General features: G+C 36.8%; 6 protein-coding genes across 15 annotated transcripts; 2 read left to right on the top strand and 4 right to left on the bottom strand.

Annotated features, from left to right (window-relative positions):
* Positions 1–26,498: 26,498 nt before the first annotated feature.
* Positions 26,499–33,005, bottom strand: Cap-D2 (CAP-D2 condensin subunit). Its single transcript, XM_073989558.1, has 6 exons — positions 32,751–33,005; positions 32,181–32,652; positions 30,811–31,933; positions 30,437–30,732; positions 29,405–30,359; positions 26,499–28,060 (listed from the first exon to the last, which is right to left on the bottom strand). The coding sequence occupies exons 1-6, from the start codon at positions 32,863–32,865 to the stop codon at positions 26,645–26,647; spliced, it is 4,377 nt and encodes a 1,458-aa protein (XP_073845659.1). The 5' UTR covers positions 32,866–33,005; the 3' UTR covers positions 26,499–26,644.
* A 12,354-nt stretch (positions 33,006–45,359) lies between these two features.
* Positions 45,360–46,400, bottom strand: LOC141405338 (condensin complex subunit 1-like). 2 transcript variants are annotated; one of them, XM_073989557.1, is made up of 3 exons: positions 46,241–46,400; positions 45,948–46,144; positions 45,360–45,849 (listed from the first exon to the last, which is right to left on the bottom strand). In XM_073989557.1, exons 2-3 carry the CDS (start codon positions 46,060–46,062, stop codon positions 45,416–45,418), a joined length of 549 nt encoding a protein of 182 aa, XP_073845658.1. In that variant the 5' UTR covers positions 46,063–46,144; positions 46,241–46,400; the 3' UTR covers positions 45,360–45,415. The 2 variants fall into 2 exon arrangements, with proteins under 2 accessions (XP_073845658.1, XP_073845657.1); XM_073989556.1 differs by having other exon boundaries at positions 45,948–46,400.
* Positions 46,401–66,079: 19,679 nt separating this feature from the next.
* On the top strand, positions 66,080–68,875 carry LOC141405917 (nucleolar protein 9). Its single transcript, XM_073990785.1, has 3 exons — positions 66,080–66,279; positions 66,700–67,012; positions 67,074–68,875. Exons 2-3 carry the CDS (start codon positions 66,802–66,804, stop codon positions 68,855–68,857), a joined length of 1,995 nt encoding a protein of 664 aa, XP_073846886.1. The 5' UTR covers positions 66,080–66,279; positions 66,700–66,801; the 3' UTR covers positions 68,858–68,875.
* Positions 68,876–70,974: 2,099 nt separating this feature from the next.
* sPLA2 (secretory Phospholipase A2) lies at positions 70,975–72,033 on the bottom strand. Its single transcript, XM_073957105.1, has 2 exons — positions 71,413–72,033; positions 70,975–71,352 (listed from the first exon to the last, which is right to left on the bottom strand). The coding sequence occupies exons 1-2, from the start codon at positions 71,727–71,729 to the stop codon at positions 71,088–71,090; spliced, it is 582 nt and encodes a 193-aa protein (XP_073813206.1). The 5' UTR covers positions 71,730–72,033; the 3' UTR covers positions 70,975–71,087.
* Positions 72,034–72,374: 341 nt separating this feature from the next.
* Positions 72,375–126,749, bottom strand: Fa2h (Fatty acid 2-hydroxylase). Of its 8 annotated transcripts, none has more exons than XM_073957103.1 (4): positions 126,328–126,749; positions 94,445–94,935; positions 73,151–73,384; positions 72,375–73,079 (listed from the first exon to the last, which is right to left on the bottom strand). In XM_073957103.1, exons 2-4 carry the CDS (start codon positions 94,892–94,894, stop codon positions 72,591–72,593), a joined length of 1,173 nt encoding a protein of 390 aa, XP_073813204.1. In that variant the 5' UTR covers positions 94,895–94,935; positions 126,328–126,749; the 3' UTR covers positions 72,375–72,590. The 8 variants fall into 8 exon arrangements, with proteins under 8 accessions (XP_073813204.1, XP_073813198.1, XP_073813201.1 ...); XM_073957097.1 differs by having other exon boundaries at positions 126,668–126,707; XM_073957100.1 differs by lacking the exon at positions 126,328–126,749 and adding an exon at positions 117,849–118,071.
* Positions 82,147–84,237, top strand: LOC141387434 (uncharacterized). Of its 2 annotated transcripts, none has more exons than XM_073957096.1 (6): positions 82,147–82,164; positions 82,353–82,422; positions 82,505–83,006; positions 83,073–83,479; positions 83,569–83,727; positions 83,795–84,237. In XM_073957096.1, the coding sequence occupies exons 2-6, from the start codon at positions 82,365–82,367 to the stop codon at positions 83,974–83,976; spliced, it is 1,308 nt and encodes a 435-aa protein (XP_073813197.1). In that variant the 5' UTR covers positions 82,147–82,164; positions 82,353–82,364; the 3' UTR covers positions 83,977–84,237. The 2 variants fall into 2 exon arrangements, with proteins under 2 accessions (XP_073813197.1, XP_073813196.1); XM_073957095.1 differs by lacking the exon at positions 82,147–82,164 and adding an exon at positions 82,184–82,217.
* Positions 126,750–128,727: the final 1,978 nt, after the last annotated feature.

The following is a 128,727-nucleotide window of genomic DNA, read 5'->3' as shown; positions in this document are numbered from 1 at the left end:
ATCGTTCAGAAGAGTATGGCTGTCAGAGGTTATGAAGTCGGGTGGACGGTTAACGGAAACGATGATCGAATGATTGTCTGAGCCAATTGAAATGACGTGTCATTTATCAGATCGGTGATGTATGGCGAGCTGTGGCAATCTCTCTAATCCTCGTTGGAGTGTCTTCATTCACCGTTCACCATGTGAAGCTGTCAATTTTGCTCGGCCAGCGCTATGCTCCTCTGGTCATTTTGTAATGAACCTTCGAAAAGGATGGCATAATTACACGGTGAATTATGATTTTAAAATCTTCATGAGATAATACAGTAAATAGAATGGATAAGGACATGGGGAGTTCTTGCATACTAGCAAAACAGTCGGCTGGGGGGTTCGGGTCCTTTCCTTTCTATCCACAGGTTGCCATCACAATAATAAAAAAACTCCCTTTTATTTGCATATGCTACAAAAAGTATAATTTAGTTTTAATGAATAATTCTGAAATTTCTAGCCGTCAACCAAAAAAAAAAAAATTGTCTAAGCTTAAAATCCCCAGATGTTAACGACCTGATGAACTCTAAAAAACATTGTATTGGTTATAAACTGTGTCAAATTATGGCTGTTCCCTGATGTTGTTGGAAGAGCCTCGCCTCATTACCCTACCCTAACCAATGTCCTTTGGCGACTTATTATTTCAGGACCCCATACGGAACTTATATTACCTCCTTATTCCATTTGTGTCGTCCTTATGGAGAACTCTTAATTAATGTTTTTAGCACATCATATTTATTTCATTCATCAATTCAATATAATCCATTTCTTCTTATATATAACATGTATCTTGTGTAAACTGAATCTCATATCAACTGGGAAATAATAATATTCTTAGAATAGGAGACCAATTATATTCTGAACTTAATACTTATTTAACCGCAAGTAGGGTAAGGTTTGTAAAAAAAAAAGGTGAAAACTAAATTTTAATAATCAAAACAAAATTGCAAAAGATGCCATTAGTAGCATAGACATAATATCAGGTTATGAATGGCAAAGTAGAAACAAAGATAAGCAAAATAGAAACATACTGCAAATCAGTGTTTCTATGCCCATTAATTGATCATCATTTGATAATCAAAACAAAGAAACACAAGAGTATTTGCTAATTCGTTTTGGAGTATATTTCTAATTCACTCAAATTTGTTAATGAGAATGTTAACTCTAAAACAGATCAATAGCTCAGACACAGAAACAGATCAAATACGAATTAAGAGTAATTTGATCTCTTTCTTTGCAATATCTATGTAGGTAATTGATATGTATTGTTGTTTGTTTTTTTTTTTTAAAGACTTACCAACACTGAACGTTGATCGTTGAAGAGGCCTTTCCAACATCAGCTCCAGAGGTAAAAATGTAGCTACAACGCTGTAATACGCTGAGCTTATTGAATATGCTACCTTCTTTTAAGCGTGGTCAATTCACAAAAGTTTAGGGCGATTAAAGTAAATCAATATACACTTATAACATTTTTGCCTGTTCAATAAGAAGCAAAGTTCTGAATATGATGGTGATACAAATGTCTATGAGACTTTTGGGAAATATTGAATTCTTTGGATTTTTTTGTAAATGAAAATAATTAATATTGATATTCCTAATTACACTTGTTAACGACTTTTTCTCATGCCTGCATGTCTAATATTATTATTGCCGGTTTTGCATAGACTTTTTAAGACACTGTTTAAATTCGACTCACTGATCTTATTCACAACTTTCTTTCTTAATTGCCACAGAACACTTAGCAGGAATTAATTTTATACTTAGAATTAATTATAAAAATTCGCACTCCACGTGTCTCATTCAAGTGTCGGATTCAACTGATTTCTATTGTAATATGAAGAGTAATGAAGATCAGTTGTTTGATTCTGTCAGGGTTTTTTGATTGCGTTTTGTCTTTGCAAGAGTACAGTAATGCGTGACAAAGAAATTGCAAAAGATGACCTTATGTGTGTGTGCTTGCCCTTAATAATGTTGAGTAGTTTAGGCAAATAGTTTGATTGTTAGTTTGTTAATCAAGCTCTATGGACATCTGTAGAGGGAAGGGACAAGGCAGAAGAGAATAACTTATGTCTTTTATCGGACTGCATTAATATGATGTAATGAATTTTTGATTTGTTGTTTGTAGCTTCACTAGATGATATTTTGGATATTTCTTTTTACGTCTCTCTGTGGGCTCCAGGGAAAGGGGGTAAACCCCTCTGTGTGTTAATTCTCCTTTATCACGAGTCTCGTAACTGTCCAAAATGGGGAGTAGGTGTTCGGTTCGAGTTAGCAATTGTATTTACCCATGTTGGGTATTTGCGACCAAGTGTGACAATTAAAATTTTGGAACTACGAAGATGTTTGCGCCTGGTGGGACAAAAAAATGACTATAATACGAGCTTTCGTCATGTTAGAACAAATTAACTATTACCTTGTAGGATTCTGTATCTTTATGAGGAATTTAATATTATGGCCTCCTTTCAGATGAATTAAGTTGATGGATAATAACTTCAGTTAATTAAAACTTCTTAAAATTTGACTTCCGAATTTAAATATTTATACAGATTACTGAGATTTTTATGATTAACACACTTGCCACTTTTGCGTCTTATCTGTGAGGCTATTAAAAATCAAAGAGGAAGTTGGTCAAGCTTGTCAAAAGTAGAAAGTCTCCAGTTAAACATACTCATCTCTAAAGCGATATCAAAATCACAATCATATGTTTTGTTTTTATCGACTAGCTAGTCTGTCTAAGAGGTTCAATGAAGTGAATCGTTGAACGCTGCTTAACTAAAAGGAAAATGTTGCATGCTATAAAATTCTCGTGAAAAATCACATACCGTTAAATTTTGAATGTAATTTGCAAAGTCCATTACAAAACCAAATAATTCTTGCTCCATGAGCGAAAGAATTAGTTGGAAACAGGACTTATTTCCGTATGTCCTTTGCATGAAAAGTTCCTATTACTTTTCCCTCTTGATCTTCTAGAACATAGTAATGATTTCCGAGTTGTTGTGCAATTTTGGCTTTTAGAAACATAGGAGCCAATTTCGCGTTGAAGTTTTTCTCCATATTGCTTTGCGCAAAATTCCGCCGAAAAACTTCATCACCTATTTGGAAAGTTGGTACTCTGCAGCGTAGATTGTAGGTTTTTTTGTTTTTCTCGTAAGCATCTTTTATTTGTTTCTTTATATCATGACGCAATATTTGAAGATGATCTTCACGAGGAATAGTAGCAATGGGTTCATCGAGCATGTTAAGCTTTCGTAGGAGAGTATATGATGAACCATGGGTTATCATATTGAAACCGAAAACTGCCCGATATGGGGATACATTGAGGGACTGATGGTAGGAATTTCTCAGGGCACAACATATGCTACTGAGATGTTCGTCCCACATTTTGTGATCTTTTTTAAGATAGGCTCGGATGCCTGCAATGAGGGATCTATTCACTCTTTCCGAGGCATTTGATTGTGGTGAGTAAATGGCAGTGTAGGTATGGGTGATCCCATATTTTGTCAAGAAGGCGTTAAATTCATTGGCCCTAAATTGACTGCCATTATCACTCACCACAACCTCAGGCACTCCGTATACATGGAAAATGTGGCTTTCTAAAAACTTTTGGATAGAACTGGCAGTGAACTTTCTTAGGGGACAAACCCAGTGAAATTTTGTAAGGTGGTCGAGAACGATTAATATCCCTGTGTACCCATTCTTACTGCGTGGGTAAGGACCAAGAAGATCTATGTAGAGACGCTGGAATGGACGAATGGAGAAGTTTTGGTTACCCATGGGTGGTTTCATAGTGAAATTTGGTGCCTTCGTCATTTTGCAGACACTACAATTTTGGATATACATTCTCACATCGCGCACCAAACCAGGCCAATAGAAATTCCTCCGTATTAATTCTAGGGTCTTACACATTCCTCCATGTGAGGAAATTGGTGTATCATGCGCACGCGAAATTACTTGTTTTCGGAGGTTATTTGGTATCCAGAGCTTCCAAGCTTGTTGCTCCTGAAGCTCGTCACCGGCGCTATGTTCCGTACGAATATATACGAAGTCATCCACTATTTTTATGTCCGGGTATTTATTCTCATTGCTGGTAATTCTCTCCTTCAATTCCTTGTAATCACTATCCTGGAAATGCGGAGAGTCAAGGTCAATTTCTGGTAAGAGGATTTCGATAGAGGCCAGTTCAGAATCAGGAATTCGGGATAGTGCATCCGGTACCACGTTCTCCCGACCTTTCCGGTGACTCACTGTAAATTTATAACTCTGCAATTGTAATGCCCATCGGGCAAGTCGACCGGTAAGATTGGGTTGGCGCATAAGCCACACCAGACTGCTATGGTCAGTTATGACCTCGAATTCGTGCATCTCTAAATAGCAACGAAATCTTTTTATGGCTTCGAGGGCCGCCAAGCATTCACGCTCCGTAACTGAATAATTCCTTTGAGCGGAATTAAGTTTTCGGCTCATGAAGGCTATAGGTCTTTCTTGGTTCTCCCCATCCAATTGCACCAGGACTGCTCCTATGCCATAGTCACTGGCATCGCAATGGAGGAAGAACTTTTTATTAAAGTCCGGGTTTATGAGGACGGGAGCAGACGTTAGGAGCTGCTTGATTTTATCAAACGCCGCCTGTGCCTCCGCCGTCCACATGAACTTCTTTTTTGTTGAAACTACCTCGGTGATGGGAAAAACCACCGTCGCAAAGTTATCAATAAATCGGCGGTACCATCCCGCTAAACCTAAGAAACCGCGAACCTGTTTTAGGTTTTTGGGTACCGGCCAATTATTGATAGCGCTCACTTTTTCTATGTCTGTTTGGATTCCCCCATCGCCTATTACGTAGCCGAGGTAGTTAACGCGGGTAACACAAAACCTACTCTTATTAATGTTAAGAGTTAAATTTGCTTTACGAAATTGCGAAGCAATTCGAATCAGCACTTCCACATGGGTCTCAAAGTCAGCCGTCACAATTATCAGGTCGTCGAGATACCCAAAGACGCAATGCCGCAGATCTGGAGGTATAAGCTGATCCATTAGCCTACACATCGTCTGCGGCGCGTTGCAAAGGCCGAAGGGCATCACGACGAACTGATAAAGGGGCCTTCCTGGGATCGTAAAGGCCGTTAAGGCTTTGGAGGATTCGTCAAGGCCAATTTGCCAATAGGCGTCCTTGAGATCCAGCTTCGTAATTATGTTGGCCTTAGGCAATCTTGAAAAGATTCCTTCAATTGAGGGGAGAGGGTAGGCGTCCTTTTTCGTCACCCCGTTCACCTTCCGTGCATCGAGGCATAGCCTTATCTTATTGGGCTTCACCACGAGTCTCATTGGAGAACTCCACGGCGAAGCTGATGGCTCGATGACTCCAAGCGAGAGCATTCTATCAACTTCTTTAAACATCAGCTTCTCGATGGCAGGCGATACGGGGTAATGTCGCTGCTTGATGGGGGGAGCTTCTCCCACATCAATATGGTGTGTTATTAGACTAGTACGACCCAAGCCTTGTTTCTCAAAGCTTGGGAAGAGCGAAACTACCGTATCCAACTGAGCTTTTTGATGATCCTCTAATGGATAAAATACTTCGTCAGACTCCATTTTATTTGAAGCATTTTCAATCATTTCGGGTATGTCTACAATATTGGGAGGTGTGGTCGTAGAGTTATTGACGCTTAATACATCTACAGATCCCATGATATTATCGAATAACTTGAACGTTTTACAAAAGTCCACACCTAATATGAGCCTCTGTGCAATAGACGGAATCAGGAAGAACTTAATTTTGTTGGATATATTTTTGAACTTTACTACCACATCAATCCACCCCAATACAGTTTGTTTATTTCCATCTGCAGTCTGTACAAAAGACTTGCATTTGGTAAAGTTAGAGAATTTGGTCAACGCTAGATCGGATCCCAGACAACTGATATTGGCACCAGTGTCTATGAGGCCATATTCAACCATATCTAAAAACGAAATTTTGGCATAATATCGTTTATCGCTAGGATTAGAAATTATGGCTGAGACCAGAAATTTTTTAGATAGTTTTCTTAACTTAAAATATTTGCGAAGACGTAAGGTAGAGCGTTTTGGTTTTATGTAGCTACGATCTTCAATAGCGTCAAGATTAAAAATTTCATCTCGTTTCCGAATATAGTTTTCTAACCTCTTGTGGTAAGGAAATCGAGGAAATATAATAGATGGTATTCGGCCATTGGTTACATTAGTTTTTGTTTCTACAGGTCGTTTTAAAATAGTAAAGCGGATATTCATGTCCGTGGGGTTATGGGCTTCGGAACCAGTATTCCTTTTGCCTTGTGAATGGGTTGGTATTATGGATAATTCTAAACCTGTTCCTTTTTTGGAACAGGGAACTGATAGTTTTTTGCACTGTTTGAGTGATTGTTCTTACATTTTGTACAGTTTGGTTTATATATTTTTTTTGTTCCACAACCGTAACAAAAGATCTGGCGATCCTGTAAACAATCCTGCCAATGGTGTCCCTTTCCATCGCAGTTCCAGCAAATGGGTACGTAATTGGACCCATGCAAAGCATCAATAGAGCTATCAATTTCCAGAGGACGTGCAAAATTGTCAGGGAATTCTTTTTGATCTACTTCAGCGATTTGCCGTCTATTCGGCATGTTAGTGTTTTGACGCAATGACATATTTCGCCGGACATGTTCATCATTGAGAAAGTTTTCTCGCTTATGCACTAACTGCCGTAAATGAGACACAGATTGAATCTGAATATAAAGCAGCTCCTGCCTTATTTCCGGGCGTAAATTCCGAGTCAACGTTTCCACTACCTCGGCTTCAGACATGGGAGTGTCTAATCTATCTATTATACCGGAAATAGAATCAAAGAAGATATCAAAGGTTTCTCCCACTTTTTGTTTTCTGTTTCGGATTTCTTCCCTTAAATCCGAAGAGGTTTTGAAGTCCGCATATTGTGAACGCAGAGCCTGACAGAAATCTTCCCACTGAATAGTCGGTACTTGTTTTCTATACCTCCATAGCCAATCCCGAGCTCGGCCAGAAAGCAAAATTTGTAAATTCTTACAAATTATAGATAAATCGCCCTCAAAATAATCAGTGGTAAGCGATTTCACCCTGTATAAAAATTCTTCAACATTTAACCCATTGTGTGAACCGTCAAAACGAAGATTCCACCCCTGGATTATAGAGGAAATTTTGTCCACAGTATATGGGAGTCGAAATTGTGAGGATATGTGGGAGTTATTATTAGGGTTTGTATCTATAGCACCATGATCGGTTGGTCGCTGAATAGGAGTAGGTATATCGTACGATCTATTGTTGTTAAGGTTATGTTGGTTTATGGGAATGTTTCTGTCCGGATGTCCTGAAGTATGTCCAATATTACTGGTGGGGTTTACCCCTGAAGACGAAGGGATATTGAGCGATCCAAGCAACCGGGTCATGGTATCCTCAATCATGCGATTAATATAATCGTAATCAACTGAAGGTTTGGGATTTTTCTGACTTTGTGGCTTCGTATTGCCAGCGGAATTTTGATCCGAAGATTTTTTTTGCTTAATCTCATGTTCAGTATTAGTTATTTCTTGGGTAAAGTTCAAGGCGGATGAACCATCGTTAAATAAATTTCTAGTAAAACTGCGAGTAATATAAGCCTTAGCTCCTCTAGGTTTACCGCGTCCGCTAGGCTTCGAGGTTTGATGAGTAGCGACAGTAGTTTCGAGACAAGGGGAGTCAAATACTGGTGGAAGATTAGAATTTGGATTGAGTTGGTATCTCTGCACATCCGAAGGTTGAAAAGTTCTTTTACATAAGGGGCACTGTGAACCAAATGCCATAGAAGTTTCCACACAGACTTTATGGAAAATGTGATTACATTCCTGTATAATCAAACACTCTTGATCCTCTAAAAGATCTTCTTTACAAATTGAGCAGATATGAACAGAATCTTGGACCAAGGGAGCGGATGCTTCCTTAGGTGGTGTTCTCTCAAGAGACATTTTAAGAAATATTTATATTTAAAAATTAGGTACAAATATTTTATTAGTGGGAAAATCAACACTATTAATGTTAAATATTATAGTATCTGATCTACGAGTTCTCTTTCAGGAGACAATATATGGAATAAGAATGTATAACTATTACAACCAATACAGAAAAATAACCAGTCTATGGAGCTTTTATCACTCTATAGAACAAATGTCATTGAACAAACCAGCTAAATCTTTAAATCATCTGGAACCTCTACTTAACAATGGACAGAGATTCGCATGCAGCAAATCTATGTGTTTCCAATCATTAAATAGGTGCTGATAACTAAGTTCAATGATATGATATCTAATGAGTACTAAAAGCCATGATATAGTTTAGTTTTCAATAGTTTGGATCCGACTGCTGCAAAATCAAATATCATTATCAAATCGGTTAGCTTATTCGAACCATGAAACCTCAAATTGCTAATTTTCCTAAAATGTAATAATATTCCTCCTACTAGCAACTTTCCCAGACTATGGAATCCCTTCCTATATTCGAGTATATGTATATAAAATGATAAATAAACAAAGTTTGGAGCATGTAAGGATAAAGCTATCCATTCAGGCCCCACGTTGGGCGCCAATTATTGTAATGAACCTTCGAAAAGGATGGCATAATTACACGGTGAATTATGATTTTAAAATCTTCATGAGATAATACAGTAAATAGAATGGATAAGGACATGGGGAGTTCTTGCATACTAGCAAAACAGTCGGCTGGGGGGTTCGGGTCCTTTCCTTTCTATCCACAGGTTGCCATCACAATAATAAAAAAACTCCCTTTTATTTGCATATGCTACAAAAAGTATAATTTAGTTTTAATGAATAATTCTGAAATTTCTAGCCGTCAACCAAAAAAAAAAAATTGTCTAAGCTTAAAATCCCCAGATGTTAACGACCTGATGAACTCTAAAAAACATTGTATTGGTTATAAACTGTGTCAAATTATGGCTGTTCCCTGATGTTGTTGGAAGAGCCTCGCCTCATTACCCTACCCTAACCAATGTCCTTTGGCGACTTATTATTTCAGGACCCCATACGGAACTTATATTACCTCCTTATTCCATTTGTGTCGTCCTTATGGAGAACTCTTAATTAATGTTTTTAGCACATCATATTTATTTCATTCATCAATTCAATATAATCCATTTCTTCTTATATATAACATGTATCTTGTGTAAACTGAATCTCATATCAACTGGGAAATAATAATATTCTTAGAATAGGAGACCAATTATATTCTGAACTTAATACTTATTTAACCGCAAGTAGGGTAAGGTTTGTAAAAAAAAAAGGTGAAAACTAAATTTTAATAATCAAAACAAAATTGCAAAAGATGCCATTAGTAGCATAGACATAATATCAGGTTATGAATGGCAAAGTAGAAACAAAGATAAGCAAAATAGAAACATACTGCAAATCAGTGTTTCTATGCCCATTAATTGATCATCATTTGATAATCAAAACAAAGAAACACAAGAGTATTTGCTAATTCGTTTTGGAGTATATTTCTAATTCACTCAAATTTGTTAATGAGAATGTTAACTCTAAAACAGATCAATAGCTCAGACACAGAAACAGATCAAATACGAATTAAGAGTAATTTGATCTCTTTCTTTGCAATATCTATGTAGGTAATTGATATGTATTGTTGTTTGTTTTTTTTTTTTAAAGACTTACCAACACTGAACGTTGATCGTTGAAGAGGCCTTTCCAACATCAGCTCCAGAGGTAAAAATGTAGCTACAACGCTGTAATACGCTGAGCTTATTGAATATGCTACCTTCTTTTAAGCGTGGTCAATTCACAAAAGTTTAGGGCGATTAAAGTAAATCAATATACACTTATAACATTTTTGCCTGTTCAATAAGAAGCAAAGTTCTGAATATGATGGTGATACAAATGTCTATGAGACTTTTGGGAAATATTGAATTCTTTGGATTTTTTTGTAAATGAAAATAATTAATATTGATATTCCTAATTACACTTGTTAACGACTTTTTCTCATGCCTGCATGTCTAATATTATTATTGCCGGTTTTGCATAGACTTTTTAAGACACTGTTTAAATTCGACTCACTGATCTTATTCACAACTTTCTTTCTTAATTGCCACAGAACACTTAGCAGGAATTAATTTTATACTTAGAATTAATTATAAAAATTCGCACTCCACGTGTCTCATTCAAGTGTCGGATTCAACTGATTTCTATTGTAATATGAAGAGTAATGAAGATCAGTTGTTTGATTCTGTCAGGGTTTTTTGATTGCGTTTTGTCTTTGCAAGAGTACAGTAATGCGTGACAAAGAAATTGCAAAAGATGACCTTATGTGTGTGTGCTTGCCCTTAATAATGTTGAGTAGTTTAGGCAAATAGTTTGATTGTTAGTTTGTTAATCAAGCTCTATGGACATCTGTAGAGGGAAGGGACAAGGCAGAAGAGAATAACTTATGTCTTTTATCGGACTGCATTAATATGATGTAATGAATTTTTGATTTGTTGTTTGTAGCTTCACTAGATGATATTTTGGATATTTCTTTTTACGTCTCTCTGTGGGCTCCAGGGAAAGGGGGTAAACCCCTCTGTGTGTTAATTCTCCTTTATCACGAGTCTCGTAACTGTCCAAAATGGGGAGTAGGTGTTCGGTTCGAGTTAGCAATTGTATTTACCCATGTTGGGTATTTGCGACCAAGTGTGACAATTAAAATTTTGGAACTACGAAGATGTTTGCGCCTGGTGGGACAAAAAAATGACTATAATACGAGCTTTCGTCATGTTAGAACAAATTAACTATTACCTTGTAGGATTCTGTATCTTTATGAGGAATTTAATATTATGGCCTCCTTTCAGATGAATTAAGTTGATGGATAATAACTTCAGTTAATTAAAACTTCTTAAAATTTGACTTCCGAATTTAAATATTTATACAGATTACTGAGATTTTTATGATTAACACACTTGCCACTTTTGCGTCTTATCTGTGAGGCTATTAAAAATCAAAGAGGAAGTTGGTCAAGCTTGTCAAAAGTAGAAAGTCTCCAGTTAAACATACTCATCTCTAAAGCGATATCAAAATCACAATCATATGTTTTGTTTTTATCGACTAGCTAGTCTGTCTAAGAGGTTCAATGAAGTGAATCGTTGAACGCTGCTTAACTAAAAGGAAAATGTTGCATGCTATAAAATTCTCGTGAAAAATCACATACCGTTAAATTTTGAATGTAATTTGCAAAGTCCATTACAATTTCCAAGGACGGAATGCTAAAGCTCATGATGAGCATTAATGTGCTCTGCTTCCAGACGGTTATTGCAATTTGCATAGGCGGTATGTACACATTAAGCAACTCTACCTCGATAGTCCCACACTTTACTGTTACCCGCATACCTTCCATGTATGGTCACTAGAGACAAGCTCAACCGATATAGGTCTATACTGGACAGACTGGTGTACAAGGAAGGCAAGTTCTCCTCCTCTGCTTCTTGTACGATCCTTTAGCTAAACTTTGAAACCATCGCAAAGTTGCAAGCTACAGCTGACGGTGAGCTTTGTTTGCTGGATCGCTTACTTTGTTGCGGAGACCATTGGAATTGAAATGCAGGAATTATGTATTTCAGGGGCGCTGAACAACATCTTGAGCTGTTAGATGCGAAGTTGGAGACACGCTGGGAGATGCTCTGGCGCAGCAATCAGCAACATAACACCTATGCAGTAGTCCTGGAGACGACTAAGACCTGAGAAGCCTCGGAAGTGCATGGCCCGGGGTTCTTCTCTATCCCGGCACGGACCAAAAGAGCTGGGAGCAGGCATTCCGCGATATTTTGCCGCTCCCATGGTAAAAAATATACGAACACAAACACATAATTGTTGAGGAGACAGTCCCTGGTCGAAGATTTCTCCAAGTCAATGCGGCCGGAATTAGCAGTTGAATCAATTTATGAATCTATTAGGTCATCGATGTGCTACTACGGCAAATTTCGTAAGTTCTACCTCGAGGAGAAGAACCGCAAGGCAATCTGGTCTGGGATCTCCCTACGTAGAAGCATTTCCCTTCTCACACTCGCTAAGTTAGAGGTGAAAATCACTGTGGGGGCCTTATTAAGGTAACTGCATGGCGAGGTCTCTAACTTCAAAATGGGATGACAGTGACGTCGATTACTGTAGATTATGTGGACATGCAGAAGAGATAGAGACATTCCGAGCATCTACTTCGCAGGTTTCACTTGCTGCACACAAGAATAAACCGAATACTGGGTAGATAAGATATAGATAATCTCAGCTTTCTATCAGACATGGATCCGACTAACCTGTTTAGGTTTGACAAAAACAATTAATTTTTAAATTTCTATTCCAGTATTAACCATCGAGCAATGATATAGCATTATCCCGGAAATTTCTTCAATTTCAACTATCATCATCTTTATAAATCTATTCAGGATGACCATATAAATAATATGGCATGGCAGAGACTCTAGTGAAGCACATTGCATAACGAGTCATGACGCAAAGTACAGATGTGTCTGGAAAACTTCAGCACCAAAAATCCACTTGATGGATTTTACCAGTGGATTTTAAGCAATTAATTTTAAAGAACTTCTAATTTCTAGTTTACAGGCTATTTTCAGTATTTGTTTAATACATTTTCCTACCTCTACTCAAAATATCCGATTACCACAAGGCGAATGCTGGCTGCATCATTATAGGCATCGGCAGCAATAAAAACAGGATAAAAGTACGCATGGCTGTGATGATGGAAACACGCGGCAATGCATACATACATCCATATGTATACCCTTACAACAATGAGTGAATTAAATCAACCACCACCAAACCAAAGGAACATAACTTTCTTCCCAAAACTTGCAAAAGGGGGAGGTCCTTAGCAACCGACCAATGGTTCATTTTGACGGTGGTGTTGGATGTTAGTGATACTTTTATCCCCAAAACATTATCACAATGCTGGTGCATTGGTGTTGTGATTTTCATTGAAAACGGGTGGATGACTTACTAAATTTGGAATTTAAAGTGTTAATCTCTGCCTACATCCGAGTAGGAATTCTGATCATGGGAAAATTCATATTATTAGGAATGATGTGGGATGTCAATAGTCGCGCTATGGAAATGAGTAGAAGTTAAAATGATTTTTGTAATTTAATGAATGACACGTGACCTTTGTATCAGATTTCAAAATATTTTGATATGTTTGGAGCCGACCGCCACCGCATTCACCACAGGATTTTGTTTTGATTACGTTTTAAATAATTAAAAATCAGTTTTTCTTGAGATAGGGGTTAAGGTTTGAATTTTTATAAGGACTACTTTAAGTTACAAGGACGTGTATGATGGATTTCACCTCGGAAAGGTCCATGCCGTATTTAACAGAAAGTGCGAAAAAACAAGGGTCGAAAATAATCGGATAATTTTGCAAAGGGATGATCCTAATGGGTGACCTGCAATCGGCAAGCCATAAATAATTACAAACTGAAGAGCATCAACAGCTGATAGACTTATTAACTAGCCTCCCAAGACTTGGGAACACCAGCTATGCTATGAAAAGAGACAAAGGTGACCTACAACAACAGGACAGGAATTTTCTCCACCGCCTAGTGGAATGAATTGATGAGATATTTAAAAACAGCATCCTTAATTCACACATAGGGGAGAGTTCCGTGAGGAAATCCGTTAGCATAGGTACACTGCTGAGGGGAGTTCTCTCACATCTACTCTACTCCTCTACTCTGGCTTTTGTTAGTTAATTACATTCTTGTTTTAGAGCTGATAAATAGCAAATTTGTACCATCCTTTTCGGACCCAATGACATGTGCTTTGGTACAATTGGGTGCAATGGATGGTCTGGCAGTGAAGTCTTTCAGCCACAAGTTCTGGTTGCAGTTGCACTAGAGCATGAAGCTAAAAAAGCAACATCGTGAGTCGGTGAAAAATTTCTTTTTACACTCTTTTCCTGCAAGAACTCCATTGGCAAAAGTTGGGAACACAAGTTCTGCCCATCCTAATATATGATGGATTTGTCTGGTGGCAGGTATTTGGAAATAACTAACTGCTGTCCAAAGTATCAGGTGTCAAAAGGGTTGCGTGCGCTTTAATCACCTGATTAATCAAAAGCTTCCCTAATGCTGCTTGGAATGTGATCCTGCATCTCCAATCTTTAGAAACACTGGTTTCGTTTCAAACTGCGAGGGTCAGGAAACTCATAAAAGCTTAACGATAACTGTATCGTCTTTCAAGCAGTAATTTTAGCTATCAGGAAGGCAACATAGTTGGTTAGAGGACTTGGGCCCAGCCTCACTGGATCCGTGACTATATACATATTTTGATAATCAGACTGCCACGAGGCCTCTCAACTCAAGAAGCATTAACTCGCAAGCTATCCTTTAATGCAGAAGAGCGGGAGTTCAGCAGCAGCGCCTTTGATGCTTTATCTGCACAAATGACTTTGGCTACTTCGGACAGGGTGAACTCGCCGATCCCGACTGATTGACAATGTCTTAGATGATGCTGTCTTTGTGATGACCCACGATCATCAACCATTGACTTTCACTGATACACCCAATACACTGATCATTCAGGACCAACCGTCGCACAGCTTTGTCATCATGTTTCGGGTAAGACAAGCAAGGTTTCTTTGCTCAACTTCGCAGGTTGTTGCTAAGACTCATTAGCTGGAGGTTTTTTGACATCTTCAGTGGTGCTATTTTATCCTTCTATCTATATTCTCGACTATCTCTCTTCTATCCTTCTTCCTCACCAAGGCATACAAAACAGACTGATGGACCGGCTATGACAGAGTCGACTTCTTCGCAACAGGCTGCAGGTCGTGGTTTCGGGTTGGTCGACGTCGGACTAGCGACCTTTGAAGTGGTCGACGCTAGAGTTGTGTAGTTCCGAAAAGAACTACTCCATTTTCACATGTAATTCGAAGACTTTCAGTTATAAATCGAAACATTTCACTTGTAATTTGAGAATTCCAATTGAAATTCGAATTGTTTCATTCATAATTTGAATTTTTTCATTTGTAATTTGAACTAGTCCATCTGTAATTCGAATTTTTCCATTTGTTATTCGAATTTTTCCATTTGTAATTCGATTCCCTATATTCATTTGATTTCCTATATTGACAATAATTGCGCCTATGAGGCTAAGCCTTTTCTCATGCGACCTTTCTATCTCTATCCAGTAATCCTTAAGTGGTGTATACACGATCAGTTTTGCTTAAAAAATCGGTTGCTTGCCAGTGTGGCCGTTCATTTTTGTCAGTCATCAGGCAACCTCAAAATATTTTGTGGTTGCTGGGCAGTTTTATATTTATCGATGTTTCCGAAAAAACCACAGTCAAAACTGATCGTGTGTACCCCGCTTTACTAATCCTCCCTTCATGATTAGTCATATCAATGACGTAACATAGGATTGTTTTGGGGCAATCTACAGTACAGGTTTGCTTTTTCGCCATTGAGAGGATTTGGTGCTCCCTTTAGTGGCCTGTCTTAAGCAGCGTACGTAAAAATACTTTAAATAACATTTCCAATCGTTTTGTTTCGTATTTTCCATAGGAACAATACAAAACGAAACATAACCCACGGTGGCCGAGCTCGCTGTTTAGTTTTGTTTTGATTACATTCGTGAGTGCAAACAAAACGAAAAGCGAAAAGTACTCAACTCCACAAGAGCAGATAGAAAACGGAATAGTACTAAACACATGTGAATAAATCAAAAACGTTTGGTGGTTGATAAAACTCACTGTGGTATGCTGATTGGTGGTTGATAAAATTCACTGTGGTATGCTGATGCTAACTTATAGGGTTGTTAAGCAATCACATGTGCGTGTGTCTGAGTGTGTCATTGACAATACGCACGGAAAACGTTTCCCAAAAATACTTTTTGTTTCGGTGGTGAATGAAACAACTCGGCAAAGCATAGCCGAAGTTACAATACAGCAATCGTACGGTTTCTATCTTTTTGCATTGAAAAGTTTGTGTTTTTGTTTTGGTTGTGAGAATGAAACGATTCAGAGAAGCTGAAAAGTTTGTGGCTTTGTGTGATTGGTACGGGAATCGTTTTGTTTGTTTCCGTTCATTGGTCTTAAGAAACAAGTAACTGATCGGTCGACCCGTTGCATGTGGACCCCGTTAGAACACATACTTGTCCCACCTGCCTAGGGACCAAAGCATCTTCCAGCATGTATCCAACTTCATCATCGTAATACGACGAATTGTTGTTCAGATCCCCGGAAATACATCATTACTGCAATTCAATTGCAACGATCTCCGCAACAAAGTCAGCGCAATAGTAGAATTTATGAATCGGAGAAACATCATGGTTGCCACGATCCAGGAAACAAAGCTTACCGTTACCTGTAGCTTGCAACGTTGCGATGGTTACAACGTTTTATGGAACGATCGTACAATAAGCGGAGGAGAAGGACACAACCAGTCTGTTCAGTACAAACATATCTCCCTTAAGCTTAACTCTGGGCAACGACCAGAGCGGTACAGCGCTGGCTGAGCTAATTGATAGCACCACAGTTTGCATGCTCCTACGAGGACAGCAGGCATCCGGACTGATAAATAACATGTCCTGGCTACCCGTCTGCGTGAATACAGTCCCCAGTGAGCCGTCATCGGATTAAGAAACTCCCTCGTCGTCAGATTATGAAACTCCCCCGCAGTTCCTTCGACATCAACCGCACTCGGAGCCTTTAACACCAGCCGTTTTGTCCCAATCCCAGAAAATACACCATTTTTGCAATTTAATTGCAATGGACTCCGAGGTAAGATCGAATAAGAGATTTCACGAGTCGGAAGAATATCAAGGTCTCGGCGGTGCAAGAAACCAAGCTCAAAAACAACTGTAGCTTACAACGTTGTGATGGTTACAACGTGCTAAGGAAGCATCGCACCAGAAGTGGAAATGAGAGATTAGCTTTCCTATTGCACCAGTCTGTCCAATACAGACCTATCTCGCTTGAGTCTGCCTCAAATGGCCCGTACATGGAATGTATTGGGGTAGAAGTCAGGTTAGATTAAAGGGCGCGCAGCTGTCATATAGACAGCCACTCCACTCGGACACCTTGTGGTCCATTGTGCTCATTCTATTAGAGTATTGAAAGATTAAGTTGTAGAAAGGAAAATTGTTATCATAGGTGGAAACGGAAAGGTGTATGAAGCATATATAGAATAGTAGAAATTGAGAGAGGTTTAGAGAAGAGAGTGAGAGAGTTTCCCATGTTATGGTGCAGTAGATCCATCTCGCTGAAGTCATCTCAGACTTTAGGCGAGTAGAAGCAGGTTTGTTTGCTCGGTTTGGCCGAAGATTGTCAGAGATTGGATCGTGTGTTCCCCCATAATTTTCATTCTACTGGTCACGAGCATTGGGCATCGGCATAATAGGTGTTCGATCGTCTCCGTCTCCTCCTCATCCTCGCACAAACTGCAGTAGTCAACATCATCGTCTCCTTCCCATTTGCAAGACATTGCCCTTACCGTGCCCCATGATAACTCCTACAGTTAGTTTCAGGTCGGATTTCCCCATGGAAAGTAGAGACGGGCCAGATTGCCTTGGACACCCTACAGCCGATTGATCCTAGGGCCTCCAAAGCTTTCTTGCAGTGCATGACAGCAGCAAACTTGATTGAGTTGGATCTAAGTGATTAAAGGGCCGCTTGACTATCCACATAGATTGTCACCGGTCCAGATATGTCCCCTTCCATGTTTCTTATCAACTCTGCTACTTTCATGACCGTAAAGATTTCGGTTTGGAAGACAGTACAATTTTCGTTTAGCTTGTACGAGAGCCATAGATTGAGGGTATCGCTGTAGACGCCCGCTCCTGTACCCCTTTACATCTTGCAGCCATCGGTATAAACCTCTCTTTACGGGGCCGAGGTGGGGTGTTGTGGGTCCAGGCCTCTCTGTTGGGTATCCGTACATCAATTTCGTCGAAGTGTAATTGTGGTGATATATAATCACTGAATACATCCGATCCCCCGGCGGGGATAACGATATTGGGGCGATGCGGAGGGTATACGCCACAATCTTCCATTCAACTTCTCAGAGTGTTGAACTGGGTGGTTGTGACCGACCAAAGGTTATCCATTTCTACTGTCACGAACCAAACACCGTGCACAGAAAATCCACAGTATATCTTTGGAATGCGTGATACATATTTGGTAGCGATCTCCTATCAAAATAATTCTGAGATCCCCTAACACCGGGGTGTTAAGCGACCTGATGCCCATCGGTGTTCTCAAGGTTTGATAATTTGACTAGAGCTCCTTGCATGAGTTCCAATAGTGTTTGTGGGAACTTCCCGCTGATCATTATGACCACGTCGTCAGCGTAAGCTATCGTTTTTATACGTATAATACGTGCCCCTGGTGACAGACTTCCGAATGGAGGTCTCTCCGATGTTTGAATTGATTATCCTGCCGCTAAGCATTCCATCGATCCAATTGATCAGTGTAGTGGAAACACCTAAGTTGAGTGAATTGTGGATACATTCAAGCTTAACGTTATTAACGTTAATTCTATGTCAAGAAAGGCTGCTAAGGTATGGTTTGAGCCCATCATATGCCTCTCGATAAAACCAACGACTTCATTTAGTGCAGTCTCCACCGATCTGCATTTGATGTAGGCATGTTGGGCAGGTGTTATAACACTATTTGAAGCATGTGGTATCCATTTCTTTCACATGCTTCTCCACGTCCTTGCCCGGTGGGTCAGGGCTCTCGAATGGCATGTATATGGATGAGAATATGGTGGCTCTCTGGGAGCAACATTCCATCCTTACAGCAGTAATATCACCTCCGCTGAAGTTAGAGAGAAATATTAGTTTTAGACTCTTATTAGCAACTACACAAGTTCTTACCTTGCCCCCGTTGGATGTGGCGAAAGTGGTGTAGTTGCTATCGCTTAATCCAGCAACCCTATTTTTGTATAAATAAGGCTTCTGGATCAAGACGATGTCAACTTCAGACTTCTGAAGGGCTAGAAGAAGTTCAGCAGCAGCCGCTTTGCAGTGATGCAGATTAATGGACCATCTACAGGGTGTGCTTTGGAGGTTCACCTTCGCCTGAGAACACGATGTCACACAGAAGAGTATCGATAAGCAGCCATCGATCCTCTCTGATTATCCAATCAGGGTCAGATTTATCGATGACCGCTGCTCGAAGCTCATCCCGCACCATCGGTCTACTTGTTCTATTTTCCCGTGCTGTTGCCCTTAAGATGAGAACCGGAAGATTCCTTCTGGCTCCAGTTAGCTTGTGAGGCTGAACTGGCTGCGGCATCCTTACTGCTCCCGGTCTTGGAGAAACCGCCTGGGGAGGTAGAGACCTTGGGTTGGGTCTCTAGCACTGGGGTGAGGCGCCTCCATTGACCTATCTCTCTTCACCGCATTTTTTGTTAGAGAAGGATTGGTTTTGGTAGGAGCTCCCCCAGGTGTGGAGGCCGGTGCCTGAGATTTGGGTATTTTATGATTCGTCCCTTTCGACTTGACTGCGTTCTTCTTTGAGGTTTGTCCCGTCTGAGTGGCGGGACATCTTTTTAAACAAGGCGTTGTGGTCGAAAGAGGCGAGTCATTTATTGGCTTTTGGGCCATGCCAACATCTCTCCCGGTTTGGCCTTTGGGGGCTATGGGAGTCGATGTAGGCATTGACCTAACCTCTTCGGGATTTCTCTTGGGAAAGTGAGGGTGAGTTTTTTAGATATTTTTCACTACCTTGAGATTGATCCTAATCAGCTTGCATTCTTTCAGTGTGATAGATGAGGGTTCCCTGCCCATGTACTTCTAAAGGAAGTGCTTAGCTCTGTGGTACACCCTCCTCTTTTTGACCGATCAACTTGTCGAGCTGGGTGAGGTGGTGGTGGAACTTTGTCCGCCAGAATTTTTGGTCGTACTTCCTTCCTGAACAGCTTCCTGTCTTTGTAGGACAGTAACATCGGCTGCGACCGATGGTTGAGTTGCTGGTGCAACAAGAAGTGGAACAAGAAGTCTAAACACCGTAGAGTGAAACAGGGAGTTCCCCAAAGTGGGGTGATATCTCCGGAACTTTTTAACCTCTACCTCTCCTGTATTCCGCCCCCTCCAGACGGCATCGAGATCGTAACGTATGCGGATGATTGCACGATCCTGGCTTCAGGTACCTTCCCTAAGGACATGTGTGAGAGATTGAACTCATATTTAACCGATCTCACCACATTTTTCCACGCGAGGAATATGCAGATTTCCGCCACAAAATCTACAGCCACTCTGCTCACCACATGGACAGCGCAGTTTGGAAGAGAGTTGAATGTCGTGGTCGACGGTAGCAGAATTCGGAGCACAAACTCCCCCAAAAAAATTAGGGATCACATTCGACACTACATTCAAGACTTGCGCGCACGCCACAGCTATCTGCGACAAACTGAAAAGTAGGAACAAGGTTCCTAAGCCGGCAGCACTTGGGGTGCAGATAAAGAAACCTTGTTGACCACATATAACGCGATAGGTCGGTCTGTGGTAAGCTGTGCGGCTCCAGTTTGGTCCCCGAGATTGGAAAAAGATTCAAACCTGTCAGAATGCCGCTATAAGAACTGCAACAGGGTGCCTCCTCAAGTCTTCAGTGGACCATCTACATGAGGAGGCAAAGATTCTTCCAGTAAAGCAACACAATGAAATGCTTTCGTTGCAGTATTTGCTTGGGTGTTGCCGTGAGAACCATCCCAATCACCATCTGGTGGGTAGGCCCCACACATTCAGGCACATCAGGAAGGATATCCACGCTCTAGAGGGAGAGGTCCAACGATACAGGAGAGAACCCCTAGATCAACAAGCATATCAAGCAGGGGCCTAATTACGACATTCGGTATCGAGTTGTTTCGATGCGAGTACTCAAATTTCGTATGATGACATTCGATATCGAGTAAAATCATCGAATAATCGAACAAGTATTTGCGAGACTTTGCTCGCAGGAAATTAGGTATCGTAAACAAATAAAAGGATGTTTGCTGTCGTTTTATATAACAAAATGTTAATTATTATGCGGGGCATACACTATACTGCCAAACTGCACTGCCAAATGAACCCTTGTGTACTTGTGTGATTGGATAGTGTGTGGCATTCCTTCAATCCATATTCCAAAAATGATGAATTTTCCTCCAGAACTCGATTTTGGGTTGAAGTTTTCCAAATGTTTAATTTCCTCACAAATAATATTTGTTGTTTTCAAAAATTATTTGTTGGTTACTTGGAAAATAAACAAAATTCATCGGATTGAAAGGGGTTCATTTACAAAATCAAAACTATTTTGATTTCAATCCTGCCAAAACTACTCCCAAATACATTGACAAAAACTTCAAAATTTACTAATACTATTACAAATGCTGTCGTGCATGCCCATAGTGTATGCCCGGCATTAAACAAAACTGAAACAATTTTTAACATAATAGCAGCAAAAAAATTTATTTGCAGTCGTTTTAATGAATAATAATAAAATTAGACCAATAAGAAATATGGGCATCAATTATCCAAAACTGATGTTTGCGGACGTTTAAAGAACAAATAAGTTGAAAATGTTTACAATTTTGTAAAAACTAAAACATAATTTAAATAGTCTTTATTTTGTAGGGAATTTTTTTTTAAATATATTAATTAAAAAAGCGCAAATGTTGTGTTGGGTAAAATACAATTTTAACAACAAACAATGACTACAATCAACAATAACTAACAAAAATGCGATGCAAATGCCCATCACTTCCACTGGGGCAGCAGTGACACTAATACGAGAGGTGAGTCCATATTCGATTTTATTTTAACTAATAATCTACGAGTGTGTAATAGGGGAAATACGGCCACCTTCCAGAATAGGGTAAGGGAGGAGGTAATAGACCTCACCCTTACAAATATGGAGGATACTTCCATAACGGACTGGAGAGTATCGGAGGAATGTTCCTTTTCGGACCATAGGACGATACACTTTCGAGTCCCGAGTGGAAGTAAACGGCAACAACCTCATAGGAATCCCAGGAGAACTAATTGGGAGAAATTCAACTCCATGGCCTCTTCAAGACTGTGTGAAATATCTGAACCTCACACAGAGAGGGAAGTGGACAGACGGGTTGAGGATCTCACAAATGTCCTCAGGGATTGCTATGAAAAGACATGCCCATTAACTTACCCAGGTAGGAGAACACAGCCCGCTTGGTGGAACAAAGATCTAGCTAACCTCAGGAAGGTTAGCAGGAGAGCATATAACAAAGCGAACAGGACCAAACTTAGTACGGATTGGGATCTGTATAAGAACAGTTTCAATAAGTACAAAAGTGAGGTCAGGAAAGCTAAGAGAAACTCCTGGATTAACTTTAGTGAGTCGATAGAGGGAGTAAACGAGGCGGCAAGATTTCGTAAGGTAATCTCAAAGGACCCCAAACCTATTGGGAGCATCAAACGAAATGATGGCACGTGGACGAACTCTGCTCTAGAGACTCTTGATCTACTGGCAGAGACTCATTTCCCGGGATGCAAGGACGCTGTTTCGTATCCGAGCTCGGAAACGAACAGAACCTATACACCCGATGAGAGGTTCTTCGTCAATAGGTTGATAAGTGAATCAAGGATCTCTTGGGCGATCAGCACTTTTCAACCCTACAAATCTCCTGGCCCAGATGGTGTCATTCCGGCGATGCTTCAGAACGCACCGCCGGTATTGATCACCATACTGAAGGTTATTTTTAGGGCTTGCTTATTGCTGTCGCACGTACCGGCACTGTGGAAAGAGGTAACAGTGACTTATATCCCCAAGGCTGGGAAGCCAAGCCACGCGTTGCCGAAGGACTACAGACCGATAAGTCTTTCCTCCTTTCTATTAAAAACCTTAGAAAGGCTGCTCGACTTGGAGATCAGATCGTACATAAATTGTGACCTTATAAGCAGATCTCAGCATGCTTATATGAAGGGGAAATCGACGGAAACAGCGCTACATGAGGTAGTGAGTTATATAGAGAAGAACATGGATAACTCGGATCACACATTGGCCGCTTTTCTTGACATAGAGGGAGCGTTCAATAATGTGAAGCTTGAATCCATTCATTCTTCTCTAGAGCTTCTGAGTGTCCCCTCTATCTTAATCAACTGGATTGACAGAATGTTGGAAAGCAGACTGATCAACTCCAGTATTGGAGAGAGTTCCGTAAGGAAGTCAGTCACTAGGGGCACCCCACAAGGTGGAGTCTTATCTCCATTGCTGTGGCTCCTAGTGGTGAATGGGATACTCAAGGAGTTTGATAGACTAGGGACTAAAGTTGTAGCATACGCTGACGACGTGGTCCTTCTAATCAGTGGAAAATTCTTGTCGACGCTGTCGGAACTGATGCAGGGTGCGCTGGTTAAGCTCTCTCGCTGGGCTCACCACAATGGTCTTGGGGTGAATCCTGCGAAGACTGAGCTGGTACTATTCACCAGAAAAAGAAATATTGCCGAATTTGTGCCGCCAACGCTGGATGGAGTGCGATTGGATCTCTCAACGGAGGCGAAATACCTGGGAGTGATCCTGGACCATCGGCTAAGATGGAATAGGAACACGGAGGAGCGCACCAAGAGGGGTTTAATCGCGCTTTATTCCTGCAAGAACTCCATAGGAAAGAGCTGGGGCCTCAGACCACATGTAATGCATTGGCTGTATAGGACAGTGGTCAGTCCCATTCTGACCTACGGTTGTCTCGTTTGGTGGCATGCCCTAGGCAATAATTCCAATCTGTCCAAATTAGCTACTGTGCAAAGAGCTGCGTCAGTACTCGTTACTGGAGCAGCAAGAAGCACCCCTCAGGCTGCATTGAATGCCATACTGAACGTCCAACCTTTGGACATACTTGTACAGTATCGAGCTTCACGATCTGCCTTGAGGCTTAAAGAGCTAAATCTGTGGCGTGGTTCACATCTTGGACATGCTAGTGTTCTACAGCGGATTTGTAGCCAGATTGGACTAAGAGCCAGGGGAGATGAGACTGACTACATCTCATCAAGCCTGGACTTTGACACAGCTGACGTACTAATCCCCGACAGGAGTGAGTGGACACGAGGCAGACCACTTCCCGACAGCCTGTCGATCTTCACCGATGGGTCGAAGATGGAGGAAGGCACGGGATCTGGCGTGTTCTGTGAAGAATTAGACATCAGGAACTCATATAAGCTTAATGACAACTGTAGTGTTTTTCAGGCAGAAGTTTTTGCGGTTTTGAAGGCCTTGGAGTTAATAGTGGGAATGACGGACCTTATAGATAAGGCAGTCACTGTTTACGTGGACAGTCAGGCTGCCCTAAAAGCGTTAGGGTCATACAGTATTAAATCCAGGATTGTTCAAAGATGCAGGTCTCTCTTAAAAACATGTAACATAGTTGTTAGGTTTTGCTGGGTTCCAGGGCATTGCAATGTTGAGGGAAACGAGATAGTTGATGAACTGGCTAGAAGAGGATCCCAATCCTCGGACCTCACGGTAGAGGATAGTGTCAAGCCGCCTCTCTGCTTCTTCCTCGACAAACTCAGTAAGCTCTACGCAGAGGAAACCGTTAAAGTTTGGCAGGATGTGCCTGGTTGTAAGGTATCTAAGTCAATCTGGCCGGTTATCTCACGGCGTAGAACTTCGTCCCTCCTCTCGCTATGCAAATCAGAAATCAGAACCGCTGTGGGGGTAATAACCGGTCACTGCGGAATAAGATCCATGACTTGCAAGTGGGATGGCAATAACATTGAGTACTGTAGGTTATGTGAGGATGAGGAGGAAACGGAGACAATCGAGCACCTTCTATGCAGATGTCCTAGACTGATGGTCAAAAGACATAGACTATTTGGTGAACATGTGATTGAATCTCTTTCCTACTTCGCCTCTATTGACCCCACAGTGTTGGTGGTCTACTGCAAGAGCCTTAGGATGCTCTGGGGCAGGCCAACACAGACCTAAAACCATTAGTAACTAAATCGTAGTTAGCTACTAAACCATCTTCTCTCTTTAAATAACCTGACTTCTCCAATATAGTCACTAATCACTCTAATTATTCTTACTCTTCTCTCTTGTCATACCAACTTCCGCTTCCCTTCCTGTCCAACCTTTCCAACCTTTCCAACCTAATCACTTTCCTCCCACACAGCACATCACATCAACAGACATATATCATCATCCACAGGCATACAGCACCACACAACTCTATCCACAACAGGCACCTCATCACTTGTCCTCCACATCACAAATTCATTCACATACACTATCATCATCTAAATAGCCACGTATCATCATCTACAGATATATAACATATCTCCTTGTCATCACCTGAATGCACAAATCACCATATAGCCACCAGTTACACATCACCACCATCTAGAAGCACAGCACATCAACAGACTTATATCATCACCCACAGTCACACAGCACTACATAGCTCTATCCACAACAGGCACCACATCACTTGTCCTCCACACCACCATTATCTTCACATCAGTTACATATCATCACCATCTACAATTCAACCAACATCAACACACATAGCCATATCCAGCATCTATAATCAAATAGCCCAAACCACACATCAATACATCATCTTTCACCTCTACAACACGAAAAAAATTTAATAGTTTGGATGATCACAATGGACCTCAAGGTCTCCGAGTGGAGTAGCTGTCAACATGGCAGCTGCGCATCCTGAACCTAACCTAACCTAACAAAAATCAAAAATATGTTATTATTTAAAAAAAGTCCTGAGACAGATTGGTGGATTCTCTGTTTCTCTGTTTTTTATGTTTTGCTCATTCCTTACACAATTGCGCCACCTACATACAATTGCGTTTTAAGTGCGCCACCAACAATAGCGAGGCAAACTAACACGCATTTATTAAGGTAGATGCATCAGCAATCATTTATAACAATGTCAAAAAAATTTACAAAAATAAGTAATTTCGTACATTTTCGTAGCACGACCTCATTCCGAAATTATTGTTCATTCAATTCAACAGATATTCAATACTTTTCATTTTTTTTTTTAATTTTCGTTTTAAGATAAATATTTTTGGTGTCTACCTTTATGAGTGCTATTGATAATATGGTAGATTACCGGTTATTTCTCGAAATTATCGATAACAACGATTTTTCCTTCTCGATCGAGTTTCATCATACCAATATTTTTCCGTGTCGACATTTTATTCACGAGTAAATTCTCGATCGAATCGAATCTCATAATTAGGCCCCAGGGCAGGCGTCTGATTTCAGCAGTCGTTCCCTTGATTTTTCAGACAATTTTCAACTTGATAGACGTTGCGTCTAGTTTTGAGAATGGAGGATGCTACAGCTAAAAACGTGATTGATACGACCCTCTGATCCTCTGACGATTTCCGAAAAAACTGATATTCAAAACTTTAAAGAACGCGCGCAAGATCGCGGAGCTTAAAATATATTGCACAATAAAATATCAATAATTACTTTATTCCCAAATGGTGGGTAAATAATTTATTTAAATATAAAATATGTATGTATTTCTGTATAAAAGTGTTTGTAAAATGCGATCAAATGTTCAAACAAAAAATACAACATTAAAAATAAAACAATTTTGCGGCAGAGCAAATTATCTATTTTTACGTCCACGCTTACGTTGTGGTACATCTTCATCCGAACTGCCAGTTTCTTGAATAACTTTGCTGCGTGAAGAGGATGTGGTGGCGGTGGTATTGCGTCCCGTGCGCCTTGATGTTGAAAGTGAAGCATTACCTTTTTTGGACGTACTGGCCGCTTTGCGGGCATCTTCTGAATCGCTGGATTCACTTTCTGATGATGACTGCTGTTTACGGCCACGACCACCTGCAGCTTTTTTACCTTTTGCTGCTCCACGTTTGGGTGCTTCATCTTCGGACGAAGATTCTTCAGATGTGGAGGATTTCCTTTGCCGGTTGCGACGAGCTTTTTGAGCTGCCGCCGCCTTTGATTTGCTTTTAGTGGTGCTTTTAGATTTGTTTTGATTATTCTGTGCTGTTGTAGCATCGGGAGCGTTTTCTTTGTCATTTTCTTCTCCCTCCTCACCAGGTTCTTTAACTTTTAGGCATTCATTAATACGTGTCTCTAGCTCCGTTACCAGGGTTTTCAATTCAGGCTTTGCCAATTTGGAGGTATTCGTTATGATCAACTTAAATGATTGATACACCTCATCGATTTGTACCTTATCCTTGTAATGTTGTATGTTATCTATGAGTTTTTTAATTGTCTTCTCATTGTAGGACAACAAACTCAGGCAATAGGCAATATCACGCCACTGCCGCTCTTCACGGGTAACTGGAAAACGTAAACAGAGTTTTTCAACCAACGTCTCGACTTGACGATCCTTTTGTATTAGACCCAGAATATAGCGCATAATAATGCGATATTTCTCCTCTTCCAGATTCTGTGAGGTATCACCCAGTTTAGAAATGATATCGGGTAAAACATTATAGAGAATATTCGATTTATTGGCAATTTCTTTGAAGAATTGTTGGGTGATGTTCTTGATCTCATCATTCGGATCAACTATGCACATGGCTAAGTCGGCAATTTGCCCCTTGACACGTATCATTTCATGCAGAATCAAATGTGATAACATTTTCACTGCTGTCAAGCGTAACTCGGTGTTATCTTCATGTAGTGTAGAATAGAAATGACCCGTCCACGGTTCAATAATGTTGGGAAAACGAAATGTCAAATCCGAAAGACCGATGACAATGTTACATTTGATTTTGATATTCTTCGAATGACTCAAAATGTTCATTAGGAATGGCATGTTGGCCTCACAGAAACGCGATGAAACACTCATGAAACGTATTAGGGCCAAGGTGGCCGCCTGCTGCAAAGAGGCATCACGATATTTTACGGGATATTTACAAATCTCCATAACATATGGGAAAATTTTGACCAGCAATGCATTTTGCCCATAGAGTAAAACCTCCTCACAAATATGATTGATCAATTCAGCAATGTTATCCTCGGCAGTGGCTCCAACCAAATCTTCATCGGGCTGCAAGAAAGGAGGAAAACGGAATTAAGAAAAAGAATTTAATGAAATTGAGTTTTTTTTTCTTCCTCCAAAAGACCTACTGACCTCTATGAGGCCTCCTACAGGAAGAGGAAAACCTCTTCGGGACTTTCAGGAAGAGACCCTCTTGTCTGTAATTCAAATATTTATCGGTTTTCTATTAGAAGTCCTATCAGATAAGGTGTAGAAGATCATGAGAAGAAAAACAGGTATACTCTTCGGGTCTACCAGGGGAAGACTTATCGATATTCTGGGAGAAGATCTATTGGTCTTCCTTAAGAGGAGCAACTGGACTTCTTCAGGTGAGATCAACTGTTCTTTATTAGGAAGACCTACTGGTCTTCTGTGAGAGGACCAATTGGTCTTCCATGACAAGCAATTGGACTTCGGGAAAAACTACTTGTCTTATACAAGAAGACCAACTGCTGGGATGACTTGCTGGTCTTCTGTGAGAAGACCAACTCGTTCTCTGTGAAAGACCAACCGGTCTTCCGGAGAAGACCTACTGGTCTTCCGGAGAAGACCTACTGGTCTTCTGTGAGAAGACCTACTGGTCTTCTGTGAGAAAACCAACTAATCTTCTGTGAGAAGACCAAATGGCCTTCTGTGAGTGGACCAACTGGTCTGTGAGAGGACCAACTGGTCTTCTGTGAGGGAACGACGGCGATAATCCCAACTAATCTAATGTTAGATGACCAAAAGGGCTTCTGTGAGAAGAGCAACTAATTGGTATTCTGTGGGAGGACCAACTTGTCTTCCGAAAGAAGACCAAGAGATTGGTAATCTGTCAGTATACGAACTGATCTCCTGTAGGAAGACAAACTAATTTCCGGAAGAGGACGTACTTGTCTTTAGAGAGAAGACCAACAAGTCTCCGTTGAGAAGACCAACTGGACTCCAGGGAGAAGAGCAAATGAATGGTCTTCTGTGAGAAGTCCAAATGGTCTTCTGTGGGAAGTCCGAATGGTCTCTGTGAGAAGACGAACTAAGAGGAGCCCCCAGAACATCTAAAAGAATATCCCCAGGACTTATGAACGAGGAAGATCAGCAGGTCTGGTATATATCTTTATGAGAAGACCTGCTGCTTTTTTAGAGGACTTCTTTAAGAAGACCCTCTGATCTTCTGTAAGGAATCCTACCGGTCTACTTATTAATTCTAGACATCGTAGTTGCTTTGTACACAAAATCTTCCTCCCCTCTCTTCAAATGTCCTTTTTTGTTTTTTCTGTCATGCAATTCCTTTTAGGTTGTAGGTCTCCTCAATGCTGTGCCTACCTGCTCTTTTACTATTACTTTACTATATTTATATTTAAACGTCGTATTTACCTCTTGTTGTGGTTCCGCTGCGGCAACGGACAAACGTTTCAGCGACTCTGTGGCAGACATATTCAAGTTGGCGGTCATACGACGATTTGTATTGAATGCCGTCTTCTTTTTCTTCTCTTCGCATTCCTTGAGTTCTTGACGGAATTTCATGTTATTATAGACATCGATGTCCAAAAAGATCATTTCCTTGAGAGTCATATAACCAATCATAAAAATGAAGCGGGTTAAAAGAAATACTGGCATTTTCATTTGCATAAAAGCCCCAGGGCCAATTTGTGTCTGTTGTAGCTGCTGAGTCTGTGTTAACTGCGTACCGGGTATTTGTTGTGAAAATGGTGTCTCATTGGCCTGAGCCTGTTGTGACGCGGTTATTTCACACAGCTTCATGGCAAATGCTTTGAATTTCCTTAGCAAATCTTTAACAATATTCTGGCATATAACATCAGGAGTTTGACACATTTGATAGAAAAATTGTAATGTGTTCATTGTTAGTTTATCAAAGTCTGGAATGCGTGGATGGAAAAAGAATTTCATAAACATGTCGATAATTTTTTGCACCACTGGTGAATCGGGTTCATATCTTTTGTAATATTTTGACGTTAATGATTGATCAATGGAATTTAACCAAAACTCCAGGCAACTGGCATAGATGCGGGGATCCTGTTTGCCTCTTTGACCCAAACCTATGCCCTCAATAATATTAATATTTGCCGATGCAATTGATGATTTAGCATATGAACACATTATTAGCAGCTGTAAGGCCAAACGTGATTCATTTTCCGTAGTTCCTTCCAATTTCAAAGTGAAACGTTCAAACAGAACTTGTATAACTTGGCCATCGATGTCTTCATTGTTAACCCATTCACGAACCAAACATTCCAAGGCAGTATAATGACCATATTCAATGCCCTCAAGGAAGAGAGAAAGATTTTGTACCACGCGTAAGGCATGGGCTCTGGAAGTAAGAAAATAAAGACATTTGTTGTCAATGAAGAAATGAATTGGGAAATGTAATGTGCCCACAACACTGACCTTCCTGTTTGATCGGTTGTAAATAACACCTTCTTATAAGCATCGGAGACAGCATCTCTTTTTTCTTTATCAGATGACCATACCAGATATAACATTTGCCGCATACCCACCTCGGTACCTTTGATGCCAAACATATAGCCCGTAGTAAAGAGATCTACAGCTTCATAGACATCAGTATTGGTTTTGGACAGCAACATTTCCAACAACTTGGGCATTGCTCGTGATACGGCCCTGGAAAACTCAATGGAGTCTTGCAGAAATTGCACGGTTTTTATTTGAGTACCCAATTCTTCATTCTGAAAGGCAAAGAAAAGGAGAAGTTATATAAAAATGATGCCTTTAAATATGTTCGGGACATTAGACCCGTTACTTACACTATCCTTGCATCCGTTGGCCAAAAATATATACGACTTCAGTAGGGCCATATAGTAGGCACACTGTTCCTCATGCCGTAGTGATAGACGTAGCTCTGAATTGCCGGCCACATGATCAGCTTTACGCACCAATACCACAGCCTCCTTGTAATTTTTCTCCAACAACATTGTAGAGATACGTTGCACAAGGTCTTCATAATTCTCCTGTGTCTCTGGCGATTCATTATTTTCCTTTAAACTTTCCTCAACAAATGGTAAAATCTCTGGAATAACTAAAGTCCATTTTTCCTCAATTTCCTCCGCCTTCTTACGTTCTTCAGCTAAGGTTTCGGTAAGCTTTTCCATTTTCTCCACCTCCTCGTCGTGTTTCTTTTGCAACTCTTCCAATGTTAGTTTGGCCGAGAAGGGATTGCGTTCCAAAAAGGCTTTTATCAATTGGACAGCATGCTTGCGCACCGATGATGTACGATCTTCTAATCGTTCCACTGCTTCGGAAAGGACTTTCAATTGAAACGATAAAGGCACAGCCTGTTCTTCTTTCATGTGATGCCATATTTGTAAAACTTTGGAACGAACATGAGCCGATACATCATTAATGTGCATTAGAAGATTTTCCAAAAATTCATTACGGGCTTCTTTCAGTTCATCGGATAACTCTTCGGATGTTAATTCACCCACAATAGCATCACCCATAATTTGTAAAATGCAATTTCTCAACAGATAAGATTCACAATTAAGTAGTTCATCACACAAAGTGGATAAGTGGGGTATCATTAACTTTGGTGCCACCGCGGCTGAGTGCATAAGGAAATTGGAGAAATTCCTTGAGACATTAGAGTCTGCAGAGTCCAGTGTTAAGCACTCTACAATTTCCTTTATCAACACCGAAAAGACACTGCTAATGTTGTATTCCTCATGCAGAATATTGACACCATTTGCAATGGAAATTGCAGCATGTTCAGTTGTCCTGAGAATTTGTAGGATACGCACTGGAAAATTCATAGCATGTTGATAACGTTTAATGGCAGTGCCAAATATTTGAAAGATTGTCTCAACAATGTGACGATTGTCAGGACGAACATGTAACATTTCCAGAGTTCGATAACAAATGTCACATATTAAACTAAGGAGCAAAAAAGAAGAAAACCAAACAAAAATAATATATAGTAAAAATAAAAGAAACAAGGAAGGGGAACAAATACTAAGAACAGTTTTATGAAACTCTTTCGGATGGATATGAAAATATTGATATTACAAAAATAATCTTACCAACGTTGTATGATCATAAAATGCTGGTCACATGAGAGTTTCAACAAAACTGTTCATGTCCCCACAGAAAAAAAAAAACAAATAAAAACTCTTTAACTTACTTGACAAAATTCTCCTCCGCCATGGGTGGACTCCACAGCTTCTCCAAGGGAAATTGCAACACATTATATAACTGTACCAAAAACTTCCCCCTCTTATTTTCCCAATCAGGATATTGGTCAACTGTATCGGCATTTTTGCCCCTTTTCTTTTGTTGATTCTGTTGTTGCTGCTGTTGCAGACGTAAAATATTCGCATCGATTTTCCTCACAACATTAACCAACAAAAACATACACATCTTTGTTAAATTCAAATGCGAATTACGCTCCTGATTTGTTGGAGGTTCACTTAAGGCTAGAAATGGAGCCAAACGATTTCCCAGCTTATCCACAGTCAAATATAACAAATCAAAACTACGCATTAAATTGGTCATTGCAGTGGAATCTGTATTCTTATTTTCAATTACTGCATAATATGTATCAAAATGATCGAATATGTAGAAAGGATCGCCTTGATGTAACATTTGTTTGCAAACTATAAGGGGAAGATGAAAAGGTTGAAAAAGTCACATTTGGCGGGCATTAGCTCAATCTTCAAATACATATTTCAAACCAAAAAAATACAACAATCACCTCTTAATTTATCCGGAATTTCTGTCGGACTATATAATTGTTTCACATAGTAATTATCTCCACTCGAATCCAGTAAATCTCCCGTAGTCAAAGGTAAGTTAAATTGAAAATCCATTTCGATTTTATTTAAATATTAAAAAATAATCTCTTGGAAAATATATTTTACTCCTTTCTGCGGTCTTGTTGTTTATAAAATGCTGTGAATTTTCAGTTGATATATGAATGAACAAATGACAATAAATGACGCTACAGTACAAGGTTGTATTTTGGTTTCAGATGGCTACACAACTCACTGGAATTGATAACAGCAATGCCAATCGTTTTTGATTCCCATTTCTCGCGGCAGAAAACATAAACGTCGTGTTTTGTGGCTGAAATTTATTTCTTTTCTTTTTTTATTGTTCATTCAATGAAAAAATCAAAAGCGAATGCCGTCAAACTTGAGTTTTAATGTTTTTCTTGTCAATATTCCAATGAGTAACAGTTTTCGTTTAACAGAATGTTGCTATGATATCGTAGTCCCAATTTACATTACTAGGCGTTTACACACATACAGTATTGGCAAGACAATAGCAAAGTTACAAACCATTTTCACCAATCCATTCATACTTTTCTCTACACATATTTAAAAATGTATGAATGTATTTGTGAAAAAGGTTTGTATTTTTGCTATTGTCTTGCCAATACTGGCATTTGTAAACGCCGGGTTAGGCGAGTTTACTTGCGGCAATTGTCAGTTTGTTGGTGAGAGAGGGTGCTGAGAGGCAAAGGGTTACCATATGCCTCACTTCTCTCTCCTACAAAATGACAATTGCCGCAAGTAAACTCGCCCAATGTAAATTGGGACTTAGCAACAGAGGTTAACTCCCTCTACAGTTAATTTGTCACAATTGACTTTTCCTATCTTATAATAGCTTTGTTCCCTTACGTGCAAGAATCTTCAAGTTTTACAACTTTTTACTCGAAAAGCGTTCCTTTACTTCAGACACTATACAATTCATATGGAAGTAGATTACAACTTTTGCTACTTTTGCCAGTTTTACCATTTTCAAAAGTAAAGGAAGAGACCAAATATTGACATCTTTGCTTGTATTTTTTTTTTTTTGTTTGCGTGTTCTTGCCAGAGAAAATTGAAGTGTAAACTGGGAAGTTCAAAATATAAAAGAAAGAGGGCGCTATCAGCGATATATATCACAACAACTAGGCGTTTACACAAGAAAATTTGTCTTAAAACTCTGTTGCTCAAAATTAAAGTTAAACGTAATTTAGCTTTAATATGTCAGCCATATTGTTGTTTTTCAAAAAACTTGGCATCACTTACACTTTTTTCATGTGGTTATTGTACCGCGACGCTCAACGCTTCGTATGTGCCGAGCGCTTTAAGTAAAGACCCCGGCACATAGGTCTGTTGAGCGCCGCGTTAAAGCAACCACATGAACAATTCAAGAACAAACTTGGCATCACTTACACATTTTTCATGTGGTTGTTTTTAACGCTTGACCCGACTCACAACTCACCATATGTGCCGTGGCCTTAAGGTAGAAACAAGTACTACCTATTTCAAATGAATTCGATAGCATTTGAATTAGTAATCCTTTACATGAAACCGAGCGTGAATGATGTGCTGCCAAGTTTTTCTTTGTTCTTCTACCAGAAATGACACAAAACTTCACTCAAACGTTGGATGTGTTTTCAGCTTTAGGAAACATTCCCACCCATCAAAAAGTTATGAATTTTACAAGAGAGCGCGCAGCTAGGATGCACTCCATTTTGCTTCCACAGCACACAGCTTGGGTGCAGTCCATTTTTGATCCAAATCACAGCTTTTGATGTAGTGTTTTGGATTGAATTTAAGAGCACTCTTCGGATTGTGTTTTTAATCAATCTAAAAATGCAAGCTATTGCGAAATATCCCAGAACAAATAAAATGCATTTATTATTTGTGTAAATTTTGTATTTGTATAAAACTTTATTATATAAACATAAAATAAAAAAAGTTTTCATTAAATTCAATCACAATTGAGTGTACTTCCTCCGATCTCCATTTAATCCAAGCGCAACTGATTTTGCTTCGTCATCCTAAAGGTTTTTTTATGTTGCCTTCCCATCACTAGTTCAGGTTTCGACTCCAACTCCACTCCATTAAAAATTTCCGTCTCGTGAATTACCGGAAAAATGTTCGCAACATAACTTGTTATTTCTTTATTTTTATTTATTTCTTTAATTTATTACAAATTCTTCGAAATGTACACACTCTCGTTTATCTTTTGAAGAAATGTGTAGGGATCAACCAACTGTTTTTTCTGTAGGGATCTCTACAGCATGCTTATAAAATGTATCGAACAGAGTGCATTTTTCATAACTCTGTTGGTGTACATCGAAAGATGTTGTGAAATCATAGCTCCAATTGCACAACTTCCAAAATTTTTGCTGGGTAAGAATGATAGCGAAAAAATGACTAATGGGTACTTTACAGGATATGTTTTTTACATATGAGTTGTCACTTTGCATATACATTTTGTATGGCAGAAGTGACAACTCATATGCAAAAAACATAACGTGTAAAATACCCATTATCTTGTCGTACTTATGTCTTTGATTTATATCCCGGTTACACTTAGAGTAAGTTTAGACTCATAAATCCACTCGATTTCTAATGTCAATTCCATGGTATATACGTCAAATAAATCGTAGTTCTAAATCCACTGGATTTTATTTGACGTATATTGTATGGGATTGACAGTTTAAATTTTTTGGTTGGTTAAAATCAACTTTGTATATCAAAGCAAATCTAATTTTTTCGCCTACAAATTTTAATATTTTAAAATATTTAACTGTGTTCCAGAACTAAAAAGTTTTTACAATTTTTACGACTTTTACACATTTTACTCGAAAAAGCGTTCCCGTACACATAAAAGTTGTAAAATGTTCACTTCTCTTTAAACAAAAATGGCGCTGAATGACGTTCTTTTTAACTTTTTACACGACAAATTTGGGCGAGTAAAAAAATAGTAACATGTTTGCCGGCGTCTGATTGGCTGATAGGCCGACTTTGACATTTGTTCCAGTTTTTTTGACGTATTTTCCATTTTTCCGTTCCCGAACTATTTCAGAAAACTTGTGTGTAAGAACAAATTTTTTGCAGTTCTCTCTTTTACGAGTTTTACCATTAAAAAGTACGGGAACGAAGCTTTTATGTTGTAAAAATTCGCCGACTCATCTACCCTGTTTCTTGTGCCAGCTTGCAACTCTTTGTATTTCTAGCAACATGTTGCAAAAAACTGAGTTGTGTACGAGGATTTGTGCCGGATTTAAAACAAATCCTCTCAATACGAGGATTTATTTTTGTATGGGAAATCTGGATGATTGTGGCCGGATTTAGCAATTAAAACCAGATAATTCACTAAATGATGTCATATCTAAATGGCCCATAAAACCTGATAATGCGCTATATCCGGCTAATGAAGTCATACCTAACAAATGTCAAAGTCGGCCAATCAGACGCCGCCGTTTAAACCAGGCAGTTTGTCTTCAAATACAACTCTGATTTACTAACACATACATACATTTGTCGTTTGTCTCCCAGCTGTCCATCATTTTTTCACAGATACTAGAGAAGACAAATTTTTGACATTTTTGTAAAAATAAGTGGGATAATAATAGAAATGTGTTGAAAACAAAAGAATATGAACAAAAACAAAATATGTGAACGGAAAACAAAAAGAAATCGACGATTTTCATTCAAAATTTTACGACTGTTTTTGCAGTTGTCGGTACGCCTACGTTACACAGGCAAGTTGTTGGATTTTGAAATCAGTACATGAAGTCAACTGTCCTGTCATTTGTAAACGCAGGGTAAATGACCCATAACCTGAGCTTTGTTCCCGTACTTTTTAATAGTAAATCTCGTAAAGAAGAGAAAGAGAGAAAAATTGTTTTCACACAAAAATTTTTTTCAAAAAGTTCGGGAACGCAAAATTGAAAAAAATTTCAAAAAAGCTGGAACAAATGTCAAAGTCGGCCACTCAGACGCCGGCATCCATGTTACTATTTTTACACGCTCAAATTTGTCGAGTAAAAAGTTTTTAAAGAGACCGTCATTCGGCGCCATTTTTGTTTAAAGAGAAGTGAACATATTACAACTTTTTTGTGTACGGGAACGGGTCTTCGGGTACAATTTGAAAAGTCGTACAAATTGTAAAAACTTTTTAGTTCTGGAACAAAGCTCTAGTAAAAGGTCAATGCAAACACCGTAATGCTTGGTTTACATTTACGAAATCCACTCGATTTCAACTGTCAATTCCACTGCTCAAACGTCAAATGAAATCCAATCGATTTCAGATGAGTTTTCATTTGACGTATACACAAAGGAATTGACAGATGAAATCGAGTGGATTTCGTAAATGTAAGCATAGTCTAATACCCTATACTGACGGCAGCTTTAATTTGCATTAACTGCCTTAATTCAAATTAATTCGTGCATTATCCACATTCTTAATGCACAAAATCAAAGGCAATTTAAACCAGGGCTGAGTAAAATGGAGAGAGGGGGAAATTTAAGAGAGAATTAATATTTAATTTTTCTTGATATTTCATTACTTATTTCACATTTTGTAAACATTAATGCTGTCTAAAATCGTTTACAATGTAAATTATTAAAAAATACAAATAAAAAATTGCATAAATGTTTAATTATTCATGGTTCACAAACATTAAGAGTACGTTTTTAAAATTTGCCTGTGTGCTAGCACACATGCGAGCTCAGCCCCCCTATTCTGTAACTTTTTAACAACTTTACTCATTGTTTATTTTACAACAATTTCATTTGTTTGTTTTGTAGTTGTTACAAAAACAAAAGAAATTTTAACAACTTTTCAATCGATAAAAGTTACAGAATAGGCCTACAGCCCTGATTTAAACTGAATTTAGGTATGTATTTCCATGGCTCAATTATAAAGGTCCACTCTCAAAAACAAATGATATTGATTTGAGCTGTCAAAATTCATAGAGCTCATTTACACGAGGAAACAATGTTCGCTTGTTTCCTCTAAAACGTGTGTTCCGTTTTGATTCTCATTCGCAAAATTGGTCAGTGTTGGGAACAAATGTAGAAATGATTGTACAAAAACGTACAAAAGGCACTTTTGGATGGATATGTGCAAGATTGATTGTTCACGATTTCAGCCGGAAAACTAACTGGGCTGTCGTCAGTCAAATCGGTTGGCGACAGCAGCAATAACAACAACGCTTGTGAAAAACGTCTACATCTTTACGACAAGTCAACAAATTCACGTTATCTCATTGATTCTGGATCAGCGGTATCAGTCGTACCCCCATCTATAATCAAAGAAAAACTCAAGCCGTCCAAACTTACACTTTTGGCTGCAAATCAAAGTGAAATCAAAACATATGGTGATTGTGTATTGAAACTCGACCTTGGACTTCGACGAGAATTCAAGTGGTTATTTGTGATTGATTTTGATTTACTCATTGATCTCAAACAAATACGTCTTATCGACAACAAAACCAAATTATCCAACCGTGGTGTAATTTCGCAAACAAAACAATTTGGAATTTCAACACTGAATTCTGCATCTCCTTTCGCAGATCTACTAAAGGAATTTGAAGACATTACCGAAACATCAACGCTTAGGAAACCAACAGATGAATTAATTGTGGTACATCACATCGAAACAACAGGATCTCCAGTTGCTGATCGTCCACGACGTCTTTCGGGTGATAAATTAAAAGCAGCTAAAGCCGAAATGGATTATCTCATCGAACAAGGTATTTGTCGTCTATCAAAGAGTGCTTGGGCTAGTCCTATTCATATGGTTGCTAAGAAAACAGGTGGCTGGCGCGTCTGCGGTGACTATCGTAAACTCAACTCACAAACAATTCCAGACCGCTACCCTATTGCCCATATACACGACTTTGCAGAAAATCTTCACGGTAAGTCAATATTTACAACTCTTGACCTTACAAGAGCCTATTATCAAATACCCATGGCTGAAGAAGACATCGCAAAAACAGCAGTATGTACTCCGTTCGGATTACTAGAATTTTTGTACATGCCTTTCGGTTTGAGGAACGCAACACAAACATTCCAACGTTTCATGGACAACGTGTTCCGAGGACTTGACTTCGTATTTTGTTACATCGACGACATTATCATTATGTCCGAATCTCCACAACAACATCGAGAACATCTTCGTGTAGTCTTTGAAATTTTACGACGCTTCGGACTCACCATCAACCCCAACAAATGCCATTTTGGTGTACCTGAGGTAAGATTTCTTGGCTACATAATCAACGCAAATGGTTGTTCCCCACCCACAGATCGTATTGATGCCATAAAAAATTACAAGAAGCCAGAAACTATCTGTGAGCTTCGTCGCTTTATTGGTGTCATAAACTACTACAGGCGCTGCATACCACATGCAGCACATCAACAAGCACCCCTTAACGAACTCGTTGGGAATTCAAAGAAAAATGATAAACGCAAAGTTCCATGGACAACTGAATCAGAAAACGCTTTTGAGATTTGCAAACGAAGCCTTGGTGAAGCTACTATGTTAGCACATCCAGCTCCAGACCTAGAACTAGCATTAGTAACGGATGCATCAGACAGTGCCATCGGTGCCGTCTTGGAACAAAACTTCAACGGTACTTGGAGACCTCTAGGATTTTACTCATGTAAGTTATCAAAATCTGAAAAGTCATACAGCACATATGATCGAGAATTGCTCGCTATTTACAAAGCTGTGAAATATTTTCGACACATGCTGGAAGCACGACATTTCGTCATAAAAACCGATCATAAACCGCTCATATACGCATTTTCTCAACGGCCTGAAAAAGCATCTCCCCGACAACTCAGAAATTTAGATTTCATATCACAATTTACAACTGATATAATTTATCTTTCTGGACCCGAAAACACCGTCGCTGATGCATTTTCACGACTCAACGAAATCTCAATGCCGTCAACTGTTTCAACCGAAGACATACAGAAAGCACAACAATCTGACGATGAGTTGAAAACTATCATTAGTGGCAACAATTCTCTGAAACTGCAAATAGTTCATTATGGTAACACATCAATTTATTGCGACATTTCAACGGGATACGTCCGTCCATACATTCCGGACGCACTGCGCAAACAAATTTTCAATACCGTGCACGGACTTTCACACCCCAGCGGTCGCTCAACACTACAGCAAGTACGAACAAAATACATCTGGCCGGAATTAAAAAAGACATCATCAATCTTTGTCGTAATTGTTTACATTGCCAAAATGCAAAGATTACCAGACATAACCGTTTAACTCCGAACAAAATCGACGTTCCAGACAATCGTTTTGATCACGTACACTTAGACATTGTTGTAATGCCACCAGTACAAGAATACAGATACTGTCTAACAATGATAGATCGTTTTTCCAAATGGCCTGAAGCTGTTCCGCTCAAAAACATGTCCGCTCAAACAGTTGCTACTGCATTTTGGTCAACTTGGACTTCAAGATTTGGTTGCCCAAAAACAATTACAACAGATCAAGGCACTCAATTTGAATCAGCGCTTTTCAAATCATTAGCAGCTTTCACAGGAGCTAAACGAGCACGTACAACAGCGTACCACCCTCAATCCAACGGCATGGTTGAGAGGTGGCATCGAACTTTTAAAGCAGCGTTAATGTGTCATCCAACAGTATCCTGGGTTGACATATTACCAACGGTACTACTTGGACTCCGAACTGCATTTAAAGAAGACCTACGAGCTTCACCATCAGATTTTCTCTACGGTGGTCAGTTGAGACTTCCAAACGAATTTTATGAAGACAACAATCAACATGCTGATTCTACAGAATTTCTTCAAAAACTTCGAGAATATTTCCGAATGCTACGTCCAACTCCAACTGCACATCACACGAAGAGTAAAATGTTCAAACTCAAAGACATCGATACCTGTTCACACGTATTTCTACGAACAGACGCTGTACGAGAACCATTACAACCTCCTTACACTGGACCTTATGAAGTTATCAACAGAATAACAGATCGATTATTCACAATTCGAATCAAGGACAAAAATATTAACGTTACAGTCGATCGTCTCAAACCAGTTTTCGACTTCAACGATTCTAATTCCAACATCATTATAAGTCATAAACAGACTGCAACGCCAACTCAACTTGAAAATTTAATTTCCACCAAAACTCAGCATACAACGCAATCTCCTTCTGAAGATTCAACCGCACCTACTCCATCAACGAGGAAGATTTCTTTCCAGAATGATCGTGACTGTGTCACTGGAGGGGGAGTGGTTGTGGCATCTCCGTCCCCGCAGTTAACAAATAAGATGAGTGATGGTAACTCTGACAAGAGGCAGCAAAGAAGAAAACAGAAGTTAGTTGCTCGCGAAATCTTCAACACCACAGTTGTGGCAAATCGACCTAGTTGAAATTGTATTCCTTTTTACTAAATTAAATAATCTTTATATATAAAACTCAATTGTCGTTTGTTGGTAATTGAATCAGTTGAAAACGGCTAGAGCGATTTGGATAATTTTTTGTGAAAATGTTAGTCATAGTCCAGTTTAGGTTTTTATGCAAAGAAAAATTGGCCACGCCCACTTTTCCGCCCACTTTTATAAATATGTTATATCTACGGAACTACTCAATAGATATTCTTGAAATTTGCAGGGAACGTAAAGTGATGGCCACTACAAATTCAGTTGAATTTCGGAAAGGGCGGGGAACTTCCCCTATACCCTACTTTTTTAAAAATGTTATATTTACAATAATTACGAATGTATCTATTTGGAAGTTAATTTGCGAGACAATTGTGGTTGACCATACCCACTTTTTAAAATATGTTACATCTACAAAAATACTGAACCGATATTCGTGAAAATGTCAGTTTACCACGTCCCCGAAAACAGGTTACATATTATATTGAATTCAAGAGGGGGGCGGGGTACCTCCCCTATGCGATATTTAAAAAAAAAAACGTTATATTTGCAAAAGATATGTATGTATCGGAATACAAATTTACGGATTAATCTACAATCTAGGTACTTCTTTGGGGCCTATAGGCCCGACCAAGCCTGTTTTTTTTTTAGTATGTCATAACTCCAATACTACTGAAGGGATTTCCATAAAATTTGCAGCAAAAGCTCAATGTTTGCCGTTGTTATGTGGGGTACCTTCCCCATGCCTTTCTGTTAACACGTTCGCGAACGCAAAAAAAAACTCAGAGGGGTGCAAAAAACGAAATTAATTTTTGTGCATTTAATTATTAATATTATTATAATTGTTTATTTATTATATTTAGGATATATATGAAATGAGTCCTATTATGTACATAAATCACAAAAACATGCGATTGTATTGAAGTAAATGACTAAAGATTGACTTTGCATGTGAATGCTATAGCATTCACGTCCGCGAACGTGTTAAACGCTATATGTATAAGCCTAACTTATGATTATATCGGTTTCAGCATACATTTTGGTAGGCAATGTAGTGGTGTGCATCCTAGGACCGGACCAGGCCCACTTTTTTAATATGTTATATCTTGAAAACTGATGACCACGCCCACTCTTTTCAAAACATTATTTTTCCAAAACTACTGAACCTAATTTTCAGAAAATATTCAGGAATGTCCCGTGGTCCAAAATGCTATATATTTGTAGACGAATTTCGGGGCCTATTATTTTGTAATCGGTGTATTTGTTAAACTTATGAGTGCATCAGGTTGCAAATTAGTTTTCGAGACAACTGTGGTTGTCCCCCGATCAAGAAAAACTATATATTTACAAATATACTTAAATGGAGAGGTTCAACGGTCCATCAGCCATGAAAAGCTAAAACATATAGGTCTAAATAAGCGGGAGAATTCGATTTAATCATTTTTTAAGACAGTGACATGGACTATAATAAATCCTAAAAGGCACAAATTGGCGAAAAATCCGACAAAGTCCGTAAGAGAAAAGAAAGGTTACAGACAAAATCTGTTGATAAATTTAAAATCCTTCTCGGTTTGACAATGGACCGAAGAAGTGAGGTAGAAAATACCTACTTTTGAATTAAAACTCATTACGACGGGCCAGCAACGCGGACCGGGGTCTGCTAGTATCAAATAAATAGTTTAAAATAGTTGTTAAGAGAAGTGACTGTCTTTTATTTCAATAACACTAGATAAACTATAAGCGCAACCCTGAGAATCAAAACGGAACACACGTTTTAAGGCCTCGGCACATACGGCGCGTTGAGCGTTGTGTTACAACAACCACATGAAAACTTCAAGAACAAACTTGGCATCACTTACACATTTCTTACGTGGTTGTTGTTTTCAACGCGCAACGCGTCGCACAACGTACCGTATGTGCCGGGGGCTTTAGAGGAAACATTGTCGGCTTTCTCACATGCTCTGTTCGACTAATGCCAGACTGTGAAACTGGCACTGAAAATTTTCACATTTTACAGGGGTTTTTAGATCGAATTACCCACTACAAGCAATATAAAAAAGTGACTTTAATATGGAACTCGACCTAAAGCGCTCGGCACATACGGTCCGTTTAGTGACACGTTGGGACATGCGTTGTCCCAAAAAAGTTAAATTATGTTTAACTTTAATGCGTCCGACATGTTGTTGTTTTTCAAAAAACTTGGCATCACTTACACATTTTTCATGTGGTTGTTGTAGCGCGACGCTCCACGCACCGTATGTGCCGAGCGCTTAAGAGCGCATAATTTCATGAAATTAATTTCACTGTCTGCAGGGGGTCTTCCTTTACTTGCCTGAGGTTACCATTTCTTACCATTTTTAACCTGGAAAGTGTTCCCTTACTTTAACGCTTCAGTTACACATGCGAGTGAATTGGTGTCAATTGAGTACATGTATTATACTCGAAAATGCCGAAAAAGTGTTCGACTGGCATGCAGTTTTCTTGTGTGTTTACACATGCCAGTGCAAGTTCAATTTCAAAATTATTTTAAGCCGCATTAACACACAAAAGTGCATTATATTTCAGATTTAAAACACAATTCACAACATATTTTATTACTTTTTATTTTATTTCGTTTTAAAAAGATTGTTTTCCATCATAAACATAATGAATCTGGTATTGCCGCCTTTTCAATATTGTATAATCCCAGAGGGGAAATTATTTATCAACCTATATTTGTATGAAAAACATCAAAATTATGTCTTTACTAACCAATAATATATTGCAGCTACCAAAACGTATTATTTGTGTTTCCTAATCTTTTTGAAAATATGCATTAAATCTTTGCAATCTTAAAAGAAACAAAAATGTACATGGATTAAAAAATAGTCTCGGCAACTCTTTTTTCATTTTCGACATATCACTGGCAGCCAGCTCAAAATTTTGCTGGCATGAAAAATCTAGTGCCAGTGGAGTCGACAATTAAAAAAATGTAATTGTGGTAGTAAAAAATTGTGTATGTATTGAATTTTTCGAACTGTCACTGGCATGTGTAAAGGTTGGGTAAAAAGCATACAATTTATACGAGAGCAATTCGCCACTTTTACCATTTTCTGCCACTGTTACCATTTTTAAAAGTAAAGGAACAGACCAACTGTGTCGTTTTGACGACACCATTTCACAGTTTCCGTTTTGATGTTCATTCGTAGACGTTGTCAGGGTGGGAAAATGTTGTGAAAAAACGTACTAAAAAGTACTGTTGATATAAATTCATACACAAAATAATTATTTTATCGCACTAATTTATTATGTTTCTTACCTGCAATGATGTTTTTCATCAGAATCAATATATACACATATTTTGTAATCTCTATTTCAACATATTTCATTAAAACATTTTTGTACATTCGGTACATAAATAGTACGCTTAGGTAATGATGTACGATTGGCACAAAAATCCCGCAAAAATGCAACCCTGCTTACAAAAAAATACGAATGAAACGAAAACGGAGTGCAAGAAATGACGTCGTCTCCGAGACGAAAGTACACTGTGTGAAAGCCGACATTGTTTCCTCGTGTAATGGCCGCGGCACATACGGCGCGGGGAGCGTCGCGTTACAACAACCACATGAAAAATGCATAACCAAACTTGGCATCACTTACACATTTTTCATGTGGTTGTTGTTTTCAACGCGCAACGCGTCGCACAACGGATCGTATGCACCGAGGGCTTAAATGAGCTCATATTTGTCATTTGAATTCGCTGTGAGGTAGAGAAATGTCAAACTGCAGAGGAACAGGTAGATGTATATCGAAAAAAGAAAACAAATCAACTTTATGTTGTACACGTAAAATGTCAACATTTGTTGTGTGTTGTATTAGAATTTAATTTACAATAACTTATTTTGCCAGTTAAAGATCGATCAGCTGGTATTTTCTGTTACGCCAAACAAAAATAACTGCGTCAACAACTTTTTCTCGGAAAATGTTATGTATGCATCATGGTACAATTAAAAAGGTAGAAACAACGGCGAATTGCTACAACAAAGCAACTTTTTTTGTAATGTAAAATGTCAAAATTTTCGCCAAATGATTTCTTGTTGTCTCTTTTTATCGCTTGTGTTTGTCTAAAAAGTGAACACATGCTATCTCTTACTTACCGAATCTGGCTTTTTGTTTTGATTTTCCATGGCGAATTCCTAGTTTTTTTGACGTTTTAGATTCGATCAGCTGGGCTGATAATTAATTGTATTAATCTGTTCTTCCCTCTCTTATTTTCCCAAGCAGGATATTGTTCAACTGTATCGGCATTTTTGCCCCTTTTCTTTTGTTGATTCTGTTGTTGCTGTTGTTGCAGACGTAAAATATTCGCATCGATTTTCCTCACAACATTAACCAACAAAAACATACACATCTTTGTTAAATTCAAATGCGAATTACGCTCCTGATTTGTTGGAGGTTCACTTAAGGCTAGAAATGGAGCCAAACGATTTCCCAGCTTATCCACAGTCAAATATAACAAATCAAAACTACGCATTAAATTGGTCATTGCAGTGGAATCTGTATTCTTATTTTCAATTACTGCATAATATGTATCAAAATGATCGAATATGTAGAAAGGATCGCCTTGATGTAACATTTGTTTGCAAACTATAAGGGGAAGATGAAAAGGTTGAAAAAGTCACATTTGGCGGGCATTAGCTCAATCTTCAAATACATATTTCAAACCAAAAAAATACAACAATCACCTCTTAATTTATCCGGAATTTCTGTCGGACTATATAATTGTTTCACATAGTAATTATCTCCACTCGAATCCAGTAAATCTCCCGTAGTCAAAGGTAAGTTAAATTGAAAATCCATTTCGATTTTATTTAAATATTAAAAAATAATCTCTTGGAAAATATATTTTACTCCTTTCTGCGGTCTTGTTGTTTATAAAATGCTGTGAATTTTCAGTTGATATATGAATGAACAAATGACAATAAATGACGCTACAGTACAAGGTTGTATTTTGGTTTCAGATGGCTACACAACTCACTGGAATTGATAACAGCAATGCCAATCGTTTTTGATTCCCATTTCTCGCGGCAGAAAACATAAACGTCGTGTTTTGTGGCTGAAATTTATTTCTTTTCTTTTTTTATTGTTCATTCAATGAAAAAATCAAAAGCGAATGCCGTCAAACTTGAGTTTTAATGTTTTTCTTGTCAATATTCCAATGAGTAATGTCCAATTTACATTAGCAACTTTTTCGTCATTTAGAGCTGTTTCGTCATTTATTTGCTAAAACGGGTAACATTTTGCGTCATTTACCATACAAAAATAAATGACGATAGCTACGTCATTTATTCTAAACAACGCACGAAAACACCATACTTTTATACGCAACCCTGCATTTTCGTCATAAACTACCAAAAAATGCAACTGTTGTATGATGTCTTTGTTTGTTTGTGTGTGTTGTAGAAAAACAAAAATACTCAAACTATGACAAAAGTGAAAATAAATGTTTAAAAAACTTGCAAAAATTATGTTTTTTGTTTTTGGAATTAATTTAAGTTATTTGATAACCATTTGTGTTGTAAAATTCCTATTTTTCTGAATAAATATATTGTGTGCGTGTGTTTGTGTTATTGTATAAGTGTGTATGTGCGATTGTGTGCGTAAGCAAATGACGCAAAAAAACAGATGTAAATACACTTCATTTGATTCTAGGATTTCGTAAAACGAAATCATTTAATATGCATATGTAAATTGGACTTAACAGTTTTCGTTTAACAGAATGTTGCTATGATATCGTAGCAACAGAGGTTAACTCCCTCTACAGTTAATTTGTCACAATTGACTTTTCCTATCTTATAATATTGACATCTTTGCTTGTATTTTTTTTTTGTTTGCGTGTTCTTGCCAGAGAAAATTGAAGTGTAAACTGGGAAGTTCAAAATATAAAAGAAAGAGGGCGCTATCAGCGATATATATCACAACAACTATGCGTTTACACAAGACAATTTATCTTAAAACTCTGGTGCTCAAAATATTTCGTGAATTAAGCGCATGGTGTCAGCCACACTGTTGTTTTTCAAATCACTTGGCATCACTTACACTTTTTTCATGTGGTTGTTGTAACGCGACGCTCAACGCATCGTATGTGCCGAGGGCTATACGGTCCGTTTAGTGACACGTTGGGACACGCGTTGTCCCAATACAGTTAAATAATGTTTAACTTTAAGCCCTCGGCACATACGGTCCGTTTAGTGACACGTTGGGACACCCGTTGTCCCAAAAAAGTTAAATTATGTTTAACTTTAATGCGTCAGCTACATTGTTGTTTTTCAAAAAACTTGGCATCACTTACACTTTTTTCATGTGGTTGTTGTACCGCGACACACAACGCACCGTATGTGCCGAGCGCTTTAATGTGTCAGCCATATTGTTGTTTTTCAAAAAACTTGGCTTCACTTACACTTTTTTCATGTGGTTGTTGTGACGCAACGCACAACGCACCGTATGTGCCGAGCGCTTAAAGCGCTTTTTGTAGTTCAACGAACGAGTAGGAAAAAATGATTAAACGATAAACGAAAGTAACCAAAACAAAATAAATCACTGGGTAAGAATGAGATGTGAAGCAGAAACGCAGTAAAACAAAGAAAATGACAGAATAAGCAATAAAGATCAAAATCTAAACAAAGAAGCGTAGAAATAACGCACAAAGAACAGAAGAACATAGCAAAATGGGCAATAGAGGTCGGAAGTAAAAACAAAAAATATGAATTTTACGGTATTTGCATTGACCTTTTTACCAGAACTTTGGGACCAGGATGAATGTTTGGACTGGATTCGGATCGATCTGAAATCACAGGTAGGGCTTGCAGTGCTGATCACGCAAATATATATATCATGGGCAGGAAGTCCATACTTCCCGAGATATAGGCTCCGAAAGTTCAAACATTACCTTGGTTGTTATGTTAACCTTGTATAACAACGGCGTAAGCCGCTGCGTATACGACGTCGTGATTGTGTGCAATACAGCACACAGTCATCGTGTGTTCTTCTTCACACAATTTTTGTTTTTCTTTTTTGTCGATGTGGCATCACTGCTAATTGCAAATGTCAGGCACCAAAGACAACGACAAATTGCAATCATTCTAATAAAATTGTGGTGGCGGCAACATCCCTGAAAAGGAAAAAAATTAAAAAAGTGTATTTCGTGAATATTGGGAAGTAAATCCCAATCTCACTCAATTCGCATAACGAATAAGTAATTTCCCAATTGGAAAATTATTTCATAGCCCCAAGCAAGGGTAAAACCATAAGAAACGTTGTGAAATTCATAATTACACGTGTTGCCGCATTTGTGCACTACAACCACCGGCAGATAACCTCGCTTAATTAGTGCAACGGCGAACAAATTAGTTGAGGAAAACCAACCATCGTTTTAGCCCGCTTTATGGAACAATTAAACAATTTGCAATAAAAAGGAAAATTAAATCCGCCACCACAGCCTAGAATTTTTTTTTGTCGGCCATTATCCACGTTGTGTAACTAACGTTACATTAAGCCACCACCACCACCTCGACAAATAGAACTTTCTGGAACTTTTTTGCCAGCATTCCCGTTTGCGACACATTTAATACAATCGCATTTACTGCCTAAAATAATAACTGGCAGAGACAAAATCTGCAGTTGGAAGGCGCAACTGGTTATTTGATTTGAGCATTCCCGAATATTTCCATCGTCCGAGGCGGCCCTAACCACAAAAGGCAACAACTATTCAACCGCTGGGTACATAAACAAATACTGCTGCTTCTCCTGAATTAATTGTTGCTATCCCATCACCCACCCGGTCTTATACCCCCATATGGATTTACATCGCGGGACGGATAAGCAGATAAGTAGACGATGAAAAGTGTCTTTTGTTAAGTACCAGTGCATTTAGTGTTGTATGTGTTAGCCTATTCCTGTACCTTCCCAGTCATAGACCGGGAATGGTAAACATTCATTTTTCTATTCTGAAGTCGACGGTCAGCCGACTATAACTTCCAAATATTTATTTTCAATTTGGATTCCAAATTCTGAACTTTAGCGCCAATCCAATAAGCGCACGTGGATGACTTGTATATAAGTCTTATATATTTGTGTATGTGTATGATTGTATATAATATTAGTAACGGTAATGTCCGCGGGTAGTAGAGTGTTCGTACATTTATAAAATCGGTACAGTAACCACATGTTGGTACAGTAAATTATAGTGAGGTACGTTTATACAAGGTATACATATTCGTAAATATTTAATGAATTTGCAAACTGAAATTACGTGGTGTTTGTGATAAGTTTGGTGGAAATAGAGGAGATTATTTCCCGTTTTACATTTTAAAATAAGCTTGGACTTATAGACTCAGTTTTTTTTTGGAAATTTTATTAGAATTTCTACCAACTTCATGTGCACACCCACAGTTTATACAGTTGGCCATTCAGCCTAAACTAGTAAAGGTCTGGGTACATAAGCTGCCTTGCCTGATTGCCTTGCTTTCCTGCTTCATTTTTGACATAATAAAAATAAAAGAATAAAGAAGGCCGAGGAAATTTCGAACTGGGTTGCCCTTTTCTTTTTTATTCTTTTATCAGAAGTAAGCAAGGTAAGCAGGCAAGGCAGCTTATGTACGCAGGCCTTAAGCCCTGACTATTTAGTTTGCTGTCAAATACATTATTGTGACGTAAAATACAAAGGAAATCAAATCACAATAATGAACAATCTATTATGTTTGTTGTCAAAAGTTGTTAACAGAACTCTGAATGGCCAACTGTATAAACTGTGTGCACACCCGTTTATTTTTCCGAAATTTAATTTATGTGTAAAAGATTGTCATCTATTATACCTTGTGTATAGTACCTTGGTATAATATTGCATAATGAAGACCATGGCAGAATAAGAAGGTAATCTCATTTGAAAAAACCGTCCTTGAGCTGCCAAATACAACCCTGCATTCCAAACAATATGAAAGTTGTTGTTATTGTATGGCAATGACTACAATAACAAAATATTGTTTGTTTACATTTTGTAACAAATACATTTCAATTAATAATTATTTAAATTAGCCAAGCGATGTAGCATCATCTTTGGCACTACTGCGGGAGAAAGTGTGTTCTTTTCGTGATTCATTTAATTAGTATAATTCCGGACTGCAGATACACAAACTATGCGAAAAATTGTCTCGTATATTGGGAAATGGATGAATCAAGGACAAGAGCGTTTGCTTGCGAGCAGTGTTTAAGGAAGCCATTGTCCTTGATGTCGTCAACGATATTCATCAATTGATGACCGTAACTAGCGTAGAACTTATTTCGTTGTCAGCGAAAAGGCTGGTAAGTAATTGAATTGGAGCGCTGATGTATGGAATTATATTTTTATATATAGAATGTGTGTTGCTTGTTACAGGTGCTGTTGCTTGTATTCCCCGAGTCCGTGGTGGTTGTTGTTGTAGTCATCGCTCTTGACAGTTGCTTTGTGACCGCCACGCATGTTCGCCCCTACTAAGACTTCCCCAATGGTACCCTACCAACTACTAAACCAGCTACGTTTTGGTATCTGTCATCGCTGCTTCCGGCTTAACAACCTTTGTCCAATCTAAGGGTCACAACATTGATGACATATTTATAGGCCATTGATAGTTTCTGATGAAGTACAAATGTTGCAAAATACCAAATGTGTAACGCTTCCGTGCTGACTGTGGAACCATGCCCGACCGTCGTCGCATTGCCTGCTGTGGACCCTTCATCGTATATTGCGTAGACGAATCCGTGTGTCGTGATTTCCGTAACATTCCCCGGAATTGAAACACAAGTTTTGACAAGCGGAACTTGTTGAAATTGGCTCATGGTGGCTTTGTTGGTCGTTTTGTCATTTGGGAATCGTTTTGTCATCGAAGGAATGCAACTTCAGTCAACCCAAGATGGCTAATACCTATTTGTCTCGCCTTAATAAACTGAAACAATCAGCAAGCTTGTCTGTGATCTGCGCATCAAGGTCTTCCCTCATGTCCGCCGTCTCAAGATCTCAATGAGAACAACGTTGAATTGGTTAAGAGCGACTTTTCTGCTGTTGCCACCAAACTATTATCCATTATGCTTGGCAAATGACTGCAAATGTCTGAAGTATTGTGTTTCACAATGCCGTGATACTTAACAAATGCGAAGCTATGTAGATCCGAACGTCGCAATTGCGCATTATTAACGAAGTTAAAAACCAAACATGTATCATTTATATTTCTGATGCATTTATTGAAATATGTTGACGAAGTTTAAAAACAACATAGCATCTGACGATACGGAAGTCAGCCCTAGTCTTCTGCTTTTTCATTAGAAACTCTTCTACGGCTGTACACAAAATAATAAAGGCTGAAAAGTGTCCTAATAAAAAAATAATAAATAGCATTTTATGCGTTTGTGGGGTAGGTATTAAAAACGGAAAAACTTTAGTGCGAGAGAAGGAGTGGCACCAAATAGTGTGTCATTTCGGGTCCATATCTCAGAATGTGTTAATTCCCCCCGGCACAAAATAATACAATGTTGTAGCCATAATAACTTTCCAATTTTTTATTATTAAACATCAATGATGCAAAAATACATATCATCTAAATAAAACATATATTAACAAGTGCTGTAGTCATGATTACGAATACGCGCTATAAACTTTTCGACACGCCTTAGTCCATCTTGCACTTGATCTATTTTTAGGAGTCATTTCCCTCGATAGTTATTGTGCCAAACAACCATTTTAGTTGGTTACCGTAGGATTTTTTGAGCTTTGGCTCATGTCAGGAAGCAAGGACGCATATTTGAGAGAAATATTACGTTGTGCAAAAGTTGGTCCAATCGCACTCTCTCCTTTCAATTATTGTGACCACCAGTAGGAATTCTTGAAGCTTTTAGACTAATATGTCTGGAAGCATTCGCTTGTCCAAGAAACACATTATATCGCTCTAAACAAGACCGCAAGGAATACCTTTGGGAGAAATGTCAAATCGATCCTCTAACATTTTTGTTCTTTGATTTGTTGCACGTTTGGAAGAACTTTTTTGATGTGCAAATTTCGGACAAAGCGGAAGTATGTATTTTCCCACGAAAAATCCTGCATGCTGCAAAATATATCATGACGTGCGTCCAAACTGCATTTATGCCAACATTTTCTGTGGGAGACAACCAAGGGATGAGACCGATACAGTCGATCTATCATCTATATCAAGAAGAAATATTACGATATGCAAATTATGGACCAAACTGGTTACTTACCCGTACGCACCACATCAGCGAAAAATATTGAATTTTTTTGGGGGTTTTACGGACTGATATGGATCATCTAGTTTAGATATAATATAACGAGGACCAAAATGTGCACCACATCGGATGATCCGTTCGAGAGTTATACTCCAGCCGGACGAACGAACGTTAATAATAGACTCCAAATTATAGGAAAAATTTAAATTGAAATTGAAAATGTAAACATAAGTGACATATGTATGTATATTTTAACATATACATACAAAGTTTGTCAAAATCATTTTGTCAATGAAGGGACGGCAAAGCGAATACAACTCTGTGAGCTGCGAGGGTGAGGTTACCTTGTATCATTGTATCATGAATGAAGACATTGTGGTTTCGAATTAAATATTGCCCACTTTTATTCGAGCTTAATATGAAATAACCCATTTTCATTAAATCTTTAATACGATTTACACCTAAATTCAAAATCTAGATTAAAGTTCATTCAATTTAGTACAACAAAGTCTCCGTTACCCGCGAGACCTTATAATTAGATAATTCTAGAGACAGTAAGATTATAATAACTTGATTCACTCAAAGAGTGAATTATAGTTCATATATTTCTTTTCACATGATTTATAACTTAAAATTAATCGTTCCAAGAAAGTCGAATTTTGATTAATTGACAATTACGTTATAGTAATTTATAATTTCTTATAAAATTTCTTCTGAACATCTTGGATACCACTGTTCATGTGAATCCCAGACCAACCATAGTAAATAGTGAATGTTTTATCATATACCATATGAGCTCATAGGTAGATTCTAAATCTTAGTTTGAATTAATAATGCAAAATGGCATTCCATGTTTGGGATTAGCATATTTTTCTTGAGAGTTTTATTCCATTCAGTACACCCATGTACATATAAATATTATATTATCATCTTGTCTTTAATAGTATCTAATCTTAAGTAGATCTTAAGATATATGAAATTGTATGTCATTAATTAATAAAATGAATTCGATTATAAAATGAACATGCACATAATGACCATGTTTTGAGATAATCATTATAAGGTAAAGTAGAAGGTAATGGTCAGCCAGGGTCAACATTTTTGGGAGTCATCATCATCGATGAGACTCATTGGGGATTTTGTAGAAAATCCATTGGGAGGGCATCGTATCCCAACAAACACCTTGGGTACCCATATCAACAACAACAACATCATATCATTTTTTTGAAATAAAGCATCCTGTTTGTGATTGTGAATTAATAATGTTTATGGCTAGTCAGGAGTGGCCACTGAGCTAGACCGAATTTCTTCAATGGCAAGTGTATACCAGCGACATCTTGGTATGCCTCATTCCCCCTTACACTCCGACATAGTTACATAACAATGGCGCCCAACGTCTAAGCCAATGTCTTAGGTTCAACTCCCATCAATGGGAATTGTTCCTGAACATTAGGTGTATGAATTTTTGTTTGATTGGTTTTCAGTATGTCTTGAGTTGTTGTTATATTACAACATACCAATTGCGACTTAAGGTCAATTAAATTTTAACATCATTTCTTGAATTTCATCTTAAAGAAAAAGAGTTTTTAGTCGTCTTGCAAGCCTGAGTTTATGTCATGTTGCAATTTTGTGACAAAACTTCGATGTTATTAAGTTCATACTTCGACTTTCTTTAAAGCTTTATAATATATTGTCATCTGCAGTTGATTATTTATGATCTTTTGCATGATTTGCTATATTATAGCTGCTTTAATATATTGATTTATTAGAATTGAAATTTTCTGCGAAAATTTTTGACTGCGTTTTGAAAGATGATGAAGATTGTTTGTTGTTGTTGATTATTCTTTTTATCTTGGCTGATGCCTTAACCTTCTACTAATTACCTTAACCTTATCAAAATTCTGATCTACAATTATTCGAACTTTTTCTGAAAGCTATTGAAATCAAATTATTGATTTTTATTCGATTGTTGGCACATTTGAGACATACTAGTTTTAATTTTTTTTGGCACCTGCACTAATAAGATCTTTTGGCAATTTTTTTTCCTGTTTCCGGTTTGAGATTTGAATATAGAGCGTCGTCGTGGAAGGTGCTGAAACCTTTCGGATTTTAGTTGAGATTCTTTGGGTGTTAGTTTTTTCGGATTTTTCGTTACTTAGTGGTAGTAATTTACTATTCACTTTGCTGAAATTTTCCTACCGTGGTAATTACCATTCTATTTCCGATTGCGTGAGGCATAGGGCCGTCGCCCTCAAGACATTTGTTTTTCTCTTTTTGATTAAAAGACTGCAGGAGGGGTTTGATAGGCTCAAACTACCGATTGCTAGTTCTTACTTTTAAATATATAAGCTTTAAGTAGCAATATATTTTTGTTTGTTTTCACGTACACACAGGGTGTACACAGAACTGGACTAACTGTACCCGAAGACTGGTCTTCAGTTCGACTCGAGGTCAGCTGAAGTACCTTAAGGTTGTAGGGGCGGTTAGTCTGGAGAGCCTTCGGACGGCAGCGCTCAACCTTGAGTTGGAGCATTTTCCGTAGGACTGATTGTTGTCTGGTTGGCGATTTCTCAGTGTATTTTTAGAAAGCCGTTCTATGCTTATCTAAAAATACACTGAAGAGGCCTCGAGCAACTTTTTGAGGAAATTCTAACTGACAACAATCACTCCTACGTTTGACAGTCTACCTCATAGAACAATAGGGGTAGGCGAAGAGGACTGAAGAACCTATCGAAGTCCTATTTTTTTTTCTTCACCTGCTAAGACCTTTCTTTTTCTGATTCGAATTTTATTCGAATTAATTTTACCCGGACTTACAAACTTTTACCCTGATCTACCACAGCCTAGATAATCTATTGTCTCAGTTTATTCTGTTTTACAGGATTTTTGAGTTTTTTTTTTCTGCTTTTGAGAAACTTTTCATGATTTATTGATTTTAGATTCGATTCTTTTTGAAGTACCAGACCTGTTGTAACCATTCAGTAGTCTGATCGAGTTTTGGTTGTGTATTAAAATTTCACTATTGGACTTTGACTATCTCGGCGATACATATCTATATCTTTATTTCTCTTTTGAATATATGGTATCATACCTACCTTTTGAATAACCTGTTGATCATTTGAAAAGTCATATTTTTTTTGGAAATTGTTTCTTGAGCTTTTTATTGAGATTTATTGTTGTGCTGAGTAAAAAAAGTACATTTTTGGAAAGTTCTTCAATATTTTTTTGTTGAGATTTGGTTTTGATTTGAACAACATGCAGCCTGCTACGGGTGCTAAGCCAAAAACTTACGGCATTATGACTAGGTCGACAAGTCAAGCAGTGGGAGAAGCTGCTGGAACAGAACCAGGTACCGGATCAGGTATCCCAGCTAGCGCTGATGGCAATGATCCGCCAACACCAAACGAATTTGCAAGTCCACCCACTCTGGCGCGTTTAGATGAGCAACCCAGTACAATGACTAGGCCTTCTTTTAGCCCTTTGACTATTCGTGGAAATGATGATGAACAAATTGATAGGCTTAGTAGCACAGGAGTTCTTGAGGTAGTTCAGTCCGCCTTAGAGGCCACCCAAGCATCAATGGTTGAAACCATGAAAAAGGAAATGCAGAAAGCGGTTGCTGCTGCAGTTCAAGCTGCTTTTTCTCAATCTTCTGTTCCTCCAGCTAATCCTATCAACAGACAAGAACCACATTCTCAAAGCATTGATTGGCCTCATGATTTGCCATCACTACAAACCGATACCAGACATGCAGGTTCGGGTAGTAGAAACCAGGAAGTTCCAAATCGAAATAGGGAAGATTTTAGTAGGCCCAGGTACCCATATCTCAGTAAGTGGGGCATCAAGTTTGATGCTACCCCAAAGACACCAAATGTCGAAGATTTCATCTTTCGAGTAGAAAGGCTTCGAAATAGTTATGGCTGCCCAGAACAAGAATTAGTTGATGAATTTCATCATTTACTGGAAGGCCGTCCTTGTCAGTGGTACTGGGGTCTGATCCGTCAATATCCAAATTTGAACTGGGAGATGTTAAAGCTGTGTATAGTTAGGGAATTCCAGCGTTTTCAATCAAATCTTGATGTGATGAGGCAGATTATGGACAGAAAGCAGGGTAGGGATGAATCTGCTACTCAATATATAGATGCCATAAATAGTCTTCGTACTCAGTTGAGGGAACCTTTGAAAGATTTTGAAGTTATAGACATCCTCAAAGCTGGATTGAAACCCAAACTTGCCCATGTAACATTTAGTGGCACCTTTTATTCTGTTGAACAATTCCGAAATGAAGTTAGAAAAGCTGAAGAGTTTCTTGAAAGGGAATCGTCGATGAGATTTAGGACAGGCCAACCACCTCGAATGATAAATGAAATTAACGATTCTGATTTTGATGATTTAGTCCATGAAGTTGAGGAGTTGCGTTTACGGCAGAAGCCAACTGGTGTTTCCAAAAATGAGCCTTCACGGTGTTGGAATTGCGGCAGCAATGGCCACATTTTTAAGAATTGCTCTAGTTCTCATCGTTCAGTATTTTGTTTTCGCTGTGGATCGCCAGGGGTTACCACTCCACAATGCACTCAATGCAAACAAATTAGTCGTCCTTCTAATGTTTCTAAATCAGAATCCATAGTTACTCAGACAGTGGACTGACTAGGCTCATCTGATATTTCCACTTCTACAGATCCAATCCTTTCTGATCCATGTAGTGTGTTACCCAGACTTTCCGACAATATTGTCAAAACCAAACCTGATTTGACTTTGCCTTTTCATATCCGCATGGCCAATTACTTGAAGACTAGAGAGCGCATTTTCAATTCTGAAATTTCGTGCAAATCTGATGTTTTCGTTTCCAAACGAATCCTTAAAGCTCGTGAGCGATATAAATTGAGACGCCTTAAGAGACTTTCTGTTTCTTCTTGCACTTTTTCTGATTTTAAATCAAAAGACCCTCAGCTCAGAGATCAGCTCTATAGGTGAAGATTCAGACATGCATATTCTATCCGATGATCAATTAGCATTGCTTGAAAAAGCTAAAGAGAGTTTCCGCGATTTTGAAAAGACGCAGGGAAGACGCATTTAGAGGAACACGTCATTGATACTGGTGATGCGGTTCCGATAAAGCAGCGTCATTATCCTGTGTCTCCTGCTGTTGAGTCTCTTATTTATCAAGAGTTAGATCGTATGCTGAGTTTGGGTGTCATCGAGCCCAGTACGTCTCCTTGGAATTCTCCAGTCACCTTGGTCCGTAGGGGTGAAAAGAATAGGCTGTGCCTAGATGCACGTAAGCTGAACGAAGTCACTATCAAAGACGCGTATCCTCTGCCGTTTATAGACGCACTATTGGGTCGTCTCCAAGACACCTATTTCATTTCAAGCATAGATCTTAAAGACGCCTTTTGGCAGGTACCCTTATCGGTAGACAGTCGCCCGAAGACCGCGTTTACAGTGCCGGGGAGACCACACTATCAATTTACCGTCATGCCGTTCGGGTTGTGCAATGCAGCCCAACGGTTATGTCGGTTAATGGATAATGTGATCTCACCGGACCTGAAAAACAAAGTCTTCGTGTATCTAGACGATCTGTTGGTAGTCTCACCCGACTTTGAATCACATGTGGTGCTGCTCCAACAGGTAGGAGAGATGCTGTCTAAGGCCAACCTCACGATCAACTTTAAGAAGTCAAAGTTCTGCAGGCGCGAATTAAGGTACCTCGGGTACATAGTCGGCGAAGGAAAACTTAAGCCGGATCCGTCCAAAATAAATTCTATCACCGACATACCAATTCCGAAGACGACTAGGGAAGTTAGGCGATTTTTAGGAATGGCTTCCTGGTTCCGAAGATTCATTCAGAACTATGCTGAAATAACAGCACCTCTCACTAATACTTTGAAGAAAGGTAAACCATTTTTTTTTTGACGAAAAGGCAATCGAGGCTTTTAATAAATTAAAGGTAGCGTTGACTACCAGTCCTGTCTTGCATCATCCTGTCTTTGACAAACGCTTCTACGTTCAGTGTGACGCTTCCAACCTTGGTCTAGGTGCAGTCTTGTACCAACTGGACGCTGTTGGTCTGGAACGTCCCATCGCCTTTCATTCTGCGCAGCTTTCCAAGGCTGAGCAGAATTATAGTGTGACGGAGCGGGAGTGTTTGGCAGTCATCAGTGCGATAAAGAAATTTCGTCCCTTTATCGAGATGATGCCATTCACTGTCGTGACGGATCACAGCGCCTTGAAATGGTTGATGGGACAGAAGGATCTCAGTGGTCGGTTGGCAAGATGGAGTCTGAAACTTCAGGCTTTTAATTTTGACATCCAGCACCGCAAGGGGTCACAGAACGTAGTCGCGGATACTCTGTCCCGTCTTCAAATGGATGAATTAAATATGTTTACAGATGAGAAGCCTCTGGTTGATCTTGATTCGCCGGAATTTAAAGGTGAAGAATATTCTCAATTGATTAGCATGGTCCTCGAGAACCAAGACAGTTTACCGGATTTGAAAGTTAGCGATTCGTTTGTTTACAAAAAGACACTCCCGTCAGATGGTACTCCGGTACATGAAAATTTTATTTGGAAGCTTTGGGTCCCAAGTTCTTTAACCGATTCACTTATCGAAAAAACACACACTTCTGCTGTAAATTGTCATTATGGTATAGGGCGTACGATCGCGGCACTGAGGCAATATTTTTATTGGCCTAAGATGGCTCAACAAGTCCGAAACTTTATTAATCACTGCATTGTTTGTAAGCAATCGAAAGCCCCAAATCACATTTTAAGACCCAAGATGGGCACCGAAACCGTTACCGATCGGCCGTTCCAAAAGATTTTTATTGATTTTGTTGGACCTTTTCCGAGGTCGAGGTTAGGTAACTCTTACATTTTTATCGTATTAGACCACTTGACAAAATTTGTTTTGTTGAAACCACTGGCCAAGGCGAACTCGAAAAACGTGATAAAATTTCTGGAATCCGAGGTATTTCATAAATTTGGCGTGCCACAGATTGTATACTCCGATAACGGAAAGCAATTTACTTCTTTAGAATTTTCTTCGTTTTTAAATAAACATGGATGCCGACCGATTAGAAATGCCGTGTATTCGCCACAGGCGAATGCATCGGAACGCGTAAATAGAACCATAATTGCGGCGATCCGAACTTATGTTTCGGAAGACCAACGCGATTGGGACCGAAATATATCATCCATAGAATGTTCTTTGAGGTCCACTTTTCACACGACACTTGGTTATTCACCGTATTTCGCATTATTCGGCACCCACATGGTTACACACGCGAGCACTTATGATTTAGCACACAAACTAGGAGTTTTAGAAGACGGTATGGTTGAAATAGTCCCGAAACACGATATTTTGAATTTAGTCCTCGAAAAGATTAAAACGAATATCCACGATTCTTTTGAAAAATCTGCGGCTCGGTATAACACTAGGACTCGCGACGTCAGTTTCAAACCGGGGCAGGAAATACTTAGAAGAAACTTCATTTTGAGTGACGCTTCGCGCCATCTTAATTCTAAGTTATGTCAAAAGTTTGTAAAGTGCAGAGTTGCCAGATGTGTAGGAAACTCCTTGTATGAAATTGAAGACCTTCAGGGAAGGAAAATAGGCGTTTATCACGCGAAAGATTTACAGCACATGGTGCCAACAAAATAATTTGCCCGGCTTTTGTTTTTTTATGATTTTTCCTGTTCAGTCTTGAATCAGGGTCGCGGTTCTTCCCCACCCCTTAACATAACTCGGTTAACTTCCCGAATCAGTATGGCTTCGGCAGGCCTATGCCAACGTGTTCGGGTTTGTTATGTTAACCTTGTATAACAACGGCGTAAGCCGCTGCGTATACGACGTCGTGATTGTGTGCAATACAGCACACAGTCATCGTGTGTTCTTCTTCACACAATTTTTGTTTTTCTTTTTTGTCGATGTGGCATCACTGCTAATTGCAAATGTCAGGCACCAAAGACAACGACAAATTGCAATCATTCTAATAAAATTGTGGTGGCGGCAACATCCCTGAAAAGGAAAAAAATTAAAAAAGTGTATTTCGTGAATATTGGGAAGTAAATCCCAATCTCACTCAATTCGCATAACGAATAAGTAATTTCCCAATTGGAAAATTATTTCATAGCCCCAAGCAAGGGTAAAACCATAAGAAACGTTGTGAAATTCATAATTACACGTGTTGCCGCATTTGTGCACTACAACCACCGGCAGATAACCTCGCTTAATTAGTGCAACGGCGAACAAATTAGTTGAGGAAAACCAACCATCGTTTTAGCCCGCTTTATGGAACAATTAAACAATTTGCAATAAAAAGGAAAATTAAATCCGCCACCACAGCCTAGAATTTTTTTTGTCGGCCATTATCCACGTTGTGTAACTAACGTTACATTAAGCCACCACCACCACCTCGACAAATAGAACTTTCTGGAACTTTTTTGCCAGCATTCCCGTTTGCGACACATTTAATACAATCGCATTTACTGCCTAAAATAATAACTGGCAGAGACAAAATCTGCAGTTGGAAGGCGCAACTGGTTATTTGATTTGAGCATTCCCGAATATTTCCATCGTCCGAGGCGGCCCTAACCACAAAAGGCAACAACTATTCAACCGCTGGGTACATAAACAAATACTGCTGCTTCTCCTGAATTAATTGTTGCTATCCCATCACCCACCCGGTCTTATACCCCCATATGGATTTACATCGCGGGACGGATAAGCAGATAAGTAGACGATGAAAAGTGTCTTTTGTTAAGTACCAGTGCATTTAGTGTTGTATGTGTTAGCCTATTCCTGTACCTTCCCAGTCATAGACCGGGAATGGTAAACATTCATTTTTCTATTCTGAAGTCGACGGTCAGCCGACTATAACTTCCAAATATTTATTTTCAATTTGGATTCCAAATTCTGAACTTTAGCGCCAATCCAATAAGCGCACGTGGATGACTTGTATATAAGTCTTATATATTTGTGTATGTGTATGATTGTATATAATATTAGTAACGGTAATGTCCGCGGGTAGTAGAGTGTTCGTACATTTATAAAATCGGTACAGTAACCACATGTTGGTACAGTAAATTATAGTGAGGTACGTTTATACAAGGTATACATATTCGTAAATATTTAATGAATTTGCAAACTGAAATTACGTGGTGTTTGTGATAAGTTTGGTGGAAATAGAGGAGATTATTTCCCGTTTTACATTTTAAAATAAGCTTGGACTTATAGACTCAGTTTTTTTTTGGAAATTTTATTAGAATTTCTACCAACTTCATGTGCACACCCACAGTTTATACAGTTGGCCATTCAGCCTAAACTAGTAAAGGTCTGGGTACATAAGCTGCCTTGCCTGATTGCCTTGCTTTCCTGCTTCATTTTTGACATAATAAAAATAAAAGAATAAAGAAGGCCGAGGAAATTTCGAACTGGGTTGCCCTTTTCTTTTTTATTCTTTTATCAGAAGTAAGCAAGGTAAGCAGGCAAGGCAGCTTATGTACGCAGGCCTTAAGCCCTGACTATTTAGTTTGCTGTCAAATACATTATTGTGACGTAAAATACAAAGGAAATCAAATCACAATAATGAACAATCTATTATGTTTGTTGTCAAAAGTTGTTAACAGAACTCTGAATGGCCAACTGTATAAACTGTGTGCACACCCGTTTATTTTTCCGAAATTTAATTTATGTGTAAAAGATTGTCATCTATTATACCTTGTGTATAGTACCTTGGTATAATATTGCATAATGAAGACCATGGCAGAATAAGAAGGTAATCTCATTTGAAAAAACCGTCCTTGAGCTGCCAAATACAACCCTGCATTCCAAACAATATGAAAGTTGTTGTTATTGTATGGCAATGACTACAATAACAAAATATTGTTTGTTTACATTTTGTAACAAATACATTTCAATTAATAATTATTTAAATTAGCCAAGCGATGTAGCATCATCTTTGGCACTACTGCGGGAGAAAGTGTGTTCTTTTCGTGATTCATTTAATTAGTATAATTCCGGACTGCAGATACACAAACTATGCGAAAAATTGTCTCGTATATTGGGAAATGGATGAATCAAGGACAAGAGCGTTTGCTTGCGAGCAGTGTTTAAGGAAGCCATTGTCCTTGATGTCGTCAACGATATTCATCAATTGATGACCGTAACTAGCGTAGAACTTATTTCGTTGTCAGCGAAAAGGCTGGTAAGTAATTGAATTGGAGCGCTGATGTATGGAATTATATTTTTATATATAGAATGTGTGTTGCTTGTTACAGGTGCTGTTGCTTGTATTCCCCGAGTCCGTGGTGGTTGTTGTTGTAGTCATCGCTCTTGACAGTTGCTTTGTGACCGCCACGCATGTTCGCCCCTACTAAGACTTCCCCAATGGTACCCTACCAACTACTAAACCAGCTACGTTTTGGTATCTGTCATCGCTGCTTCCGGCTTAACAACCTTTGTCCAATCTAAGGGTCACAACATTGATGACATATTTATAGGCCATTGATAGTTTCTGATGAAGTACAAATGTTGCAAAATACCAAATGTGTAACGCTTCCGTGCTGACTGTGGAACCATGCCCGACCGTCGTCGCATTGCCTGCTGTGGACCCTTCATCGTATATTGCGTAGACGAATCCGTGTGTCGTGATTTCCGTAACATTCCCCGGAATTGAAACACAAGTTTTGACAAGCGGAACTTGTTGAAATTGGCTCATGGTGGCTTTGTTGGTCGTTTTGTCATTTGGGAATCGTTTTGTCATCGAAGGAATGCAACTTCAGTCAACCCAAGATGGCTAATACCTATTTGTCTCGCCTTAATAAACTGAAACAATCAGCAAGCTTGTCTGTGATCTGCGCATCAAGGTCTTCCCTCATGTCCGCCGTCTCAAGATCTCAATGAGAACAACGTTGAATTGGTTAAGAGCGACTTTTCTGCTGTTGCCACCAAACTATTATCCATTATGCTTGGCAAATGACTGCAAATGTCTGAAGTATTGTGTTTCACAATGCCGTGATACTTAACAAATGCGAAGCTATGTAGATCCGAACGTCGCAATTGCGCATTATTAACGAAGTTAAAAACCAAACATGTATCATTTATATTTCTGATGCATTTATTGAAATATGTTGACGAAGTTTAAAAACAACATAGCATCTGACGATACGGAAGTCAGCCCTAGTCTTCTGCTTTTTCATTAGAAACTCTTCTACGGCTGTACACAAAATAATAAAGGCTGAAAAGTGTCCTAATAAAAAAATAATAAATAGCATTTTATGCGTTTGTGGGGTAGGTATTAAAAACGGAAAAACTTTAGTGCGAGAGAAGGAGTGGCACCAAATAGTGTGTCATTTCGGGTCCATATCTCAGAATGTGTTAATTCCCCCCGGCACAAAATAATACAATGTTGTAGCCATAATAACTTTCCAATTTTTTATTATTAAACATCAATGATGCAAAAATACATATCATCTAAATAAAACATATATTAACAAGTGCTGTAGTCATGATTACGAATACGCGCTATAAACTTTTCGACACGCCTTAGTCCATCTTGCACTTGATCTATTTTTAGGAGTCATTTCCCTCGATAGTTATTGTGCCAAACAACCATTTTAGTTGGTTACCGTAGGATTTTTTGAGCTTTGGCTCATGTCAGGAAGCAAGGACGCATATTTGAGAGAAATATTACGTTGTGCAAAAGTTGGTCCAATCGCACTCTCTCCTTTCAATTATTGTGACCACCAGTAGGAATTCTTGAAGCTTTTAGACTAATATGTCTGGAAGCATTCGCTTGTCCAAGAAACACATTATATCGCTCTAAACAAGACCGCAAGGAATACCTTTGGGAGAAATGTCAAATCGATCCTCTAACATTTTTGTTCTTTGATTTGTTGCACGTTTGGAAGAACTTTTTTGATGTGCAAATTTCGGACAAAGCGGAAGTATGTATTTTCCCACGAAAAATCCTGCATGCTGCAAAATATATCATGACGTGCGTCCAAACTGCATTTATGCCAACATTTTCTGTGGGAGACAACCAAGGGATGAGACCGATACAGTCGATCTATCATCTATATCAAGAAGAAATATTACGATATGCAAATTATGGACCAAACTGGTTACTTACCCGTACGCACCACATCAGCGAAAAATATTGAATTTTTTTGGGGGTTTTACGGACTGATATGGATCATCTAGTTTAGATATAATATAACGAGGACCAAAATGTGCACCACATCGGATGATCCGTTCGAGAGTTATACTCCAGCCGGACGAACGAACGTTAATAATAGACTCCAAATTATAGGAAAAATTTAAATTGAAATTGAAAATGTAAACATAAGTGACATATGTATGTATATTTTAACATATACATACAAAGTTTGTCAAAATCATTTTGTCAATGAAGGGACGGCAAAGCGAATACAACTCTGTGAGCTGCGAGGGTGAGGTTACCTTGTATCATTGTATCATGAATGAAGACATTGTGGTTTCGAATTAAATATTGCCCACTTTTATTCGAGCTTAATATGAAATAACCCATTTTCATTAAATCTTTAATACGATTTACACCTAAATTCAAAATCTAGATTAAAGTTCATTCAATTTAGTACAACAAAGTCTCCGTTACCCGCGAGACCTTATAATTAGATAATTCTAGAGACAGTAAGATTATAATAACTTGATTCACTCAAAGAGTGAATTATAGTTCATATATTTCTTTTCACATGATTTATAACTTAAAATTAATCGTTCCAAGAAAGTCGAATTTTGATTAATTGACAATTACGTTATAGTAATTTATAATTTCTTATAAAATTTCTTCTGAACATCTTGGATACCACTGTTCATGTGAATCCCAGACCAACCATAGTAAATAGTGAATGTTTTATCATATACCATATGAGCTCATAGGTAGATTCTAAATCTTAGTTTGAATTAATAATGCAAAATGGCATTCCATGTTTGGGATTAGCATATTTTTCTTGAGAGTTTTATTCCATTCAGTACACCCATGTACATATAAATATTATATTATCATCTTGTCTTTAATAGTATCTAATCTTAAGTAGATCTTAAGATATATGAAATTGTATGTCATTAATTAATAAAATGAATTCGATTATAAAATGAACATGCACATAATGACCATGTTTTGAGATAATCATTATAAGGTAAAGTAGAAGGTAATGGTCAGCCAGGGTCAACATTTTTGGGAGTCATCATCATCGATGAGACTCATTGGGGATTTTGTAGAAAATCCATTGGGAGGGCATCGTATCCCAACAAACACCTTGGGTACCCATATCAACAACAACAACATCATATCATTTTTTTGAAATAAAGCATCCTGTTTGTGATTGTGAATTAATAATGTTTATGGCTAGTCAGGAGTGGCCACTGAGCTAGACCGAATTTCTTCAATGGCAAGTGTATACCAGCGACATCTTGGTATGCCTCATTCCCCCTTACACTCCAAACTAGTTACATAACATGGTTTTGACGATAAGTTTAGTTTAAATCGAAGCGCTTCAAGCCCTCGGCACATACGGTGCGTTGGGCGTCGCGCTACAACAACCACATGAAAAATACGTAAGTGATGCCAATTTTTTTTGAAAAACAACAACATGACTGACGCATTAAAGTTAAACATAAATTAACTTTTTTGGGACAACGCATATCCCAACGTGTCACTAAACGGACTTCTTTCATGTGGTTGTTGTACCGCGACGCCCAACGCACCGTATGTGCCGAGGGCTTGAAGCGCTTCGATTTAAACTAAACTTATCGTCAAAACCAAGGTAATGTTTGAACTTTCGGAGCCTATATCTCGGGAAGTATGGACTTCCTGCCCATGATATATATATATTTGCGTGATCAGCACTGCAAGCCCTACCTGTGATTTCAGATCGATCCGAATCCAGTCCAAACATTCATCCTGGTCCCAAAGTTCTGGTAAAAAGGTCAATGCAAATACCGTAAAATTCATATTTTTTGTTTTTACTTCGGCCTCTATTGCCCATTTTGCTATGTTCTTCTGTTCTTTGTGCGTTATTTCTACGCTTCTTTGTTTAGATTTTGATCTTTATTGCTTATTCTGTCATTTTCTTTGTTTTACTGCGTTTCTGCTTCATACCTCATTCTTACCCAGTGATTTATTTTGTTTTGGTTACTTTCGTTTATCGTTTAATCTGTTTTTTCCTACTCGTTCGTTGAACCAGAGAACTCATTCAAAAAACACGTGTGAATTGTGAGTGAATTGAATAAATTGTTGATTTTCCTAAAATTGAAATTGAAAATTAATTGAAATAAACTAAAAAACAATGACCACAGAAGTAACTAACAATCCTGCTCCCCCTCCCTTTAAACGGAACAAGAAAAAGAAGAAAAATGCTCGTTTTCTTCGTAATGCGAAAGGCTTTGCTAAACAGGGAATTTATGGGAGAGGAACTCATATTGATGACGACCAGTACAACTATTTCATCAATATTTTAGATGCTATGAAGAATGGCTTCGAAGATGTAGAGGAAAAGGGTAAGAAATGTTTGTTTCAATTTATGTTAAATTCATTTTAATTCAAGATTTTTTCTTTCAGTCACCATGGCCAACAATGTCTTTGAACAGACCAAAGATAATGAGGTGCACTTGGCCTCAAATCAAATTGTATGCAAAGTGTTGGAATCGTTGTGTGGATTTGTGGAACCTGCTCAGTTGGAAAGTTATTTCCATGCCTTTGCTGATAACTTCCGTCCCATATGCTCGGATCGTTTTGCTTCACATGTTTTGCAGAAAATGGTGGAGATTGCCTTTTTGAGATCTGTAAAGAAAGACAAATTGAAAACTATTAAAGGCGAGGAGGATGAAGGGGAAGCCGAAGAGGGTCCAACCAGCAATAAGAAACCCAAATTGTCTCCAGATGTTATCAGTGAAGAACGTTATAATTTGGATACAGAATTCCCTGAGGAACATAAACAAAATTGTGCAAATTTTGTTCTGAGAGTGGGTAAATTTATGTTGAATAATTTGGAAGATTTTGTATGGGATTCTTGTGCAAGCCACATAATGCGTACATCTATTTTGTGTCTTTCGGGAGTACATGTCGCCAAGGTAGCATTTGAAAAGGGAGGTGCTGTTATGGCCAAGGAACGTAAGGTTTATGAGGTGTCGGAAGAGTTTCATGATGTTGCCAAGGAATTTGCCCAACGTTTGGAAATGTGGCCACAATTTCCAGATTTTCCATATGATGAACATTCTTCGGCTTTGATAAGCGTCATTTGTGTTGCCTTGAAAGTCATTGATAAAAATATGCTTAAACATTTTGGTAAAAAGATTTTAATGGAAGCCCTGCTAAAAGTGGAAGAAGAAGGAGATGATAAGAAAATCGAAATAATGGATGATGAAGAAGAACAAAAGGAAGATGCAACAGAACCTAAAGAAGAGGGTGCTGAAACAGAGCAATCCAATGTCCCAGCGCCTAAATTACCAAATGTATTCAAATATCAATGTTCTGTACGTTTACTGGAAACCTTACTAACAGTGGCTGGTCCCAAACTTTTGACACAGTTATATGCTATGCTTTTCACCAATAAATTGGCCATATTGGCCAAGGAACAGTTAACAAACTTTGCTGTACAGAAGTTATTGCAAAATATCAAAGAAAAAGAAGATTTTGAAAATGTTTTCCAAGAACTCTCGGAGCACATTGAAGAATTACTAAAAATAGGTCACACCGGAGTAATAACTGGCCTGTCCTCCGCCTGCCTGCGTCTTCAAACGAAACAAGGACAATTTATTTCAGCATTACAACAAGCTCTACATGTTAGTGGTGACAAAGAGAAAATGAAATCCTTCTTTTTGTGTCTTATAAAACTGAAACCATTTGAAATTTTACAAGAAGACAAATCGGCATTTGTCCATTTACATGGCTCACTGATAATACAGGATATTTTGCGTTTTAATAAACCCATTTTCCTGGTCAATTGTATATTGGAAACATCATCGGAATATGTGGTGTCCGTTTTCAATACACCCAATGGTTCTCATATCTGTGATGCATTTTTGCAAAGTAAATTTATTGGTGAAAAGTCGCGTGAAAAATTAATCAAACATCTGGAAGGTTATTATGTGGATTTGGCCATAACTAAATTTGGTTCACGTGTTGTTGAGTCCTGTTTTGCTGCTGCGCTGGAGCCTCAAAAGGCAAGAATTGTCAAAGAGTTGGCGGAAAAATCCAATATGCTGAAAGGATCTCCATTTGGAAAATTGGTTTCAACGAAGCTGCGGGTAGACACATATCGTCTATCGGCTGAACAATGGAAGGCAAGCTTAAAGAAGAAAGAGTCAAAGGCTCAGGAATTATTTAAGGATATAATAAATTGATATGGAGTAGAAAATGAAGGACATTGTTTGTTTTATTAGCCCAGCACCTACGAGGGGTCTATAGAAGTACACTTTCTTTCAGAAATTGTCTATAGAAGCAGCAGATCTTTTACAAAGCATTTATATAAGAACCATTTCTCTAGGAGAAGTATCTATATAAGCACCATTTCTCTCAGAGAAACGATCTATAAAAGCACCATTTCTCTCAGAAAAGTGTCGATAGAAGTACCGTTTAATTCCGAAAGGGCAACTTTTATTTCAGAAATAATCTACAGAAGCACCCTTTATTTCCGAAGCGCGCTTTCAAAAAGGGTCCATAGAAGCACCCTTTCTTTCAAAAAGGGTCGTCTATAGAAGCAGCAAATCTTTCAAAATTCGTCTTTATAAGAACCATTTCTCTCAGAGAAACGATCTATATAAGCACTAGAGTTGGGCAATCTCGTTCAATTGAACGATCCGGATCACTGTCCTCGTTCAGAGACGAATGAGTAACATCATAACAACCAACGTGTGCAATTAAGTATACGCAGTTTTGTCAAAGAAATTACCGGTGTCCATTGAACGAGATAGTGATCCGGATCGTTCAATTGAACGAGATTGCCCAACTCTAATAAGCACCATATCTCTGAAGAAAAGGTCATATAGAAGTACACTTTATTTCAGAAAAGGTCATATAGAAGCACACTTTATTTCAGAAAGGGTCTATAAAAGCACCCTTTATTTCCGAAAGAGTCTTTAGATGCACCCTTACTTTCAGAAATAGTCCATAGAAGCACCAATACTTTCAGAAAGGGTCCGTAGCAGCGCATTTGCTTTCAAAGAGATCCATAGAATCGCTTCTTACTTTCAGAAAGGGTGTATATAAGCACCTTTTCTTTCTGAAAGGGTCTATAGAATCACGGATTCTTTCAATAGGGGTATATTGAAAGGTCTATAGAAGGACCCTTTCTTTCAGAAATGATCCTTTTCTTTAACCATATATGCAACAATGTCTTTATGAGCGTCTAAGTACCGTTATTTTACATATTCTTCCATGAATCTTTCTCAAAATTATACACAGGAGGCTGTTTAACCTTGTAACAACAAAAAATATCGGTTGTGTTTCGATCAACATAGCTACGGTGCATTGTTCAGTGTGAAGTCTAGCACTCCAGTGAAAATTAAAAATCGTTGTGTACAGTCCAAATTATTCAAATCTTTTCTAAATCAAAATATATGAGCTTTATATTAAATTTTAGTTTTAATTCTTCAAAAGTAAGACCAAAAGAACACTCCTGAACGATTAAAACGTTCTTATTTACAACATTCCACAAAATAATGACCAATAAATATCAGATATAATGTACTGTATCTTTCGAAACAGGGGGAGTAATACGGCGTTTATATTATAGTTTTTTGCAGGGTTAACCTTCTTTATGAGGATTTGTTTGAAGTATATACAATGGAAATGACATTTGAAACCCAGACCCACTGGGTTAACCTTGTTATATATAAACGGCCTATAAGGCTCCGAGAATTATGTTATAAGCATGGTATAAGTAAAGAGGTAAATTTAAATGGAAAAAATCTATAGAACCCTTGTTTTTCCTGAATTCCTAAAACATCAAAATTAGTAAACACAAAAGCAACAAGTGGGTTTGTTTACAATACCAATGTTGAGCTTTTTATAAAAAACACGAAAAATGAATGAAGGGCCAAGATTTCTCCCCATAATCGAGTTGTGGATATGATAAAATGTTTGTTTCAATGAAAAGCTGACAAATTTCTTCCATACAAATGTTCTAAAAACTATTTTAAAAACCATTGAATTCGATTGCTTTTAAAAATTTTTGGCATATTATTCAAACAGCACACACACATACAAATATTGTGTATATTGTTTTGACGTTTTAGGAACAGTCGAAAGAAAAAATTTAAATTGACAAGAAGCTTTAGCTAACCTTTCTTATTAAACCATGGTTATAAGTTTGTTTTGATATATACTTTAATTGTATATTTTCAAAATAACTATTGGCGCAAGGAAAAAAATTTGGTGATGAGAGGGTTAAGAAGGGGTCAATGCAAACACCCTTTCATCGTCATCCAAAATTCTGTTGTTTAAGTGAAAAAGCATAATATTTACTTTTTGCCTTTTATTTAAAGAAAACATTTTAAACTCATTTAACAATCCTTATTTTGCATAAGAGATTTATATTAGCACTTCTTATATGTAAACGTTAAATCCCTTTAGTTATTTTGGTTTTTTATTTATTGCTGTGGTATAGAAAGGTATATCGTACAACTGCCAAATTTGTGGACGCTTTTTGTTAATCTTATAACGTATACAGCGTTTGCGGAATGTACCCTCCATATATTGTTTACAACTGACAATGGGGAATCCATACTCAACACATTGTTTGGTGGCCCCAAAATAGATGTGGCCCAACGTGTTTGATACCATGCTATTAACAGCTTGCAGGCAATTTATAAATTTCTGTTCACAGGAACATTTCATACTGAAATTGAGAGATCGTTCAGATTAAATTATACTTTAAATACTTCCTCACAACACTTACATAGGAAACATGCCACTATTGTTAATTCCATGCATTGAGTTACCTGGTTCAATTATCTTTTCACAGTGATCATGTTCACGACAACATGTATCGGTGTCACGATGTTTCCCCAAGTCATTATAATTGGCAGCTGTATTACCGGGACCGCACCATTTTGTCCCCGGAACAGTTGTTCCCGTGGTAGCGTTGGATGGTGGCAATGCCATGCGATAAATATCTTCATCTTCGAATATTGATTCTTCCTCAAAGCAAGTAATAGAACTTGTATATAGCACAAGATATAGGCAACAGAGAAGTGTAAGTCTAGTCCCTTGCATTTTCTAGATGATTCAACCGACACGCTTAAGAAAACTGAATTGTTTTTGAGCAATTACATGTTATTTAAGCTAAACCGTCGTCGTTATTGCAATCATATGGTGGGCCCTTCTCCTCTACACTGACCTCGAAATTTTGTTTTGAGGAGATAAGCAATGCTATTTTCACATACAATTTCTAGAGATAAGCAGATGCTAATGTTTTATTTACGTCTCAACTCGGCCGGAGAAGCATCAATAAACGCATTTGAGACCCGAATGTTGTGGGATTAATAATGAACTTGAAATTTAATTTGAGGGATTGAATCATATGTTACGGGATTTATTGCGCAGAATCAGAAAAATAAACAAATGTTTGTTTTAAAGATAGTTATTGGAAAAGAAAACAAACAAAAAATTTGGCGGTTACTTTTACTTGATGAGAAATTCGAAATTTAGATTAATTTGCAATGATCAAAATTGGATTTCAAGTCGAGTGTAGCCGACTGGTGTTTTGACCTAAACAAACAAAACATGTTGTGTATTTCTAATAGTTTTCAAAACAAAAAAAGGATAACTCAAAATCTGTCTTCAATCGCCCTCAGTATTCCGAATTGCACATTCAAAATAATAAACATTCAAATTAAATAAATAGCAACTCCAAACGAATTAAACTCTACAAATAAACAATATTTTATTTACTATTCAAACTTAAAAAATCAAACACATGTATAAAATGTCTTATATAATTTGTTCCAATATAAACTACATTACTAACAAAACAAATCTACATAACTAATAAAACATATAAATACATTATTTATTCATACTATAATACTATATATTTACTTTTTAACAAAGAACAAACCAGCAAAATTGCAACAACTATTTCCATTTTAAGTGGAATGTTAACTTCCTCAAATGTATACGAGTTTTGAAAACAAAATCCCACAAAGGATTCGAGACACCATAACCGATATCTTGATGGGCGAAATGATGTTGATAGTGATAACGTTTCATAAAATACAGCTGTTTTAGGCTTGGATTGCCATAATGCAAATAATAATGTATCATATCATAACCAAGATAACCCAGAAGGCATCCAGCAAGGAGTACCCTTGGTCTGGGTACAATAAATGATAAGGGTGTATAAAATACGACACATAATATAACAGCTGCCAGCGGGGGGAATACCAAACGCATTGGATCAAATGGTACTTTATGATGTAAACCATGTATCATAAAATGAAATGTGCATAGCCAGGGTTTGGTTTTTTCGTTTAATTGCATATGAAAAACGTGACGGTGGAGCATGTATTCCAGAAAGGTCCACAGCAATATTCCCATAATAAAATAGATTGATAAAAGTGTTAGCTGAAATGATAAGGGAGAGATAGGGAGGGGTAAGTGTTTGTTGGTTTATTGGGTGCTAATATAAAACTTACCTTTAATGTGTCACGACTTGCAATGGGCTCTTGAAATTGATTATAAATGATGGATGTTATGACAGGTATCCAAAATGCTGGCACCAACCACCACGGAGTCTTTGTACACATCTCCAAATACCATGGGCCAAATAGACGCAGAGGTCTATCTACTGGTTTGTGTACCCATTCATTGTAATATGGCGTGATTTTGGCAATTTGCGGTAGCATAGCTTTTGACCAATCCACCAAGTGCTGGAATGGAAAGAAGAGTAATACATATTGGTTATTAGGCTTAAGTTTTCTTTAGCGGCACCTAAGGTAGGTCGACCACATTTTCACCACAGGTAGTCCTTTCTATTCAGATTCCAACGATATATAATTTTTGTAATGTATACTTCCCGAGGTATAGGCCTCGAATATTCCGGATAACCCTTATGACTTAAGTTAAACATATTTACTAAACTCGAATAGTATGAACATTTTGTTATAACAGGTAAGTCTAATTCCCCCAAGCGCACTAGTATACAATATGTATGGGGGAAGTTTATACTTCCACACATATTTTTAATTTACAATTAAAATAAATGTTGTTCCCATTCCCGAGATTTGCACCTGTCTATAGGAGAAAGTCTTAAATCCCCGGCCGAAGGCTGGCTACTTGGAGAAACATTTACAATTTAAAAGAGCCCTATTTCTCGGGAAGTGTGGACTTTCCCCATACATAATGGATACTGGTGGGCTGGTGATTTCGGGGGGACAAGACTTACCTGTAATACCAACATTTTTATAAGAGTTTAGTAAATATGTGTAACTTAAGTCCAAGTTAGGGGTTTTTCGGAACTTTCGAGGCATTTATCTCGGGGAGTATACATTTCCGGGACAAAAGTTATATACCGTTGGAATCAGGATACTAACTGTGGTGAAAATTATGATTTTTTCAGTCAGTTGCTGCTAAAGGCATTAGATATTACTCTTCCTGAACTTTAAAATGATGAATTAATAGTACGTTTATATATAACCGGATTTCACAAACCCACTGGGTTTCAAATGTCAATTCCATTAACCCTGAAAAAGGCTGTAATATAAACATTAATTTTACCGATATTTGTCTGTTAGTCCCAATTTACATTGGGCGAGTTTACTTGCGGCAATTGTCATTTTGTTGGAGAGAGAGGTGAGGCATATGGTAACCCTTTGCCTCTCAGCACCCTCTCTCACCTACAAACTGACAATTGCCGCAAGTAAACTCGCCTAATGTAAATTGGGACTAACTCAAAAATTAGTTAGAGAATCGCACTACTGAGCTTTAAAGTGATACCCATATTGCATAGGTTAATTAATAATGGTGAGTAAAAAAGTCAAGATCCATATCTTGGGAAGTATGGGGTACTATAACCGTTATGATCAGGATCACAAGGACTACCTATGGCAAAAATTTCAACCCGATCCCAGAGGTGCCCATAAACAGGTCAATGGTGTTAAAGTAGGACATTTCCGGAATGTCAAGACCCATATCTCGGGAAGTATGGATGGACTTCCCCCGGAAAAGCTATACATATATAGTTGTGATCGGGGTCCCTAGGACTACCTATGGTAAAAAATTCAGACCGATTCGAAAGGTGCCCCTAAACGAGACTTGTTCCCATATTTTACCCGAAAAACCGTTCCCGTACACAAAAAAGTTGTAAAATGATCACATCTATTTAAACAAAAATGGTGTTAAATGCCGCTCTCTTTAAAAACTTTTTACACCACAAAAGCATGATACAATAAGAAGGTAGCAGCAACTGCCGTTTTTGGTAAAATAAGATGTCAAAACTCAATGCAATTGACACATTATTGGTCTGTTCCAGTACTACACATTTTTACTCCGATAACCGATTTTTCCTTTATGTTATCGAAAAAAATAGTAAAAATGTGTAGAAATGTGCAGTACTGGAACATACCATATGTTACCATCAGCTGGGCTGATAATAGCTGTGTCTTTTTACGTGATAATTTGTAATAACTATTACTAATGTTGCAGATTTTGACAGTTGTATAAAGGAAAAGTTGCTGAAAAAATGTTTCAGCAACTGCTCTGTTCCAGAACCTGCAAGAAGCTACTATTTTTTACTACGATAAAATTTTTTCCTTTATGTTATCGGAAAAAAATAGTAAAAATTAGTAGATTCTTGCAGTACTGGAACAAACCAAACATTTAGTAAGTAAAAAGACACCCCTAATGCTACCTTCTTATTAGGTGTGTCTTTTACGTGATAATTTGTAATAATTATTACGAAATGTTACTAAATGCTGTCTTTTTACAGAAAAGTTCAGTAAAAGAGAGCGAATTGAGAGAACAATTTTGACAGTTGTTTGCTAAGAATTGCTAAAAGTTACTGAAAGAATTTTTCACAGCAACATTTAGCAAGTTCGATCAGCTGTTTTTTAATCATCTGCTAATGGTCAGCTGCTCAATGTTTATCTTATTTTTGTGGAAAAATTCTATAAATATTACAATTCAGCTATATTTATTGATTATTTTATTAATAATTTTTTATTTAAGAACTTTTTCATTGCTTTGGAGTTAGTCTTTCTTTCATGCATTGGCGCCAATGTTTTTCTTTGGGTCATCAACCGTTATCTTGCTAAAGTTTACTAAATGCTGTCTTTTTACTTTTTTCTCTATTTTCGTATCAAAGAGAAAAATCTCTCTTACTCTCTGAAAACAAGTTACTGTATAATTATTACTGAAAAAGTAAAAAGACACAACTATTGTATCACGCACAAAAGCTTTGTTCCTTTACTTTTTTTAATGGTAAAAGAGAAAACTGTGAAATTTGCTCAAAATTGGTCTCTCATGACCAGTTTTACCAGAAAAGTAAAGGAACGAAAAAATGGTAAATCTGGTAGCAATGTCAAAAAGAAATATAAAAATTGACTTTTCTTCTTTTATTTTACAGTTTTTAATTTTGTTTTGTCAGCGTTCTCTTTTTTCTTCTGTTTTTGTTCATTTTTTTCTTCATTGTCAAATAATCGTCAAACAAATGTCGAAAAATCAGTTCTACCATTTTTTACCCGAAGAAATTTTGTAGCCTGTGGTAGAAGAGAAAGGCATTTTTGCAATCTCTCCCAGCAAAATTTGACGGAAGGGGTTCTTTGCGATGACGTGATTTCATGTCATCTTTTGCATTGGTTCAAAGGAAGTCGTGAAAGATCCGATCTTTTCATTAGGATTTGAACCAATGCAAAGGAAGTCGTGAAAGGTCCGATCTTTTCATCAGCATTTGTACCCATTCCATCGATCCAATAGAGATGATGTTTGTGTTTTTATTTACACACCTGTTTATTTTCATTTTGGTATGTTCCAGTACTGCAAAAAACTACTAATTTTTACTATTTTTTCCGATAACATAAAGGAAAAATTGTTATCGTAGTAAAAATAAGTAGATTCTTGCAGTTTCTGGAACAGACCAAAGTTGTTAGAACTGTCGTCGTGATGTTGTCTTACATTTCCTGCATATCAAACAACTACAACTTCTAAACAATTGGTATTATATGAAGTCCCAACCATCGAGCTAAAAATAGAATCGGACTGCACACATTGCTATTTTAAAAGTTCCCTTGTCTGTTCTAAGTCTGACATAGAACGGAATCAATCAAATCTCGCTTCTTGGAATTTGAAAAAAAGTCCGAAACGAAAAGGAACAAGAATCTGAAAATAAAGAAGAAACTACTTTTGGAAACAATTAAAAATAAATTAATTAAGCATAAATGTATTTTCCATAAAAAGTCTCTACTCCCCCTTCGTTACATTTTGTTCTTAGAGATCCCTAAAGCAAGCCGGGTTGTAGATCCCTACATATTTCCGTCACTAAACAAAAGAGTATAAACTACCAAAATGTTGTTATAAAATAACAAAATTATAAAATAAAAGTAATTTACGAAATAAAAATACTTAAAGGAGTGCATTTGGAGTCCATGTCGAAATCTGAACTGGTGATGGGAAGATAATTGAAAAAACCTTTTGTAAGATGAAAGAATATCAGTTGCGGAGAACGGAGAAAGTAATCTTTTGCGTTGCAGCGGTGCTGATTACATTGCAATTTTGGATGTAAACTTTTGAAAAACTAAACTGATAAATTTATTGTAGTTATTTCATGAATTCGTTTGAATCAATAAAGGGTTTTGTTTTTCATGAAAACCATATTTCAATACAGCATTTCCATTTTCCAAACAAGACATGAAAATTTCATGCCAAGGGGTTGGTGAAAATGACATGCCAAAGCATTGGTTAAAATGACATGTCAAAGCATGGGTGAAAATGACGCGTCAAAGCATTGGTGAAAAGGACATGTCAAATCATTGGTGGAAATGACATGCCAAAGCATTGGTGGAAATGACATGTCAACGCATTGGTTAAAATGACATGCTTAGGATCCAGAAAAGAACGTCATCTTTTGGGGTCCACTCTCATATAAAATTCATCGATGAAGATGCTAAAAAGATGACATGCTAGATCACTTGCACCCATGATTGAATGTCATCTTTGGCATCGAACATTTTGCTGGGCTCCTCTCTCTCTCTCTTAAAAATATCTTCCAGTTTTACCACTTTTTGGAGCTAATGCGGCCCATACACTGTGGGCATGCGACAGAATTTGTAATAGTTTTAGTAAATTTTGAAGCATTTGTCAATGTATGTTTGAATATTTTTTGCAGGATAGAAATCAAAACTATTTTGATTTTGGAAATGAAACCCTTTCAATCCGATGAATTTTGTTTATTTTCGAAGTAATCAAAAAACAATTATTGAAAATAATAATAGGTTTGTCCTTGTACTTTTTCAGTACCCAGCAAAATGTTCGATGCCAAAGATGACATTCAATCATGGGTGCAAGTGATCTAGCATGTCATCTTTTTAGCATCTTCATCGATGAATTTTATATGAGCGTGGACCCCAAAAGATGACGTTCTTTTCTGGATCCTAAGCATGTCATTTTAACCAATGCGTTGACATGTCATTTTCACCAATTCTTTGGCATGTCATTTCCACCAATGATTTGACATGTCATTTTCACCAATGCTTTGACACGTCATTTTCACCCATGCTTTGACATGTCATTTTAACCAATGCTTTGGCATGTCATTTTCACCAACCCCTTGGCATGAAATTTTCATGTTTTGTTTGGAAAATGGAAATGCTGTATTGGAATATGGTTTTCATGAAAAACAAAACTCTTTATTAATTCAAACGAATTCATGAAATAACTACAATTCATTTATCAGTGTAGTTTTTCAAAAGTTTACATCCAAAATTGCAATGTAATCACCACCGCTGCAACGCAAAAGATTACTTCCTCCGTCCTCCGCAACTGATATTCTTTCATCTTACAAAAGGTTTTTTCAATTATCTTCCCATCACCAGTTCAGATTTCGACATGGACTCCAAATGCTCTCCTTTAAGTATTTTTATTTCGTAAATTACTTTTATTTTATAATTTTGTTATTTTAAAACGACCAGCTGATTGGTTTCAATCTGTCAATTTTTTTGTTATTGTGAATAAATTGTATGAAAATGTAAACAAACATTTTGACACATTGAAGAATTTTTGGCTAAAACAGAGTTGTATTTGTGCTACTTACGTGACCTGTTAAATAGATATTGGAGAGGAGAGACTTTTTATGGAAAATACCATTTATGCTTAATTAATTTATTTTTAATTGTTTCTTTCCAAAAGAAGTTTCTTCTTTATTTTCAGATTCTTTTTCCTTTTCGTTTCGGACTTTTTTTTCAAATTCCAAGAAGCGAGATTTGATTGATTTCATTCTATGTCAGATTTAGAACAGACAAGGGAACTTTCAAAATAGCAATGTGTGCAGTCCGATTCTATTTTTAGCTCGATGGTTGGGACTTCATATAATACCAATTGTTTAGAAGTTTTAGTTGTTTGATATGCAGGAAATGTAAGACAACATCACGACGACAGTTCTAACAACTTTGGTCTGTTCCAGAAACTGCAAGAATCTACTTATTTTTACTACGATAACAATTTTTCCTTTATGTTATCGGAAAAAATAGTAAAAATTAGTAGATTTTTGCAGTACTGGAACATACCAAAATGAAAATAAACAGGTGTGTAAATAAAAACACAAACATCATCTCTATTGGATCGATGGAATGGGTACAAATGCTGATGAAAAGATCGGATCTTTCACGACTTCCTTTGCATTGGTTCAAATCCTAATGAAAAGATCGGATCTTCCACGACTTCCTTTGAACCAATGCAAAAGATGACATGAAATCACGTCATCGCAAAGAACCCCTTCCGTCAAATTTTGCTGGGTAAATATTACTCAGTAACTTCTTTTTAGAGAGTTAAGCATTTTATACTCTTTCAAAGGAAAAAATTAAAAAAGTAAAAAAGACAACATTCAGTAGAAATTTTCAATTTGATTAAAATTTACGATTATGATATTTGAATATTTTAAACTTTTGACAACTGCCTAAAGCTACAAAATAATACTGAACAAAATTCTTTCAGTAAAAATTATAAGTTCTCAGTAATAAAAATTTCAAAACAAGTTTCTCAATTCATTCCCTTTTACTGAACATTTGTGTAAAAAAACAACATTCAGTAATAATTTGTAATAATTATTACAAATTATCGAGTACGCAGACACACTTAATATTGTTTGTGGGGAAATTGTCAATTTTTGAATACTTCAACTAAACCCGTGTTTTTTGGAGGAAAATTTATCATTTCTGAATGTGGATTGAAGGAATGCCACCCTACTCAATCTCACACACACAAAGGGTTCATCGGCAGCAGCAGTTTGGCAGTAAATGTATGGGCCGCATAAGAAACGCTTTGCATGTTAAAAATGGTAACAAATGGTAAAAATGGTAACCTCAGGTAAGTAAGTCTGTGTTTAGACACACAAATTTCTCGGGAAAGTAAATTGAGTTTTTTGGGAGAGAGCGAAGAGGAAAGAGCTCCTCAATACTCTTTCCTACCCCCTATTGCCTAAAAACTGAATTTACTTTCCCGAGAAATTTGTGTGTCTAAACACGGACAAAAGGAAGGCTGACTTCCGTATTGTCAGTTGCTTTGTCCCGGGCCACACTAAGACAAATTTCACTGAAATTTTGACATGAAAGTAAAAGAAAATGTAAAATAAAACGGTCTGTATGTTTCATACGAATATTACAACAAAGCAAAATTGCAGAACACATGAAACCGTGTACACTAGTTTCTTGAAATGATGCATTTTTCCCAAAAAATGCAAAGTTTTATGTCAAAATTTCATTGAAATTACTCTAGTGTGGCCCGGGACTTTGTATTCGTGCTTGAAACTAGGCCGATTTTGACGTTTGTTCCAATTTTCGACGCTTTTTTTCATTTTTCCGTTCCCGTACTTTTTTGATACAGTTGTAAAGTTTTTTAACAGTTCGCTCTTTTACTACTTTTACCATTAAAAATTACGGGAACACACATTGAATTGAATTTGAATTTTTTCACTTTCTCCCTTAAGTTGCGACCATGGCAGAACTACCAGGTAGTGGCATCACACCAGCTGATCGAATATGAAAAGTCAAATCCCTTTATAAAAAAATTATTTTTGTTGTAATTTCCCCAACAACATAAAGAAAGTTTTGACATAACATATTCAAAATTTTACGATGCCACTACCTGGTTAATTGTGCCATGGTTGCGACGGCGGAAAGACGAAACTCACGGGGAATTTCATTCATGATATTATTTTAATATATGTTTTTTTGAAAATATTTTAAACGTGTTTTAGGAGAATTGTTTATCTTTATGCCTTTAACCCCTGTTTTTGTGGCTTATTTTTGTTCGTTCGTCTATATTCGTAATAATTTAGGCATCCATAGCTGAGCCTCCTTAAGACATACATACCTAATTTTTCGTATACCCATTCCATATATCGCTAAAGCGGGGTACACACGATCAGTTTTGACGACCGTCCAGCAACCACGAAATATTCTGATGACTGACAAAAATGAACGGCCACACTGGCAAGCAACCGATTATTTGAGCAAAACTTACAGTCAAAACTGATCGTGTGTACCCCGCTTTAGCGATATATGGAATGGGTATACGAAAAATTAGGTATGTATGTTTTAAGGAGGCTCAGCTATGGATGCCTAAAGCATAGTACACACGGTCCAACAAAACTGACAGTCAACGTACCTTAAAGACAATTTTCCGGCAAATAAAAACTTTTATTTAGCTAAAAACGTTTGAAATACAATATTTACGGTATTATTTAGAGATTATAAAAGAAATTTTTTAATTAGGCTTTGATATTCACGAAATAGACCTCGATGACTGTCAGTTTTGCTTGTCAATGTGTACTATACTTAAATTATTACGATTACAATTCGTGTGAGAAGAATAATTTTTTTTACAAAAACAGGAGATAAGAATAAGGTGTGTACGATAACTTTCCCAGCAATAATTACTCAGTCAGTTCCATCAACCTCTCTCAGTGAATTTTACTCTCTCAGGTAAGAAAAATTGCAGAAAGTTATCGAACAACATTTTGCAAAAACTTGCAAGAAAGTCAGCTGTTTCCGAAAATGTATGAAATTTGTTTAATAATAAAAATGTTAACATTTCGAGTTGTTTACATTAAACAAGTGATTAAATGATCAGACTTGAAAATTTTTGCGGGACAAATTTTCCCAGAAAAACTCTCCAAACTCGCTCTCTTTTGCTGGATAATTTTGTTATCGAACAGCATTCAGTAAAAATTTGTACAAATTTTGGGGTTATCGTACAGACCTATAAGCATCAAACAATCCAGGGGCTCAATTCTGTTTCTATGAAAATGTGAAATGAAAACTTTTATAAAGGAGAAAACTTTCAAATGAAAAAAATTATAAAGGAAATATTTTTCATTTCAATTTTTCATAGAACAAGAATCCAGCCCCAGTGTTGCTTTTCTAGTCTTTAAAAACGTTAAACGCAAAACGCCAACCAACCACATTGTGTGCAAACGCACTTGAACACCTGTAACAAAAAGGTAAACAAACGACACAGACAAATACAACACTGCGCACTCAGCAAACAAAACAGGTGAAGGCTGGTTGTCACTCTTGTTTGAAGGCTTTATTTGAATTTGTTTACCTTTTTACAATAAAAAATAATTTAGTTTCCTTTTAAATAATAAATAAATGATTAAAATAGTTTATTAATTTTTACTTATCGCAGACATTGGGAGAAATGCAGACGCCATGTAGTGGTTCAATGAGAACTCTAAAAGGAATTTTCGAGGAACCAAGTAAGTGTGTGTGTTGCCGTTGCCATAGGAATAATAGGAAAAAAGAAAGAAGAGCTACATTTACTTTAATACTTTTTCACAGAAATGAACCATCGAAGGGATTTTTTACGTGAAAATAAGTTAAATTTACGTGAACTACAAAAGAATACAACAAATAAATTAATACAAAAACAACAAGAGCTGGAAAGGAAGCAACTGAAGTATTTGCATAGACGTTCAGATTCACAACAAAGATATGAGAACACAGGACGAACAGAATATACAACCTCAACGACACGAATGACAACAGATAGGGGAACTGGTGGAGGTGGCGTAAAGCCGTCAAATGGAACTAGAGGAAGGCCAGAAGAGGTAATGAGGCAAAAACAATTATCATTTCGACGTTCGTATAGCCAACAGAGAGTAAATGAACGACAACCATCAGCAGCACATCAAAAGAACGCAGGAGATCAGTATAGAACAGGTGACAGGAATGCACGTAGTGCCAGTGTGGTTTCTTTTATCTCAAAGGCCGAATCATGTGATAAGGAAATACAAACCGAGGACATTATTGATGAAGAGTTTTTGTACAAGGCTTTAAAAAAGTAAGGACAAGAGATTGTGAAGTACATGGAATACACCTCATTATAATAAAATCAATTTTTTTGCAGATGCAGTGCCACAGAAGTGGATTATATTGGTAGCAATCGTTTTCGTGAAGACACCTGTCCGGAACCTAAATCAAATATGAACGCAAATTCTCAAACTGATGAACTACAAGCACCAATCGAATGTGATCCAAGTGAATATCAACACAAACGTCATGTAGATGAAGAACAACAAAATCGTTATTTTCAATATTCACCAACATCTCAGTACTCACAACAAATGCATTATAATAGTCACAATCAGGAGGATAGATATCACAATGACCATAATATGGTAGAACAATTTGAAAATTTACAAATTAACAGACATCAACACAGCGAGGAAAATCAATCAAGTGCCCGTAGTCGTCAAACAATGTTTTCAACTGCTAGCCAAAAGAAAACATCAAATGGCAACTATAAACTTGGAAGTAAGCCAAATCAATGGAAATTAACAATTGGAAACATTTCAAGTGTTATTTTTTCATCAAAATTTATGTTTCTATTTATTGTTTTATAGGTCGCGATGATATACGTTTGCCCAAATATTTGGAAAGGGAGAAACGTGAAAGGGAGGAAGAACGCCAACGAGAAATTTCAAGAGATCCCAATTGTCCATTGGGTCATTATGCCATAACAGAAAATGAACGTTTGGCTGCTTTAAATGCAGCAGAGAAAAGTAAAATTTCGAAAAAAATATTTGGTTTTCTATGAAGAATTAATTTTTGTTTTGTTTTCTTTCACAGAAATGGAATCTCTAGTCCAAGAATTAAATCGTATGCCCATGACAACTGAAACCTTGCGAATACGTCGTCGAAAAGTTGAAATCGAAAAGGAGTTATCCCAAATTGAGCTAGACATACGAACATTTTCCAAACCGAAGGTATATGTACCGGCAACGAATGAACCTTCCACTAATGTCTATTGAACAAGCAGCTAGTCTAATGAAATTTGGATGGGACAAGGTTTTTATACTGGAGCCGCATACATGAAATATGTTCAAGAAATTTAAGAAGTTTAATTGAATTGATATGCAATCTATAGAAAATATAAATACATAAGATATTTTTAGAGGCAATGTAAATATTATATATTTTTAAATACAGTTTCTTGGTATTATACGTCCATTTATTTTAGTCATATCTATTATTACTCTACCTCTAACATGAATATATTTTTGTTAATAAAATACATATGTTTTTTATTGGTCGAAATAATCATGGCAATCATGAATAAAAATTCCGTGCGGAATATCTTTCCCCAATATTTTTTATTTCCATATTTATGTCCAAAAAGCAAATATTTCTATAAATTCGGCGAGTAGGTATATTCCATAATTATATGATTTTATTAGTTTTCAACGTTTCAAAATATTGATTTTAAAAGAATTTAAATTTTTTCATTTATTTTCCGTGCCGAAAATTCCGAGGGAAATATTCATGATTGCCCTAAATGTAAAAATGAAGGCAGATTGGGGAGGCGAGGAATGGATGCGTCAGGATTATTTTGACAATTTTTTGAGAAAAAAATATTTAAGAATTATTGGTTTCCCTCCCCCCTCATTGACTGTTCTGTCCTACCATATTGGCGGTTTCATAGTTTGAAGAGCCTTTGGTGCTTTATTTTCGCACGCCACCAACATTAAACAGAATGAGAAACATTTTAACTAAGACCATGTTTATATTATAGCAATGGTGAGCAAAATAGGAAAAGAGAAAATTTAAGAAAGAATTAATATTTAATTTTTCTTATTGTTTCATTACATAGGTATTTAGACATTTTTAAACACTAATGTTGCCTAAAATCGTGCTACAAATGAATTATTACAAAAAATACTTAAACGACCAAATGTTGTTGAATTAATTAAATTAAGAGTATTTTACAGAAACCACCAGTGGATAGCCGTGCACAGCATTGTATTATAGCCTTTTGCAGGATTAACCTTCTTTATGAAGATTTATTTGAAATATAAGCAATGGAATTGACATTTGAAACCCAGTGGGTTTGTTAAATCCGGTTATGTATAAACGTACTATAACCCTTTGACACTGCATTTTAACTGAAATATCCCAGAACAAATAAAATTAGGTTAGGTTAGGTTCAACAAGGCCTACAGCAGGTCGGCCGTTCAGAGCACTGTTAACAACATTTGACAACAAACATAATAGATTTTATAGATTTTACATTATTGTGATTTTGGTTTCTTTGTATTTTAAATCACAATAATGCTTTTGACATCAAACATAACCCAGCAAAAATGTTTGGAAGTAGTGCAATGCAGAGTTATGATTTCAATACATCTTTCGATGCAGTCCACACGGAGTTATGAAAAATGCACTCCGCTCGATACATTTTAGAAGCACTCGCTTATAGATCCCTAGCCAAGCAAGCCAATTTTTTGATCGCTACAGTCCATGGTAGAATAAGAAAAGGTAGCAGCAATACACAGCTGTCTAAACTGGGTTGTAACGTTAGTGTCAAATTTCATATGACATTTTATACATTTATTTCTATTTCGATGTACATTAGGGACATATATTTTTTGAGAAAAAAAATATATCATGCGGAAAAAACCATTTCCCAGAAAGACTTCTTCATATCAATGATATGTAACCTCCTCCAAGTTCGAAAGATAAGCCGCGCAGTAAATCCCCGCTTGCAGAGGCGATACAACGTTTGTTAATATGTGAGGTATTTTGTTAAAATTTAAAAAAATAAAGCCCTAATAAACATGTGCTTCTTTGATTTCTAAAACAAAACATTGAAACAGCTTCTCCTTTTTCTATGAATTTCCAGCGACCCCAAACTTTTCTGCAAGAATTCTACTTTCTGCGAGAATTTATGCATTTAGTGGAATGATGTGGAACCATAAAAATTGAAAATGTAACGAATTTTCATTCATGTTTTCCAAAATATTCAACCAAATATGAAAAATTATTAGTTTTTTAAATTCCAATAATTTATAGACATTTCCTTGTTTTGTTTACAAATACAACTGGCAGTAACGTTACAAACAAAAACAAGTAAGAACGGCGTTAAGTTCGGCCGGGCCGAACTTGTTATACCCTCCACCACAAGTTGTATTGAAGTAAAATGGAATAATTAGTTTCCTTTCGTGTATGAAGAAGACTTAATACTAAATTTCAGCAATTTCGATAAAACAATGTAAGGCACCATTCTATGGGGGCTATTTCCAAACTTCGATCTATACCGACAAATTTCTGACGGAAAGTTTTTAGGCTCAAAGAATTTAGTCTTCTTTCTACCAAATTTCCTATATTTCGGTAAGAGAATGTGGCTAAAACTTAAAAAATACCGAAAATCAAGAAGTACGCTTCTATGGGGTTATATGAAGACGTGGACCTATACTGATAATACTCTTCTGGAATATTTTATAACTCTTGCAAGACGAAATAACGAATTTCAGCCATTTCGGTTGGATATTGACGTCACAATCTTCAGTATTACGAAAATCGGGAGGTACCGTTGTATGGGGCTATATCGAAACGTGGACCTATTGAAGACGCAACCTTCAAAATACGAAAAATCGGGAGGTACCTTTCCATGGGGGCTATATGAAGATGTGGACCGATACCGACAAAATTCTAGGGGAAAGTTTTATACCCCTAAGGAAGACTACGTACCTAATTTCAGCCACTTTGGTAGGATAATGAAGCTAAAACCTTCAAAATACCGAAAATCGGGAGGTACCGTTCTATGGGGGCTATATGAAGGTGTGGACCGATACCGACAAAATTCTGGGGGAAAGTTTCATACCCCTAAAGAAGACTACGTACCAAATTTCAGCCATTTTGGTAGGATAATGAAGCTAAAACCTTAAAAATACCGAAAATCGGGTGGTACCGTTCTATGGGGGCTATATGAAGGTGTGGACCGATACCGACAAAATTCTGGGGGAAAGTTTTATACCCCTAAGGAAGACTACGTACCAAATTTCAGCCATTTTGGTAGGATAATGAAGCTAAAACCCTAAAAATACCGAAAATCGGGAGGTACCGTTCTATGGGGGCTATATGAAGGTGTGGACCGATACCGACAAAATTCCAGGGGAAAGTTTTATACCCCTAAGGAAGACTACGTACCAAATTTCAGCTACTTTGGTAGGATAATGAAGCTAAAACCTTAAAAATACCGAAAATCAGGAGGTACCGTTCTATGGGGGCTATATGAAGGTGTGGACCGATACCGACAAAATTCTGGGGGAAAGTTTTATACCCCTAAAGAAGACTACGTACCAAATTTCAGCCATTTTGGTAGGATAATGAAGCTAAAACCTTAAAAATACCGAAAATCGGGAGGTACCGTTCTATGGGGGCTATATCAAAACGTGGACCGATATATCCCATTTTCAATACCAACCATCCTGCAAGTAATAAAAACTTCTGTACCAAATTTTGACTCTGTATCTTTAAAATTGCGAGCTGTATCTTGATTTCAACAGACAGACAGACGGACGGACTGACGGACGGACGGACGGACGGACAGACGGACATGGTCAAATCGACATAGAATTTTATGCTGATCAATAATATATATACTTTATAGGGTCTCCGACGAATATTTCGATGTGTTACAAACGGAATGACAAATTTAATTATACCCTCCATATGGTGGAGGGTATAACAAATTCCTTTGTGGTTTTGTTCGAGTTGTATTTGTTGTAGTATTAACTTTACCTTATATTTGTTCTACCATGGCTACAGTCGCAGTCTTTTTTTCTGAACACAAGAAAGAGTGTCAAAAATTATAAGAATTTGTTTAAAGAAATTAAATACAAACTAAAGATACGAACATTGCTGTAATTCACGAGACGCAAATTATTTTTGAAGTGGAGTTAGAGTTTTTTTGGAAATCTGAACTGGAGTTGGAGGAAAAATGAACAACCATTTGGATGATGAAGCAATATCAGTTGCGGTGTCACAAAAAGCAGAGCAGAGGAAGTAAACTAAATTATGATCAAATTTAATGGAGAGTTTTTGTAATTTGTATTAGTGTAATAAAGTTAATATTCTTGTTTACACGAATAAGCAATGTATTTTATTTATTTTGGAATATTTGCAATGGCTTGCATTTTATAGCATCTTTAGACTACATTCAAATTCAATCCAAAACACTACATCAAAGGCTGTGATTTGGACCGAAAATGGAGTGCATCCTAGCTGTGCGCTCTCTTGTAAAATTCATAGGTGAATTCATAGGAAAAGATGTACTCCAGCGGCAATTGTTCTAGTGATTTAACTGCATCCGCGGGAATAATCAGCTGTGCTTATTGGCCGACCTTATGTAGGCCTTGTATTTCAATTTGAAATAGGGTAAGTGCACCTAATGTCGGCATGTACCAGTAGTCGGCACCTTTTGAATTTGAACTCAAATAACTGAAAATTAAGAAAGCAAAATGGGAAAATAATCTTAAACATGCTTTAACAATATTGTCAGCTAACTTTATATAAAATTTCATTGAGCTAGGACCAATTTTTATATCGAAATTTAAGTTTTTGTCAGTGAAGGGTTTTCACAACAACCGAAAATGCATGTTTCTTAGGAAAAAAATTGTGGAGATGTTAACCTTATAAGCTCTGTAATTATCAATTTGAAAGGAACTTTAGCGATTTTAGCCATGATTTGAAGTACGTACGTTGTGGGGTGCCGACAACTGGGTAATAGATACCGACTATTGGTACGAACTAATTTATATGTTTAAATTTCCTTATTTTTTGAAGTAAAATCAATAGAACTGTATACAATAAACTAGAAACGTCTAAATAACTAATGCTTAAGCTATTGTTCTTTCAAATATTTAAGAAAAATATAAAGTATGCATTTTTTCTTTATTTAAATATAACATGCCGACTACTGGATCATATCATGCCGACTATTGGGTAATGGTGCCGACTACTGGTGAAAAAGCAGTATTTCACTAAAATTGTAATTTTTGCATGTTGAACAGAAATAATCAAAAAAATTGTTTACATATTCTAAAACTACACAAAATAACGAATCATAACAACTTAAATTCAATTTGATTGGACATTTAGACTCGGAATTACATACGGCTAAAGATGCTATAATCCTTAAAGTGCCGACTACTGGTGCATTTACCCTACATGAATTTTGTTTTTTTTTTAACAAACACGCAAAGTTTTAGGTTTTGGCCTAAACCCAAAATATTAGGTTAGGTTATTGTTGCTGGAAGTCTGTTAACACAAAAATCCAGCAAAAGATGATTTATGTTTGTGCAAATTGAAAACAATTTTATTGAGGAAATAACAATTCTAATTGTTTGGTTTTTTTTAGAACAAAGTTGCAATGTGGAAAAATTCGTTTTTTGGGTCATTTTCTTTTTTATTTTAAATAATATATAACATTTTTGCTTGCAGGCCTTTAAGCCCTGGGTACATAAGCTGCCTCGCCTTGCTTTCCTGCTCCATTTCTGACATAATAAAAAGAAAAGAATAAAGAAGGCCGAGCAAATTTCGAACTGGGTTGCCCTTTTCTTTTTTATTATTTTATCAGAAGCAAGCAAGGCCAGCAGGCAAGGCAGCTGATGTGCCTAAGCCTTTACTCTCCGAGAAAGTTCTTGCCTATTAAGAACTTTACATTAATTACATTACATTAACACAAATTGTGAAAATTCTCCATTGAATTCAATCGCAACCGTGCGATTTGTATATTGTATATCTTCCCATCACCAGTTAAGTATAGTACACATTGTCAGTTTTGAATGACGATTATCGATAACTGTCCAACCGTCCAGGAACCACAAAATATTTTGTGGTTGCATGATGAATGACAAAAATGAACGGCCACACTAGCAAGCAACAAAGCTGCCATTCAAAACTGACAATGTTGGGTACACATTGTCAGTTTTGAATGACAGCTTTGTTGCTTGCTTTAAGCCGGTCGGTTATCGATAGCAATTATCGTTGAGTGGCGTTGTCAGTTGCCAAAATTACTTTATGTATGGCAACATTCAACTGAAGTTGGGGATCTCAGTTGACGAAGCGGCTATTTTTCAGCAACCACCTATTTTCAGTTGCAGTGAACATTTTCGAAGAAACAAGAAGTAAAATACTCTTCTGCCAGACACTGAAAATTACACATGAAAATATTTTAGCTTTTAGGAGAGGGCGGAGGTGAAGGAGCTCCCTTTCTGACTTCTTACCCATAAGCTCAAAAAATTTTCATAGTCTGGCACAAGACATAGAAAGGAAAATAATCATTTTCTTAACAATTATTGATTCTTTGCATCATTAATTAATTGCCAGTTGCTGTAAGACGATTCGAAATAAAATTCGTTCGAAGTACTACCAAACTCTTGCTGTTGTAGAAAATATGTATTTGTTTCATTTAAAACGAAAATGAATAAAATATTTTTTTAAAAAACAGAAGTTTGGCAGTAGTTCGAACGAATTGGTATTTGAATCGTCATAGTGAAACAGCCCATAATTTTGTGTATCAAAAATATGGTGAACATAACGACAAAACAACAGTTTGAAATATTAATTGATAACCAAAGCCCCAGCAGATGAAGCGTGGAGTTCCATTTCGTTAGATTGGATTGAATATAGAGTTCACAAGTTTGAAAAAACACTGATCGATATCACGTTTGTCGCCGATCCAGTTGGGTTGACATCAATAATACAACATTTCATCTTAGTCGCGCTGGCAATTGACAACGCAACTCATCAAGTTTAGTGACAATGCATAATCGACCTCAAGATTTCGACATGTTCTCCAACAGTACCCCGTTAGACAATTTTCTTCTCGTGACTTCCGCAAAAATGTTCGCAAATTATATATGTACATATGTATGTATTTTAATTTTATAGTAACAAATTTTTGGAAATGTTTACACGCTATTCTGTTTTTGTAGGGATCTACTAACCGAATTGCTTGTAGGGACCTCAAAACAAGAGCTAATAAAATGTAAGGAACGGAGTGCCTTTTTCACGATATCCAGATGCTGGTAAATGAGAGGAATTGGAGAGCATTTTTCACGTCTCAGTTGAACTGCATCCGGATGTTGTTAAAATGTGAGAAATGAAATGCCTTTTTCACGACTCCGTTTTAACTGCATCAAAACATACCGTGAAAGAACTAGTCCACATTGCATTTTTTACATCTAATTGATCAGTTTTAGGGATTATCTCATGTCTACGGCGTTTGAACTATCTTCCTAACAACCTTAAACTGGTTTCCTACTCTTTTCACGCATTTAAAAAATATCGTTCGGAGAGTATTTCTACTCGAACAACGGAGGAAAACCGCTGTTCTCTCACAGAATTTTGTATGGGGAAATACACAAGTAATTTATTCGTAGGTATGGGTCGAACAACGAATAGACAACGAAGGCGTATCGTGGAAAAGGCACATAAGGCTTCCTTTGTATTGAAGTTTAATAAATAAATAAAAAATTGCAAAATTGGCCAAAGAGAACAAATTTCGGACGAAATGTTTATTTATGGTTGCCCTGATTATAATTGCTTTATAATTTTTCTCCCTACTTGACTAATGCGCGGAAGCCAATTTTCATCATTCAATTTGTTATCATAATTGTGAAATAATTATAAATTAAAAATGTTATGGTTTTTATAAAACAATAAATTTTGATAAGAGTTTTACAGCCACTTAAAAAAGGCTAAGTAATTCTACGTCATCTTGAGCTTGGTCATTCTTTTGTGACTGACAGACTATTTTGGAATTTTCGCAAATGACTAACCAAAAAGTGAAGTATTTTTTATGGCTGATTGATTAGTTTCTAGAGCACAGACTGATGTGGGGCAGTAATAAATTACTGACAAAGGCCTGTTCGATAACTTCGTAAGTAAAAAGTATTTGCAAGTTCTTGCAAGTACTTGCAACTACTACACATTTCTCGTTTACTGAATAAGTTTGTTATCGAGCAGCATTTTGTAAAAGTTTGTACAAATTTGTACAAATATTTAAGTTTGTTATCGAGCAGCATTTTGTAAAAGTTTGTACAAATTTGTACAAACTTTTGGGTTATTGAACAGACCTAATGTTATAAAAAACATGGCTAAGCTATACTCTTCAGGTTGCCGATTAGATTTGAAATCTGCAGAATTTTCATAAATAAAAGGTTATTGTTTTTTATGAGAAGACTTTTTGATTTTCCATGGGAGGAGCTACTAATCATGTCTTAGAGGATAATAAATAACATTAAAAATACAACAAAAATTGACGAAACGTCGGGATAAATGAAATAAAAGGATTTTTATTTACTCAACTTAGGTCTGCAAGCTTAAAAACGCCAAAAATTAAAAATACCAGTTTTTATGTCGGCTCCTCTGATTACTACATTTAAATGGGCGTAGCTTTCCTTTTGAACTGAAACAAACATCGGACAGCAAATTGTTTAGACAACTCAATACAAATAAGGCCACGAGACTGCCAGATCAAGTTAGATGAAAACAATTAGATATGTGGAGCAAACATCGATGGTCAACGAAATAATCGGACCATCTAAATGCGGTTCAAAACTTGGCAAGCCCACTATCTTCGGGATCCACCAGATCTTGACCCTAAGTTTCATTCTACCGGTCTTAGACTTCTTATTTTTGAATTCCACAAACGACTGGCGCCCAACAAACAGTTGATTACATTGTGCGATAAAAAAATGACAAGGAAAACCGAGTAGATTATGAAAGTATAATTTTACTATAGGTCTCAGAATACACCAAATCTGTAAATCTTATCTAATCGCCAGGAATATCTAAAAATGAAAAACACCTTTTAGGAGATGTTGTGTGCTCCATTTAAACAGCTTTTGAAATATTTGTGAAATTGTATGTAAAATTTTTCTTCTTTTGACACTTTTCACCTAGAACCAAGTTTCATATTACTTTCGTGCATCAACTAGAAAAAGAATGGAAAAAATTCATCAAAAAAGTTGGGAAATATTTTAATGTTTTGTTGTTAGGAAAATTGATACTGATATTTTCATGATATATAATGTAAATAGACATTTCATTTCTTTATTGACCCAAAGTGAAATTTGACGAAGAATATTTTTGTCTTTGACGCCATCTCTCTAAAATTATGTTTTGTGGGACAGTTTTGAATAAACTCAGATGAAATCCGACTTTACCCCTAAAAGGTGTTTTTCATTTTTAGAGATTCCTGGCGATTAGATAAGATTTACAGATTTGGTGTTTTGTGCGACCTATAGTAAAATGTTATGATGAACAATTTTGTAGAATATTTAGATTTGATATGATCACTTTTTGAAGGAGTTTTTGAAAGATATTCGAAAAAAGAGCCAAAAAGACCCCTTTGATGAACCGAATGAGGGTTAACATTTTTAACGAAAACATTCCCCACATCCTCCTCATTACAGTTGCCAAAGACACTATATACCTAAAATTCAAGAATCCCAGGATATCTTAACTCGAATATTTCGAAAAAAAAACTAGAAATGGACGGAACTTGTCCCGCCTACTTTGGTGACTTTGCGATGTTAACTTTAAAAACGCCGATACACGTGTCTCATATTTTTAGCTCTTCTTTCATAATCTACTCGGGTTTTCGCATCATTTTGAAAAAAAAAATAATTTTGTTGCACAGTGTTATCCAATGATTCAAACAAGGCTGGAGGGAAGTCTTCTCTATGTCTTCGAGCAGCTTGGCATGGTTGACGGTATAGATGGCAAGAGCCACCGTGTTTCGTCACACGGCCTGTTCTGGTTCAATCCTAGACTAGTAAGCATGAATATGGTGTGTAATGTTGTTGGTTTAGATGGACAAATGAGCGGATACACTCAGGTCCTCGATACATTCTATTTGGTAATCATTTCGATGTGTTACAAATTTCAAAGCCAAAACCAACTTATAATACCCCGACCACATAGTAGCGTAGAGTATATAAGATTAAAACCTTCCTATAGACCTTATCAACTAATCAATAAACACGTTTAATGCAATACAAAATCAACTAATTCCCTCGTGATTACTAAAAAAGTTATAAATGTTTCTCGAAAGAAACACAAAACCAATCATTCATAATTCAGGCGACGACAACAAGCTGTCAGTATAAAATTTACAATAATAACATTGTTTATCTTATCTTGGAAAAAAAACTAAACCACCATTCATTGTTGTTCTCCCCGTGTTTATTTAGTAAAGAAATTAAATTTAAATTTAAATTTATTTAAAATTAAATTTATTATAAATATTGCGATAACCTAACTAACGGACCCAAAAAAGCAAAGTCACATTTTTATGGCAAGTAAGTTCTAGTGGTCTAAACGAGAAATGGAAACCGAAGCATTCCTTTCAATGCCAAAAAAATTTTAATGAGTTATACCCCTAAGCAGTTAATAGACCACAATTAAGAAAGTAGACTTTAGCAAACTTACCTCCATACTATCATCTAAACCATTATTGTTATGTTTATCCCCAGCAGCTGCAACATCGTCGATTTCTTCTTCAACAATTTCAATATTTTCTTTGATTTCTTTGTTGTGGCGTCGACCATTCCTCCACTTGGCTGGTGTTGTCTTGATTTGATATTCTTTCATTAAATACATGGCAGCATCTGAATGTGGTGGGGCACGCATAAAACGTGCTGTCATATCGGCATTTTCTAAGCCTCGCAGGGTATTAATACCGCCAGGATGTTTGTGCAGGAAGCGGGTAATGTCATAGAAATTTTTACGATATTTGACAATGCATTTGCCTTGGCATTGATCAGCAGCAGCATCATCATCATCTGTGGTAGTTGTAGCTGTCGTGTGGTGGTGGTCTATGTCATCAACAACTGGTGGTGAGGTTGCTTCCAGATTGGCGTTTTCCGAATTTGGTGGCATTTTTTGGTTACGAATCTGAAGATTATTTTCTGTTAATAAAACTGTAAAAAGGGGATAAAGAGAGAAATGAAGTTATTAAATATTTCAGTGGAAATTTTTGAGAAGACTGGAAGTCCCAGGACAACGACATCATCATTGGAGATTGATAGAAATGAATTTATTTTAAACTCTAAAAAGTTCCACATTACATTAAAGTCGAAAACGCAATAAACGTTTGAGTAAAGTTTTGCTTCATTTCTAGTAAAAGAATAAAAGACCAAGGACAACATAGATCGAATTTTTGTTTATTCTTTTATCAGAAATGACGCAAAACTTTATTCAAACGTTTGATGTGTTTTCGTCTTTATTGCGTTTTCGTATTAATTCTTGTGAATCTCTAAAGCAATCTTCTAACACTAGAAAACTGTTAAATAATTTTCTATTTATTTTTATTGTGTCCGAACTTTTGTCCAATTCGAAAGATGCCTTTGTTTTAAATGTTATATTTTCTATTGTACCAAATTATTTAATACTGATACAAAAGTTAACGTAAAATTTTCAGTGCATGTTTTGTTTATATTTATCTCAGGAAATGTATCTTTGTTTTATAATTAATATAAAAAATTAAAAGGCGACAGAAAATAACAGGCGCTCTGCACCAGCATGTAATAAAAAAATCACACATGTTAGAATGCAAATAAAACCTTTAACTAGGGCATATTATTTCATTATGCATCTCATTTCTGGCAGCTGAATTGATATAACCCAGCAACAAATATTCTCGAAATAGGTAGCAATAAATGTTTTTATGACTACAATAGCGCTTTCTATTCATCACTATTTGGTAAGCGCTTTGAGAGCGCAACTTTTGCTCAATAAAGTAGGCGAAAGCGCAACGCTGAAAACATATCCAACGTTTCAGTAAAGTTGGTCGTCATTGCTGATAAAATAATGAAGAAAAATTCGATCTATTTTGCCATTGCTTTTTAAATCCTCTATCAGAAATGGCGCCCAACTTTTCCGAAATGTTGGATGTGTTTTCGGCTTAAGTGTAGCATGTTGGCGCAATGTCCGAATTCACACGTACACATTTTTCAATAATGTAAATTTTAAGATATCGAGGCCATTGCCGAAAACGAGAACTTCTCCAATCCCACGGCAGCGGGTTCTTTCTTTTTGTCCTTGTCACATCCGCATCCACCACACCCAAAACTTCGGTGAGATGCAATAGATGTCGAGAGTGGATGCATTTCAGGAGTTGTTCTGGACTCGTTCATGCGAGGGACTACTACGTCATAACCGTCTGGTCTTGGGGGTCTTTAATGCTCATCATGAGTTGTGGCATTCGGTCCTCGGAAATTACCAAATGGATATATTGCTGGCTAAGCAGATTGATAACTCTATGTTTTGCTCGGTCAATGAAGACCAGAATTTGTGCAGGTGTCATAATTCGCCAGACATAACCATCGTGTCACCTGGTCCGACAAATAACGTCACTTGACAATCCGTCGTTTCTCTTGGATCAGAACACCTCCCCATAATTGTCTCCATCAGCAGACCACCCGATTTCATCACCTCTGAACGCTAGAGTTGTGTAGTTCCGAAACGAACTATTTCCAAGAAACTCTACCAGACAAGGAACTATATCCAACTCATGCGTTTATATAGTACCTTTAGTTCTTCTCGTTCCTTTAATTTAACGCCTACGTCAATCTTTCTTCGTTGCCGATTATTGGCTGCAATTTATTTTTATGTCAATTCATCCATTATTTGCAACGAAGGGACAAAAAGAACGATGAAAGATTCGTTGAACTATTTCGGTCTCAAAACTATTTGGAACGAAAAGGACGATGAAAGATAAAGATTCGTTGAACTATATCAGTCTCTGAACTATTTGGAACTATAATAAGGAACTAGTTCCTTTTGGGCAAAGGAACTAGAAAGATCGATCCGCTCTGGGAACTACATTGCCCAACTCTACTGAACGCCACACTTTTATCAATCATGGGAAAGCCATTGGCCTAGTTTCAGAGTGTCCAATAGTCACCAGAGATGTGCACAACTCTTCTGATGTTAGGGAAGCAGAAAGGACATTCCGACACATAATCACTGCTGCAGTCGCTCGCTATATACCTGTTGGTAGAATACACGAAATGAGACCAAATTTCCCAGCAGAGGTGACGGGATTAGCAAATAAGCGTGATAAGCTACGTCGAACCAACCCCAGAGTCAGGGAGCTGACGCTACAAGTTAACAGGTTAGTCGGTGAGCATAAGCGGAACAAACGTCTAGATCATCTGAAGAGTTGCAACATTTGAGTCAGAATAAGTAAATTGTTAGCAACGGTTAAGTCACTCTCGAACCATGGAATGAAGGAAGATACGACCTCAGTCACGTTTTGCCACTCTGTTCACCACATGGACCGCAGGGATGAGAACCACCAAGCCAAAAAGCCAAATCATCCAGAGCGTTGGGCTCTGATTTAACTCCATAGTAATGTTGAAACATCTGGATGAGCCGGGAGTCGAATATCTCACCAACGTTCTCAATTTGTCGCTAGCCACCCACATCTTTACATCTGAAAAATAGACCAAAACCCAAATTGGCAATACTACTTTAAAACCCAAATTGGCAATACTGAAGACAGGCAAGGATGCCAGCAAGAACCCCACGACAGCGGGTTCTTTCGTACCGGATTGACCCGAAACCACAGTGTTTCGGTTAGCGGCTGACAACCCGGCATCAAACATCAAGGATGCTAGCAAAGGTGAGTCGTACCGATCGATTTCGCTTTCTTTCGACCGTAGTAAAGACTCAGAAGGCATTACACCTACTTAGGCCGTCATCAGACCATCTGCTTTTTCAACATACATGTGAAAAAGCAGATGGTCTGATGGCCGCCTTACAAAAAACTATCCAGTTCCCCATAATTAGCATGGTTTTCGTAAGCAGCACAGCAGTTATCAAAAGCCTTTGACACTGTCAAGCACTCCACGCTATTTGGGGACATCGAGCAGACAACCCTCCGGCCAAATTTGAAACTTTGAATAATCAATTATATGTGTGGACGCCAGTCGTACGTAGAATTCAGGAACAAGAAGTCCAAGCTCAGTAGAGTGAATCAAGGAGTTCCCCAAGGTGGGGTGATATCTCCGGATCTGTTTAACCTCTACCTCTCCTGTATTCCGCCCGCCCCCAGACAACATTGAGATCGTAACGTATGTGGGTGATTGTACGATCTTGGTGTCACGTATCTTCCTTGATGTCATTTGTGAAAGGATGAAGTCCTCTTTGAGTTCCGCCACTAAATTTACAGCCACTCTGTTCACCACATGGACCGCAGTGATGAGAACTGAGTTAAATGTCGTGATCGTTGATAGCAGAACTCCGACCACTACCTACCCCAAAATTCTAAAGTCACATTCGTCATCCGCGTATGTCACAGCTATCTATGACAGGCTGAGATGTAGGAACAAAGTCCCCATCAGATAAAGAAACTTTGTTGACCTCATATATTGCGATATGTCGGTCTGTGGCAGGCCTCAGTGTGACCTGCGGATATAGTGGATAATCTACATGAGGAAACCAAGATTTTTCCAGTACAGCTACACAATGGCATGCTATTGTTGCAGTACTTGCTCGTGTGTTACCGTGAGAGCAATACTAATCATTATATAGTGGATAGGACCCTCTTCATGGTCATCATTCTAGATCATCAAGCCCAACAAGCAGGTTTAAATAGAATTCACACAGATGCAGTCGCAGATACCATAAACAACTATCGTGCGAATGTTGTCCTCGGACCCCGGATACCATACTAACTCACATAATGACGCAATAGCTCTAAAAATCCAACGGTGGCCAACTAAAATAAAACGGCGTTTGCAGTACAGCTTTTGCAGGGTTAAACGTTCAGTGAAAACTTTTCCTTTTTATAGGGGTTCGTAGATTGAGTTACCCACTAATAAAATTGCTCTAGTATGTCAGGGTCCACACTAGAGTGATTTCATTAAAAAAAATCATGAAATTAAAAGATAGTGTAAAATAAAACGGTCTGTTTGTTTCATACGGATGTTTCGACAAGGTAAAGTTGACAAACACATGAAACCGTGTACATTAGTTTCTTGAAATTATGTGTTTTTCCAAAAAAAAAGCGAAATTTCACGCCAAACTTTCAGTGAAATTACTCTAGTGTGGAATGGGATATACTAAAGTAATTTTATAAAATTTACTGAAATTATTCCATTGAAATCGTTCTAGTGTGGACCGGACCTAAGGAACTCTATCTTAGTCCCGGTGCACACTGGAGTAATTTCATTGAAAAAATGCCATGAAATTAGGTGATCTTAAATCGAGTTCCCCACTGTAGCAACTTCATGATATTACTCTAGTATGGAACTCCATCTAGGGACGCATAATTGCATGCAATTTTTCTGGTGTGGACCGGGACTAAGAGAGCACATGGGCGTAGCCAGGAATAGCTAGGGAGGGGCAGCCCCCTCCCCTAGATCCTACAAAATAGTCCATTTGTATGTTAAAAATTGTGAATATTTCGAAAATCAAGCATTTGACCCACCCCCCACCCCCTCCCTTCCTCGAACGACAAAAAGCATTCCTGGCTACGCCCATGTAAGGAGCATAATTTCATGTAATATATTTCCCCATGTGGCATATCTCTATAGGAAGGGGTGTCTCCCAAACTTAATTCAATTACCAAGATGGACTATGCCGTACCATTCTTTCAGGTACCTATAATAATTGTTCCACAAACATCCCAGATGGGTCAAGGGAGACTTCTCTCATATCAATGGGTGCAGCTCGATTTATATTAGCTCAATGATATGGGACCTACAGTTTATCGCCGAGTTCGAAAGGCGTGTCTTAAGAAACCACTTGTAGAGAAGTTTTACATGGCTGAAATACTCATAAAATGTCGCCAACATTAGTGAGGGGTATTTTGGTACCGTTGAAAATTGTTTTGATGTTGCTTGGCCGGGGAATCGAACCTACGACTTCAGCGTGCAAGGCGGGTGTGCATACCATTGCACCACGGTGGCACCTACTCCATAAAATTCGATCAGCACTATATGAACTACATATTTAATATAAGAAAAGTTTGAAAAAAATAGATGGTACAATTCAATTTGTTGAAAGCAATTCATTTCGAGGCGATTAAGGACAACGAAACGAAGAAAATGTATGTATGTTTGTATGCGGATTTGCATACCTTCAATTGAAAAAGCAAAAGTCAATATTATCCATTCATACATTATTCAAAGGTGTGATGCGAGTCTCACACCAATCAATTTTATTAAAAATTTATTTGCAAGGATAGAATTTCACAAGTCATAAAATTAAACAATGTGGGTCAGATGTGTGTGTGTGCGTGTGTGAAATGCTTTTCTAAATATAGTTCGATAAATGGTTAAATATTTCAAAGTCATTAAGAACTTGCCATAACGCATTTAAAGAAAGTTTTCCAGAGGTCAAGTGTAATTTTTCATTAAATTGTAGTGTAACGGCTAAAAAGGCATTTGATATGCGAAGCCATGGGTTAAAATATTTCATAGGTTTTCGAAAAGATCGACAATGAATGATATGGGTTTTAAGATAAAAAGGATTCGAAGATAAAGTTAGGTTTTAAAATATTAAATATTGGGTAATAAAATCACTGAGAATTATGGAAGTTTTATTAATTAGCAGATTGCTAACAATGGTTTTTGTTCAAAGTACATCGTTGACATTTTTATTATAATTCCTGATTAATGTAGGTCATTAATTCATATTGAAAGGTGTATAATTATGTTGTATATTGTGTCCTAATTGTTCTTTAATGGTTTCTTTTGACCCATTTACAATCCATATGTATTTTCTATATGATATAACAGAAATCTAAAGAATAAAAATTATGACTGACAGTTCATGTTCATACACATGTGTTTACATAGCGATAATTCACCATACCATTTCGATTTTAATTAATTGAATATTTTTTTCAGGTAGTTAAAATGTCATTAACGTCATATGTGAAACAGCAATAATATTAAACGAGCAAACTTAATTTGAGGTTATGTTCGTTATCCCTATGGAAAATACATATAAACAAACTAATGTTTCAAAGTCACGTGTCCATGAATGTCAATTAAATAAATGAACTAGGTGCATTATTTTCAATAATACATGGAATGATGAGTTCCCGTTTAATTTCATACCAATTACTAACCAAAGGTGTTATATAATTGCACTCTACGAATACCTCTATGGTACTAACAAATTCACAATGGAATATAATACCCTACAGCTTGGTTTAGGCCATGATGCAACTAATAAGGTGAACCAGAATCTACAACATCAAGACTACTTTGATTGAAAGTTCTTCAATTTGTCAACAGCTTTGTTTACGTTTTCATACCATTAATTCACAGTAACAATTCATACTTATACGATGATTAAGTGCATTATCTCGATTTGTTTTGACATATATTGTTTAAAATGACAACTAAATCCACTGGATTTGTTAACTCAATCACGGTTAAACGTACTGTACTCTAAAAATCTATAAATCTCAATTTTTTGTTATTAGTATTATAGTACGTTTACATTTTCGAATCCGAGTGAATTTCAACTGCCAATTCCTTTGTCTATACGTCAAATGAAAACTCATCTCCATTAGATTTCATTTGACGTATAATAGTACGTTTATATATAACCGGATTTAACAAACCCACAGGGTTTCAAATGTCAATTCCATTGCGTATATTTCAAATAAATCCTCATAAAGAGGGTTAACCCCCCAAAAAGCTATCATATAAACATGGCCTAAGCAAAGGAATTGACAGTTGAAATCGAGTGGATTTCGTAAATGTAAACGTATTATTAAGACACATATAAACTGTACCCTTATAACTCCTTTTATTTGTCCAACAATGTATGGACTCATCTGCCAAACGAATTGATTTAGAGTAATTATCACGATAATAAACGCTAGCCTAAACGTGCTCTAAGGTCAGAATTTAATATGACTGTTTATAATGGATTTACATTTAATAGCTGATAAATAAAATGTTATGTAATTACGAACAATAGTTGTTATTGTTTGAAATGTAGCATTACAAGTAGCGTTAGTTTTCGCGTTACATGTAAAAAATATTACAAACACAATGTTTTTTTTTTACTGATTAGTGATCTGAAACAATATACGATTTTATTAGTAGAAATGTACCAGTAACGGTAAAACAACACACAGTTTTTTTTCGAAACATTTGGATATAACAGATTATTATAATTTTCTTGGAATCGATGTTTGAAAAAATGTGGTTTATAGATTAGGAAACTGCAGTGTGATTCTGTAACTTTTTTTTTTGCCGCTACCGACAAAAATCGGTAAAATTAAAACGCATAATTATGAAATGAAAATTTGAAATAAAAGTTGACAACGCTTGCGATCGGTAGGGGTTAGCGACAACTTCATTCCGGTCGGTAACTTACCGACAAATTTCGTTAATGATCAAAATTTTAAGCAAATAAAAATAAAGGTGCAACCTAGTTCGAAATTGGGTCAAATTTCTTTATTCTTTTATTTTTATTATGTCAGATTTGGAGCAAGGCATGAGAGCAAGCTGGCGAGGCTTCATATTGTAGACCTTTATTGTACTATGTTATTAAACTTTTTGCATAGGAAGACAGTGATGTTTCACACGTCGATCAAACCACACACTAATTAATTGAAATCGGTACAATTGACTATTTGTCAAGAGCATCTAGAAATCTTTCCGATGTAAGTAACTAGAAACCGATGTAAGTAACTAGAACCCCTATGTGAGGAGGATATTATTATTGGTCTGTTCCAGAACTGCAAGAATCTACTAATTTTTACTATTTTTTCCGATAACATAAAGGGAAAAATGCTATCGTAGTAAAAAATAGTAGCGTCTTGCAACTTCTGGAACAAAGCATATATTTCTTATGAAATACCAATGAAATTAGAACATTTCACCCTTTAAATTGATACAAAGTAGGTTGACGAAGGTGGTCAAACAACGGAGATGCCATACAATTTTGATTTGGGGCTTTAATTAATAACGGCCAATACTAAAGAAGACCTTCTGACCCGAGGTTCAGTTAGCCTAATCTGGTATTATAAGCAAGGATTGCGGATAGCTTTACTACCTTCCTAAAAAATTTGTTCTGTAGAAAGCATATGCACGGGGTAGTGGTGTAGGGTATCACATGACCAGGCCCTGGCTAAATACTTTCCTTACTTCTTAATAACACTGTGAAGCAACAAAACTATTTGGAGGTTCTGATGTACGAATTCGGCTTTGTTGGAGTCCATGGAACACGAAAAAACATTTGGTTTTGTTAGGTCACTTTATAAAGAGTTTTTATTTTATATCGGTAAATGTAGAGAAAAAATAGGCATTTCATAGATTTTCAATTTTAATCCGGCAAAACTTTTTTCACAACGAATATTTCACTGTGCAACATTTTTAAGATGATCTTGTGCAAACAATTCGAACTGAGGAATTTTTGAAAGTACAGACCCAAACGACAAGAAACCCTAGTTGGGTTTTGTTGTGTCAGATCCAGCTCGGATTTTATGGCCCCATCTAAACATGGTTAAATATTGAGTTTTTAAAGAAATTCGGGGCTATATCTCTGAAACCAATGCGAATCTTCTTCTGACTTCTGAGACAAATATGTAGATAAGGACAAGAATAAAATATTTGGAGAAATAATGAACTCGAAAAACTACATTTATTGCCTCAAATTTCAAAAAATATGCAAAAGTTCCACAATTTTTATACATTTCGCACCGTATCTCCAAAACCGTTAACTTTTTCTGAATATTTTCTTACGGAAAAATATTCCCTGGAATATAATACAGAACTCTTCAGAACATGTCATTGTTATACAATGCCTCTATGCCGTTGTTTTCAGTACATTTTTCAACGATGATTTAATAAAAATGTCAATTATATAGAGAAATCCGAAATTCGAGAATAAACTGCTGGTGTGAACTGTGTTTGAAATACGTGTTGTAAAAGATATGATGCAAAATACCGCTGAAACAACATGAAGTAAGCATTTTAGAGTTTCAGAATGTTCTAAAGAATTGTTGAGAACTTTATTTGAAAGATTTTTGCAAAAGGTTACTTGGTTCAACTCCCAATAGTTTAGCCGATACTGACCAGAATTTCAGCAATTATGATTTGGATGCCCTAGATGGAGTTTTTCTTATGTAGTTTTTCATTCGTTTTTGAGATAAAGACCTGATAAATGCAAAAAAGTGTAGATTTAGCCCGGGTTTAGACGAGGCCATAAAATCCGAACTGGATCTGACAGGACAAAACTGTACTAGGGTTTTTGTAGTCTAAATATTTACTTTCAAAAAATGCATACTAAAAGTTGTTTGCATTTTCAGTGTTGCATAGTGTTATCTTTCCAAAAAAGACATAGTGGTTGAAGTGTGAAGAAAGCAAAAGCAAAAAAGTGTTTTTCCTCGGGCTTTAGGCTGCTTAGAGTGTACTAAACAATATAAGTATTTATTATCACGAAGAAAAGGAAAATAATACGCCGTTTGCACTTAACAGGATTAACCCAGTGGATTTGGGTTTCAAATATCAATTCCATAGCGTATACTTCAAATAAATCCTTATAAAGAAGGTTAACCCGCCAAAAAGCTCTAGTGCAAACGCCGTTGGTGTGAGCTTTTGAAACTAATTTTTGTGTTTTAACTTGTTTTCATACCCTCCACCATAGGATGGGGGTATATTAAGTTTGTCACTATGTTTGTAACTTCTCGAAATAATCATTGTAGACCCCACAAACTATATATATATTCTTGATCAGCGTGCAATTCTACATCGATATAGCCATGTCCGTCCGTCTGTCTGTCCGTCTGTCCGTCTGTGGAAATCACTCTAGCGTCCGAACGGATTGACGTAGGTGGATGAAATTTTGGGAAAATCTATTATATGTACGTAGGACTTTTGGTATTGAAAACGGGCTATGTAGGTGCACGCTATCGTGTAGCCCCCATACAAAATGACGCGTGACGCGTCGTCGTTTTAAGGAATTTTTAAGATATTTGTCCCATTTTACCACCGAATTGGTTGCAAATTGGTATTTTGTGTCTCCAGAAGCCAAAAAACATTCCTACTAAAGTTGGTTTATATAGGTCCACGTTTTGGTATAGCCCCCATATAACGTTCATATAAAGTACGCGTCATTTTAATATATTTTGAATGTATTAGTCCCATTTGACAACAGAATCGGTTGTAACTTTGTATTTTGTGTTTCCAGAGGCTAAGAAACATTTCTACCGTAAAGTGTTTATATAGGTCCACGTTTTGATATAGCCCCCATAGGACGATATCTCGCGATTTTCGGTATTTTGAATGTTTTGGCCTCATTATCACACCGAGATGGCTGAAATTTGGTATTTAGTCTTCGTTGGGGGTATAAAACTTTCCCCAGAAATTTTTAGGTATAGGTCCACGCTATCATATAGCCCCCATAGAACGGTACCTTCCGATTTTCGGTATTTTGAAGGTTATGGCCACATTAATCCACCGAAATGGCTGAAATTTGTGGTGGAGGGTACAAAAAGTTCGGCCCGACCGAACTTAACGCTTTTCCTACTTGTTTTTGTTAATATTTCGATCATTTACTCAAAGAGTGTCATAACTCAAAAATGCCATGTTCATACCAGCATTTAAATCACGTTGTTCTGAGTTTCTATTTATCTTCTGTCAAATGTATATACTAGTGAAGCGGTTCAGTGTATATATTGTAAATATTTTATTTAGTATGTTAATTTAAAAGTTATGAATTGTAAAAATATGAGTGTAAAAGTATATATTTAATTACATATTAATGCAAACCTAGTTTAAAATCTAAAATACAACTCTGTATTGAATTTGAAAGTTACCTTCGAAATCCAAACCCTGTAAATATTTTTGGTTACTACTTTTTTAAGCACCTAGTTCTAGAAGAGGGTGCCACCGTGGTGCAATGGTATGCACACCCGCCTTGCACACATAAGGTCGTGGGTTCGATTCCCCGGCCAGGCAACATCAAAACACTCAGTAATGTTGGCGACATTTCCTGAGTATTTCAGCCATGAAAAACTTCTCTACAAAAGTGGTGTCTTAGACACGCCGTTCGGACTCGGCGATAAACATTGAGCTAATATGAATCGGGGTGCACTCATTGATATGAGAGAAGTCTCCCTTGTCCCTTATGGGATGTTTGTGGAACAATTATATATATAGTTCTAGAAGAGAATCTCGCTTCTCATAAGCAGTAGCTAAATTGAATAAAATTTAAAGAAACGCGTTACATAGTAACTAGCTGATAGCTTTGCTTCGAGTGTAATAAAAGTGTTTATTAGAAGTTGAGAGGCACAACTGTTTCACTAGGAGTTTGGCACACATTTTTGAGTTTATGGATCACTAAAACACTTTAAATCATGCTTGATCTCACACAGAAATTTAGCAGATATCTTTGCTTTTTTAAATATGTCCGAGTAGTTTGTTTATTTATTTTTTTGTAATAATATTTTTAAGTTGAGAAGTAAAATTTTAATCGGAAACTTAAAACGCATTTTTCTCGAAACTGACTTTTTGCGACGCTCTTTGAGTAGATCAGCATTTCTTAACAATGCGTATGATTGTTATTATTATCTTTCTAATTAATAACAATCATACGCACAGTGCTAAGACATACAAAATACATATTTAAAAAACGAAAACTTAAAATACAAAAAATTATCGGATTATAATCAGATGTTAATGGAGGATGGATTGACATAGAGCATAGTAGATACCAAGATACCTGAAAATGTTGATGCCAGATCTGATCACTAGATGTCCCGTTCACTTCAACCGATTTGCTCCAAAATTTGGTTCTCGCAATATTTTCTCCAAACTTATGGGCCAAATCGATACCCTATTTTTGTACCTCTCCTACAAAAGTTCAAACATTGTCGTTAAAATGGTGCACACCATAACAATTGAAAGGAGAACCCGATTTGGTCCAAACCTTGCAAATCGTAATATTTCCATCAGACATACATAGATCAGCTTCGAATTTGGAATATATCGGTTCATTCCTTTTGGTACACCCCATACAAAAATTCAAAATTTTTGACACAAGTGCAGTTTAGGAACACTTCTCGGATCGTCATGTATTTTTTTGCAGCAGGTTGTGCTCTCGGTAGGGTTTTGGGTAGGGAAATCCCGCACCGGGAATTCCCGGGAATTCTCGGTTTTTTGGTTACGGGATTTTCCCGGGAAACAAAATCATATTTCCCGGGAAATCGGGAAATATCTTTTTACATTTATAACAACTGATATTAAATTAATGAATAAACTATGCCCGTCACTTTTATACCATAGAATCAGAATTCGATTAGATTTTAAAGAATCAATAAATTACAAAATATTTGGAAAAAACTTTAATCTACAAAAGTGTCTTCAGGGAAAAGTTATAGAGCCGCACCAAAAACATGGTCTTTAACGACGGATTTTTATTCTGTTTTATTTAAGTGCGAAAGTATATTTTCTATTTTAAAGTCCCATTTTTATACCCTCAGCCATTGGGCTAAAGAGGGTCCGGCTTGCTGGCTGGTGCGCACGATAACTTTCGAACGAAGCCACTGACCAAGTCCTAAATTTGGCATTCGAGATTTTTTTCAAACTTAGTTTAAGTTCGAAGATGGACCACTACTTCCGGTGGTCCACTACTTCCGGTACCTTCCCCACAAAAGTTCAACAATTATCGCTAAAATGGTGCGCACGATAACTCTCGAAGGGAATAACCGAATCGGTCATAATTTTGCATATGGTAATATTACTTCCAGGCATAGAACGGGTTCCACACAAAATTAGGAAAAAGTGAAGTTTTTGATTTCCTCTCGGATCGATTTGAAATTTTTTTCAGCAATTTGTCTTTACGGTCCCCTTTACGACGATACAAATTTTGTCGGGGGGCAAGTTTATACTTACTGAGATAATGTCTTAACTCCCGAAGGATGTTTCTGATTGGCCCTAGCTTTGCATATCGTATTACTTCATCTAGTCATGTATCAGGTTGAAATGTGGACTATATCGGTCCAGCAACAATTTTGTTTGCGGCCCTAGTTAAAACAGTACAATTTTTTTGGGACAAATCCATACTTCCTAAGAAATTGGTTCAAAAACTCAAAAAGCCCCTAGAAACGTCAAAAGTATTGTGTTTGCTTCTTTTCTTTAGGTCCTAGGCTGAGGGTATATCTGAGTCGGCACAGCTGACTGATACAATCTTAAGCATAAGAATAAAACATACAATTTTCGAAGTCCATAAAATTGGAATTGCTGATCAATAACTTTATTGTTTGAGTCAAACCACTATCCATAGAGCGATGTCATTAGCTTTGAATAATGGGCAAAATCCGGGCAACATGGCGAATTTTTCCATATTTTTTCGAAAACGTGTCGTCCATTTTTGAGCCCGCAACTCTTGAAAAATATTGTATTTCATAAAAGTTCTCATCTTCCCATCGATTGATTGTTTTCTTGATTGTTTTATTGTGGTTGATTGTTTTCTTGAATTTTAAACGGTTTAATATCTATGGAGCGGAAGCCGAGAAAAGAGGATAAAAATCGCAATTGTTTTGCTATTTTGAACATTAAGACCTGTTCCTTCAGGGTTCGTATATTCTAGAAAGATGTTTATTGAGATCTGAGGTACATTTTTGTAGTTGGCTGCTTGCTTCAAATTTGATCGGTTTGAAAGCTGTATAACAAAACTTGAGAAAAAATTTTAAAAGAAATTTGATCATGGCGATTTTGACCTTACAGATGAAGCTTGATTGGTTATATGTGTTCACAATTCTTCTTTAAGACAAGAGCTACAACTTTGCCTCCGAGATAAATTCAAATTTCCTAACAGTTTGGAAGATATAGTCCAGACTAAATGACCCTTTCTACATCAAAGCCTCAAACCTTTGGAGACCTATAACCGCGAAAGTTGATGAGTATGGTTAATAATTTTCGTGTTTCACAGTGTAAGTTTAGAAAAAAGAATTTTGTCTGGAGTCGAGCTTTTTTTCACGACTCTGACTACGACTACAGCAAAATTTCCTAGACTCGGACTCCGAAACCCTGCACCCAGAAAAATATATGTTAGAAATATGTTTGGATCCAAACAAATATTTGTTTGGGACTGATTGCAAACAAATATATGTTTGGATCCAAACATAATTTGTTTGTGTTTAAACAAATATATGTTTGCAACATTTTGTAACATATCTATATTTAATATGTTTGGGTACCAACATATTTTTTATGTTAGAATATATTTTTATGGGTGAAGGGATTTTTGTCAAAGAGAGTAACAACAGGGCTGCGCAATGCTGGTTTATAATAAAGAGCTGTGTGCATGGTGTAATGCGTGAAACACGTGTGTTTCGTGCTTTGTTGTCAACCAACGTACCAAGCGAAGAGGAAAAGAAAAAAATGGTATTAAATATGTTGGTCTTTTTCATCAGTGTTCTAGAGAACATCGCTGAGTAAAGACGGTAAAGTGAGTGAATAAATCAGTGTTTTGTCTTCTCTTAAAGAAATTGTGCTTTTTAGTAAATTAAATGCGCAATACATTTTACATTTTACACATACATGCAATACATACATTTTATAATTGAATAAAAAAGGTGAATGGAAATATTTTATTGGACAAGGAAGAAATCGCATTTAATATTGGTAATTACATCAATACATTTTTCATTTACATACATATGTATATTTGAAATATAGATGTACCCATTTATTATATTATATCATCATTTGATTCCAGATGCCGATTTCCCGTCGATGATTTCAACTTTGAAGAAAATGTGTTTTATTTCTCAACTAAGAAGAACCGTTCAACGATGTTTCTATATAATTTTTATACCCTCCACCATAGGATGGGGGTATATTAAGTTTGTCACTACGTTTGTAACTACTCGAAATACTAATTGTAGACCCCACAAAGTATATATATATTCTTGATCAGCGTGCAATTCTACATCGATATAGCCATGTCCGTCCGTCTGTCTGTCCGTCTGTGGAAATCACTCTAGCGTCCGGCTTGACGTAGGTTGATGAAATTTTGGGAAAATATGTTATATTTACGTAGGACTTTTGGTATTGAAAGCGGGCTATGTAGGTGCACGCTATCGTGTAGCCCCCATACAAAATGACGCGTGACGCGTCGTCGTTTTAAGGAATTTTTAAGATATTTGGCCCATTTTACCACCGAATTGGTTGTAATTTGGTACTTTGTGTCTCCAGAGGCCAGAAAAAATTCCTACCAAAGTTGGGTTATATAGGTCCACATTTTGGTAAAGTCCCCACATAATACCCCTTATAAAGTACGCGTCATTTTAATAGATTTTGAATGTATGTATTTGACCACAGAATTGGTTGTAATTTGGTATTTTGTGTCTTCAGAGGCCAGAAAACATTCCTACCAAAGTTGGGTTATATAGGTCCACGTTTCGGTATAGTCCCCACATAAGACCCCTTATAAAGTACCCATTTGACCAAAGAATCGGTTGTAACTTTGTATTTTGTGTTTCCAGAGGCTAAGAAACATTTCTACCATAAAATGTTTATATAGGTCCACGTTTTGATATAGCCCCCATAGGACGATATCTCCCGATTTTCGGTATTTTGAAGGTTTTGGCCTCATTATCACAACCGAAATGGATGAAATTTGGTATTTAGTCTTCGTTGGGGGTATAAAACTTTCCCCCAGAAATTTGTAGGTACAGGTCCACGCCATCATATAGCCCCCATAGAACGGTACCTTCCGAATTTCGGTATTTTGAAGGTTGTGGCCACATTAATCCACCGAAATGGCTGAAATTTGTGGTGGAGGGTATAAAAAGTTCGGCCCGACCGAACTTAACGCTTTTCTTACTTGTTTTCTTTTTAAAGGTGCGACTTTTTACAATTTATTTCATTCAGTTTTCAGTTTTTTTTCAGTTTTTCTTTTATTAAAGTGTGTTATGTATTTCCTTGGAATTTTGTGTGTACCTATGTGTCTTTGTTGCTTTGCTTTTTTTCTATGCCCTTCAATAAAAAAACACCCCCATTTATAAATGTTACATGTTAGAAATAGCCAGTGAGCGCTTGCTAAGAGCAAGTGAGCATACATTTCAATGTGTTTCACATTGACATTTACGCTCCTTTGCTCTCAGAAAGCGCCCACTGGTGCATGTGTTTGTTTTTTTTTGTGGCTTTTGGGTTTGTATTTGTTTGCGCCCAAACATATATTTGTTTGCAGGACCCAAACATATATTATATAAATATTTTTGGGACATATGTTAGAGAGGCAATTTTTTTCTGTGTGTAGTAGTGGTATTATCACTTTTTGATAGTGGACCCAATGTCCTAGTTAGCTTCGCTCGCCATATATCCCTACGCAACATTAACTTTCCCTAGTGAGCCCACAAATATGAAAAAAAAAAAATAAAAATAACAAGTATTTCCAACATTTCAGCAATAAAATTTTAAAACGCGGGCAGAAATTGTGGAGAACTTGTGAAGCTGTGTATGTGGAGCAATTTTTGACGGTTCGCTATTTTTCTAGCTTCACTGAACTGGAACAGAGATTAAAACTGTTCCTAATATCATGTTTACATTTGAGCTTTTTCCAAGTTAACCTGTTTTATGAGGATTTATTTTACGTATATTTAATGAAGTTGACAATTTAAAACTTACGTTGCACTTGCAAGTATTTTGGGCAAAAAGTCATTTATTTCGCAGATATCAAGGCACATTTACATATATAAGGTAGTTGCATGAATTACAACAACTAACAAATTTACAAAAACAACATTGTTGTTATTAAAAATTAAATGCCAAAGAAAATATTGAATAATAGAGGGTCGTTTTAAAAATTTTCTCAGTAAAAACATAAATACATATTGAAAATCCTCTAAAATAGAAAAAAAAAATGAATCAAAATATAAATATAAAGCATTCAGAACTGTCGTAGGTCCTTTTTATTACACGTTTAGGATGAAAAGAAGTATTTTAAGGTAGCAAACTTCGAAGTTTCAAATTTCATGAATAGATCCTATTAGATTTTGAAAACCAAATTTACAAAAAAGTAAAAATACAGCTGATTGTCATTTCTACCTTCTACACGCAGAAAAATTTATGTTAGAAATATGTTTGGATCCAAACAAATTTATTTTTGGGAGCGGTTCCAAACAAATATATGTTTGGATCCAAACATAATATGTTTGGGTCCAAACAAATATATGTTTGCAACATTTTGTAACATATTTCAATTTGATATGTTTGGGTAAAACATATTTTTTATGTTAGAACATTTTTTTCATGGGTGGAGAGAGGATGTTTGTCAATGAGAGTAATAACAGTGCTCTCGCGGCTTTGCGGCTTTTATAACAAAGAGTTGTGTGTATTGTATAATAGAAGACGTAGAAGCGAAGAAGGGGGCTTTGGTGCTTTGATGGCGTGTATGCGTCAAACTCGTGTGTTTCTTGTTTTGTTGTTGTTAACAGCAGGCGAAGAGGATAAGAAGAAATGGTATGAATTATTTTGTTTTTTCTTTCTTCAGTGTTTTAGTTGCCTTTGTAGAGTCAAGACGGTAAAGTGAGTGAATAAATCAGTGTTTTGTGTTTTCTTAAAGAAATTGTGCTTTTTAGTAAAATTAATGCCCAATACATTTTATAATTGAATCGGAAAGTTGAATGGAATTATTTTATTGGACAAGGAAGAAATCGCATTTAATATCGGAATTTACATACATACTTATGTACACTAGCGGTCATCTGAATAGGTTTGAATTTTTTTCTTTTTATATGTTAAGGTATCTTCTGATGTGTTTGTGTTGCAGATCCATACTACTTACTTTTTGAGAGTCCTATACAATGCCAACATTCCCAAGAAAAAACTTGACGATGTTGCCATATTTTCTGAAAATATCCCACTTATAATAAAAAATGTACAAAAAAGTGTCCAATTTTTGCGATCATCAGAATAGGTTTGAATCAAATAAAATTGAAAAATTGTACTACGCATGCAAATATTGCGCAGTTTTTTGGTATAGTTTAGTAAAATGGAACATTCTGATAAATCTTACAACAAAGTTGACCCGCTTTATTAGGAACGTGGGTTCAATTCTCAAACTGGAAAAGTTACCAAGAACTTTCAGATAAAATCAAGAAATATTCCAACAAAAACGTTTTATAAACCTGCTTTAAACGACTTTTTGATTTCGTTAGATCTCTTCTGAGCTTCGAAAATTGTCTGAAAGCAAATACGAAGTGTTGCCATATTATTATGATCGATAAATTGGAAAGGTCATTGAAAATAGTTGGTATTTTAGTTCAAGTTTCATTTTTTAACTATCCCTGCAGTACAAATTTAAGTATTATCATGCTCACAAATCCACCATAGTTGACCACATGTATCATAAATGTTCGAAAATTGGTCTGGAAGAATGTTTCTTTGACGACAAAAAAGTAGAAAATTGTAAATCAAATTTAGTCAAAGGGGCATGATATCGCCGATTTTTATAGTGCTGTATAACCTCAGTAGTCCATTCTTTTGGACTTATTCGTGTTTGTTTTATGACTAGTTAACAGAAAAAAGCAATTTGACCTGACTATATAGGTATTACAGCACTATAAAAGTCGGCGATATCATGCCCCTATGACTTAAGTTTGATTTACAATTTTCTACTTTATTGTCGTCGAAGAAACATTCTTCCAGACCAATTTTTGAACATTTATGATACATGTGGTCAACTATGGTGGATTTGTGAGCATGATAATACTTAAATTTTTACTGCAAGGATAGTTAAAAAATGAACCTTGAACTAAAATACCAACTATTTTCAATGACCTTTCCAATTTATCGATCATAATAATATGGCAACACTTCGTATTTGCTTTCAGACAATTTTCGAAGCTCAGAAGAGATCTAACTAAATCAAAAAGTCATTTAAAGCAGGTTTATAAAACGTTTTTGTTGGAATATTTCTTGATTTTATCTGAAAGTTCTTGGTAACTTTTCCAGGTTGAGAATTGAACCCACGTTCCTAATAAAGCGGGTCAACTTTGTTGTACGATTTATCAGAATGTTCCATTTTACTAAACTATACCAAAAAACTGCGCAATATTTGCATGCGTAGTACAATTTTTCAATTTTATTTGATTCAAACCTATTCTGATGATCGCAAAAATTGGACACTTTTTTGTAAATTTTTTATTATAATTGGGATATTTTCCGAAAATATGGCAACATCGTCAAGTTTTTTCTTGGGAATGTTGGCATAGTATAGGACTCTCAAAAAGTAAATAGTATGGATCTGTAATACAAACACATCAGAAGATACCTTAACATATAAAAAGAAAAAAATTCAAACCTATTCAGATGACCGCTAGTGTATATTTGAAATATGGCATATCCATATCGACGCCTCCAAACAATAGTATGCTAAGTCGACTTAGCATGCTTTCAAGTTCTTTACATTTTTATATTTAACGTCCTTTAACTTAAATTCTGTCAAATTTTGGTAATAATCGGACAATCCGAACAGAAGTTATAAACAAATATTTACTTAGCATAGTACTGAAGGTCAAAGAAATGTCCAAACTTTAAGAGCTTGTCCTGCAAAACTCACTGTTCAGAATTAGCATACTATTATTTGGAGGTGTCGAACGTCCTTTAACTTAAATTCTGTCAAATTTTGGTAATGATCGGTCAATCCGAACAGAAGTTATAAACAAATATTGACTTAGCATAGTACTGAAGTTCAAAAAAATTTCCACACTTTGAGAGCTTCTCCTGCAAAACTCACTTTTTAGACTTAGCATACTATTATTTGGAGGTGTCGATATTTATTTATTACATTACATAATCATTTGATTCTAGATGCCGATTCCCCGCTGATGATTTCAACTATGAGGACAATTTGTTTTATTTCACAACTAAGGAGAAGCGTTCAACTACGCTTCTATATATTTTCCTTTTTAAAAGTGTGACTATTTACAAATTATTTCAATCAGTTTTTCTTTTATTAAAGTGTGTTATGTATTTCTTTGGAATTTTGTATGTACCTATGTGTTTGTTGTTCTTTTGTTTTTCAATAAAAAACCACAATATTTGTGTGTATACTATAGAGATAGCCAGTGAGTTCTTACTGAGAGCAAGTGAGCACACATTTTAAAGTGTTTTACATTGAATTTTACGCTCCCTTGCTCTCAGTAAGCGCCCACTGGTGCATGTGTTTGTTTTTTTTTGTGCCTTTTGGGTTTGTATTTTTGTGCACCCAAACATATAAAATGTTTGCACCCAAACATAAAATTGTTTCCACCCAAACATGTCTTTGTTTGCACCCAAACATATATATCTTTGCACCCAAACATAAATATGTTTGCACCCAAACATAAATATGTTTGCACCCAAACATATATTTGTTTGCAGACCCAAACATATATTATGTTTGGGACTGTTGCAAACATATATATGTTTGCTGCAAAATATGTTTGGGACATATGTTAGAGAGGCCGTTTTTTTTTTTGCGTGTATAAATGTGCCTTGGCAGATATTTGATGGAATTGAAACCTTGAATACTGCATGCTATTTTAAGGTTTACTCAATCCCGTAGAATTAAAACCTACTATAAGAGCTGTCGATGGCAACAATTCTGCTAACTTATATTTAAAGCTTTAATTCAAAATGTTGCGTTTTAAACAAAATTTATAGAATTGAACTATTTATATCGAAAATCAACATTTAATGATCGACCTACTAAATGCCTTGGACAGATTTGTAGTAGTTTTCTGTAACTACTTAAAACGCCGTTTGCATTAGAGCTTCTTGACGTGTTAACCTTCTTTATGAGGATTTATTTTGACGTATACGCAATGGAATTGACATTTGAATTCCAGTGGGGTTATTAACAGAATTGCCAAAAGTGATCAATAAATGAATACTTTTGCTCGTCTATATTTCGATAACACTATGCAACACTGAAAATGCAAACAACTTCTAGTATGCTTTTTTGAAAGTACATATGGAGACTACAAAACCCGTAATAGGGTTTTGTCCTGTCAGATCCAGTTCGTATTTTATGGCCTCATCTAAACCGGGCTAAAATTACAGTTTTTGCATTTATCGGGCCTTTATCTCAGAAACGATTAGGAACTTGGCCTTGCTGTCTTAGTCTGTCTTAGTAGCCTATTGCAAAGATCTTCCAAATAAAGTTCTCAACAATTCTTTGGAACATTCTGAAACTCTAAAATGCTTACTTCATGTTGTTTCAGCGGTATTTTGCAACAATAAGTATTTCAAACACAGTTCACACCAATAGTCAATTCGCATTTCGGATTTCACTACATTATTGACATTTTTATTAAATCGTCGTTGAATAATGTACTGAAAACAGCGGCATAGAGGCATTTTACAACAATGACATGTTCTGAAGAGTTGTGTATTACATTCCAGGGAATATTTTTCCAAAAGAAAACATTTAGAAAAAATTAATGGTTTTGGAGATATGGTGCAAAATGTATACAAATTATGGAAATTATCGATGTTTTATAAAATTTGAGGCAATAAATGTAGTTTTTCGATTTCATTATATTCCCAAATATTTTATTCTCGCCCTTATCTACAAATTTGCCTCGGAGGTCAGATGAAAATTCACATAGGTTTCAGAGATATAGCCCAGAATTGCTTTAAAAAGTCAATATTTAACCATGTTTAAATGGGGCCATAAATCCAAGCTGGATCTGACACATCAAAACCCAACTAGGGTTTTTGTCGTTTGGGTCTTTACTTTCAAAAAATTCTCAGCTAAAATTATTTGCACAAGATTACCTTAAAAATGTTGCACAGTGTAATAAACGAAATTTGTCGGTAAGTTAGAGACCAAAATAAAATAGACGCTGAAACTTATCGATACTATAAATGTTGTCATTTTTTTTAAACTTTTCATTTACAATTTTGCGATTTTATCGGTAACGTAAAAAATCAAGTTACAGAATTCAAATGTTGTCATAAGTTTCGTCACTTTTCATGTCTTTATAGTTGGGAGGGTGGAAATCAGCAATCAATCAGAGCTGCAACAAGATTCGGTGTTGTATCAAAATAACAATTAGAGTTTTCCTTATAAGAATGTGTTCTTAAAAATTTCAATATTTTCACGCATCATATTTTTTTTTTTGAAATTCTAGAAACATTTAGTGGATGATAGGTACTTTGCTGTACGATAACAAATTTGGCCATTTAACGCATTAGTAAATTGGAAAACATAGTAATATTGTGGTCTTTTTTGGTTTTATATCGCAATTTAAGACACTATTTATTTTGTTTAAAGCTTTTTAGATAAATGACAAATTTTATCTAAGGCTTTTGAGGGATTTATATCACACAGCAACAACATTAGGTGGTGCTTTCTTTTATTGTCACACAATAACTTAAACTAACACAGACACACACACACGCACATACTTAAGCAAAAACTCTATTAAATAACCATAAATTATGATGAATTGACAATTCTCAAAACTGCAATTGATATGCAAGATCAATGACAAAAGTGTGTTGACCATTTTTAAGAAAAATAAATAGGTAATTGCGAAATTTCGATTATTTTCTTTGGCTTCCATCTATGAATGTACGTACGGGGAGCCGAGTTGTCAATCATTTCAATCACACGTATTGACACATGCAACATCATCGAACCGAACATAGGCAACTTTCAAACTAATTTTTTCTGTTTGTTGGTTTTATTTTTGTTTTTGAATGTTTGCATATTTTTTTTATCGCTTTTGGTTTTGTTTGCGACACATACACTTACACACACACACTCACGATCACTGCAAATATAGCGCGTTGCAATGTTTGTTTTGTTTTGATTTATGAATGAATTAATTTATAGAATTTTAAATATTTTCGATTATTACTTTTTTTCCTTAATATTAATTCCCGTGCCAGGTTGCTGTCTGCAGCTGCTTTGGCCGGTGTTTTGTGTTGAATATCTTCACTGCACCACGCGTCAACTAAAACTGAAATACTTTTTCTATGACAAAAAGGCCCGCGCTTCATTGACTGAAATTATTTTGCACCTACACACACGCATACACCGCGCAGCGTATCGTCGTCACTCGCCATTAACCGTTAAACTTTGTGATTATTTGAACATTCCGTATGTCGAACATCGATAAATGTTCTAATACTTTTATTTAGTTTTGTTGTTGTTGTGATTATTTCTTGTCAATTCCTTTAACCCTTACCGCCAGTTTCGAGGAGTGTGTTTCGTTGTTGTTGTTGTTTGTGTTAGTAAATAATGTTTTATTAGTTAACCACCCAGTTATGAATGTTTTGTTTTAGTTAGGAATACGAAGAGATAAGAATATTTGTCAAAGAATTGTGTGAAATGTGAATCAACTTCAAATTCAAAATCCCACTACAAAGAAGGGAGTTTGTTGTAAATAAGACAAAAACATTAAAAAGTTTAAATAAAGAGGGTAGAAGTATTAAATTTACGGCAAAATGGAAGTCGTGCAATGTCAAGTCGTGATTTCACTGCATGTCTCGATGCAGTCGAAACGGAATCGCGTAAAGACACTCCGTTCGATACTTTTAATTAGCAGTTTAATTAGTCCCTACACGCAAGTCAGTTTATTGATCCCTACATATAGCGACATCATTTCACCAAAGGTAAAAAGAGTGTATATATAAATTCAAAATTTTGCTATAAAATACAAAATTTCTGGACTAAATTATGTAAGTTCCCAGCTTTTTACGCTCATGCGGTGATTCAACCGAGTTGATCTAAAGAAGCACCCCTTATTTCAGAAAGGGTCTACAGGATCAACCTTTGTTTCAGAAAGGGTCTACAAAGCACCCTTTGTTTCAGAAAGGGACTAAAGAAACACCCTTTGTTTCAGTAAGGGGCTAAAGAAACACCCTTTGTTTCAGAAAGGGTCTGAAGAAGCACCCTTTATTTAAGGAGGGGTCTTAAGAAGCACCCTTTATTTAAGGAGGGGTCTTAAGAAGCACCCTTTGTTTCAGAAAGGCTCTAAAGAAGCACCCATTGTTTCAGAATGGGTCTAAAGAAGCACCCTTTGTTTCAGAAAGGCTCTAAAGAAGCCCCCATTGTTTCAGAAAGGGTCTAAAGAAGCACCCTTTGTTTCAGAAAGGGTCTAAAGAAGCACCCTTTGTTTCAGAAAGGGTCTAAAGAAGCACCCTTTGTTTCAGAAAGGGTCTAAAGAAGCACCCTTTGTTTCAGAAAGGGTCTAAAGAAGCACCCTTTGTTTCAGAAAGGGTCTAAAGAAGCACCCCTTGTTTCAAAAAGGGCCTAAAGAAGCACCCTTTGTTTCAAAAAGGGTCTAAAGAAGCACCCTTTGTTTCAGAAAGGGTCTAAAGAAGCACCCCTTGTTTCAAAAAGGGCCTAAAGAAGCACCCTTTGTTTCAAAAAGGGTCTAAAGAAGCACCCTTTGTTTCAGAAAGGCTCTAAAGAAGCACCCATTGTTTCAGAAAGGGTCTAAAGAAGCACCCTTTGTTTCAGAAAGGGTCTAAAGAAGCACCGTTTGTTTCAGAAAGGGTCTAAAGAAGCACCGTTTGTTTCAGAAAGGGTCTAAGGAAGCACCCTTTGTTTCAGAAAGGGTCTAAAGAAGCACCCTTAGCTTCAGAAAGGGTCTAAAGAAGCACCCTTTGTTTCAGAAAGGGTCTAAAGAAGCACCCTTTGTTTCAGAAAGGGTCTAAAGAAGCACCCTTTGTTTCAGAAAGGGTCTAAAGAAGCACCCTTTGTTTCAGAAAGGGTCTAAAGAAGCACCCTTTGTTTCAGAAAGGGTCCAAAGAAGCACCCTTTGTTTCAGAAAGGGTCTAAAGAAGCACCCTTTGTTTCAGAAAGGGTCTAAAGAAGCACCCTTTGTTTCAGAAAGGGTCTAAAGAAGCACCCTTTGTTTCAGAAAGGGTCTAAAGAAGCACCCTTTGTTTCAGAAAGGGTCTAAAGAAGCACCCTTTGTTTCAGAAAGGGTCTAAAGAAGCACCCTTTGTTTCAGAAAGGGTCTAAAGAAGCACCCTTTGTTTCAGAAAGGGTCTAAAGAAGCACCCTTTGTTTCAGAAAGGGTCTAAAGAAGCACCCTTTGTTTCAGAAAGGGTCTAAAGAAGCACCCTTTGTTTCAGAAAGGGTCTAAAGAAGCACCCTTTGTTTCAGAAAGGGTCTAAAGAAGCACCCTTTGTTTCAGAAAGGGTCTAAAGAAGCACCCTTTGTTTCAGAAAGGGTCTAAAGAAGCACCCTTTGTTTCAGAAAGGGTCTAAAGAAGCACCCTTTGTTTCAGAAAGGGTCTAAAGAAGCACCCTTTGTTTCAGAAAGGGTCTAAAGAAGCACCCTTTGTTTCAGAAAGGGTCTAAAGAAGCACCCTTTGTTTCAGAAAGGGTCTAAAGAAGCACCCTTTGTTTCAGAAAGGGTCTAAAGAAGCACCCTTTGTTTCAGAAAGGGTCTAAAGAAGCACCCTTTGTTTCAGAAAGGGTCTAAAGAAGCACCCTTTGTTTCAGAAAGGGTCTAAAGAAGCACCCTTTGTTTCAGAAAGGGTCTAAAGAAGCACCCTTTGTTTCAGAAAGGGTCTAAAGAAGCGCCCTTTGTTTCAGAAAAGGTCTAAAGAAGCACCCTTTGTTTCAGAAAGAGTCTAAAAAAGCACCCTTTTTTCAGAAAGAGTCTAAAAAGCACCCTTTGTTTCAGAAAGGGTCTAAAGAAGCACCCTTTGTTTCAGAAAGGGTCTAAAGAAGCACCCTTTGTTTCAGAAAGGGTCTAAAGAAGCACCCTTTGTTTCAGAAAGGGTCTAAAGAAGCACCCTTTGTTTCAGAAAGGGTCTAAAGAAGCACCCTTTGTTTCAGAAAGGGTCTAAAGAAGCACCCTTTGTTTCAGAAAGGGTCTAAAGAAGCACCCTTTGTTTCAGAAAGGGTCTAAAGAAGCACCCTTTGTTTCAGAAAGGGTCTAAAGAAGCACCCTTTGTTTCAGAAAGGGTCTAAAGAAGCGCCCTTTGTTTCAGAAAAGGTCTAAAGAAGCACCCTTTGTTTCAGAAAGAGTCTAAAAAAGCACCCTTTTTTCAGAAAGAGTCTAAAAAGCACCCTTTGTTTCAGAAAAGGTCTAAAGAAGCACCCTTTGTTTCAGAAAGAGTCTAAAAAAGCACCCTTTTTTTCAGAAAGAGTCTAAAAAGCACCCTTTGTTTCAGAAAGGGTCTAAAGAAGCACCCTTTGTTTCAGAAAGGGACTGAAGAAGCACCCTTTGTTTCAGAAAGGGTCTTATGAATCACCCTTGTTTCAGAAAGGGTCTAAAGAAGCACACTTTGTTTCACAGAGGGTCTAAAGAAGTAACCTTTGTTTCAGAAAGGGACTGAAGAAGCACATTTTGTTTCAGAAAGGGTCTAAAGAAGCACCCTTTGTTTCAGAAAGGGTCTAAAGAAGCACCCTTTTTTCAGAAAGGGTCTAAAGAAGCACCCTTTTTTCAGAAAGAGTCAAAAGAAGCGCCCTTTGTTTCAGAAAAAGCCTAAAGAAGCACACTTTGTTTCAGAAAGGGTCTAAAGAAGCACCCTCTGTCTCAAAAAGGGTCTGAAAAAGCACCCTTTATTTCAGAAAGGGTCCAAAGAAGCACCCTTTGTTTCAGAAAGGGTACAATGAAGCACCCTTTGTTTTAGAAAGGGTCCAAAGAAGCACCCTTTGTTTCAGAAAGGGTCTAAAGAAGCACCCTTTGTTTCAGAAAGGGTCTAAAGAAGCACCCTTTGTTTCAGAAAGGGTCTAAAGAAGCACCCTTTGTTTCAGAAAGGGTTTAAAGGAGCACCCTTTGTTTCAGAAAGGGTCTAAAGAAGCACCCTTTGTTTCGGAAAGGGTCTAAAGGAGCACCCTTTGTTTCAGAAAGGGTCTAAAGAAGCACCATTTGTTTCAGAAAGGGTGTAAAGAAGCACACTTTGTTTTAGAAAGAGTCTAACGAAGTACCCTTTGTTTCAGAAAGGGTCTAAAGAAGCATTTTTTGTTTCAAAAATGGTCTAAAAAGCACCCTTTTTTCAGAAAGGGTCTAAAGAAGCACACTTTGTATCAGAAAGGCTCTAAAGAATCACCCTTTGTTTCAGAAAGAGCCTAAAGAAGCACCCCTTGTTTCAGAAAGGGTCTAAAGAAGCACCCTTTGTTTCAAAAATGGTCTAAAGAAGCACCCTTTATTTCAGAAAGGGTCTTAAGAAGCAGCCTTTGTTTCACAAGGGTCTAAAGAAGCAGCCTTTGTTTCAGAAAGGGACTAAAGAAGCACCCTTTGTTTCAGAAAGGGTGTAAAGAAGCACCCTTTGTTTCAGAAAGGGTCTAAAGAAGCACCCTTTTTTCAGAAAGGGTCTAAAGAAGCACCCTTTATTTCAGAAAGGTCTTAAGAAGAACCCATTGTTTCAGAAAGGGTCTTTAGAAGCACCCTTGTTTCAGAAAGGGTCTAAAGAAGCACCCTTTGTTTCAGAAAGGGTCTAAAGAAGCACTCTTTGTTCCAGAAAGGATTTTCTACAGAAGCTGACTATTGACTATTCAGTCATGCTTCTACATTTGACGTCATTCATTGTAACCCCTCCTACTCCATCGTATTTATTACATTAATTCGTCTGTTTGTATACGAGTATGTGTATCTGGATCTCGTTTGAACATTTGAGAACCTCCCAGAGGAAGGATGCTAGAAAAGTCTATGCACACGCAGGTGAGTATAAATACGGGCGCGTAGCACCGGGGAATAAAACAACGTCTACACGGGATTAAATAAACCCTAATTCCGTAACAATATTAATGAGCAGCTCCCTTTGATGTGTGAGGTGTATCTTGGGGGACGTTCGTGGCACGTACACCAAAAAATGTTCAGTTGTGAAAATTAATAAAAATTGTTTTTATTCAAACCGTTCAAATACCTGCTATCAATGCTGAGTTGAAGATAAGGTTAGGTTATACTGTGATATAAGGTCATAAATAATGTGTAAAAATCAACAAAACCTTTTATGTGACAATTACCGTTACAACCTCAAGGTTTACTAAAAACGTATCTAATCAATACACACCCTATTACAGATTATCTATCTAGGTAAATATTAGAGCCATTGATAGATAGTCTTTGCATGAAAACAACTGGATTACAAATAAAGCCGACAATAAAGAGATTTTTGTCAAAAAAATAAAGCAGGCATTTCACATTAGAGCCTTTTCCAGGGTGACATTCTTTATGACGATTCATTTTACGTATATGCAATGGTATTGACATTAGAAATCCAACGGTTTCATTAAATGCATCGGTTGTATGTAAACGTACTGTAATATTCTATAGAATTTTGAAATATATATAGTATTGTTAATTAAATAAACTCTATTCTAAACAGTGATCCTCAGTAGAAACTATAACACTAAACTAAAAATATAAAAAAAAAAAAATATAAAAAAATATTCTCGCAAATGGAAAATAGCCAACTGCTTATCGCACTTGTTTTTTTTCTGAGGATTCACACCCCGATTTTTTTCTCAAAGGTCATATTTTTCCAAACACATTTCTGAAACACAAGGAGGTATTATTGAGTCAATCATTTAGCTATTTCCTCTGTGGGAATTCCAAACACATTTCCGAAATGTTCCATTTTGAGTCAATCATTTAGCTATTTTTTTTATCACAAAGTGTTATCGAAACTAAGTCATATGTATGGAAGAGAGAGAGATAAGTCAACCGCTGACATGTTGTTGATAATGTTCGAAACATAACAAAGCCAAACAAAAATTCTGTTGTCCCTGCCTGCCTTCTTGACTGCCAGTCAATAATATTATCTTTGGGTAAATAAAACAATATTTAGTACAATATTTATACTGGCCTCAGGTGTACACAATCTTCATGTAAACAATTATCACACAAAAACTAGATCGACAATAACGAAAAACAAAACAAAATTTAAATGTCACAGATTACAAAAGTTAGCAAACTTTTTTTATTCCACAATACATGGATAAGATTGAATTTTTGAATTATTTTCTTAAAACTTCTCTAAAAACACATGTGTCCCAGAGCGTATAAGTTACAGATGAGTCATGCTTAGAGTTCGTTTATACTAGTAATGATATTAGGGCTAACTTAATTTGGTTTGACATTAAATGTTGGCAAATATTTTTAAATACTTTATCAGCAACGTGGATTTTTTAAAAATATTTTCTGAGTAACGTGGATTTTTTAAAAATATTTTATCAGCAACGCGGATTTTTTAAAAATATTTTATCAGCAACGTGGATTTTTTAAAAATATATTCTAAGCAACGTGGATTTTTTAAAAATATTTCCTCAGCAAGGTGAACTTTTTAAATATTTTCCCAGTAACGAGGATTTTTTAAAAATATATTCTCAGAAACGTGTATTTTTTAAAACATTTTCTAAGCAACATGGATTTTTAAATATAGTTTTTAAGCAACGTGGATTTTTGTATAATATTTTCTAAGCAACGTGGATTTGTTAAAGATATTTTCCGAGCAACATCTAAGTATGTGCCAACTAAATCAAGATAAAACCATTATCACCATTGATCAGTATGAAGGTACTCTTATATACCGTTTACACATAACCGGATTTAATAAATCCACTGGGTTTCAAATGCCAATTCCATTGTATACTCAAATAAATCATCCGGTCAAGTGTCCATTATATCACTCAGTTCCTATACTACCAAGTCTGAGGCGATTTTGGACAGCGACGTTCAAATCAATCGTCACCTTGTTTTGGGTCCGAGTCATAGCAACATCGATGAAAATGAAATAGCGGATGAACTGACACTTTACGGATCGGTGTCAGCCGATATGGAAGTCGACAACTTAATCAAACCATCCTTGTGCCATTACATGCCGCAGTTGGAACAAGGACATTGGTATAAAGGTAGACAATTAACCTAGATGTAAGGTATACAATGCAATCTGGCCAAACCTATCCAAGATGAACTACGTCTCTGATTTCCATGAAGAAATCTAATCTGAAACTAACGGTAGGAATATTCACGGGTCACTGCAAAATAAACGCCCAAACCCTATTAGTTCGTCGCTTGTTTTGTTCGCTTTTAAAATACCAAATTATAAAGGAATGACAGAGCCTCATTGCAATTCCCCAGGTGTTCTCCTTTATAATTTTGCGTCAAAAAGCGAACAAAGTAAAGATTGATTGAGTTTTGGCCAGCGACAGGTTTAGAACTTTAGTGAGATACTCCTCTAGCTGTTTCAGCATTACCATGGATATTCCATTAGGGCCAAACGCTTTGGATGATTTACCGTTCCTAATGACATTCGCAACATCATCCATTGTAAGCTGTGGTGGTTCATTCTCCGCAGGAAGAGATCTGATGCGACGTAGTACTTTTCTCTTCAGCCTGCCACTCTCGGGGTGTTCGACAAACTGTCGATTGAAATAACTTGCGCACCTGTTCGGATCAGTCTGCGTAATGTCGTCATAGGTTACTAAGGTCCTATCTTCGTTCTTTCCGGTGTCTTAACCGTTGCCCACAATTCACTTTTTCCGGCTCCAATGTTGCAACTCTTCAGATGATTTAGCCATTTGTTCCGCTTATGCTCACCGACCAACCGACCAACCTGTTACCTTCAGCTCTCTGACTCTGGGGTCATTGGGGTTGGCACGACGAAGCTCATCACGCTCTATTGTTAAATCTGCTGGGAAGTGATGATGCCACGGAACATCCTTTCTGCTACCCGAACATCAGAAGGGTATGGGGAGATAATATGATCCAAAAGAGATGGCGGGTTGCCATTTGACGTGATTTGTCAGACAAGGCGAAACGATAGGTATGTCTGGCACGAACTGTGACACACTCCGCTAATTCTGGTAGAGGCATCCTCATTTACCTTGCAAAACGTAGAGCTATCCATTTGCTCAGCCAGAACTACATCCCTTTGGTCGTTTCCGAAGATCGAATGCCACAACTCATGATGAGCATTAAAGTCCCCAAGACCAGACGGTTATGACATTCCAAAAGGGGGCCTATAACCTGGAGTACAGCTATTTATGTATGGGCCATTAGAGGCAGGCTTAACTGAGATAGGTCTGTATTGAACAGACTGGTGCAACAGAAAAGCTAATCCTTCACATCCACTTCTGGCGCAAAATTTCCTCAGTACGTTGTAACCATCACAACGCTGTAAGCTGCAGTTGTTGTTGAGCATGGATTCTCTGTTACAACCCTTTGTCTGGATAATTGCCGTCCCTTCCAAGAGGTATTATTGTTTATAATAACTACCCCGATACTATTCTTAGACGTCAAATTGAATTACTCATTGATTCCATATTTATACCAAAAATGCATTGAATTTATAATTCTTCAATTAAATAGAAATCTCTGGAATATTCAAATTCTTCTTTCTTTGCTTTAAGATATTTCAAATAACTCACAATTTGATTTCACGGCATTGCATTAAGTTTGAACCAGATTTGGGCACACTCAACTGAATATATTTCACTATTATTTGTTCTATTAAGAAACACCTTGAAGCCGTACTCGTAGACAAGATAGACCGCCAGACAGACACACAGATATATAGATATCGATAACAATGTTTTTTTCTTCTTACAAACAAGTGTGAAATTCTATTATCTCACATTAGTGTTCAATTATGCTTGCAACTTAAATAAAAATCAATTCCGTTTTCAGTTGAAGTTACTCATATTGTTGCTGTTGTTGTTGTTAGTTTTGTCTGTTGCGGCTTTTGCCAGATTCATTTAAATTACTAACCGACAGATCGACCGAACGATTTCATATTCAAATAACGCACCTCATCTTTGTCGTTGTTAACTCAATAACCGTTTCGAACGCACTGCTAGGGTTTCGTTTGAATGAAAAGCATAAAAAGCTAATCAGCAGCGGCAAAAAAACGTATCTTCTACTTTGTCTGCTGCGTCTTATTACTCCCGCCTTTCAGATGATAATTTTCACTTTTATTTTTTCTTCTTCTATTTTTTGCCACTTCCATTCTTTGCTACTTCTATATTTGTAGTCCACCGAACAACTTAAGCCAAGTGACTTGAGGTGAGTTGATAGGATGTGTGTATTATTAAATAAGTTGACGTAATCTAAATTTGCAAAAAAGTATAAAAATAATAATGGAAAAAATTTAACAAAAAAGACAATCATACTGGAGGTGGGTATAAAAATTTAGGTATACTTTGTTTAACTAAAGAGGAGGGGGCAATGGGGCGTATAATGATTGTTGTTAGTTATACGCCACTGTATTCTTTGGCATGGTTTTATGTAGTGACTTCAATGTGAAGAACCTTAACACAAGCGGAAAGGCAGTGCTAGAGAACCTAAGTATTTCAACCTAAGTACTCCAACGACAGATTCAATAAACACAGTCTACATGTAAATAGCTCAATGAGAGGATAAAATTATATCATTGTTAAAAAGATCGAACAACTAAGTTCGCTTACTGCCAATTATTGCCCTACAAATCTTCTCGGAGTCTTTGTTCACTCTGTGCGAATTGTAGAGGCAAAGGTAAAGGTAAGGTCACTATAGGCAAATATTTGCTCAAATATTCAGGTCAAATTTTTAGGTTTTTGCTTTTTAATCGAAATTGGACTAGAGAAAATCTTAAAGCTGTGAATATTCTCTACAAGATTGGCTTTTATATTTTTTCCCTATTTATTTATTTATTTATTTATTTATTTATTTATTTATTTATTTATTTATTTATTTATTTATTTATTTATTTATTTATTTATTTATTTATTTATTTATTTATTTATTTATTTATTTATTTATTTATTTACTTGAACACCTGCACAACAAGTTAAAACTTATAATTACAGTACAGGTTTAATTGTATCATGAACTATCCAATTTACTATTTAATAATTATCTTATTTTAATACTATAATATTACAAAGTTAATTTAAAAGCATAAGTGAACATTATTAAATCTATAAATTTTAATTTAACAATATGTAAATATTCCAAAAAAAGAAAAACAATGGTTATTAAAGGAATTATATAAAAAAAATTAGGCACGAAAAAGATTGAAAAGTTGTTTTTTTTTAAAAGAAAACGCGTTGCTGATGGTTTGAATTTCGTGGGGAAGAGAGTTCCAAAGACTAATCGAGTTAATGTAGAACTGCCAATCAGATACAGTGAATCGACGAATAAATGGAACTAGTTTTTTGCCTCTGTAGGACCGTGTAAATTGTCATTTCTCAAAGAGATATATTGGTTTCTTCTTAACAATAATTTTATGTAGAAATAATAGAGACTTTATCCGCAGAAGTGTATTGAAACTAACACCATAAAGGGACTGTGCAAGATGAGACACATGTTGATTCTTTTTTAATCCATAGATATAACGAATAATGTTGTTAAATGCAACATTCAGTTTCCTCTGGCTCAATGAGTCACAGCTTGCAAAAAGTTCACATCCATAAAGTAAACTGGGAACCAAGAAAGTTTTTGCCAACAGGATTCGAATTTTAATTGGTGTAAAAGACTGTGTGGCCCATAATACTCGCAGTTTGGCATACGTTTGCCCAGCAGCTAGATCAACGTGGTTTGACCAACTTAATGTGTTATTAAACACCACACCTAAGTTCTTCACACTGGAAACTATGTCAATATTTTGGTTATTAATGACAATGTGGGGGTTTTGTAGAGAAAAGTTTTTATTTTTATGTATAATAAGGCACTTCGATTTCTGGGGATTAAGCAAAAGCCCATTTGCAGTAGCCCATCTGTGCACACGAGAAAGATCTTCATTAAGATTTGCAATGCTTTCACTAATTTTGTTTACGGAACCACTAATATAC

The sequence above is a fragment of the Musca autumnalis genome, unplaced genomic scaffold (genome assembly GCF_047663935.1).
Source record: "Musca autumnalis isolate F117 unplaced genomic scaffold, ASM4766393v1 scaffold_5, whole genome shotgun sequence".
Taxonomy (NCBI): Eukaryota; Metazoa; Arthropoda; class Insecta; order Diptera; family Muscidae; genus Musca; species Musca autumnalis.
This window is presented reverse-complemented; position numbering and strand designations above follow the sequence as displayed.

Bases quoted from the DNA above. Each gene is read 5' to 3' on its own strand.
- Cap-D2 (XM_073989558.1), bottom strand. From the start codon at position 32,865: ATGGATTTTCAATTTAACTTACCTTTGACTACGGGAGATTTACTGGAT. The intron at 31,934-32,180 runs GTAAGTTAAAGA...TTTGCTCCTTAG, and splicing joins GCGGAGGAGAATTTTGTCAA to TTTAATATGTGACATTTGTT. The intron at 30,733-30,810 runs GTAAGTAACGGG...TTTGCCTTTCAG, and splicing joins CCAACGGATGCAAGGATAGT to AATGAAGAATTGGGTACTCA.
- LOC141405338 (XM_073989556.1), bottom strand. From the start codon at position 46,062: ATGGATTTTCAATTTAACTTACCTTTGACTACGGGAGATTTACTGGAT. The intron at 45,850-45,947 runs GTGATTGTTGTA...TTCCCCTTATAG, and splicing joins AATTCCGGATAAATTAAGAG to TTTGCAAACAAATGTTACAT.
- LOC141405917 (XM_073990785.1), top strand. From the start codon at position 66,802: ATGACCACAGAAGTAACTAACAATCCTGCTCCCCCTCCCTTTAAACGG. The intron at 67,013-67,073 runs GTAAGAAATGTT...TTTTTCTTTCAG, and splicing joins CGAAGATGTAGAGGAAAAGG to TCACCATGGCCAACAATGTC.
- sPLA2 (XM_073957105.1), bottom strand. From the start codon at position 71,729: ATGCAAGGGACTAGACTTACACTTCTCTGTTGCCTATATCTTGTGCTA. The intron at 71,353-71,412 runs GTAAGTGTTGTG...TCTCAATTTCAG, and splicing joins AATAGTGGCATGTTTCCTAT to TATGAAATGTTCCTGTGAAC.
- LOC141387434 (XM_073957096.1), top strand. From the start codon at position 82,365: ATGCAGACGCCATGTAGTGGTTCAATGAGAACTCTAAAAGGAATTTTC. The intron at 83,480-83,568 runs GTAAGCCAAATC...ATTGTTTTATAG, and splicing joins TGGCAACTATAAACTTGGAA to GTCGCGATGATATACGTTTG. The intron at 83,728-83,794 runs GTAAAATTTCGA...TTTCTTTCACAG, and splicing joins TTTAAATGCAGCAGAGAAAA to AAATGGAATCTCTAGTCCAA.
- Fa2h (XM_073957100.1), bottom strand. From the start codon at position 117,990: ATGAAGCGCGGGCCTTTTTGTCATAGAAAAAGTATTTCAGTTTTAGTT. The intron at 94,936-117,848 runs GTAATAATCGAA...CCCTTTTTACAG, and splicing joins ATTAATATTAAGGAAAAAAA to TTTTATTAACAGAAAATAAT. The intron at 73,385-94,444 runs GTAAGTTTGCTA...TTTCCATTCCAG, and splicing joins GTTTAGATGATAGTATGGAG to CACTTGGTGGATTGGTCAAA.